The sequence below is a fragment of the Stenella coeruleoalba genome (assembly GCF_951394435.1).
Source record: "Stenella coeruleoalba genome assembly, chromosome: 20".
Classification (NCBI taxonomy): domain Eukaryota; kingdom Metazoa; phylum Chordata; class Mammalia; order Artiodactyla; family Delphinidae; genus Stenella; species Stenella coeruleoalba.
Genome location: NC_137166.1, coordinates 57788516 through 57932694, shown reverse-complemented (window position 1 = coordinate 57932694; position 144179 = coordinate 57788516). Strand labels below are relative to the sequence as shown.

At 43.4% G+C, this 144179-nt stretch overlaps 2 protein-coding genes and 1 long non-coding RNA gene across 16 annotated transcripts; 2 read left to right on the top strand and 1 right to left on the bottom strand.

The window, feature by feature from the left end:
- Positions 1-3580: 3580 nt before the first annotated feature.
- Positions 3581-15976, top strand: LOC307179568. The gene is made up of 3 exons (XR_013825431.1): positions 3581-3938; positions 4575-4613; positions 15256-15976. It is a non-coding gene; the product is annotated as an uncharacterized lncRNA (long non-coding RNA).
- A 5761-nt stretch (positions 15977-21737) lies between these two features.
- On the top strand, positions 21738-52348 carry LOC307179556 (zinc finger protein 418-like). Of its 3 annotated transcripts, none has more exons than XM_079908853.1 (5): positions 21738-21979; positions 38220-38310; positions 43999-44323; positions 46643-46764; positions 48038-52348. In XM_079908853.1, exons 4-5 carry the CDS (start codon positions 46731-46733, stop codon positions 49333-49335), a joined length of 1332 nt encoding a protein of 443 aa, XP_079764979.1. In that variant the 5' UTR covers positions 21738-21979; positions 38220-38310; positions 43999-44323; positions 46643-46730; the 3' UTR covers positions 49336-52348. The 3 variants fall into 3 exon arrangements, with proteins under 3 accessions (XP_079764979.1, XP_079764978.1, XP_079764980.1); XM_079908852.1 differs by having other exon boundaries at positions 46638-46764; XM_079908854.1 differs by lacking the exon at positions 46643-46764.
- Positions 52349-62812: 10464 nt separating this feature from the next.
- LOC307179548 (zinc finger protein 551-like) lies at positions 62813-127599 on the bottom strand. 12 transcript variants are annotated; one of them, XM_079908843.1, is made up of 7 exons: positions 127271-127599; positions 108360-108483; positions 106063-106968; positions 78524-78752; positions 76875-77001; positions 75419-75489; positions 62813-63578 (listed from the first exon to the last, which is right to left on the bottom strand). In XM_079908843.1, the coding sequence occupies exons 1-4, from the start codon at positions 127499-127501 to the stop codon at positions 78748-78750; spliced, it is 1266 nt and encodes a 421-aa protein (XP_079764969.1). In that variant the 5' UTR covers positions 127502-127599; the 3' UTR covers positions 62813-63578; positions 75419-75489; positions 76875-77001; positions 78524-78747. The 12 variants fall into 12 exon arrangements, 9 of the variants coding, with proteins under 9 accessions (XP_079764969.1, XP_079764966.1, XP_079764968.1 ...); XM_079908842.1 differs by lacking the exon at positions 62813-63578 and adding an exon at positions 72431-73784; XM_079908841.1 differs by lacking the exon at positions 62813-63578 and adding exons at positions 72921-72930; positions 73699-73784 and having other exon boundaries at positions 75419-77001.
- Between the last annotated feature and the right edge of the window lie 16580 nt (positions 127600-144179).

Genomic DNA, 144179 nt, shown 5'->3' with positions numbered 1-144179 from the left:
ACTTATTCTAACAAACTTTATTATGATCACTCTCACTCCCTAATGGGTATCTTCCTAATCCTTCTTGTGGAAATCGAAATTTTCTTGAGTCCCCTAGAAAATAAAGCACAAATGTCCTAAGGAATCTGTTGTAGCCAATGAATTAATTTGTTTTATGCATCTTGACTGCAATTTTTTTTATCTCCTAGGGGTAATAAGGACAATATTCACTCAGATTAGACCAAATACACAAAGCAACTAATTTCAGGCCTTGAACGGTGGATAGCATAGGGCTGTAACCTTGAGGGCTGTAATGAGACTTCAGGTGCAGAGAGCCAGTGAATCCTAGCTTTCTCCTCCAGCAGAGGCATCCTCATCACTGGCCTCAGAGGCTGAGTCTCCACTCCTTCCTCCAGCGTTTGATACCCTCTGTGGCACCTGAACAGTGCCAACTCCAATGTCAGGACAACCTCAGAGACCAGTCCAGGACAGAACACAGCCAGGATGATAGGGCTTTTGTTGCTGCCTCCTGGACTTCATGGTGGGCTAGAAGGCCAAATGCAGCCCCGACTTGCATGACCAGATGGATCTGGATCCCAGGTCTTGAGACATCTTCCTTATGCCCTGGACTTAATACCAGCAATACCTTGTACTGGGATTTGGCCTGGGGGACCTGGAATGCTGAAGAACTGGCCTAGGATGGTGCCAGATGCCTCAACAGAGTTTCCCATAGCCTAGAAGAGGGACCTTGCAGGGAGCAAGGGGAGATCAGTTCTGGCCTGATTCCTGCCCTCCTGTAGCAGCCATGGAACATGCGGACAATGAAATGCAAAATAGGCAATTTGAGGTCTACTAAGTGTGGCAACAAGGAGGCATCAAGTGTGAAATGAGGAAGTAGGCTTAGGATGTCTGAGATATATTGCTAAGTGAGAAAAGGAAAGTACAGATCTGTATACAAAATACGTATGACTTTATTTTTCCTGAGCCAACAACTTTTATAGGAAAATATCTGAACACAGACCCACACAGAATGACACACATAAATGCAGACACAATTCTAAAAGGATAATACTATAGCGCAAACCTCAGCTATTCCATTTATTTTTGCAATCATCTTTACTCTGAATGTCCTCTTTAACTCTTCCTCCAACTGGGATTTGGTCAATTTGGTTCTCAAGAATGAAGAAGGATCACAGTTTGGAGACAGACTCTCCAGAGTGACCATTCTTGTCGGGTACTGAGCTTAATTCCATGTCTTCTCAGACATCACTGCTAAAGCACCTCGGAGATCTTAACCTTTTTCACCATTCATGGATGTTTCACCAGAACTATTTCTGCTACCATCTTTGAATCACTACTTAATTGTTATTAATAGCTTTCTATAATTTGCATTTTACAGCTGCTTTTCTGAGATAATTTCAATTCCACGTGGAGGTCAGTCCCAGTAATGACTAGAAAAATCATCATTATTTTCCAGCAAAAAGATGAAATCATCTGTTTAAGATACTCCCAATATTTCAATTGTTAAACAAAAGTCAGCTGAGTAAATTTGAAGATCTAATTGGCTTTATTAGGTGATTCATGTATTGGGTAGCATTCTATCTAGCAACTAGAAGGATGCTCTAAGGGGCTGCACAAAATGGAAGGTTTTTATAGGCAGAAGTGGAGTGGGGCAAGGATGTTGCCAAAAAGAAAAGAATTATTTTAAGGCTGAAACATCTTTGGTGGGGAAAGGAATGGCACAGGTTTTGTCATGCTCATTGCCCCTTCTTCCTCAGGGAGAAGATAGAGAGGGCGCACAGATTACCTCATTGGTGCTGGCCAAGAAATTCCAAACTGGTTGATTATGATTACATTTTTCAGAAAGGTTGAAACTGCAATTAGGTTAGGTATTAAGTCTAGTTTTGGAATTATGGTCTTAAGCACAAGTGATGTCATTTTGGGCCTGTGGTTTTTCTCTTTAACAAGGTGTTGAGAGCATGTTTTGCTATATGTTCCACATTTGTTTCCTTATTCTCTGTTTGAGATTGATTTCAGATTCCTGAAGGAATTGAATATGTGTCAGGATATGGATTAAGAGGTATTCAGTAGATAAGTGTTTCATAATTGGATACAATTATTAATTATAATGGAGAAATGTTTTATGCAGGAATCACTGATGGAGATCCATCTTTCCACTCCTGCTTCAGGCTGGTGAACATCCCTCTTCTATCCTCCAGGTTTTGGCCCTATCTGGAGTTGTTTTTCTCTTGTCCCTGACCAAATATACATGGACTGTCAAAAAATGAATCTAAAGCTTGAGAGTGCATACCTTTGAACTACAAAACAATAATGTTTATTAACTTCAGCTTCCAGTGGAGTCATTTTGTTTCTTAATTACTGTATGGAATGATACATGCCTTTAGATTTGTGACCGCTGAGAGCATCTCAAATGATATTTTTAGACTCTGGGAACATGCTGGGCTGCTTCACTGAGTCTGAAATAATGTCTCCAAATGAAACTGAGTCCCCCTCAAATGGAGTTCCCTTACAAAGTTTATGATTAATCTCTCTATCCAAAACGTTATTCCCTTTCTTATCCCCTATAACCTCAATCCTGGGCTAACTGAACACTAATCAACCAGAATCAGATGACTAAAATTGCTGTTGTCAATAACATCACCGTAGGCACTAAAAATGCTCTTATAGATATCATTAACATACAAACTCAGATTGTTTATCTAGAGCAAGATTAGCTAACAGACCCCGGAGCCATGGATCACGTGGCCAGAGAATTATAAACCAGAGACATCCTGATTCCCATATCCACGATTAAGAAGTGTCACAGCGCTTCCCTTGTGGCGCAGTGGTTGAGAGTCCGCCTGCCGATGCAGGGGGCATGGGTTCATGCCCTGGTCCGGGAGGATCCCACATGCCGCGAGCGGCTGGGCCCGTGAGCCATGGCCGCTGGGCCTGCGCGTCCGGAGCCTGTGCTCCGCAACGGGAGAGGCCACAACAGTGAGAGGCCCGCGTACCACAAAAAAAAAAAAGAAGTGTCACAAGATAATTAATCCTGGCCTCTTCTTCTTCCCCTTTAAAAAATACCCCTAACTCAGGGGCTTCCCTGGTGGTCCAGTGGTAAAGACTGTGCGCTTCCAATGCAGGTGCGCTAACAATGCAGGGGGTGCAAGTTCGATCCCTGGTGGGGGAAGTAAAATCCCACATGCCGGGTGGCATGGCCAAAAAAAAACCCAAACAAACAAAAACACCACCCCTAACTCAAAGACCGCATGGGAGTGGATCTGAGATCTGTCTTCCACCCCATTCCTTGGTGCCCTGCAGTAAATGTTGTTCTTTCCTTAACCACAACCAGGTGGCAGTAGATTGGCTTTGTGAAGCCAGTGGACTAAGTTCCGTTTGGTAACACAAACAGCAGCACTCCCACAGATTTTAGTATGGTCCTTTTGTGAAGAACAAAATCTGTCCTTAGAACTGGAGCCACTGTTTTCCTGTTTTCCAGCACCGCTCATTGTGGAGTTTAGCCTTTTTTCCTGAAAAGCCTGGTAGGTTCGTGCATCTATGTGAACTACATTACCCAGAATGCTCAACGGAAAAGGGCAGTATGAGTAACCAATGAGTTCTCAGGAGATAGGCAGTTTCCGTTTGAGGCGCAACTTGTAGGGGCGGGACCTCCGGCCTCCTCCTCAAGGTGACCATTTTACTGCCCATTTTAACTGCTATGGGTCAGTTCCGGAGCTCCGTGTTAGAAACGGGGTGACGGAACCGGGAAGGTCCGAGTAGAGGCATAGTCCCCATTGCACAGAGGCCGGTCTGAGGCTCGGCGACGCCGCCCGTGGGCCCCGCACCAGGCCCGGGAGAGGGTCCGCCGTGCCCTGGTCCCACTTCTCCCGCGGCTCCCGGCGCCGCTCCGCTCACAGAGTCCGATGGTGGCGGCGGCGGCGCTTAGTCAACAGCCTCAGGTAAACGGTAGTCCTTCGGGCCCTCACCCCATCAGGCACTAAAGCCCCGAATGCTGGGCACCTGCCCATGTGCCCGCAGGCCAGGCCGCGGTGTCCAGGACGGTGAGGCGGTTGTGGGTGGGGCTCTGTTTCCGACAGTGTGATGGCGCGTGGGAGAGGGTGACAGGCGGAGGGACCCGCAGGTGCAAAGGCTTGGAGGTCGGATTGAGCCGGGAGGATTCGGGAAACCTGGGGTCCATCTGATGTCTGCAGGACACAAAGAAGGTGAAGCGGGGTCATACCCGGACTGTCAGGCTGAGGGTTGTATCTTCATTGTGAGGACCTAAGAAGGCATGGAGAATTTTGAACAAAAGGGGAACAGGATTTACATTAGCGTTTTAAATGTTTCCCAAGGCCCTTCAAAGGAAGAACAGATTTGAGGGGAGTGATGAGGACATGGAGGCACTAGGAGGTTGAATCTTTGTTCAAGGCCATACTGCTGGTAAATGGTGATACAGAGCACCGAGTAACAGGGGTCAGACGACCAACCTGAAGTCGTCTGGCTCCAAGGCCAGGCAAGGAAGAATACAGGGTGGCATGAGCTTCAACGTTTCTAACCCACAGTTACATTCTTATAAGGCCTTTCTCTTCCCACAGAGTCCGAAGGCTGCAGAAGTACTTATGGAAACAAAACAGGTATGGTAGTGGTGTCCTAGTACCTTACTGGCTCCAACACTCACTCGGATGCTTTCTGGTTTGTGGTGTCCTGGGACTCTTATGTGCCATTTTCCCAGTCCTTGGGTGTGGGAACCCTAGAGAAACCCCAAGCCCAGGGTTCTAAGTCTATATCATGGGTGATATGGAGGTGTTCCCATTTCTGGCGACTAGTGTAAACTAGTGTGGAAGGTTAACCCAGGAGCTGCTACCAGGTTATGCAAATACTTAGTGTTAAAACTGAGCTGGGAGTGTTAAGGAACCACAGGTCTCTGTTTCTGGTATGAACAAAGGAAAGGAATATAGGATGACTGCCTGAGAAATGGGGCATCTATTTTGGAGGTATTGGGAGGTTTGGATCAGAGGAGGGAGGTGATATTACCAAGGTCTAAAAAGGCTCCATCTGACTGTAAAGTGCAGAACAGACTGTGGGAGTGAGGGAGGAGCAAGGTGGAGGCTACTGAGGGTTAATGGGCCAGGGCTGTGGTTTAGGAGATGTGGTCGGAGTCTGGATGCATGTTCTAAAAAGGGGCAACTAGGTTTTATAGTATGGATGATGAGAGAGTGAAACAGAGAACTCAGGGATAACCCCAGCGTGTTTGGTCTTGGCAGCTGTAGGGATGGAAGCTCCAACTGAGATGAGGAAGTTGGTAGTAGGAGTAATAATCACTGGGGGTATCAGGAGCTTTGTTTTAACCATGTTAAGAGTCTGAGGTATTTCAGAGACCAGTAAGTGGAGGCATCAGATTGTCAGTTGGACTCACAAGTTGGGAAATCAAAAGAGGGGTTCAAGTTGGAGACATTCAAAAAGTGGTAGGTACTATGTGGACCCAAGTAAGTGACCTGTGGTCACAGGAGGTATAATCTTCATGTTATGGTCCTAAAGCTGTTCAGGAAGCAGGAAGTGGAGGATAGAGACTGACTACTTATTCTCTTGCTTGAGTACCTGAGTGATGGTTTTGGTTTCTTAAGTGCAATTGAGGGAGGTATGTGGTCATAAAGGTAGGGTGTATCAGACATGAGAGCCTGGCAAGTGGCCAAGGCTTCCAAGAGAAGAGTAGATATGAGATGGATGTCAAGGCATAGGAGTGCTTGAGGCAAGATGACATGCAGACCAGAGCTATTTCTTATTCACCACACTATGGACTCACCAAGATTCTGTGAGGACTTTGCTGGGGCCTGGAATGTTTCAATTAGCCTGGTGGATATGGTCAGGGCAAGTATGGTCATTTGTGTTAGTTAATAGGACTGGGGTTGTTGGTAAGTGGGACTGGACTTTGAATGAGGGTTAGATGGACAGAGAAGACTGTCATAGCTGAGGGACAGCAAGAGCAGCACAGAAATGCAAGAGGGCCATGGGCATCCAACGTCGACAGGTGGTTCTCTGTGGCTTAGTCTCAGGCAAGGAATAGCCATACAGGGAGGGAGGCCTTCATAGAGGGATTAGATGTTTCCACCCCCAGTGGGAGCCATGGGAGGTCTAAGCTAATATTGAATCTTGTTTGAATTTGCCAGGCAACTCTGGGTGCTTTCTGCAAAGTTGTATTTTTAAGGCCTAAAATAAAGGCCCATTATCACGTGCTGCCTTGACATCTAATAAAACCTAGAGTGGCTCAAATGGCCTGAGTGTAAGTTCCCCTCTCGAATTGGTGATCTTGGATAGGGTCTCCCATTTTATCAAGGGGGCTAGAGCAGTTCCTTCTCTTAAGAAAAACTCAACTCACATTGGCGGAAATTCCCTGACGGTACAGTGGTTAGGACTCAGCACTCTCACTGCCGGGGCATGGTTTCGATCCTTGGCTGGGGACCTAAGATCCTGCAAGCTGTGTGGCAGGCCCCCCAAAAAAGAAAGATCAAATTAGCTTTACTCAACAATTCATGCTTTGGGTAGCATCCCATCTGGCAAATAGAAAGGAGCTCCACTGAGCTGTAGAAAAGGAAAGGTTTTTAAATGTGGAAAGGGTGTGGAAAAGGGAAATTATTAGCAAAGAATGCATTGTCTCCGGCAAGTTTGCCCTCCAGTGGGGAACGAAAGGGGTCTATTGGGCGGATTACCTCACTAGTTCTGACCAGGAAATTCCAGGCTGATTAGTTAAAGGTTACTTTCCTGGAGGTTGAAACCGCAGTTAGGTTAGGTATTGAATATTAAGTCTTGGTTTGCTTATGTGGGGTTTAGCACAGTGACTCTGTTTTCACCTTCCATCTCCTTTTTAACATTGCTAATCTTTTTTGAAGTGGGTTTCAATTCTCTACTGGCCTGCAGAGTTATTCAGACAAGCCATTGCATCATCCTCTAGGAAACAGGTTGTACCCCGACCTCTTGATCCTAAAAAACTTCCACCGCACAACCCCTGGTGGGGTTTTTTCTTTTTTCCAGTGTACAACATTCATGTGGCCCTGTATGGTATGTGATATCCTCCTCTCGCAGGCTATATCTCTAATTAATAAACTGTTGTTGATCTCATCTGTCCAGTGTCAGGTGTCATATCTTCTGCATCTCCATAACCCTAGGACAGGAATTCCAGTGGGGTAAAGAGGAGGTGATTAAAACAAAAATAACATATAGAGAGGCCAGGGAGATGCCTGTGCTCTGGGGCAGTGAGGCATGGTGGCCATGGGCATGTGGCTGTGGTGTTGAGGGATGTGCAAGTCATGTGTACTTGGAGAGGGAGTGTGTCTGATGGCCCCAGGGTTCTGGTGTTGAGACTTCTGTGTCTTTGGTTGTATTGGGAATAGCTTGACAAGAGTGGGTGGATGCATCTTCCCCAGGCCCACAGCTTAGACACCTGTTTCTCCATCTGCCACTTGTTGCTGATTGTTGGACTTCATGACCATTGAGCCCATAAGGAGAAAATAGCACAAGTTGCACCAGGGCCTGGTTTGTCCCCTGAGTTGGGGGGCTTGGGAGAAGGATGGGCATGGGGTAGATGTGTATGGGATGGATTGTGGGTACTCAGAGAAAAGTTGTTTATGGTTTTATCTGTTCACCACCATAAAAAGGCACTGTGACCTTTGAAGATGTGGTTGTGTACTTCTCCTGAGAGGAGTGGAGTCTCCTTTCTGAGGTTCAGAGACACCTGTACTGTGATGTGATACTGGAGAACCTTAAACTTAAAACCTCCCTGGGTAAGGTCCTCACACCCACCTCTGTACTGTGAGGTATTCCCTGCTCTCTCTTTTTTTTACTAGAGCCTGATCTGCCCTTCCTACATCAGAACCACAAAAACTGCTTCCTTCCACAAGTCCTTAAGTAGGTGCTGTGGTTGGTTGGGATAAGGTGTGTGCACTGCCCTCTTCTCTTTTTGAAAAGCCGCAACACCTTCCCTGCAGCCTCACAAAGAATGATTCAGGGTTAGGCATCTACTGGTCACTATAATTGATCCTTTTTTTTTTTTTTTTTTTTTTTTTTGCGGTATGCGGGCCTCTCACTATTTTGGCCTCTCCCGTTGAGAAGCACAGGCTCCGGACGCGCAGGCCCAGCGGCCATGGCTCACAGGCCCAGCTGCTCTGTGGCATGTGGGATCTTCCCGGACCGGGGCACCAACCCGTGTCCCCTGCATCGGCAGGCGGACTCTCAACCACTGCGCCACCAGGGAAGCCCAATAGATCCTATTTTGCTTGCCTTCTCCCTGGCCTGGTAACTGTCCAGATCTAAGACACCCCTGTACCCCAGATCCTATTTCTTTCCTCTAGCTGACATTTCCTCATGCCTGCTTATGCCAGGAATTGCCATCACTGACGTGGTTACTAATTACGTGGACCATTACCTTTTCTTGCAAGACTCTCCAAAGTTTTCTGTAATAGTTTTCTTTCCTGTGACCTGTTGTGTGCTGAGTTGTTCTGGCCTAGTACTGGCTGCACTTTTGTAATGTCTTTAAATACTTGCATCACGTGGTTGCCATGTATATTTGCTCATCTTGGAAGTAGGTTAGAGAGCCTTCAGTGGTTCACAAATGGCTATTAATCCAGCCACAACAAGATGGGTCAAGAGGCTGCTGGTTTTGAGTGGCACCTTGGGGAGGGCATGACGTCAGGCCTGTGTTCAAATTATAGGAGAAACTCAACTGTGTTTGATTAGTATTTTGTGCCAGTTCTAGTGACCACACCTCATTTCTGGTGTTCCTTCCCCATTCTTGACACTTCGCTGACTTGTCAACTCTACTTGTCACTTCTACTTTTACCTCCCATGCAGGAGTAATCCTCATCTTTCTGGACTGTTACCTGCTTTTCTTACTGCTCCATCTGCAGTGTTCTCCAACATTGACTTTTACATATTGTGTCATGGGTGAGGTGTGCATATATCTTTAAATAGTCCTTGAACACAGGCTACTCTATTGCAGTTGGATATTCTTGGTCCTGGACTTACCCTTCTATTTAGTGGTCATGTGTCACCAGCAAATAAGAGCCTACTGGAAGTTATTTGCAGAGAAACCAGTTGTAGGCCCTGCTCTCCTCCAGATATCCCATCCCACAGTTGTATCCTTCACCTTGTGAGACCTTCCCCATTCTGTGCTCTTTATTCCCTAGTACAGCAAAGTAGCCTGATCCTCAACATGCGTCACCTCCCTTGTCCTGCAAACAATCCCATGGACTTGTCCTGAGTTTGTTAAACACACTCTTGTGTTCTGGTGGCCCCCTCCAGCCACATACTGTGTTATCTACCATCATCTACAAGAATACATTATAAAAATATACATGGCTCTGCAGTGTGAAGAGGTAACATGAGGTTTGCAGAAGGCAGCTGGAAGAGCAGAAGACAGAAATACAACTGCCGTATAAATTTTAGGTTTCATAACTATCAAAACACATGTCCCTTCTTCTGGGTTCCACTAAATAATATGAAGTACAAAGAGAGAGAGAAAATGACATCTAAGACCTGTCTTGACTTCAGCTCAGTAACATTTCCTCTTCATTTTGCCAGGAGTAAGTCCATATGGAGAAGATTCCAAGTCTGGGAAGCCACTCTAGATGGCTCATCATTCTCCTGTGTTCCCTTTTCATGGAAGTTTAGTACAAGGTCACTGCATACATTTAGTAAATTATCTGTGGCCAGGTATGTTCTTGGATCAGAAAGATAGAGAACAAACACATGGGGGAAAGCCAAAGAGAGTAATATAGCAAACAAAGGAGAGAGAAGTGGGAGAGAGAGGAAATGAGCTATGAATTATGGTAGAAATCACACATAAATGTCAGGAAGTGGCACAATTCTGAAAATGAGAGACTGTTAGAGTTATATATATGGTTTTTGAACATAGAAAGCATTAATGTATAATATTTTTAGTCAATTACTTCCTCAAGGTGTAGAGAATGAGAAGCAGTTCATTAGCAAGAATAGGGAGGAAGCTATATAGAGCAAAACTACAATCTATATTCATGAAAATCCAGATTCTTAGACAGATGGGACAGTATAACGTTTTCAACAATGAAAATTAAGAACTGACATAACTGCAAGTCAGGAACTGAAGGAAAGTACATTTTCTAACACAATTGAAGTGAGATGGACTTCAAAGAAGGATAATCAAAATAGAATTCTAATAGAGGTTTATTTTGCTAAGCCAACAAACTCTCCCTGGGCCATGATATTAGGAGAATTGATAGGAGCAGTGTTTGGAAGCAGTGTGAATTCACAAAGAGAAGAAAGTTCATTCAAAAACAGCAGTAATAGGAACGACCTGACACTGCTGTGTTCCATGATGGGGTGTTACTCTCTGAATTCCAGTCCATGTGGGCTGTAAACCTGGCACTCCCCCTTCCATCAGGACATCTGAGGTTCTTTTACTGTACAGAAGACATGGCAGGGCTATGCACTGGGGGTCTCAATGTATGTGACTAGAATCCTGTTGCACCTTCTTTCTAGAATCATGAGCTTATATTCTAAAACTCTTCTTAGATTCAGCATACACTTGGATGACAATATTGCACCTTCCTGTCCATGAACATGGAATGTCTCTCCATTTATTTAGTTTTTCTTTGATATCTTTCATCAGAATTTTATAGTTTTTCCCAAATAGCTCTTGTATATGTTTTGTTAGGTTTATACCTGAGTATTTCATTTTGGAGAGGTGCCAATGTAAATGGCAATGTATTTTTAACTTCAAATTCCATTCATTCATTGCTGGTGTATAGGAACAACCTTGCTATAATTGCTTAATGGATTGAGGATTTGTGTTGTTTTTGATTCAGATTTGATACATAGACATTTGTATCATTTGTTTACAGAGACAGTTTTATTTCTTCCTTCCCAATCTGTATACATTTCTATTTTATTTTCTTGTCTTACTGAATTAGCTAGGACTTCCAGGACAATGCTGAAAAGCAGTGGGTAGCAGGACATACTTGCCTTGTTCCTGATCTTAGTGGGGAAGTTTTGAGCTCCTCACAAGTAATTATTATGTTAGCTGTTACATTTTTGTAGATTTTCTTCATCAAATTGAGAAAGTTCCCCTCTATTCCTAGTTTGCTGAGAGTTTTTTTTTTTTTTTTTTTTTTTTGCTGTATGCGGGCCTCTCACTGTTGTGGCCTCTCCCGTTGCAGAGCCCAGGCTCCGGACGTGCAGGCTCAGCGGCCACGGCTCATGGGCCCAGCCGCTCCGCGGCATGTGGGATCTTCCCAGACCGGGGCACGAACCCGTGTCCCCTGCATCGGCAGGTGGACTCCCAACCACTGCGCCACCAGGGAAGCCCTGCTGAGAGTTTTTATCATAAATCATTGTTGGATTTTCTCAAATGTTTTTTCTGCATCTATTGATATGATACTGTGATTTTTCTTCTCTTAGCCTATTGATGTGATGGATTACATTAATTTGTATTTGACTGTTAAACCAGCTTGCATACCTAGGATAATCCCACTTGGTTGTGGTGTATAATTCTTTTTGCACATTGTTGGATTTGCTTCTGTGCTCATGAGAGATATTGGTCTGTAGTTTTCTTGTAATGTTATTTTCTGGTTTTGGTATTAGAGTAATACTAGCCTCATAGAATGAGTTAGGAAGTATTTCCTCGGCACATTTCATCTGGAAGAGATTGTAGATAATTGGTATAATATCTTCCTTAAATATTTGGTAGAATTCACCAGTGAACCCATCTGGGCCTGGTGCTTTCTGCTTTTGAAGTTTATTAATTATTGATTCAAAGTCTTCAGTAGAAAGTAAGAATAGACAATCTGAATAGGCCTTTTTATTTTATTTTTTATTTGTTTTTCTCTTTTGGCTGCATCACACAGCATGTAGGATCTTAGTTCCCCAACCAGGGATTGAACCTGTGCCCCTGCATTGGGAACACAGAGTCTTAACCACTGGACCACCAGGGAAGTCCCCAGCATATATCTTTTAAATAAGTTAATAAATGCCAAAAAAAAGTATTTGAGAAAATCCAACACCCATGCTCTCCTGTTTTCGATTTCATTAGTTTCTACTCTAATTTTTATTATTTCTTTTTCCGCTTTAGATTTAATTTGGATTTCTTTTTAAAGTTTTCTAGGATGGAAGTTTAGACTAATGATTTTGTATTTTCCTTTTATGCTGTAAATTTTCCTCTAGGCACTGCTTTCACTGCAACCTACAAGTTTTAACAAGTTGTGTTTTCATTTAGTTCCAAATAGTTTGAAATTTCTCCTTGATGCATGTGTTATTTAAAAGTATTTTTTTAATCTCCATGTATTTTGGGATTTTCCAGCTATCTTTTTCTTTTTGATTTCTACTTGAATTCCATTGTGGTCTGAGAGCAGACATTGTATGATTTCTATTCCTTCACTCCTGACTGCTGGAGCTGTCCATTTCTGGTAGACGGGTGTTGAAGTTTCCCAAATATAATAGTGGATTCATTTATTTCTTTTCACCTGGAACTCTAGGTCCGCTTTCACACTCACAAAGCAGAATTTATCTCCTTCTCATAGTTTCCATCTGACTTCCTCTATATTCAAGCCGCAACAGGAGATTGTCAGTTGCAGTCTTTCTTCTTACACTTCAGATCTGCCTGACTTCCACTTCTGTCTTAGCCAGAACAAGTTCTCTACTTTTAAGAGTGCATGTGATTACATTAGGCTAACCTGAGTAATCTCTATTTTAAAGTCAAACGATTAGCAACTTTAATTACATCTGTAAAGTTCTTTTACCATGTAACATAACATATTCATGGGAGTAACCCCAGGAGTCAAAGTTCACAGCCATCAAAACTCTGCCAACCACAGTCTCTTTTCCTAATTCACCTTTGGGTTTTATAGCAGATTTCATTCTTTACCTTCTCAATAGTAAGTCTGACATTATTTTATTTATATAAATCTACTCATAATTTATCCACACAACTCAGCCATGAGATAAATATCCACATATAACTGCAACCACCATTGTATGGCACAACTTGACTTTAACTCCAGGTTTTCCATGTTCAACACAATGTGATTAAGCAGCAGTTTGCTTGTAAGTACATCTGATGATCTCTGCTTTTGTTGTTTTGAAATTAAATGTATCATTTTGAGTAAGGTCTTTATTTTGCTTATTTATTTTCATTTTATAGACTAATCTTTTGCTCTTCTCATGATATTAACCTGGGGGCTCACTCTCTGGGTCTGTGAAGAATTGATACTGATGCTGCCTGTGTGTTTAGGTCTTACTCTTGCCCCTCATGACAGGGACCTCATTAGGAAGAGACCTAGCACATAAGCCTAATATCTACCAATGTTCTACACAATGAATACTTAGGCAATGATGATGATGACACAAAAATGTCTCCTACAGTTCTTGCTGTACAGTTATTAGATTTTCACACAGACACACATACATACACAACAGCTAGGTTTATTAACTGTACAGCATGATAGTTATTTACTATTCATTAAGTGGAAGTGGATTATCATAAAGGTCTTCATTCCTGATGTCTTCATGTTGAGTAGGGTGAGGAGGCTGAGGAAGAGGAGGGATCAGTCTTGCTGTCTTGGAGTGGCAGAGGTGATAGAGGGGAAGGAGGTGGAAGGGGAGGCTGGAGAAGCAGGCACACTCAGTGGAACTTCACAGAAATACGTCATTTCTGTCTGACAAATATTGTATGATTTATCATTTCAATTTACATGAGGTCCTGGGAGTCATCAGAAAGTAGAATTGTGGTTGCCAACATCTAGGGATATGAGGAAATAGGAAGTTATTGTTTCATGGGTACAGAGTTTCAGTTTGGAATGATGTAAGAATTCTGGAGATGGATAGTCTTGATGGTCGCGAAGCAATGTTAATGTACTTTCTGCCACCAAATTGTATATTCAAAATCGTTAAAATGGTGCATTTTTCATTATGTATATTTTACCATAATAAAAAATGTAAAAATAATAATTACTCAAAGATGACTTTCTAAAATGTGTGTGTTATTTACTAATGAAGTTCAGGGATTTCCTGATAATACCATTTAGGAAATTTTCAGTGTTTTGGAGTTCTGGGTTTGGAAGTGTTGTGGAAACATAATTATAAATAAAATGTCCTGTTAACCCAGAAAACCTCTGCACATAAATAGAAGAGAAAGAAAACATTTTTTTCTGTTGAATAAGAATTAAAGCAGAATGTGATGTGCATTACAGGCAATCTAGTAAGGAGACTGTGAAGTAAGTAAGAAATCTCACCCTTTTATATAGCCAGGCAATATAATCCGTTACATAGGTGTTTTTGAGATAAATGAGAACTAGTTCTCAAGTTAGAGGATTTTTGACAGTACCAGTTTTCATATAGTTCATGATAAATTTACCATGTAATTGGGGTGGCCATTGGCATCTGCTAAGTGTCTTTATCTAAAAGAAATATAAATTTCTTTTACCTTTATGACAGGAGGTAGTTTTATAAATTAGACCCAGGCACCTGCTGAAGTTAGGCTCCTACTGTTCCACAAAAACAGAAACATAAGGGTACTGTCTTCCGTGATGGTTGAATTTCAAAGAGCTGTCTCTCTCTCAGGTCCTGGAGAAAAAGATTCCCAGATTGTAAAACTGACAAAAGGCATATATAGCCTTTAAAAATATTTTCTTATATAATAATGGGCAAAGGAAGAAAAAACAAGTATTTTCAAGTAAATGCCCTAAAAGAAAGTGGATGCGGTGATGAAACTCTCCTTTTTAGCCTCAGCGGATTTATTTTTCTTTTATAAATTTGTATTTACCGTTACAAAACTCACTGCTAATTTGAACTTTAAGCTGATCCCCAAAAGATTTATTTGCATTTTCTTTTTATTAAAATTTATTTTTTAAAATTTGGGTGTGCATTGGGTCTTTGTTGCTGCATGTGGGCTTTCTCTAGTTGTGGCGAGCAGGGGCTCTAGGGAGCGGCCTTCAGTAGTTGTGGCTCGCGGGCTCTAGAGCGCAGGCTCAGTAGTTGTGACACACAGGCTTGGTGGCTCCGCAGCATGTGGGATCTTCCAGGACCAGGGCTCGAACCTGTGTCCCCTGCATTGGCAGGTGGATTCTTAACCACTGTGACACCGCCACCGGGGAAACACCTATTTGAATTTTCTAAGCATATTAGTTGGATGAAGTTCCTTTCAAATGCAGAGGAAAAAGTCCTAGGGATATGCGGGCTTCTGGAGGCTTTTTTTTTTTTTTTTGCGGTACGCGGGCCTCTCACAGTTGTGGCCTCTCTCGTTGCGGAGCACAGGCTCTGGACGCGCAGGCTCAGCGGCCATAGCTCACAGGCCCAGCCACTCCGCGGCATGTGGGATCTTCCCAGACTGGGGCACGAACCCGTGTCCCTTGTATCGGCAGTAGAGGCTTTTGAAGACTGGAAGAACTGAAGCAAATTCAAGAATTGTGTGTGTCCCCATGTAACCCATTTTCTTTATTTTTGAAACTGCTACCTGGCCAAATGCTCAGTACTGAGAACTACAGTAGTAGTTGTAGTAGGTGAAAGGTGAGAAATTTTTCAGAAGAGACATAATGGGTCACTTGAGTGTTTATTTATGTAGGAGAAATGATAAGATTCGTTAAAAAATTCAATTAAAATAAATTATTTTTTAAAGATTGTATTTTTTAACCATTTAACTTTAGTTTTAAGTACTAAATGAATATTTTTAATGAAATATAAGTAATTTTTAGCAAAATTTGACAGCCATTAGCACCTAAGAGCAACTTTCAAAGACCTACATTTTCATGTAGTCTTTATTGTCCATATTTAATAATCATTTGTTTTTTATTATGACTAACTTATAAACAATACTTGGTAATTGAAAAATAGTCTTACCTGTGGCTAAATGTGTAATTCTGCAGTTCTGTGGTGTCTGCTTTACTTCAAATTGATTGGAAAATTGTTTTAATCTTTTTATGTTTAATCATGTAAAATGCTTTTTAATGTGTGCAGATATGAAGCACATAACTTGTCTAAATATTATTTCAATCTAGAATATTTAGGTAATGTGGTTGTTATTAATGATAAATTTTACTGAAATAAGTTATATTTATTACCACTAATAAAGCATCATAGTAACATTACCTCCCAGAATGAGTTTTTCTTTTCAACATTAGTTTATATTCCTGTAGTAAATTAAGACGCTGCATGGATTTTTTTTCAATATTTTAATTTGACGGTTTCCTATTATTTACAGACTCAAAATTTTTAGTAATTGCTCAGTGACTCATTAGATGATCTCTTGAATGTGGTGCCATTACCTTGAAATGTTGAGTCTTTTTATTCTTTTCACCAATAAATGTTGACTTTGAAATCTGTCCTAATTTAAGATCCTCAAAATTATCTGTTGTTCCCTTACCACATTTTTCAAAAGCATAAATATTATGTGAACTTTTTTTATGCCTATTATACTGCAGTGATCTGTGAGGGGCCTATCCTCTCCTGTTCCCACAACTTTACATGGTATTTACAGTGAGAAACTTGTGGTCACTTAAATATATGCGAATTAAAAAATCAATGTCAAAACTCATTACTGCAGAGACTGAATATCATCTTTGGTAATGATTCATTCTTCAAAATTGTTTTATGATTCTATATCTTAATAGATGTAAAAGACATCTGAAGAAAATAAAGCAATTTCCTTCACTCTTTGATCTGAACACACTCAATACTTCAGTATAGGAATGAACACAGCTCATAGTGCTTCTAACTCTCCATTCTCTGTTCTTTGCAATCCTTGCACGTGTTTCTTCTTACACTATCTCTCAGTGGGTTCTACATTAGCAACAAAATGAAAATTAAAAACGTTTACCTTCAGAGGATATGACTAGCGTCCTGATCAGTGTCACTTGGGAAATCTCTCATAACTGTAAGCTTATTATTACATAATGATAAGGAAATTGGGTTTGGAGATGTATATTTTGTGATGCGTCTGTTAGAATCCAAAACCTAACTCCAATTTGTAAAAGTGTTTAATAAAATCCTACACTGAGTTTTAGTTTTTGAAACCCTCAGAACCACTTTGGGTTTTTTCAAGTGTGTTGTAGGTTCTGGTTGTGATACAGTAACAGACTGACTCACACTCCTACCATAAACGACTATAAAAGTGGCAAAATATGCGGAGTTCCTGCTTTGAGGAGTGGGATGGCACAAAGCACGGGGCTGTGAGCTTGAGGGAAGGACGGCACAGTGGGTGAGGTCGCATCCCCCCATCCTCCTGCCAGGGCACTTTCTAAACATGCACGGGGAAATGGAGCCCAGAAAGCAGAGGTGGAGGGACCAGAGCTCAGAGCCCAGGGCTGCAGAGGCAGCTGGAAATTCCGTGGCTGCATCTTTTCAGGGGGCCCTACCCAGGCAGAGGTGTTCTGAAACCTCAGGCCGGACCTCCCAGGGGCAGAGACCCTTGTTCTTGAATCAGAGGTCAGGTATGGACAGGTGCCACCAGTCACTGCATCCCAGCTTCCCCCTCCAGAGGCAATGTCCTCACCTCTGGCTCAAAAGCTGAGGCCCCACTTCCTCCTACTCCAGAAGCTGATTCCCCACCTGTGGCACCTAAGCAATGCTAGCCCCTCTCTTGCACACGTGTCCATGCCATCGCAGGGGCCTGCCCTCTGGTCAGGGGGTGGCCTCTTGGACTCCACATTTGTAACCTCAGCTGGACCTGACTCCTGGGACATAATTATCAGCCTCTAGACCTTCAGGCCATCACTACTTGGTCTGGTTTTTCTGCCCATAGGGAACATCATTGGGATTGGACTGGCACTTGAGGACTCTGGTCACCTCTGGAGAATTTTCTTTGGCCTTGGAGAAGGGCCCATATAGGGACTGAGAAGCGAGAGTAGCCATGAGCCATGAGCTCACAGCAGCTGGCCAGCCATGGTACATGCAGAAGACAAAATGCAAGGCAGTCTTTAAAAGGAGGTAGCTTTAGGTCTACAAGGTTTTGAGAGAAGGAAGTATCAGGAAGTATTGGGTGTAAAATGAGAAAGTAGCTTTACATTACATTAGTTCCAGATGTACAGCATAGTGATTCAGGGGGACTTCTGTTATTGCAAGAAACATAGTGACCTGGTCCACAGAAACTTCAATGGTGCAATGGAATATTCTTGAAAATGTATCAGAATCACCCGGAAGATTATTAAAACACAGATTCTAGAGACTGACCCACAAAATGTCTGCTTCACTAGGTTGGGTTTTGAAATGAAAATGAGCGTTTCATGGTGAAGGTCCAGGGATCAGACTTGAAAACCAGGGCTCGTTGAAAAATTGCGCTTCCTGGTTCCAGGACTGAATCCACCAGAGAAGAAGTCTGCAGACGCCCAGAGGCGGAGCCAAGTTTTCTCACACATCCCCTGAGTGTCTTTGCAGTGAGAAAGTCCGGCTAATGGCCAACTTGGCTAAAGTCCTAGCCAGGCCCTCCACTGCCAAGGAGCCCTGTGAGGCTCCACCCACCAAAGCTATCTAGCCACGTGCTTATTCTGGCTAGAATTTATTCCCAAAATTCCCATATAGTTCTTCCTCATCTCCTTCACGTTTTTGCTCAGTGATTACTCAGCTCTGTAATCTGCATACCACACTCTACCTCTAAGTACATTTACCTTATATTCTTTCCATTATGCCTCCTACACTGAACATACTATATGACTTAACATTTCTGCTTTCATGATTCCTGTGTCCTCCTGAATATAATATAACCCCTAGAAGGGCAGGAGTCTTTGTCGCTTTTGTATCCCAATGTCTCCCACGCATCTACAATAAGTTCTTGAAGCCAAATATTTACTCATTGATCATTTGCCAGAACAGTGACTAAACAAGACACTTTGGCTTCAGCTTCCCTGTGTATTTTTGCAATTCCATGTACTCTCAATGTCCCCTTTAACTTTTCCTGAATGCTCATATTGCATAATGACTTCAAGCATGAAGAGGAATCACATTTTGGAGACAGTGTTCAGAGAGATTGTTCTAGTCACATGTTCAGCTTAATTGTACCTCTTCTCAGACATCACTGCTAAAACTTCTCTAAGATTTTCACCTTTTTACCATACACTGATACTTCCTCTGAGACGTTTCTGACACAATCTCTGAATCACTACATAGTCATTAATAGCTTTCTATAATTTGAATTTTATAACTTTTTCCCAGATAATATCAATTCCTCATGCAGAACAGTCTCTGTAATCACAGGGGAAATGATAACCACTTCCCAACAATGATATGAGATCATGGTTTAAGTTACCCCGTTCATTTTGGGGTTCAGAACATCTTTTTCATACATGCTCTACCTGTGAACACCGCACCCATTGTCCCATATCAATACAACATATCTTTCATTGTTCTATTTTTGAGATTGATGTCAGATTCCCAAAAAGAAGTTAACTATCAAGCTATCCAAAAATTTACTAAATGGATAAAAATATTGCTTACTAAATTGGGCACAATAATTTACTATGCTGTTAGAAGTATTTTCTGAAGTGACTACGGAGATCCACCTGTGTACTCCTGCTTTGAGTAGCCCAGCATCCCTCTACTGTCTTTCCTGTCATGGACCATCTGGAGTGTTTTTTCTCTTCTCCTTGACCAAACATACAGAGACTGTTAAAACTGAGTCTAACACTTCATAGTGTATAGATTTAATTCCAACATGGTAATGTTTATTTTTCATTATTAATTTATTTTTATTGAAGTATAGTTGTTTTAAAATATTAGTTAGTTCCAGGTGTACAACATAGTGATTCAATATTTTTATAGGGACTTCCCTGGGGCGCAGTGGTTAAGAATCCGCCTGCCAATGCAGGGGACGTGGGTTCAAGACCTGGTCCGGGAAGATCCCACATGCCGTGGAGCAACTAAGCTCAGGTGCAACAACTACTGAGCCTGCACGTTAGAGCCCGCGAGCCACAACTAATGAAGCCCGTGCGCCTAGAACCCGTGCTCTGAAATAAGAGAAGCCACTGCAATGAGAAGCCGGCGCACCGCAGTGAAGAGTAGTCCCCACTCTCCGCAACTAGAGAAAGCCTTCACGCAGCAACAAAGACCCAATGCAGCCAAATATAAATAATTAAAATTAAAAATATATATATATTTATAGATTATACTCCATTTAAAGTTATTAAAAACAGTGGCTATACTTCCCTGTGCTATACAATGTATCCTTGTTGCTTATCTATTTTATACATAGTGAAACTGAGAAGGACCCTGTTGGGCCTTCCCTGGGACAGACACCCCCAATCCCCATGTCTCCTGACTTTCCCCCCACCCCTCCTCCAGTCTTGCTGCACAGCTTGTGGGATCTTAGTTCCCCCGACCAAGGATTGGACCTGGGTCCTCAGCAGTGACAGCGTGGAGTCCTAATCCCTTGACTGCCAAGGAATTCCCGACCTGACTCTTGTTAATAGAAAAGTTTTAGCCTCCTAGGCCTTTCCCGAATTCCAAAAAGCAAAATCAGAGAAGTGAGAAAATGCAGAAACAAAGGAAAGCAGTCAAGCAAGACAAAATAATAATAGTTTAGCCATAAAACAAAGCCAAGGACCTTTAGTTCCTCCTCAAGGACTATAGATAATATCTTGAGCCATATCCTTGAATTGTTTTGCAGAAACTAAAACCACCACCAGGTGGAAGAAGTTAACTGCGTGCTGACAACCAGCACATAGACTCCAGACCAGTTGGAGCCAGAAAACTGATAACTGAGATTCCGAAAATATCACCATTACCTCATCATCAACCAGAGAATTGTGCACAAGCTGATCACACATCCTGCCACCCTCCCTCCTCACACTGTCTTTAAAAACCCTTCTTTGAAAGACATCGGGGAGTTCAGGTCTTTTGAGCATGAGCTGCCTGTTCTCCTTGCTGGTGCCTGCAATAAGCCCTGTACTTTCCTTCACCACAACCGAGTGTCAATGGATTGGCTTTGCTATGCATCAGGTGAACAGCCCAAATTTGGTTTGGTAGCAATAGCAGTTTGTGTCTCTTAATCCCATACCCCTATTTTGCCCATCCCCCATGAAATGTTTATTAGCTTCTGCTACCAGTGGACACATTTTGTGTCTGAATGACTAGGAATGATATGTGCATTTGGATCTCTGTCCTGTGGGAGCTTCTGTAACAATATGTTTAGTCTCAGGGAGCATGATGAAGTTCACAGGGTCTGAACTAATACATCAACCTTGGCTGAACGTCTGCAGGCAACACAACATCCCCCAGAAACCCTGAGATCTACCCCTTAAGAATGGACAAGTCCCTGGGTCTTCCCTGGTGGTACAGTGGTTAAGAATCCACCTGCCAATGCAGGGACCATGGGATCGATCCCTGGTCTGGGAAGATCCCACATGCTGTGGAGCTACTAAGCCCATGCACCACAACTATTGAACCTGCACTCTAGAGCCCGTGCTCGGCAGCAAAAGAAGCCACCGCAATGAGAAGCCCGCGCACCCAAAGGAAGACCCAAAGCAGCCAAAAATAAAAATAAATAAAAAATTTATTTTTTTTTAAAAAAGGACAAGCGCCTTCTAAGTCCTTTGGTCCGCTGACTCCATTTCCCAGAGCCCCTCAGGGGTCTAAGATTGCCAGTAGTCCACGCGCGGGTTACCCCAAGTGTGTGAACTACAGTACCCAGAAAGCTCTGCGTCGACCAGCCGCCTTGTTGAGCCAATGAAGGCTCAGAACAGAGGCGTTTCCGTAAGGGTTGCCTAGCGTGGGCCGGGACTTCCGGCGTCCTCCTCCGGGCGGTCATTTTGGCTGCTCGGGTGTGTTCATACGGACAGAAGTTCTGGAGCGTTTAGTGGAGCTGACGGGACAGGACCGAGAAAGCGACGGGGCAGTCGTTGTTCCCGCTGCACGAAGGCGAGTCTGAGGCTCGGCCGCGGCGCCGCCCGAGATGATCCGCACCAGGGCCGGTTTAAGAACCGCCGGCCCGCTCCTGGCCCCGCTCCGCCCACAGGCCTGGATGGCTGCGGCCGCTCGGAGGGACCCGCCTCAGGTAAACGCTCGTCCTCGGGCCCTCACCCCACCAGACACTAAAGCCCCAAATGCTCTCGTCCCTGCAGCCCAGGCCCCGGTGTCCAGGACGGTGAGACGCTAGTATATGGACTACTGTTTCTGACAGTGGTCAACACCTCAGCTTTCCTGTTTAATTTTACTATCAGGGGTGTGATTAGATATGGGAGAGGGTTACAGGCACAGGAACCGGCATGTACAAAGGCTTGGAGTTGCGATTGAGCCGTGAGGATTCGGAAAACCTGGGCTCCGTTGTGCCTGGTGAGGAACAAAGTTTGAGGCGGAGTCGCGCCTGGAATAGCAGGCTGAGGCCTCTGCCTATATTCTCAGAACTCTGAGCGCTGCGGAAAATTTTAAACCAAGGGGGTTACAGACTACATTAGGATTTTAAAAGTTTCCCAAAGGCTGTTCAACGGAGGAACAGACTGAAGGAGGAGGATGAAGTATTAGGGCACCAGGAGGTTGGATCTTCGTTCAAGCACACAGAGCTAGTAAGGTGAGACACTGAGGCACGGAGGTTAGGTATCCAGCCCTAGTTCATCAGGCTCAAGGGCCAGGCGTGGGCACACAGGGGCCTGAACCCACTGAAACCTGACATGGTTATATTCATTCATCTGTAATCTGTCTCTTAAAACATGGCTGTAGAAGCGCTTATGGGACCTATACCGGTACGTGTAGAGTGTCCCAGTCCCTTACTGATCCCTACCCCCACCCATATATTCTCTGTATTGTGGTGTCGTGGTATTCGTTAAGGACCCAAGCTCAGGATCCCGAGTCTACGAAGGATTATATGGAGGTATTAACATTTCTGGCACCGAATGTAGACGGATGTGGGAAGGTTATCTCAATACCAGGATGTAAAAATATTTAGAGGTAGAGCTGAGTTGAGATCATTAAGATCTCCTTTCCATCAGGTGGGAAGAAGGAGCAGGAAGACAAGATTCAGGACTGGAATGGCTGCCTAAGAAGTTGAGTATCGGGCTTCCCTGGTGGAGCAGTGGTTGGGAATCTGCCTGCCAATGCAGGGGACATGGGTTCGAGCCCTGGTCTGGGAAGATCCCACATGCCGCGGAGCAACTAGGCCTGTGAGCCACAACTACTGAGTCTGCGCGTCTGGAGCCTGTGCTCTGCAACAGAAGAGCCCGCAACAGTGAGAGGCCCGCGCACCGCGATGAAGAGTGGCCCCCGCTCGCCGTAACTGGAGAAAGCCCTCGCACAGAAACGAAGACCCAACACAGCCAAAAACAAATTAATTAATTAATTAATTTAAAAAAAAATAAAGGAAGTTGAGTATCTATTCTGGAGGTGACAGGAAGTTTGGATCAGAGGAGGGGAATGATCTTACCTAGGTTTTTTAAAAATAAATTTATTCATTTATTTATTTTTGGCTGCATTGGGTCTTCGTTGTTACGTGTGGGCTTTCTCTGGTTGTGGCGAGCGGTGGTTACTCTTCATTGTGGTGTGCAGGCGTCTCATTGCGGTGGCTTCTCTTTGTTGCGGAGCATGGGGTCTAGGCACGTGGGCTCAGTAGTTGTGGCTCGTGGGCTCTAGAGCGCAGGCTCAGTAGTTGTGGCTCACGGGGTTTAGTTGCTCCGCAGCATGTGGGATCTTCCCGGACCAGGGCTCGAACCCATGTCCCCTGCATTGGCAGGAGGATTCTTAACCACTGCGCCACCAGGGAATTTCCTTACCTAGGTCTTAACAGGCTGCATATGGCTGCATAGTGGAGAACAGATTGTGAGACTGAGGGAAGAGGAAGGAAAACCAGGGTGGAGGCTATTATATTAGGCCACTTGAGGGTTCATGGAACAGAGTGGTAGCTTAGAAGTGGCTGGATTCTGAATGCGTTTTTATTAAGGATTAACTAGATTTCTTAATGTGGAAGGAAAGTGTCTTGTTCTGCTTGGGTTGCTATAACAAAATACCGTAAGCTAGATGACATATAAACACCAGGAGTTTATTTCACACAGTTTTGGAGGCTAGAAGTCCAAGATCAGGATGCCTGCATGGTCAGGTTCAGATGAGGGCCTGCTTCCTGGTTCATAGACACCATCTTCTCACTGTGTCCTTACATGGTGGAGAACAGAGAGAGGAGCAAGCTCTCTCGTGACATTTATAAGGGTGCTAATTCCATTCACGTGGGGCCTGCCTTCATGACCTCATCTAATCCTAATTTCCTCCCAAAGGCTCCGGCTCCTAATACCATGAGATTGGGAGGTTTTGTGTCAACTATGAATTTTGGGGGGACATAAACATTCAGTTTTATAATAGTGAGAGAGTGAAACAGAGGATTCAGAGATGAATCCAAGTGGGATTTTTTCCCTGAAGTATTATATAATTGATTTCTATTAGTTTCAGTTGTACAGCATAGTAATTAGATATTTTTGTACATTACAAAATGATGACCATGATAATTCTTGTTGCTGTCACCATTCAAAGTTATTACAATATTATTGACTATGTTCCGTACTCTGTACACTACATCCCTGTGACTTACTCATTTTGTACATGGAAGTTTGTTTTGTTGTTACCATGAGGTTTTGATATAGCAGTCTATATATATATATATATTGTTTTAAGTTGCTGGTCTCTTAATGTCAAATGCATTTCCAATATCCTGCATTTGTACTTTCTGCTTCTCATGATTGCTGGTTTTGATATCATATTTGTGTGTGGATGATTTCCTACTATGACTATGTGTTTACCTTTACCGGTGAGCTTTCCCATTTGTAATTTTCTTGTTTCTAGTCCTGGCCTTTTCTCCTAGAGAAGTTCCTTTAGCATTTGTTGTAAAACTGTGTTTGGTGGTGCTGAATTCTCTTAGCTTTTGCTTGTCTGTAAAGCTTTTGACTTCTCCGTTGAATCTGAACGAGAGCCTTGCTGGGTAGAATATTCTTGGTTGTAGGTTTTTCCCTTTTCTGGCCTGCAGAGTTTCTGCTGGAAAATCAGCTGATAACCTTATGTGGATTCCCTTGTATGTTATTTGTTGCTTTTCCCTTGTTGCTTTTTATTTATTTGGCTGCAGCTTGCAGGATCTTAGTTCCCCAACCAGGGATTGAACCTGGGCCACAACCATGAAAGAGCTGAGTCCTAACCATTGGACCACCAGGGAATTCCCAAGTTCTGTATATTTTAGTGATGTATTTATGATTATATATGCTCTCAAAAGATGCTGAATTGTACATTAGAAAGAGTACATTTTGCAGTATGTACTACAGAAAATTAAGACAAAGGTCAGAGAGTTATTATTTTAAATAGGGTTGTCATGAAAGGACTGTAATGAAGACATTAGGCCGGTAACTTGAAAGGATTTTGCAGCAAGCCATATGGCTATTTGAGAACAAAGAAATTCAGGCAAAGAGATCTGAAATTATAAATCTCTCTGGTGTTTGCTTAGGTAACATCAAAGTAGTCCCATTTGGTTTTGTTAAAAAACAGAATTCAGCCAAGTAAATTTTAAAGATCTTATTGGCTTAATTCAGTAATTCATGAATTGGGCAGCATCCCATCTAACGAATAGAAAGGAACTCTGAAGAGCTATGAGAAAGTTATACTATAAAAGAGCTTATTGTTTGTGGTAAGGTTACCTTTCTTTAGGCGACAGCAGGCAGGGGTCTATCAGGCAGATTACCTCACTAGTGCTGACCAGGTTAATTCCAGATTGACTGATTTAAGATTCGGTTTCTAGGGGAGGCTGAAACTGTAAGTTAGGTGTTAAGTCTTGGTTTGGTGAGTGAAGTTCAGTTCAAGTGACTCCATTTTGGACCAGTTTTCTCTTTTTTAAAACAATTTAAAATTTTTTTATTTTTATTTTATTTTTAATATTTATTTGGTTGTGCTGGGTCTTAGTCATGGCAGGCAGCCTCCTTAGTTGTGGCTCACCAGCTCCTTAATTGCGGTATGTGGGCTCCTTAGTTGTGGCAGGCAGGCTCCCTAGTTGCAACTCAGGGGCTCCTTAGTTGCAGCCATGGGCTTCTTAGCTGCAGCATGTGAGCTCCTTAGTTGTGGCATGCAAACTCTTAGTTGCAGCATGCATGTGGGACCTAGTTCCCTGACCAGGGATCGAACCCAGACCCCCTGCATTGGGAGCATGTAGTCTTAACCACTGTGCCACCAGGGAAGTCCCTTTAATTTTTATTTTATATTGGGGTATAGTTGATTAACAATGTTGTGTTAATTTCAGGTGTACAGCGAAGTGGCTGAGTTATACATACATATGTATCCATTCTTTTTCAGATTCTTTTCCCATATAGATTATTATAGAATATTGAGTAGAGTTCCCTGTGCTATATAATAGGTCCTTGTTGGTTATTTATTTTAAATATAGTAGTGTGTATATGTTAATCCCAAACTCCTAATTTATCCCTCTCCCCCCGCCCCCACCTTTCCCCTTTGGTAACCGTAAGTTTGTTTTCAAAGTCTGTTTCTGTTTTGTAAATAAGTTCATTTGTATCATCTTTTTAGATTCCACATTTCAGTGATATCGTATGATATTTGTCTTTCTCTGTCTGACTTCACTTAGTATGATAATCTCTGGGTCCATCCATGTTGCTGTAAATGGCATTATTTTGTTCTTTTTTTATGGCTGAGTAATATTCCATTATATATTTACCACATTTTCTGTATCCATTCCTCTGTTGTGGACATTTAGGTTGCTTCCATGTCTTGGCTATTGTAAACAGTGCTGCAGTGGACACTGGGGTGCATGCATACATGTATCTTTTCTTCCTTCCTCTCTCCCTCCCTCCCTCCCTTCCTTCCTTTCTTCCTGCCTTCCTTGGCTTTCGTGATCTCACTTCCCCCACCAGGAATTGAACCCTTGCCACAGCAGGAATCCTAACAACTAGGCCGCCAGGGAACTCCCCTGCATGTATCTTCTCGAAATATGGTTTTCTCCAGATATATGTCCAGGAGTGGGTTTTTAAACAATTTTAAGGAGAATACGTTTCGTGAAACAGAAGTAGTCTTCTCAAATTTACAATATTTTGATTTGACATCCATAATGCTAGGGCTTTGGGAGATCTTTCTTTTTTCTTTATACACAACCACACTTCAATTTTAGATGGATGCAGTATCATCTCCATGGTATATCATAAGCTGTTTGCAGCAGATGTCATAATTCCTATTTATATTTCTAACTGAAACTCTCCTTATACCACAACCACCAATTAGGGGAGTAGAATTGCATCCTACCCCAGTGACTGTTGGCACAGTTTCACTTACTGCCTGGAGCATATGCTGGCTTAAAGAGAGAAGACTTTCAGAATCACCATCTCAGGTCTCAGACACATTCTCTGCTCTTTAGAGATGTCAGGTCCTGGGTTCGACCATCACTGTTCTAAGATTTCAGTGTTCCCATTGACTAAAAAGACTCCATATGGAGATTTCCTTTTTAGCCTTACCACCTTCACTTAGTTGGAGAACATTTGGAAAATCTAGGACATCTTCCCCTGAACTGTCTTAATAATTATAAATATTTCAGTACTTTCAGGGAAAGAGCTCAGTCATTATAGATCTGTCATTTAAAACTTCCCAAACCCTGCTCACAGATTTCACTTGAACTCCTGTGCACATATGTTGTCCCCTGGACCAGCAGCATTTTTCCATCTCCTGTTATTTTCCTCTCCAGATTGCAGTTCTTGGCTCAACATGTTTATTAAACTTTTGGCAAGACCAGTACATCTTAATTGTTAGTTCATTAAGTTCCCCAGTATTACTCCCCTCTATCTTGATATTCTGTCCCTGCCCCCCTCAGAAAGAAAAAAGAAATCACCATTTGAAAACACTTTCTGCCTCCTAACCTAAAACAAATCATTTAACTCTAATGCCAGCTAGGGACCATGCCCCCATGTCTTAACTTTTCTGTGGACTTGTTCTTTATCAAATCTCATGACTGGTGACCTGTTTATTACTGCTCTCTCTCTCAGTCTCTTTTTAAACTAACATTATAAACACTTATACCTTTTAAAAAATAGTTTTTTCTGGGACTTCACTGGTGGCACAGTGGTTAAGACTCTGCTCCCAGTGCAGGGGCCCAGGTTCAATCCCTGGCCAGGGAGCTAGATCCCATAGATTTGCTCAGCTAATGCAATGCTCAGATTCTAACTTTTAAAAAAAAGTTGAGTAAAAGCAGAAAATTAAACCTCAAAATAAAATTTCAGAATTAACATTGAGCAATTAATTCTTAATAATGGAAGTGAAATAATTCACCCACATGCATGCCGCAACTAAGAGTTCGCATGTCACAACTGGGGAGCCTGGCTGCTGCAACTAAGACCCAGCACAACCAAATGAATGAATGAATGAATAATTTAAAAAAATAAAAACCTTTTTTTCTCTCTTAGTGATCCAGTACATTTCCTGTTCTACTGTCTCTTTCACCTTTTACAACTGAACTTTTAAAGAGCATTTTTTTTCTCTCTTCCGATTACCTCAGCTATGTAACTGTACTCACTCAGGTTTGGTTTATTAGCCTCACAGCTGCATCGTCATTAACAAACTCCTACGTCCAATGGTAACTTCTAAGATTTTGTTTAAATGTCCTCTCAGAAGCTTTTGCCACAATTGACATTTTTATTCTTAATTTGAATTTGTTGGGTCCTCTTTTTCTCCCATCCCTGTAATATGGGACTGCTCAAGAGCTCAGTCATGTCTAAATTCTCAATCTTCACTCACATTCTATTGTGATTTCATACAGTGTCATGACTGTAAATAGCACTATAAGCCCCAAACTTGCAAGTGTACATGTCCATAACATACTTTACTTTGAAACTCCACAGTTATCTGTATAATAGACCTTTTCTTGGAATTCTAGTAGACATCACGAACTCAACATGTTAAAAAAAATTTATCCTGAGCTTTTTTCCAATCCTTCCTGGTCATAGCTTTCCCTATCTCAGTTGGTGCCAATTCCGTTCTTCCATTTGCTGAGGCAGGCCAAAAATCTAGATATTATCCTTGATGCATTCTTTTTCTGACACTCCACATGCAGTCATAAGAAATCCTATTGGCTCTGCTCTCAAAATTTATCCAGAGTTTGACTACTTTCCATAACCACTTCTGCTAGCAGCCTGGTCAGAGCTAACATCTTTTCTTACCTGGATTTCTTCAATAGTAGTCTCTATGCTCCCACCCTTATTCTTCTGCAGTCTTTTCTCAGCTTACCAGACAACATGGCCTTTCAGCGAATGAGATAGAAAATGTCAGTCTTTTGGTCAAAATTCTGTAATGACTACCATTTTCCTAAGAGAAAATTCAAAATCCTTACCAGGACCCTTTGGAGCTTCATGTTCCTTTCTGACCTCTCTCTCTGTTTTGTTTGTTTATTTGTTTTTGTTGTTCTTGTTGTTTTGGCTGCACCGCACTGCTTGTGGGATCTCAGTTCTCTGACCAGGGATTGAACCCAGGCCCCCTGAAGTGGAAGTGTGGAGTCCTACCCACTGAACAACCAGGGATTTCCCACTGACCTCATCTCTTAAACTTTCTGCCTCACTCAACTGGTTTCATGTACATGGGCACCTGAGTTTTCCTGGGACATGACATGACCCTGGCTGTTTCTTTTGCTTGGATCATATGCCCAAAATATTCACATGGATTATTCCTTCACCTCTTCAAGTGTTGTCTGAAATATCCAACTGTCAATGAGATCTTCCCTTACTAACATTTAATATTGCATCTCTTCCACTAATTGGGCTCCTTTTTTCTCCTAAGGTACCTTTATCTTATTACATATTGTATATTTTATTTTTTTAAAGTACTTTTTAAAAAATATATTTTATTTAATTTAGTTTGGCTGTGCTGGGTCTTAGTTGCAGCATACAGGATCTTTGTTGAGGCATGCAGACTTCTTAGTTGTGGCATGCAGACTCTTAGTTGCACGTGCAGGCAGGATCTAGTTCCCCGACCAGGGATCAAACCCAAGCCCCCTGCATTGGGAACATGGAGTCTTACCCACTGCACCACCATGGAAGTCCCTGTTTATTTTAATTATTATCAAATGTCCACCTTTCTTAGCTATCTTGGTTCTCTAATTATGAGTCTAATTTCCTGACATAGCTCACCTACTGAGAATAATGTGACATAATTTAGGTGCTTAACACATATTTATTGAGGCAGCGAATATGGGTTTGACCCCCTTCTTCATATTCATTTCTAAGACTCTGGCAGTTTTTACTTAAGTGGTTTTTTCTTTTCCTCTCCCTTCCAGGCTATAATTTTGCAAGGTTTTCCAAAATGAAAACTGAATAATATTTAGTGGAAAAACTCCTCAGATTGGCCTTAAACAGAGCCAGACCTTTTGCACAGATTCCTTCTCTCACTACTCAGACCTCACCTGTCATTTTCACCTGATCTTTTCAGGCATGTCATATTTGGTGGTACCCAGCATTATGTCTTATTTCAGAACAATTTGCACATGCTTCTAATATTTAACCATGATAATACTTTTTGAAAACCTGTAATTTTGGAAGGAACAAAAGTTGTACATGAGGTGCCATACTGCATATTTATCCATGAATGTTATCAGATATTGAGACAGTTTTGGTATATTGGAAGTCCGTAAGCTTCTCCTAATAATAGATATATATTTGCCTGCAAGGTGTTTTAATTGAAACTCTATTAAAAGTTGTTATTTTTGATGTCTGAATTTTTTTAAAAAATTATTTTATATTAGAATATAGTTGATTAACAATGTTGTGTTAGTTTCAGGTATACAGCAAAGTGATTCAGTTATACATATATATGTATCTATTCTTTTTCAAATTCTTTTCCCATTTAGGTTGTTACAGAATATTGAGCAGAGTTCTCTGTGCTATATAGTAGATCCATGTTGGTTATCTATTTTAAATATAGTAGTGTGTATATGTCAATCCCAAACACCCAGTTTATCACCACCACCACCACCACCCTGGCCATCTTTCCCCTTTAGTAACCATAAGTTAGTTTTCTTAATAGGTGAGTCTGTTTTCTATTTTGTAAGTAAGTTCATTTGTATCTTTTTTTTTATTAGATTCTGCATATGAGTGATATCCTATGATATTTGTCTTTCTCTCTCTGACTAACTTCACTTAGTATGGTAATCTCCAGGTCCATCTGCGTTCTGAAATGGCATTGTTTCATTCTTTTTAATGGCTGAGTAGTATTCTATTGTATATATGTACCACATCTTCTTTATCCATTCTTCTATCAATGGGCATTTAGGTTGCTTCCATGTCTTGGCTGTTGTAAACAGTGCTGCAATGAACATTGGGGTGCATGTATCCTTTCAAACCATGCTTTGCTTCAAATATATGCCCAGGAGTGGAATTGCTGGATCATATGATAACTCTATTTTTAGTTTTTTAAGGAACCTCCATACTGTTCTCCATAGTGGCTGTACCATTCTATTGGGTTGGCCAAAAATTTCATTCCGGTTTTACAGAAAAACCCTAAAGAACTTTTTGGCCAACTCAATACATTCCCACCAACAGTGTAGGAGGGTTCAATAACAGTCTGAGTTTGATGACCTGGTGGTAATAGAAGTGAAAACTTGGTGAGAACTGTGAAATAACCCACAGAGTTGGGTCTTCTCTTCCCTACTTTACACCTCTGCCAGCATGGCTGACTAAGGTCAGCCTCTCCTGAGGTTGAAGGGATTCAGTATTTTTAATTTTGCTAAGGAAAAATGATGAGAAAGAATAATATTATTATAATCCAATGTGATATTATCTGAACATGAGAGGTTTTGAGATATGTTATACTCCAGAATAAACGGATAACAGAGCAAATGGAAAACAGACTCAACATGACTAATTATTAATATAAAAAAATTTTAAATAATAGTACAGAATATTAAAAAATTCTAGAAAAGTGAGGAGGGTAATAGGAAAAAAACCCACAAGAACTAATCAAACAGCTACAAATGGACTGACTCACAGCTGAAATCATTTCGTCTATAATCCTGCTCCATCTCCCTCCAGCAACTGTTTATGCTAAGACAAACTCCAGAAGTCGTATCACTACATCCCTAAATACTTAAGTAAGGGAATTCCCTGGCAGTCCAATGGTTAGGACCCCACACTTTCTCTGCGGAGGGTGTGGGTTCAATCCCTGGTCAGGGAGCTAAGATCCTGCAAAACATGTGGTGTGGCCCCCCAAAAAAGAAAAAAAAAACCCTTAAGTACATGTATCTAATAGACAAGGACTTTTTTTAACTTAATTGTAGTATTTTATCATATGTAACTATAAACAATAATTCTTCCATATTATCCAGTACCAAACAGTATTCAAATATTCCTGAATGTTTATATTTTGACAGGTTCGTTTAAAGAAACATGAAATCATTTCTTATTATATTTTCTATCTCTTGATTTTATAATCTTCTATGGATAACTCCCTTTTTAAAATTATTTATTTATTTATTTTTGGCTGCGTTGGGTCTTCGTTGCTGTGTGCAGGCTTTCTTTTTAGTTGACGCAAGCAGGGGATATTCTTTGCTGCTCTGTGCAGGCCTCTCATTAAGGTGGCTTCTCTTGTTGCAGAGCACAGGCTCTAGGTGCGTGGGCTTCAGTAGTTGTGACACATGGGCTCAGTAGTTGTGGTTCGTGGGCTCTAGATCGCAGGCTCAGTAGTTGTGGCACACGGGCTTAGTTGCTCCACGGCATGTGGGACCTTCCCAGACCAGGGCTCGAACCCACGTCCCCTGAATTGGCAGGCGGATTCTTAACCACTGCACTACCAGGGAAGCCCAATAACTCCCTTTTATACATTAATTATTTTTGTTTGAAAGAGATCATAATCCATGTAGAATTTTCTGATACTCTGATTTGGCTTACTGTATTCTCATGATGTCTTTTAATGTGACCTCCCATGCTTAATATTTCCTGCAAAAAGGTAGTTATTTTAGAGATGAGATCAGATTCAGAATTATTCATTTTTCTCTTTTGTAGGATTATGATCAATGTAGTCAGTGTGTCAACTGCACCTGAGTCACTCTGTAATCTAAGAGCTTTAGCAGCCATTGATAATTATTGTCTGTACCATCAATGTAGGTCATGGTTCTACCCTCCCTTTTCCTGTATTAGGTGGAACATGTTTTTTACAGACAAGAAAGGTATTGGAGGAGAAGTGCAGATAGAAAAAAAATATGCAAAAATATCTGGATTCGGGCTTCCCTGGTGGCGCAGTGGTTGAGAGTCCGCCTGCCAATGCAGGGGACACAGGTTCATGCCCTGGTCCGGGAAGATCCCACATGTCGCGGAGCGGCTAGGCCCATGAGCCATGGTCGCTGGGCCTGCGCGTCCGGAGCCTGTGCTCCGCAATGGGAGAGGCCACAACAGTGAGAGGCCCACGTACCACAAAAAAAAACAAAAAAAAACTGGATTCTTTTTATCTCTCCTTTCTCAGTGTGATGATTTGATCCTTTGCCATTCTCCAAACTGAAGGGTTTTTTTTTTTAGTGGTAGTAAATGTAAAGGATTTTTACAAATTTATTCTTTAATCCATTGTAGATGCAGTTGACCCTCAAACTTTGGGGGTTAGGGGTGTCAACCCCCTACACAGTTAAAAATTTGAGTGTAACTTTTGATTCCCCCAAAACGTAATTACTAATAGCCTACTCTTGACCAACACATATTGTCTATGTTATATGTATTTTATACTTAAGGGTAGAGAAAAGAAAATGCTGTTGAGAAAATCATAAGGAAAAGAAAATACATTTACAGCATTGTACTGTATTTATGGATGGCCAACAGGCATGTGAAAAGATGCTCAACATTGTTAATAATCAGAGAAATGCAAATCAAAACCACAATGAGATATCCCTTCACACCTGTCAGAATGGCTATCACCAAAAAGACCACAGGATTTCCCTGGTGGCGCAGTGGTTAAGAATCTGCCTGCCAGTGCAGGGGACACAGCTTCCAGCCCTGGTCTGGGAAGATCCCACATGCTGCGGAGCAGCTAAGCCGTGCACCACAACTACTGAGCCTGCACTCTAGAGCCTGTGAGCCACAACTATGGAGCCCATGTACCACAACTACTGAAGCCCGAGCGCCTAGAGCCTGTGCTACACAACAAAGAGAAGCCACCAATGAGAAGCCCGCACACCTCAACGAAGAGTAGCCCCAGCTCGCTGCAATTAGAGAAAGCTCATGTGCAGCAAGAAAACCCAATGCAGCCAAAAACAAAACAAACAAAAAAAAAAAACCCCACAAATAACAAGGATGTGGAGAAAAGAGAACCCTCCTATGCTGTTAGCGGGAGTGTAAATTGGTGCAGCCACTGTGGAAAAGAATATGGAGGTTCCTCAAAATAACTAAAACTAGAACTACCATATGATCCAGCAATGCCACCCCTGGCTATTTATCCAAACAAACAAACAAAACCCCACTGGGCTTCCCTGGTGGCGCTAGTGGTTGAGAGCCTGCCTGGTAATGCAGGGGACACGGGTTCTAGCCCTGGTCTGGGAGGATCCCGCATGCCGCGGAGCGACTAGGCCCGTGAGCCACAAGTACTGAGCCTGCGCATCTGGAGCCTGCTCCGCAAAAAGAGAGGCCGCGATAGTGAGAGGCCCGTGCACCGCGATGAAGAGTGGCTCCCGCTTGCCACAACTAGAGAAAGCCCTCGCACAGAAACGAAGACCCAACACAGCAAAAATAAATTAATTAATTAATAAAGTGTCTCAGGTTGATGTGTTTAAAAAAAAACCCACTAATTTGAAAAGATACATGTACCCCAGTGTTCATAGCAGCATTATTTACAGTAGCCAAGATATAGAAGCAACCTAAGCGTCCATCAAAAATGAGTAGATAAAGAAGATGTGGGATATATAAATGTATATATCTTTGATATATGTATTATATATATTATGTGTATATATTTAATAGAATAGAATATTACTCAGCCCTAAAAAGAATGGAGTTTTGCATATGCAACAACATGAATGGACTTGGAGTGTATTATGCTTAGTGAAATAATTCAAACAGAAAGGTAAATACTGTATGATATCACTTATATGTGGAATCTAAAAAAGAAGACAAACTGGTGAAGATAACAAAAAAGAAACAGGGACTTCTCTGGTGGTTCAGTGGTTAAGAACCTGCCTTCCAATGCAGGGGACTCAAGTTTGATCCCTGGTTGGGGAACTAAGATCCCACATGCCACGGGGCAACTAAGCCCGCTCATTGCAACTACTGAGCACTTTAGCCCACGTGCCGCAACTGCTGAGGTCTCAAGCCACAACTAGGACTTGATGCAGCCAAAAATTAAATCACTAAAAATATGTTAAAAAGACTCACAGATATAGAGTACAAACTAGTGGTTACTAGCGAGGAGAGCGAAGGGGAGGGGCAAGATAGAAGTAGGGGATTTAGACGTACAAACTACTACGTATAAAATAGGCTACAAGGATATATTGTACATAAGGAATATAGGCAATATTTTATAACTGTAAATGGAGTATAACCTTTAAAAAGGGTGAATCACTATGTTGTACACCTGAAGCTTATTGTAAATCAGCTCTACCTTAATTAAAAAATAAGATAATGTGAAAAAGAAATTCATATTTATAGGTATAATAATTCATGTGTTAATAATAAAGCAGCAGTATGATTGCTTCATGATAGCCTAGCCTATACACTAATGAATGAATGATCATAACATTTTTATGGCATACAGTATTACAGTTCTATTCATACGAGTTACCTGTGATGACAGGTTGATATGCAGTTTCTCCAATTAAGAGAAAAGGAGAGAGATACTATATAATAATATAATTCTTTGAAAGCAAAGTTATAAAACAGTAAAAAACTAACACATTATTAATTTTATATTAAATATCACTCACCTTATTCCTATGTAAGGATGGGCTATCCACTTCAATACAAGTCTTTTTTTTTTTTTTGGCTGCCCCACGCACCATGTGGGATCTTAGTTCCCTGACCAGGGATCGAACCCATGCCCCCTGCAGTGGAAGCGTGGAGTCCTAACCCTTGGACCGCCAGGGGATATCTCAATACAAGTCTTGAACACAGTGTTCTACATGATGAATACTTAGGCAATGATGATGATGATGCAAAAATTCTCATACAGTTCTTACCATACAGTTATTAGATTTTCACACAAAGACACACACACATACACAACAGATAAGTTTATTAACTGTAAGTCATGATTATTATTTACTGTTCACTAAGTGGAAGTGGATCATCATAAAGGTCTTCATCCTTGGTGTCTTCATGTTGAGTAGGCTGAGGAGGGGGAGGAAGCGTAGGGATCGGTCTTGCCGTCTCAGGGTGGCAGAGGTGATAGAGGTGGAGGAGGTGGAAGGGGAGGCTGGAGAGGCAGGCATGCTTGGTCGAACTTCACAGAAATACATAATTTCTGTCCAACTTCTTTACTTTTTCATTTCTTTAAAAATGTTTCTGTATGGTACCAATCCTTCTTCCACTGTCTGCCTTAGTTTCAGTGCCCGTATCATACAAGGGTCCATGTTGTAAAAGAAGTCAAAAGCAGTCTTGAATAGTCAGAACCCTTCTGCTAGATTGTCTAATGTCAATTTATTTTCAGGCCCTGATGCTTCTACATCATCTTCCTCGTCGTCTGGCACTGGTTCAGAAGCACTCGTCTCCATCAGGTCGTCTTCGTGAATTCCTCTGGTGTGGTGTTCAGTTAGCTCTTGAATTTCTCCAAGATCCACATCTTGAAACCCTTCACCTTCACACCCTTTTTTTGGTCAGATCCACAATCTCTTTCCTGGTTTCCTTGATTGGCTTTGTTTTATTTATTTATTTATTTTAACTTATTTATTTTATTTTTGGCTGTGTTGGGTCTTCATTGCTGCATGCGGGCTTTCTGTAGTTGCAGCGAGTGGGGGTTACTCTTCGTTGCGGTGCACAGGCTTCTCATTGTGGTGGCTTCTCGTTGCAGAGCACGGGCTCTAGACACATGGGCTTCCGTTGCAGCACGTGGGCTCAGTAGTTGTGGCGCACGGACTTAGTTGCTTTGCGGCATGTGGGATCTTCCTGGACCAGGGCTCGAACCTGTGTCCCCTGCATTGGCAGGCAGATTCTTAACCACTGCGCGACCAGGGAAGCCCAATTGGCTTTGTTTTAAATCCTGTGAAGTCATCTGGACACAGTTTTCTCCAGTATGAATTTATTGTTTCAAGCTTTATGGCTTTCACAGCTCTTTCTATAGCAACAATAGCATCTTCAATGGTGTAAACCTTCCCAACTTCCATGATGATTTCTTTATCAGAATTCTCTTCCATAGCATTGATAATCTTTCCATAGAGTACTGTATGTAATGAGGCTTACAGGTTCTAGAGGCTGAATTAGAGGCATGTGTTTGGGGGCAAGTAGACCACTTTAAGGCATTTGGTGTTGAACTCATTGGCTTCTGTGTGACCAGGGGCATTGTCCAATTTAAAAGAACTCTGGGGCTTCCCTGATTATGAGGATGCAGCATGATTTATTCAGTCTCCCATTGATAGATACTACGTTGATTAATCTTTTTTATTATAAAACAATCGATACTAAATAGCTTTGTTATTACAAAAGACTTGTTCTTGTTGTTAAATTAAAACAATTTGCTATGTGAGCAAATCAATTTTCTGGTAGATTCAAATAAAATCAGTCTCTAACATACTTTCTAAATTGATGGAGTAGTTTCTACTAACATTACTTTGCATATTATCTTCATTCAGACTGGGTTGGGATCCTTGGAAATTCCTCACTCTTTATAGCTTTGTAACTCAAATTGGGGCATGGGTTGAGACCTCTGTGGGTCAGTTGGTCTTTGCTAGCAAGTTGGTTCTTTCTCTAAAGGGATCATCTACCAATGGCATGTTTTGGATTGAATGATGCTGGAAGTCAACATGTCTTCTGTTTACACAGAAAGGGGATGGAGCTTTCCCCCAGCATGACTTGCTTCCTGAGTAGTTTCTAGGCCATTAACCTTTGTCCCAGCACCTCTTTGGGGATCAAATTCTTAGCTCCATCCACTGAGTACATTGGCTTCTCCTATTTCCTCGACTGTATCCTGAAACTCCTGGTATATATTAACATTCCTGTGAGAGTAGCGAGGAGCAGAAACAGAAGTATGGGGGCGGGGGGAAACATATGCATATCTTCCTGGGATATTTCAGATAGATTGAGAGGAGATATCGTCTGTATCTGTGATATTGATGTAATGTGTTTGAGCCTTGCGGTCTGGGCTAATGACTCTATTGTCTTTGTTCTTTACAGATACAAGCAGTAAGTCCAATACATTCTCAGCAATAGACCTTCTTCTGGACCTTCCTATGAAGCCAGAACCACATGCACCATCCTGATCCTGGTGAGCATGTTTGGCTTTTTTACTTATTCACATCTATTTTGTCTTTTAGATGGCCCTAGTTGTAAACCCAAACTTGGCTGATGAAAACGTTTCTTCACTTGCGTCTTTGTTTCTCAACATTTTGTCCCTTTGTGCTGGTTAGCAGTGAAAACCCTGTCTCTAAGTTCTGTTTGTGTGGTGGGTAAGGCAAACACCTTTTTTCCAAATACGGCCTCTGAGCTCTAAGTTCCCTCCAGGACATTCAATCGTGTATTTAATAAATTTTTCTTTTTATGTTTATAGTCTTATAAACTATGTCAGTTATTCTGTTGGGAATTTTGCATCCACTATTGAATAATAATTGAAATAACTCATAGTAGTTGTAGGACACAAAAGAAACTGTCGAGGAAAGGGGAACCCTTCCAAGGCCGAAGAGTGGGCTCTTGTCTTACACTAGGAAGTGAATTGTCCGAGGAGACACATGTGCTGACAAAGCAAGAGACTTTATTGGGAAGTGACGCCCGGGCAGAGAGCGGCAGGGTGAGGGAGCCCAGGAAGAACTGCTCTGCCATGTGGCTCACAGTCTCAGGTTTTATGGTGACGGGGTTAGCTTCCAGATTGTCTCTGGCCAGTCATCTCGCTTGGCCCATAGTCTGACTTAGGGTCCTTCCTGGTGGCTCACACATCTCTCAGCCAAGATGGATCCAGTGAGAAGGGCTCTGGGAGGTTGGTCGACTCCTCCCTCTTTTGGCCCCTCCCCGTTAGTTTTCGGGTTAGCTTTCTGCTGCCGCACCTTGTTCCTTATCAAAACCTCCTGTTGTGAGACAGCTCAGGCAAGCAGGCCTGGCCAAGGCAGGTGGTTTTGGTCACCAGTTCCCTAACGAAACTATTGTGTAAATAGTTATTCAAAGATGTTACTCTAAAGTAACGTATGGCTTTTTCAGGTTTTGGGAGTTTGATGGTAGAAATCCCATGCTGACTTGAATTTTTTTTTTTTTTTAATAACCCCAGTTCTTTGATTATTAAGGGAAGGGCTCTGAATCTGCTCCTTTATCTTTTTTTTTTAAATTGGAGTATAATTAGTTTACAATGTTGTGTTTCTGCTGTACAAGTGAGTCAGCTCTATGTATACATATATCCCCTCCCTCCCTCCCTCCTAGGTCCCGCCCATATAGGTCATCACAGAGCACCAAGCTGAGCTCCCTGTGCTATACCCTGTGCTATACCGCTGGTTCCCACAGCTATCTGTTTTACACATGGTAGTGTATTCATGTCAAACCTAATCTCTCCCAGTTCATCCCACCGTCCCCTTCCCCTCCTGTGTTCACACACCCATTGTCTATGTCTGCGTCTCTATTTGTGCCCTAGAATTATGTTCATCTGTACCATTTTTTTAGATTGCACATACATGCATTGATATACAATATTTGTTTTTCTCTTTCTGATTTCACTCTGTATGACAGACTCTAGGTCCACCAACATCTGTACAAATGACCCACTTTCATTCCTTGTTATGGCTGAGTAACATTCCATTATGTGTGTGTGTGTGTGTGTGTGTGTGTGTGTGTGTGTGTGTGTGTGTGTGTGTGCCACATCTTCTTTATCCATTCATGGATAAAGTGTCAGTGGACACTTAGATTGTTTACATGTCCTGGCTATTGTAAATAGTGCTGCAATGAACATTGGGGTACATGACTCTTTTTGAATTATGGTTTTCTCAGGGTATATGCCCAGTAGTGGGATTGCTGGGTCATATGGTAGTTGTAGTTTTAGTTGTTGTTTTTTTGTGTGTGTGGTATGCGGACCTCTCACTGTTGTGGCCTCTTCTGCTGTGGAGCACAGGCTCCAGATGTGCAGGCTCAGCGGCCATGGCTCACGGGCCCAGCCGCTCCGCGGCACGTGGGATCTTCCTGGACTGGGGCATGAACCCCTGTCCCCTGCATTGGCAGGCAGATTCTCAACCACTGTGCCACCAGGGAAGCCTGTAGTTTTAGTATTTTAAGGGACCTCCATACTCTTCTCCATATAGTGTAGGAGGGTTCTCTTTTCTCCACACCCTCTCTAGCATTTATTGTTTGTAGATTTTTTGATGATGGCCATTCTGACCACTATGAGGTGATACCTCATCGTAGTTTTGACTTGCATTTCTCTAATAATTAGTGATGTTGAGCATCTTTTCATGTATTTGTTGGTCATCTGTATGTCTTCTTTGGAGAAATGTCTATTTAGGTCTTCCACCAATTTTTTGATTGGGTTTTTTTTTGATATTGAGCTGCTTGAGTTGTTTGTATATTTGGAAGATTAATCCTTTGTCAGCTGCTTCATTTGAAAATATTTTCTCCCATTCTGAGGGTTGTCTTTTTGTCTTGTTTATGGTTTCCTTTGCTGTGCAAAAGGTTTTAAGTTTTATTAGGTCCCATTTATTTTTGTTTTTATTCTCAATACTGTAGGAGATGGGTCAAAAATTTAGGTCTTTAATCTATTTTGAGTTTATTTTTGTGTATGGTGTTGGGGAGTGTTCTAATTTCATTATTTTACATGTAGCTGTCCAGTTTTCCCAGCAACTCTTATTGAAGAAGCCATCTTTGCTCCATTGTATATTCTGGCCTCCTTTGTCATAGATTAGGTGACCATAGGTGTGTAGGTATATCTCTGAGCTTTCTATCCTGTTCCATTGATCTATATTTCTGTTTTTGTGCCAGTACCATACTGTCTTGATTACCGTAGTAGCCCTGTAGTGTAGCCTGAGGTCAGGGAGTCTGATTAATTTTTTGTTCTAATTCTGTGAAAAATGCCATTGGTAATTTGATAGGCGTTGTGTTGAATCTGTAGATTGTTTTGGCTAGTATAGTCATTTTTACAATATTGATTCTTCCAATCCAAGAACATGGTATATCTCCCCATCTGTTTGTGTCATCTTTGATTTCTTTCATCAGTGCCTTATAGTTTTCTGAGTACAGGTCTTTTACCTCCTTAGGTAGGTTTATTCCTAGGTCTTTTATTCTTTTCGTTGCAATGGTAAATGGGAGTGTTTCCAAAATTTCTATTTCTGTGCATTAATTTTGCATCCTGCTACTTTACCAAATTCATTGATTAGCTCTAGTAGTTTTCTGGTGGCATCTTTAGGATTTTCTATGTACAGCATCATGTCATCTGCAAACAGTGACAGTTTTACTTCTGCTTTTCCAATTTGTATTCCTTTTATTTCTTTTTCTTCTCTGATTTCTGTGGCTAGAACTTCCAAAACTATGTTGAATAATAGTGGCAAGAGTGGACATCCTTGTCTTTTTCCTGATCTTAGAGGAAATGCTTTCAGTTTTTCACCATTGAGAATGATGTTTGCTGTGGGTTTGTCATATATGATTGTTATTATGTTGAGGTAGGTTACCTCTATGCCCACTTTCTGGAGAGTTTTTATCATAAATGAGTTTTGAATTTTGTCAAAAGCTTTTTTTGCATCTATTGAGAAGATCATATGGTTTTTATTCTTTAATTTGTTAATATGGTGTATCACATTGATTTGTGTATATTGAAGAATCCTTGCATCTCTGGGATAAATCCCACTTGATCATGGTGTATGATCCTTTTAATGTGTTGTTGGGTTCTGTTTACTAGTATTTTGTTGACGATTTTTGCATCACTGTTCATCAGTGATATTGGTCTGTAATTTTCTTTTTTTGTGATACCTTTGTCTGGTTTTGGTATCAGGGTGATGGTGGCCTCGTAGAATGAGCTTGGGGAAGAGTTTGAAAAGGATAGGTGTTAACTCTTCTCTAAATGTTTGTTGGAATTCACCTGTGCAGCCACCTGGTCCTGGACTTTTGTTTGTTGGAAGATTTTTAATTACAGTTTCAATTTCATTACTTGTGATTAGTCTGTTTATATTTTCTAATTCTTCGTGGTTCAGTCTTGGAAAGCTGTATGTTTCCAAGAATTTGTCCATTTCTTCCAGGTTGTCCATTTTATTGGCATAGAGTTGCTTGTAGTAGTCTCTTATGATCCTTTGTATTTTTGCGGTGTCAATTGTAATTTCTCCTTTTCATTTCTTTTTAAAAATTATTTATTTATTTTTGGCACACATCCTTCTCTCTAGTTGTGACACGCTGGCTTGAGTGTGTGGCTCAGTAGTTGCAGCGTGCGGGTTTAGTTACCCCACAGCATGTGGGATCCTAGTTCCCCAACCGGGGATCGAACCAGCATCCCCTGCATTGCAAGACAGTTTCTTTATTTTAAAAAAATTACTTAATTTATTTTTTTGGCTACATTGGGTCTTTGTTGTTGTGTTCAGGCTTTTCTCTAGTTGCAGCAAACAGGGGCTACTCTTTGTTGTGGTGCTTGGGCTCTAGGCGCACAGACTTCAGTAGTTGTGGCCTGTGGGCTTAGTTGCTCCGCGGCATGTGGGATCTTCCTGGACCAGGGATCGAATCCCTGTCACCTGCATTGGCAGGCACATTCTCAACAGCTGTGCCACCAGGGAATCCCGTTTGCTCTTTAGTTCTTCTAGGTCCTTGTTAAACATTTCTTCTATTTTCTCAATTCGTGATTTTGGATCATCTTTACTATCATTATTCTGAATTCTTTTTCACGTAAGTTGCCTATTTCATCTTCATTTATTTGGTCTTGTAGGTTTTTACCTTGCTGCTTCGTCTGTGACATATATTTTTTTGTCATTTCTTTCTTTTTTTTTTTTTTGATGAGTGGGGCTGTGTTCCTGTCTTGCTGGTTGTTTGGCCTGAGGTATCCAGCACTAGAGTTTGTAGGCTGTTGAGTAGAGTCAGGTCTTGGGGAGCTCAGGTCTGACTCCTCATTCCTCCAAAGGATGTTCTTGGAAGATGTCTTTCTGCATGTGTTGATTCTTATCTGCCTCCAGCTCAAGATAATCCCTATGCCAATGTGGCAAATTTTGGTTCCCTGCCTTTGTATCTGATAAATTCAGCAGAAACACTCTTTCTCATAGTAAGAGTTGCTTCTTTGCAGGGAGAGTCTTATCATCTCATCAACTGAGGATCTGAATGTTTTCTCTGTGGGGTTTATCTAATGTATTCAGTCTTCAGAGGCTCTGTGTAAGCACTTAGTGACTTACCTAGATGGTCCTTTGAATAGGGCTCTATTACGTGGAATATAAAACCTGTTGTTTCCCCAAGAAAATTATGAGCTTTGTAATGTTTTCTAAATCAAGATCCCAAAAGTTTTCCTTGGTGCAGTTATTGTATTTTTTCAAGAATTCACATATTTTGGAAATGTTTTTAGTGCTTATGAAGTCACACAATTGTTTGTGCATGCACATGCACTTGTAGGGAGTGCTTGTCCCTTGTCAATTTACATGGTATTTTTAGTTAGCACTTCTTAGCATCTTTCATACCAAATGATTTATATACATGTAGATTAGCAAGTCACTGTCACTAAATCATTCTCACAGAAAGTGGGTGTGATCTTTGGCAGCTCAATTCAAGAGTGAATACCTCAAGGGAGTTCCCTGGTGGTCCAATGGTTAGGACACTGTGCTTTCAATGCCAAGGGCGGGGGTTCCAGCCCTGGTTGGGAAACTAAGATCCCACAAGCTGCAAGCCATGGCCAAAAAAGTAAATACCTCAAAATATCCTTAAAGATTTTATATCTTCATCTATTTAAACTCATTAAGTAGATAAAATATACAGAGGAGTTTTATTGAATGCTTTAATTCAGTGTTTTATTTACTCTTTAATTCAGTGTTTTATTCACTGCTGTGAGAACTACATTGACCAGAGGACCCTGAGCCATCAAATTCACGTCAGCGTGGAGCCAATGAAGGTCCAGGACTGGGGCATTTCCATGTGTGCCATCGTGTCAAGGCGGGATTTCCGGCATTCTCCTAGTGGCAGTCTGTTTCCTACTCAGAGGTTCCACAGCTCTGCGTCTGGTCCGAGGTGACCAAATTAAAGAGGAAACACGACGAAGAGGAATTGTCCTTGCTGTACAGAGTCGGATCTGAAGCACTGGGTTGCTCCACCCACAGACTCCGATGGCGGCGGCTGTGCTGAGGGACACGCCTCAGGTAAACGCTCGTCCTCCAGGCCCTCACCACCCTCACTCCACCAGACACTAAAGCCCCGAGTGTGGGGCGCTTGCTCCTGTGCCCGCAGCCCAGGCCCCAGTGTCCAGGATGGTGAGGCAGCCATGGGTGGGGACCTGGGGCCCTGTTTCTGACAGACAGTGTGATGGTGCGTGGGAGAGGGTCACAGGTGGAGGAATCAGCAGGTGTATAGGTTTGGAGGTCGGAGGATTCGGGAAACCTATTTCTTTAGGGAACAGAGCATTGAGATGGAGTGGCCCCTGGATTGGCAGGCTCAGGGGGTTGTTTCTTCATTCTGAAGGCCCTGGGAACCATGGGGAATTTCAACAAAGAAGACGAAGTTTTCCAAGAGGATTTTTAAAGGAAGAACAGACTGGAGAGGTTTGATGACAGTGAAGCACAGGGAGACTGAGTCCTTGTGCAAGTCACATAGCCGCTAAGAGTCAGCACTGAGGACTGAACCCCAGAGTTTAGACAGCCTGAGGTCTCTTTGCTCCAGTGGTGAGCAGAGCTATAATGGAGACCAGAGCCCACTGAGCTCCAGCATGGTTGCCTGCCTCCACTGACCTCTGCCCAGTGGTTCCCATAACAGTTGAAGTGCTTTTAGAATCTACACAAGTAAGAGGTGAGGGTGTCCCAGGGTCTCACTGATCATGACCCTATGCATGTGGTATCTGGGGTTGTGGTATCATGGGACCCTTCACCTGCCATTCTCCCAGCTCTTAGTCTGGGACCCTGGAGAAACGTCAACAGAGGCTGGAGGTTATATGGAGGTGTTCCCAATTCCAGAAATTAGTAAAGTCGTCAAGGGCATAGGCACCAGTATGTGCCAGATGCTTGAAGGTGAGGCCAAGCTGGGAATATTCAGGGAAATGTAAGTCTCCTTCTGATGAGAACAGAGTTAGGGAGGCAGGACTCAGGCCTGGAATGTCTCCCTGAGAAGTGGGTGTTGATTTTGGAGGTGGTAGGAGCAGTGGGGGAGTTTGGGTCATAAATGGAGGTGAACTCACACATGCCTTAACCTGTTCCATCTAGCTGCAGAAAAGAAAGGTCTAGAAATTTGAGACAGAGTTCAGCATTAGACACACATGGGTGGTGACTGCTTGGTGGATTGGGTGGGGCTTTCTGTCACGTTTAGGAAGGGGAATTCTTGTCCTGGTGGTAATATTATTAACAAATCAGGAAGAAGAGAGTAGATGTCAATTCTGGGTGTCTTTCTTGGGCACCAGGTTGGAGGAAGTGGTCTCTCAGACATAGGTAAAAGGTTTTAAGAGAGGTAGCCATTGAGGGAGGAGAGGATAATCTAGCAGCCACAGTTTCCAAGGGAAGAGTGGACATGAGGTGAATGCAGAGGCCTAGGAGTAACTGAGGCAGGATGACCCTGAGGATTGGGCTGCTGCTTATTCACCATTCTTGACTCACCAGAATTTTGTGGTGACCTTTTGTGGATCCTCCAAGGCTGGTTGATGAGCTTAGGGATGAATAGGACACCTGTGAGTTACTCGGCCTCATGTTACGGGCGGAATTATGACCCCCTAAAGTCTTATGTTGAAGTTTTAATCCCCAGTAACCCAGTATGTGACTGTGTTTGGAGATAGGGATTTTTATTAATATGAACCCTCATCCAACATGTCCAGTGTCCTTGTAATAACAGGAAATTTGGGCTCAGACACAGAAGAAAGACCAAGTGAAGTCACAGGGAAATGACAGCCATCAATAAGCCAAGGATTGAGGCTGTAAACGCAACCAACCCTGCCAACACTTGAACTGTCAGAAAATGAATTTTTGTTGTTTAAGCTAGCCACTATGTGGTACTTTGTTGTGGTAGCCTTAGCAGGAGGTGGGGTCCTGCAGCGGTCTGTAGTAGCAGGGCACTCTCAATGCTGTATGATGAGTAACAGGGAGACAAATGGAATCCCTGTGGCTGTGGGGATGCATTTATGGCGTGCACAGATGCAAGAGATGCTAAGAAAGATGTGCACACAGAGAGGGAGCATGAGCTGATGATTCTACATCTTTGGTATTAGGGACTTAAGAGTGCAGGGTGAGTCTACATTTAGTTGTACCTGGGAGGTATGCTCTGGGGTATCCCAGAGATATGGCCTGGCTGGGGGCTGGTGGGGCCCTGCAGGCAGGACCATGAGGAGAGAGTGACATTAGTGGCACCAGGACCTGGTATCGCCTCCGAGTTGGAGAGCTTGGGAGGAGGGTAAGCATGGGGTAGATGTGTTAATGATGGGTTGTGGGTCCTTGGGAGAGAGGCTTTTTGTGATTTCATCTCTCCCCATCATGGCAGGGTAGTGTGACCTTTGAAGACGTGGTAGTGTACTTCTCCTGGGAGGAGTGGGGGCTCCTTGATGAGGCTCAGAGATGCCTGTACCACGATGTCATGCTGGAGAACTTTGCACTTGTGACCTCACTGGGTAAGGCCCTCACACCCATCCCAGTACCTTGAGCTAGACTCTGATCTTCTCACAATTGAACAGTAGGTTCTGTCTCCTTTCCCAGTTCCCTGGCTGGGTGCTGTGGTCGACAGGGCTGGGCTGAGCGACTGCCCTCTTCTTGAACCTGCAGCCACTGGTGTGCTGCCCCAGTGAGCCTGATGGATCACACCTTACTTGCCCTCTCCCTGGCTGGGTAACTGTCCAGATCCATGGCTCCTGCCCAGGTTTTTCTGTCTCCTTTCTGTTGACATTCTTCCTGTCTGTGCCAGCAGTTGCCATTTGATAATATGTTGACTACATTTGGGGACGATGGGCTTTTATTTTTTGGCCATGCCGCATGGCTTGTGGGATCTTAGTTCCCCAACCAGGGATTGAACCTGGACCCTTGGCAGTGAAAGTGCAGAATCCTAACCCCTGGACTGCGAGGGAATTCCCATGGGCTATTCTTATAATATGCAGAATTGCTCTGGGCCAATGCTAGTCCATCACCTGTCCTGTCATTGCCTTAGGACTCAGGTCCCAGGCAGTTGTTCAACTGGGGTTCAGAAAGAAGAGTGCTGGGATGGACATGACTCCAGCCATGGCGAGATGGGCTCAGAGCAGGTCTCTCTTTGGTGAATGGCAGCTGATGGAGGGCATGACATCAAGACTGTATTCAGATCATATGGAACCTGTCCTGTGTCCACCAGTGTGTTGATGGTGATGCCAGTGACCACACCTCATTTCTACCTTTCCTGCCTTACTGTGGACACTTCTATAACTTCTGATTCTTCTCTGGGTCCCTGGCTGTCCCCACCTTTCTACTTTCATGTGTCACCTTTTCTCTACTGTTTCCCCTACAATGTTCCCCAAGATTAGGTCCCACATAATGTATTGCAAGGCATGCACATATCATTAAATAGACTGAATACCACGTAGTCAGTTGCAACCATATCTTCCTGCACCTGGATACTTGAACACAGCACTCAAATATCAGCAGCAGCCAAGGCCCTCCTGAAGGGTGTTGGCAGAGAAGTGAATTGGAGATATTTCTTCCTGTGCTGCATGCCACCCTGACAGCCTCCATCTTGCAAGGGCTCCCTACTTCTTAGGGCTTTCAGAGTCCCAGTACTGCAAAGCAGCTCTTTCATCAACCTCATACTGAAAACAATCCAATGGCCTCATTCTTTGGTGTGTCTGACACATTTGTGTTGGGGCTGCCCCACCACCACCAAAGACAACACGCATTTCACCAGCATTTCTGTGCTTTCAGGTTGTTGGTATGGAATGGAGGATGAGGAAGCATTTTCTGTGCAGAGTGTTTCTGTAGAACAAATGTCACTGGGCAAGACTCCAACTCCAGATCCATCCATTCAGAAGACTCATCCCTGTGAGAAGTGTGTCATGGCCGGGAGAGACATTTTGTATCTGCCTGAGTACCAAGGATTGCATCCTGGGCAGAAATCATACACCTGTGAGGCATGTGGAAAACAATTTTGGTTCAGTCCAAACAGTCACCAGCACCAGAAGCACAATGATGAGAAGCCATTCAAAAGGGACATAGATAGGGCCTCATTTGTGACGAGCTACAGGTTCCATGTTTCAGGGAAGACCTTCACCTGCGAAGAAGTCGGGAGGGACTTCCTGGCTATGTTGAATCTTCTTCAGCATCAGGCCACTCTCAAAGGGGCAAAGCCACACAGCAGCTTCAGGTGTGGGGAGTCCTTTCATAGTGGAAAAAGTCATTACAAGTATAGTGAGTATGAGAAATTGTTCAGCTATGAATACACACTTTTTCAGGATGAGCAACTTCACACTAGAGAAAGTTACTATGACTGTGAGAAACCCTTTAACCAAAGCTCCATCCTTATTAATTGCCAGAGACCTGACACAGGAGCAAGGTCTTATGAGTGCAGTGAATGTGGGAAATCCTTTAGCCAAAGCTACAGACTCATTCAACACCACAGAAGTCACACTGCAGCAAGGCCTTATAAGTGCAATGAATGTGGGAAAGCTTTCAGCTACAAATTAAGACTTGTGCAGCACCTACAAATTCACACTAAAGTGAGGCCTTATGAGTGTGGTGAATGTGGGAAGTCCTTTAGCTACAGCTCCACTCTCATTAAACACCAGAGAGTTCACACTGGAGCAAGGCCTTATAAGTGTGGTGAGTGTGGGAATTCCTTTAGCCAAAGCTCCAACCTCATTCAGCACCAGAAGATTCACAGTGGAGCGAGGCCTTATAAATGCAGTGAATGTGGAAAATCCTTCAGCTACAAATGCAAACTTGTGCAGCACCTGCGAATTCACACTGGAGAAAGGCCTTATGAGTGTGGGGAATGTGGGAAATCCTTTAGCCACAGCTCCACTCTTAATCAACACCAGAGAATTCACACTGGAGCCAGACCATATAAGTGTGACGAGTGTGAGAAATCCTTTAGCCAAAAGTCCAACCTCATTCAGCACCGGAGAGTACACACAGGAGAAAAGCCTTATGAGTGTGGGGAATGTGGGAAGTCCTTTAGTCAAAGCTCCCACATCATTCAACACAGAAAACTTCACACCAGATAACCTCATGAATGCAGTGACTGGGAGAAAATCAGTTACAGCCAATGGTCTGTAATTAAACAAGTTCACAGCCTGGATAAAATTTATTTGTGCAGCAAAGTTGGGAAAACCTTCATCTAAAGGTCTCTGAGACCTACAGGGAACATGGGTTTTCAGTGTACTAGAACTAGAGTGTTTTTGTGAGGGAACCATCTGCTTGACATTGAACCTTATACAGCTGAGCATCCAGAGTGGGAAGGTTCCCCAGGAGTTCTAGGTTTGTGGGAAGCTATTAGGATCCTCTTTGCATATTCTACTGCTGGCTCTGTTGCCTGAATTATGTTCCTTCCAGTTTCTGTGGCAGAAGCCTCACCTCTACCACTTAGTAGTTTCCAGGTTCCAATAGTATGTATGTCCCTTGCAATGATCAGGGAAGGCAGATGTCTCTGTCCCATTCTCTACAGAACAGTAAGGAGGAGTAATTTTCAAGGGAGGAAGCACCTCTAGTGCCTCTGTGAGAAGTATAAATCAGTTCCCTTTTCCCAAGGATATCACATAATGCTGAGCACTACTGTGGGGAAGCTGTTCCCCGGGTACTGCAAAGGAATCACGTGCCTTCATGTCTAGAGTTGGGTTTTCTGGTGTTGGTTGTAAGACAGGGGTGAGGCTGGAACCTAAATTCACACACAGTGGATGTGATTCATATGCACTGGAGGAGGCTGTGGCGATGAGAGAGGTGTGCCTTTTCTAAACATGCCTCCACAAATATTCAGTGACTGTGGCTACATTGTGTTGGATGAGGTGTACATGCCATAGCTGTGTTCTTCCTGTAGCTGCGGTCATTGTCAGAGCATATAAAGCTTTGTATATTTGTTTAGCCTCCAGGCTGCTCACTCTAAGGATACTGCTGCATGGAGAAGAAAATGAAAATAGACAGAAGGGAGATCTTGAAGCCCAGAGATACAGTTTTTGTGACCTAGCAGCTGTTCCTGCCAACTCAGAAATGATCTTTATGAATACTTTCTGCCCTGTTGGAGGGCTGCCTCCCAAGCTTTCTAAACATCTGGTTATGAAAAAAAATGGGGAATTAGATTTCTATTTAAACAAATTCTTACAAAGGTTTATTGACATATAATTGATTTAAATTGTACAGTGTGGTTAGTTTTGACATAGTGTAAAAACCATGAAACCATTAAAAATGCTGATGGTTATCATATCTGTAATTCATAGTTACTTCCCTTGTATTTTTGGCCACACCACACAGCTTGTGGGATCAAGCCTGGGTTGTGGCAGTGAAAGCCCAGAATCCTAACCCCTCGGCTACCAGAGAATACCCTTTTAAAATCTCTTTCTGCCCTCACAACTACTGATTTACTCTTTCACAGTAAATTCGTTTGTTTCATAGAATTTACTTTTTAAAAATTGTGTTTTCCCTCCATGCTGCATAATTATTTTCTGATTCATAAATGTTTGCTTATGTAAATACTTCATTCTTTTTATAGCTGAGTACTATATCCTGTCTAGATGAACCACAATTTGTTTACCCACTTTTCTGTTAATGGCCATTTTGGCTTGTTTCCAATTTTCGGCTGTTACAAATAAAGCCTTATGTATATACACAATGGAAAGGCACAGGCGATGAAGCCTCTTTGTTTTTGTTCATGTTAGGGGTAACTTGTTGCATCTCGCCACACTATATTACTGAATTATGTAACACATAAACCTCTTCAGAGTCCATTTCTAAGATATAAACCTTTCATAACTCCAATATCAGTGCTCAGACATCCCACTTTAAAGCTTTTGTGTTTCATAAATCTCTTAACCTCTAGGTAGGTAGCTATTACATCTCTGAAGTTCCCCAATCATTCCACTATAGTTTGCAACATGTTTGCAACATTCTATACGTGGTTTGTTGGGTCTCTCAAACTATTTAACATGCTGACCACCCCACCAATTTGAAGAGATTAGGGTGGGCAAGTTGAAGTGTCTTGATGGTGCACATCTGTGGCATTTTTTTTTTACTACCAGAGCTCCACACAGCCAGGAAATTTTTCAGGTACTGTATGTGCAAGAGTGTGAGGAACTGTCCTTCCTACACCCTAATGCCCAACCCTTCTGGTGTAAATTTGCGAAGAAAGGGTGAACCCGTGGAACACCCCCATCCTTCCTTGGACCCTAACAAAGGCAGAGCTTCAGATCCATGCTCCCTGCACCCACAACCTCACTGTGGCATGCCCCCAGGGTGCCGCTCCAGGCTCTGTGAATGATGTTCCTCAAGCTTGATAGTTTCGAAGTGCTTCCTACCACCTCTTGCAGTTCTCTTATGATGATCATAGGTAGGAAGCACTTCAAAAAACTACGATTTAAAAAAAAAAAAAACTAAGATAACTGCAAGGGGTGGTCCAGCCACAGTGTTGGTTGGCCCTGGTGTAGGTATAAGTATCTTTTTCAGGTGAGCCTTGGGCATTCCCAGCTGAGTCACTACAGCCACTAGGCTGGGAACGAGAACATACTAGCCTCAAAGTGACTTGAAAGGAGTGAAAAAACCTGTCACTTCACGTGGTACTAAAAAGTACCCCCTCCTCAGAGAGCACTCCACAACTATAAGCAGAAAAAAATCACAACCTGTATGTAATTTTTTGTAAAGCACAGTAAGTAAGTGCACCAAGGGAAATATTTGAACCCTGACTTTTGCAAGACTTTAACTGTAGTGGTAAAGTGGAATAGAATCCGACATAAAAACATAGGAAACTTCTTATGGAATATTTCTATTATTGTCACATTAACAGTATTTTTAATCACCCTAGAATGTTTTCTTTAAAACACTCTTCACCCTGTAATAGGTATAAATCCACTTCACTTGGGAAACTTGGAATTTTAATAAACATTTGTTAAGAGAAATATCCCTAAGCAAATCACAATATCTTTGGCAGGATACATAATAAATTGATGACAAAGTTTAACTTCAACTCCATCCAGTTACCTATCTTTGAATGAGGAGGAAGGGGGATTGGGAAAGTACAAGGCGAAAAAACGTACATTTTTATATGTTTGCTTTAAAAAGTGCTCTGGGGATTTGATAGATGGATTTAGTCAGCCAGGATTAGCTAGGGGAAAACATCTAATCCCTGAAAACTACTTGGTGTCAGGGAAGAGTCGTCAAAAGATGCTGAGACCTGAGAAGTAACCCCACACATGGCTGTGTTGAATTTCCTTCAGCCCTCACAATTTCTTAACTTTCACAGTAGAAACTTGGAAGGGAGAATAAGAAAAAAGCCAGCTTCATGAAACTGGCCCAAAATGGGGGAAATGCACATCAAAACATTTATTTGTCACTTTTGAACACACCTACTTAAAAATCCCTACTGTGTGTGCCACACATTACTGTAAAAAATTATTTTAATTATGAAAATTAATAAAATTTTTAATAGGATAAAAGTTTCTAAGGAGAAAGGCTGACTTAGAATAACAAGTGCAGGGGATTGGGCTCTAAATTAAATTTTGGGTGGGGTGGAAAAAAGCCTCATGAGTAGGGCTTACCTAGTGACATAGTGGTTGAGAATCTGCCTGCCAATGCAGGGGACACAGGTTCAATCCCTGGTCCGGGAAGATCCCACATGCCAGGGAGCAACTAAGCCCGTGTGCCTCAACTACTGAGCCTGTGAGCCAGTGCACCCACATGCCACAACTACTGAAGCCTGTGCGCCTAACAGCCCCTGCTCCACAGTGAGAGAAGCTACGGCAATGAGAAGCCTGTGCACTGCAAGGAAGCGTAGCCCACGCTTGCCATAACTAGAGAAAGCCCACGCAAAGCAACAAAGACCCAACACACAGCCAAAAATAAATAAATTTATTATTTTTTTAAAAGCCTCATGGGTAAAGGATGTTCCAAACCCACATTTGATGAAGGTGAGGGCATGAGATTTGGGGGGGGTGGGAGGAAACACCATAGTGACATGCCTGAGGCCAGAATATACTTTCAGCTGTTCAAGGAAAAGAAGGCCAGTGCAGAGGTCAGAGATGTCACTGGGCCACAGATAAGACATTGTTCCACTGCAAGGATTCAGATTTCGAAGAAAAGATTTATATTTTTGGCTGGGGTCACGTACTTTGAGAGCACATCCTGTCAAAGGGAAGCACACAATAGGGAGCCCAGCTCACGAACCGTTAAACGCAGGAAGGGGCGAATTGCCATGGGGAAGAGAGGGATGCCCCCTTACCCAGAGGTGGTGGAATAGGCCCTGTGGCAGCACTGCCAGCCGCGCACCCGGGAGTTACGCCCCAGAGCAACGGATCGTCAAGCAACGCTCAGAGAGGCATAGCCCCAGGAGGAAGCCAGGTCCACAAGTGAGTTCAAGCTGTAAGTGACCACCAGATCCCGCAATTCACGTGAATTTTCGCAGTTGGGGCGTTGTTCATAACTTCACCAGCAGAGGGACCCCACCGCCAAGAGTCAGACAAACTTCGTTGGCGGGGAACACCCACCCCCGCCCAACCCCAGAGGCTGCGGGTCAGGAGGTGCGAGGATACCTCTGAGGAGTCATAGGGTTTGAAGCCAGGCTGTGCAGCATGACCTTAGGAACCAGCCGAACAGCCCACAGTCGCCCACGAGTTCCCGCCTCCCCCGCGACGCAGAGCGCACACTGCCCGCCGGCCACAGTGTCCTGGCTGCGGGAGGGAGAGGTGGGGCGGTGTCCACCTACCGGAACCTCACGCGAGCCCACTGCCTAGACCGTGGGGCCCTCCGTGGGCCTGCCCGCACAGCCTAGTCTGGCCCGGTTCCCACCTCCAGACCCGGGAGACCGGCTCCAGCTCCCCTCAGCAGCCGGAGCAGCCCCGGCGGGGCTGGTCGTTCTGGCCGGGCGGCCGCGGCCTCTTCCCCGTTAGTCTGCAGGTACAATCTCCGGAGGAAGCACGAGGCGCGCCCGCCCGGCACGACCGGGACGATCCCGCCAGTCCCGCCGGCCTCCCGGAACTCGGCTGCAGGCACCGCGGCCGAATCCCATCCCCTGAAGATGTTGCCCGAGCTCCGGAAGGGAAGGGACTATATAAACGTGGCTGCCAAATGGCGCCCGACAACCGACGCCAAAGTCAGCGGGACGGATTCGGATCCCGGACCGACGAGGGCGCACCGGCGGCCCCCCGGGGTGCTGGACCTAGTCCGGGCCTACCTCGGAGCGCATCTCTCAGCCCGGGACCGTCACTCGGGCCGCCCAGAATGGCACCAGTGAGTTCCCAGGAGGACTTAGAAAAATTCTGCAGCAGGCAGTGTACACCGAAAACCATACAAAGATTCATGGAGAACAACGGGTGAAATTTTTTTTTTTTCTTTTTTTGGCTGAGCCGTGTGGCTTTGCGATCTTAGTTCCCAGATCAGGGGGATGAACCCGCGTCCTTGGCAGTAAAAGTGCCGAGTCCTAATCACAGGACTGCCAGGGACTGCCCGAATATTTTAATTCTATCATTTTGAGTAGAGGTCTTTCTAAAGCAAAAAAAAAAAAAAAAAAAAAAAGCTCAGAAGACATGAAGGAAATAATTATAACTTGACCACATAGAAATTTAAACAAAATCTGTCGCTGCATTGACCATAACAAAGTTCAAAGACAAAAAATGGATGTGGGGAACACTGGTGCTAATGTACATGGAGTGATAAGAATACTGATTTCATCATTACTTACCATAAAAAACAGGGGAGGATTAATAGCCTTTTACTAAATAAACTTCCAGCATATCTGTACAATGCAACAGTATGAAAGAGAGAGACTGTGTGTGTTTGAAGTGAGGTTAATGTTGATGGTGAACTGTTCCATGAAATTTTGTTTTAAGGTGTAGAATTTCCTTTGGTTTGGTTTTTTGTGTGTGTGTGTGTTTTAAGTACATGTATTTCTATTTTAAAAGATAGATGGACAGGCAAAGGAACTAGAACCGCTACAGCAATTTCAAAATCCAAGAATAAAGTTGCCCATAATTTAAAGCTTATTTATAGAGCTGATAGAGACCATGTGATGTTTGCAGTTAGACACGTTGATCAATGGAACATAACAGAGATTCAAACAAATATGCCTAAGCCCAAGTGATTTTTGGCAAATGTGCAAAAGCAATTCACTGGAGAAAAAATGGCTTCTCTATGATATGGGCAATCGGACATCCACAACAAAACACAAAAGCAAACATGCAAGCAAACAAAAAAACCTTAACCTAAACACCTTAACTTCACACCTCCTACAAACAAATTCAAAATGGATCACTCACGTTAATGTAAAATTTAACACTAGAACACACTTCAGAGGAAAATATTCCAAGAAAACAAAATGGGTATCTAGGGTCGGGCAAAGAGATTTTAAAATCTGACACCAGAAGTGTGATCCATAAAAAGAAATAGAGACATTGGAAGTTTTCAAAATTAAAAACCTAGGCTGTGAAACACCTGAAGAGGATGAAAGGACCAAGGACTGAAGCAGGGAGAAAACGTAAGCAAACCACATATCAGATATGAATATGAAAGAACTCTCAAAACTATTATCTTTTTAAAAAATATCCCAATACAAAATAGACAAAACACAGAACAGGCATTTCACCCAAGAGGAAGAGATACGATTGGACGGCAAATAAGCATGTAAAAAGATATGAGGCATTTCCTGGGAATGCAAGTGAAAATCATAGGGAGATACCTGGACACATCCATCAGAACGCCTTAAACAACATACAGAACGGTAATAAAATGCTGATGAGGTCGAGGAGAAACCCAGTCATTCACCCATCACTGGTGGTAATGTAAAATGGTACAGTCATTGTGGAAAACACTGTGGTGGCTTCCAAACACACAAATAACAAAAAACAAAAAGCTTTGCAAGTACTGTACAATCCAGAAACTCAACCCCCAGTCAAATAAAAATAGATTGTCGAGTAAAGGATTGACTCAGCAGGTCTAGAATGTTCAGAACCAGCACATTCCAAAGAAACGTCGGGCCTTGCCTGGCTCCTGGGAAGCCCTTGGAATGCCTGATGAATGTCCTTATTTAGTTGGGGACTTGGATAGTTGAGGCTAACAGTGTGATTTATGGCAGGGGCCTTGGGCCACGCGTTATCAGTTTGAACTCCAGGAAGTCAGCTTTTTGGGGTCCTGTGAGTCCTTCTAGGGAGCAAAGCATCAAATCGGAGGGTGGTCTGGAGGACCCCACCTATTCCCCCGCCGGACAACACTTATGTTCACGAAAAATCCTAGACTTGAATGGTCTCAGCCCCTCTGTTCATCAGAGCCCCAAACTGGAAACAACACGGATTCCTTCAAGGAGTAACTGGTTACAGAAATGGTTGGTGGCAGGGGTAGTCGTGGAAATAGAAGTGTTTGGATGTACATAGCGAAGGAAGAATGGACAGGACTGGACAATGTGTTGTCTATGACATGGGGACATACAGGATGAGGGAACGCTTCTGGAGTTTGGAAAAGACTCACTACGGGAACAGTGGTACAATCCATTCAGACAGGGGGAAGTCTGGGGCGTGGCCAGGGTAAAGAAGAAGCAGAACAAGATTTTAGGGTTGGACCACTTTCAATATGTCATTTCTGTGAGGTATCCAAGTCAGAAAACCAACTAGGTGGTTGTATATCTAATTCTGGAAAGAGTTGAAATATGGGGTTTATAAGCATAGAGTTCTTAATGCCTTAGAAATGGACTAGACCACTCAGAGGTTATTTATTCTTTTAATCATATCGGTAATAGACTGTAGGGCCCAGCGTGGAGCAACAGATGTGCTTCAAGCTAACACCCATGCAGAGGAGCCTATGCTGGTAAACAGTGCTGTGGAGGAGCATCAAGGAAGGTAGTAGTGAAATGAGAAACCTCTGGTTGTCAGGAGCCAGAGATAACAGCATTCCAAGAAACCAAGATAAGTGAGCCACTTACCTGAACTGCTTTGAAGGAAACCAGGACATGTCACCCCAAAATATCACCCACTGTTTGACACATCAATTATTTTGAATTCCAGGCACTTATGACACAGCAGATGCAGGAAGGATGCTCTGACACTACTTTTTCTTCCTGAGAGCAGGAGATCAAACTCCCATGTGAAAGGTACCCTCCCTGTACCAGGAGGAAGACATTCTTAATCACCAGAGACAGGAAATGTGAGTGGGAGAATTGGGGACTGAGCAGTTTGTACCAACAAAACCTGACTAATCTCATGCCTACCTTCCTAGTTCACTTCTTCACTGTAAACTACCCACAGCCCAGACCCCTTTGTCTTGTCAATTCTTCACAAATTGATCCTTTGTCTAAAAGATATAAAAGCTTCCTGTTCTTGTCACATCTTTGGGTCTTCGATCTCTCATGAAATCTCCCATGTACACGTAAACATTTAATAAAATGTGTGTGCTCTTCTTCTATTAATCTGTCTTTTGTCAGTTTCAACCTTAGGCCCAGTCAGAGACCCTAAAAAGAGGTAAGAGGAGAATTTTCCCTTCCCTACAGCTGTTAGAATGTCCAGTAAGGTGGTAAATGGAAAGTGAGCATTAGATATTCACCAAAGAAGTCACTGATGTCCATGGCAAAAGAGAGCAGTATTTGGAGCCATCTGGTGGGAAACTGTATACAGTGAAATAAAGAGCAGATGTCAGGTGAAGATATTGAAAGGTTATATGTTAAACAGGCAAGTATTCACAAAAGTTCAACTCTTTATTGTTTTTTGTTTGTTTTTTTAAAGAGCAGTTTGGGTTCAGAGCAAAACTGGAGTACAGTTTATTCCAATATGCCCCCTCCTCTGCCATCGCTGATTCCCACCACCCCCACAAATAAGAGAGAGAGAGAGTGACCTCAGAGCCTTCCCCTTCTCTACTATCCTATCAACATTCCACATCAGTGTGTTGACTCTACATGCATTAGGGTTCACTCTTGATGTACATTTTGTGGGTTTTGACCAATCTGTCTCACCATTATAGTATCATAGAGAATAGCTTCCATCTTAAAAATCCTGTGCTCCCCCTATTCACCCCCACCCCCAACCGCCGATCCCCTACAACACCTCGCAACACACTGATCTCTCTACCCTCTCCAAACTTTTGCCTTTTCTGTAATGTCATACATAGTTGGAACCATAAGGTATGTAACCTCTTCAGATTGCCTTCTTTCAGTGAGTAATATGCATTTAAGGTTCCCCTTCTCTCGCCTCACAGTTCCATAGCTCGCTCACTTATTTTTAGCACCAAATAATTCCTTTGCATGAATGTACCCATCTGTGTCCGTTCAACTCCTGAGTGACATCTCGGTTGCCTCCCAGTCCTGGTAGCTATGAAAAAAGCCACCGTTAATGTCCACGTGCAGGTTTCTGCTGTTTTTGGCGGCGGCGGGGGTGTGCATATATATATATTTTTTTAAGTGTCTGTAGCTCAAAACAAGACTAGTTCCTCCTACATTTATGTCTTTTACCTCATGTTTGGCTTTTGACAGAAAGAGGGACATTTTTCTGAAACGATGGGGCTGGGGAGGCTGAAGTATAAGATGGGTGCAGGCCCATGCATATTCCTTTCTTATGTGGTGGGAAGATGACTCTTGCTGTTTGAGATCTAATTTCTCCGTGAACGATCAGGGAAGATACCAGGCGTAAAAAGGGAAAGTGAAGCTTAGAAAAACATGGAGAAGATTAGTTATAGATGCCGGGGTCTCCAGCACATGAACCTAAGATTTCTGGATGTGTACGTCAGATTTGGTGTGTAGGACTTTGAATTTACAGTGCTATCATCTAGCCACTTTTGGCTGTCACACACCACCTTGTCACCACTAGAAAGAAGAAGGAAGATGGATAAACATGATTGAACCCCACAAATGGCACCCCTGAATCAAGACGGGTGCTCTCTTTGGGCAAATTGTGACTCTAAGTTGTGATCCCAGGGTTTTTTTATTTTACTTTCTGTTTTGTTTTTGGGCCGCGCAGCTTGTGGGATCTTAGTTCCCCAACCACTGATTGAACCTAGGCCCTCTGCAGTGAAAGCACCAAGTCATAACCACTGGACCGCCAGGGAATTCCCCCCTCCCCCACCCAGGGTTGTTTTAAAGACTAAACTAATATGAGTTTACACAAGGAGGATGTGAATGTACTTAATGCCACTTATAAATAACAAAATGATAAATTTTATGTGATACATATTTTTAACCACAATTCAAAACAGAACACCCTCTCCCTGACTCAGACTAAGGGAGTTCCTGGGTCTATCAGAGTCATTGGCAGTGTGGAAAACCAGGGGTCAGCAAATAGAAATATTTTCTTCCTCTTGAGGTGAATAAAAATTGTAAAAGACAGTAGTTGTACGTGCTGTAATTCAAAAAGAAAAGGTAGGGGTTAATTTTAGCATCTAAAAGCATACACTGTCCACCTTTCAAAGTATTTACACTACAAATTATGTGTAATTTCTTGGGTCAATCAGTGCTTGGAAACTTGCAGAGTAACTGAGCCTGTTGCCAAATCTTTTGTTGGTGTCCATGTCTGCAGACTGTGTGTGACCCAAATGAGGTTAAGATTGGGGTGGATGGGAGAAGAATTTTGGAGTTTATGTCCATATTTAGTATGTGTAAGAGAGGAAAATGATGTTCCCTCTAGAACCTTCTGAGTTTTTGGCTGTAACAAAAAGACGGATCAAGAAGAGAAAAACAGGGGCTTCCCTGGTGGCGCAGTGGTTAAGAATCCACCTGGCAATGCAGGGGACACGGGTTCGAACCCTGGCCCGGGAAGATTCCCACATGCCGTGGAGCAACTAAGCCCGTACGCCACACCTACGGAAGCTGAGCTGTAGAGCCCGCAAGCCACAACTACTGAGCCCACGTGCCACAACTACTGAAGCCTGCATGCCCAGAGCTTGTGCTACATAACAAGAGAAGCCACAACAATGAGAAGCCTGCACACTGCAATGAAGAGTAGTCCCCGCTCACCGCAACTAGAGAAAGCCCTCGCACAGCAACGAAGACCCAACACAGCCATAACTAGCTAACTAATTAAATAAATAAATTTATAAAAAATAAGAGAAAAACAAGCAATTTATGAATGAGTGCAGTGGACACCCTGTGGGAGAAACCTAAACTAGAAGTAACTCGAAATGGAGGCTCAGAACTCCAGCTTTTATAGCAACTTCAACAAAGAACAATAAAGTCATAGAGAAATGACAGGAGAGAGGAAAGCAGTTTTAGGCTTCCGCAGGGGGCAAACCGTGGGAAGGGAAATATATGGAGGGAAACTAATAGAGTAAAGTATTGTTTGTGGATTCCTCTGGTGCCAACTCTGGGTTGATAAGAATGTCTTCTTTCCTTCTTCTCTAGGGAAGATAACATCCACGTGGGAGTTCTATGTCCTGCTTTAAGGAAGAAAAAGAGTCAGAGTGTCCTTGCGCCTGCTGTTTCTTAAGTGCCTTGAACTCAAAATAATCAATGTAAGGACTTCCCTGGCGGTCCAGTGGTTAAGACTCCTCACTTCCACTGCAGGGGGTGCGGGTTCGATCTCTGATCAGGGAATTAAGATTCCACATGCCGCGCTGCATGGCCAAAAATATATTAAAAAAGAAAAAAATCAATGTGCCAAATTGGTTCACCCCCTTCTCAGGGATAACTGTTCTCTCGTCACGATATAAAAATATAACGTGTTCACTGATGTGTGTCTGGGCCTTACGGCCTGGTCTAATGGCTCCACAGTGAGCATCTTCTACAGGCACAAGAGGCAAGTATGATATATTCACATCACCCAGCACTGCCCCAGATTCTCCCGAGACCAGAGCCACCCAAACCATCCTGATCCTGATGTGCACCTTTGTCACTTTCTACTTGCTTTCCTGCATCTTGGTTCTTTGCATGGTGCTATTTGATAATCCAATGTTATGTCTGATAAATACTGTTACATTTGTGGAGACATGTTTCCCCAATGTTTTCCCTTTGTGCTCATCAATAACAACAACTCTGTCTCCAGGCTCTATTTCCTCTGCTGGGGCAAAGGTAATTTTCTCTAAATTTGTCACAAGATCAGACGGTTTCTGTTCTTTACAAAATATTCATATGTCCATTCATCCATTAGGTAAGGCTAAGCCTCTACTATGGGCCAAGTACTATTAGGTAATTCAATTACCTAAATTAGACCAGTAGCTCCAGCCCTCACAGGGATTGCGATATATTTCAATGACCTTAGGACACACATTTTTCTTCCTTCTAACAGCTCTAAAATTGGGAGGTATCATATACTGAATAGCATCTTATACTTGTGGCTGAGCAGTTGTGACATCGAGTTCATAGGCTTCATCCTAGTCTTAGTGCTTCAACTGAGTGTGGCAAATCACAGCAGAAGTTGCCAAATCCTTCAGAATGTAAGCAATTTGAAAGTAACAAAGGACTCCATGACTGACTTCTGTATCATATAAAACTATCATTAAGGCACCTTATCACAGCACTTTTCTTTCTGAAATGTCTATAAAATAATGGTCTGTTTTACACTTGGTGGTATCTTAGCTTTGGTTTAAAAAAAAAAGATAGTTCAGCCAGGACACAGTCTTTAAGCATACATCTATACAAATTATTACACAACTTAAATTACTGTAAATGCTGGGAGATCAAGTTTAGGTGATTATGACAAAATACAACTACTGGACTTGACCTAGTCTGAAGGCTCAAGAAAAGATACCTTAAGAATGTATTTCTGTGTATGAAAAAAATATTCTGCAATAATTTACTATATGTTGAGTTTTGGGAAGAATATTCCAGTGAGAGAGAAAAGTGCCTGTGAAGGGTTGGTGCTGGGAAGCTGTGTGAACACTCAGGAAAGACAGAAGGGGCTGAGACACAATAAAGGATACTTCATGTCCAGACTCTGAACTAAGGAGACAGAATAATTTGTAGAGGGACTTCCCTGGTGGTACAGTGGTTAGGACTCTGCACTTCTAGTGCAGGGGGCACGGGTTCAATCCTTGGTTGGAGAACTAAGGTCCCGTATGCTGTGCAGCACGACCAAAAAACAAACAAGCAAAAAGAAATAATAATTTGTGGAAATAATAACTTAGCTGACCCATAAATCCAATGTACGCAACTTATAAATTCGAAATCATTAGAAATTAAATCCTAGGTCTTATTAAACTACAGTACTGTGATGACATTTTTTTACATGGTGATAAAATCAGCAAGAAGATGTAATTCCATTTCACAAATAAAATTATTCAATCAATTTAATTTGTTCAAAAAGCCAAATTGATAAGGACATTATACAAATTTTAAAAACATATAATTTGTAAACATCTACATACACAAATCAAATGTCTAAAGCCTCTTGAAAGCAAATCTCTGAGGCTCTCCTTCTTCTTCTTATCTAGTAATCTAAAAGTCAAGGCCATTATTCAAAATCACAGTTCAACAATTTTTCCTTCAAAAACACCTTTCACCAAGATTTTATGTAGCAATATAAAGAGCAGAACCACACAACACTGTAAACTAACTGTACTTCAATAAAGGATAAATAAATAAATAAAAAGAAAGAGCCAAACCTCTGTAAAGCATTAGAAGATTAATGGTTATCTTTCTTTCATCCTATGTTAGGACAATTTTTTTCAAGATATTATCAATAAGTACTTTTCACAAGTTTTTTTTTTTTACATTTATTTATTTATCATTTTTTTGGCTGCATTGGGTCTTCGTTGTGCACAGGGTTCCTCTAGTTGCAGTGAGCAGGGGCTACTCTTCCTTGTGGTGCGCGGGCTTCTCATTGTGGTGGCTTCTCTTGTTGCAGAGCACAGGCTTTAGGCGCACAGACTTCAGTAGTTGTGGTGGGCTCAGTAGTTGTGGTTCGCGGGCTCTAGAGCACAGGCTCAGTACTTGTATCACATGGGCTTAGTTGCTCCATGGCATGTGATATCTTCCCGGACCAGGGCTCGAACCCATGTCTCCTGCATTGGCAGGAAGATTCTTAACCACTGTGCCACGAGGGAAGTCCCATTGTTTCCTTTTTAAATGAGTTTTGTTAATCTCCAAATCTATTTCATTCAGGTCTAGCAGACTTTTTTCAAACCATGTTTTGCAACTCTTGGCTCAATCAAAAGATGGAGTGACTAATCCGTGGAACTGTGTATGCACAGGAGAAAAATGAATGATTTAACAGACTTTTCTTTTCCCATCTGGAATCTGAGAAGTCTGACAATGTCAGAAATTTGAACACAACCAGGCTGAACATCCATTATCCAGGAATGTGTCTCCTTCACAAGGAAGTTGCAAACTCAAGGGACACTGAGGTATTTCAGCCAACTAAGAATACTGTAGAGGGAAGCAAAAGAATGGAAGAGAGGGCTACAAACAGGACAAAGAGGGACAGGGTTTAGGCGGATTCCCTAGTGAGGAAGTTTTAAGCTTATAAAGCCATAGTTCCCTAAGTGGGCACTGTAATACTTTTAATTTTCAAGACAAAAAAGAGATAAAAATCTGATTAACCAATGGCCCTCTCTCTATACTTCGTATGAAGAGGATTCCAAATGCCATTTGGACTCTGACTGCCTCCCTGAATTTTTAGCGAAGGGTATTTTGTTAGGCAGATCCATGTCTATTACACTGTGTTTCAATCCACAACTATTACACTGTAATGTCAATTACACTGTTTCCCCATGTGTGAAATACAAATTAAATATGAGGCTTAATTCTTCCTGTTGAAAATGGGGAGATTCTCCCTTGTCTTCTGTCAGAGCATTTAGCTTAGAGAACTTCTAAGCACTTCCTTATCTCTTTAAAATGCATCCACTTGAATACTAGATAAGACTTTTGTCAGTTGGGCTTTTTTGTTTTTCAGATTCATGACCCAGAATAGTCTCTTAAGAACCTAGGAGCCATTCTTTAAAATGGAAACATCTTTAGACCCAGCTTCTTGAAATGCAAACAGCAAGGGAGCTAGCTCACCTATCTCCCGGTACCCGAGGGAGGGTAGGAGCCTAACCTCGGTGGGTTTCTTGTTCCAATTTGAAAAAACTTCCCAAAGTAGTTTGTCTTTCCTCTAGATAAAGCCAATTTGCTAACACAGATGGTCACCCCAATTACCAGGTATAGTTAGGATAAACTATCTGTGACAAATGATGCCGTCAACCAGAAAATATTGAGGCAAAATCAAGCAGAAGCGTTTATTTGGGTCAAAGAATTGCAACTCAAGATACACAGATTCGGGTAGCAACCCAAATAGTGTCCTACTAGGGAGTGAAAGTCGGGTTTTTAAAGACAAAAAGCGGAATGTCTACATAATTCAAAGTATTTTGATTGCTGCTGGCGGCAGAAAGCTAGTCTTGGCTAAGCATGTTTGGTTGCTAAAGGTGTCACTAAGCAAAAATGTTACTGGAGCAAGGTACTTTTGCAGAGTTCTTGAAACACTTGTGGTTTGGCCCATTCCAGTTCACCTGGTGAGGACGTGCGTAAGACCCACTTCTTTAATGGCCTCTCAGCTCCATTTAAAAACCCCTTGACATAAGCGACTCCATTTTATTTCATCTTTCACAATGCTGTCAAGTCCTGTTACTTGAAGACTAGTTATATTTATCTTGAAAACATGTAAATAATGGGTTCTATGTGCTTGTCTATATAAGGGAGTGAGGCTTTTTTGGTTATTTTTCTGTCTTTGCAATTTCTTAGCAGATGGCTTTGGATGCACATCATATCCTGCTTTAATACTAACCCAATAATGTGGTATAATGAGAAATTTAATTGGCCTTTGTCCCCAGATCCTGGCAGAGCTTCTAAAACCCTTGGAATTTCCTGAGTGACAGGAATATCATTTGTCACTCATAACAGGCCCCTTCTGTTGTTGTAGTTGCAGCACGTGGGCTCTCTAGGTGTGGCTTGCATGCTCAAGTAGTTGTGGCATGTGGGCTTAGTTGCCCCACAGCATGTGGGAATCTTAGTTCCCTGACCAGGAATTGAACCCGTGTCCCCTGCATTGGAAGGCAGATTCTTTTTTTTTTAATTTATTTATTTTTGGCTGCATTTGGTCTTTTTTGCTGCATGCAGGCTTTCTCTAGATGCGGCAAGTGGGGGCTACTCTTCATTGCTGTGCATGGGCTTCTCATTGCAGTGGCTTCTCTTGCTGCAGAGCAAGGGATCTAGGCACGCAGGTTCAGTAGTTGTGGTGCACAGGCTTAGTTGCTCCGCGGCATGTGGGATCTTCCTGGACCAGTGCTCGAACCTGTGTCCCCTGCATTGGCAGGCGGATTCATAACCACTGCACCACCAGAGAAACCCAGAAGGCGGATTCTTAACTACTGGACCACCAGGGAAGTCCCAAGTGGTCCCTTTTGAGCACAACTGAATTTATGCTTCAAGAGGTGATTTAGGTTGGGGGTCCTAAATAGCCCCACCCACTGACCTCCAGGAAGGGGGTGTGAGGAGAGAGCTGGAGTTTAAAGCTCTATACAAACTCTTGAACAAGATTTAAGGAGCTTCCAAGTCTCTAAACGTACTGGGAGGGTAACAGACTTCAGTTCCATGAGGACAGACACTCTTGTGCTCCAGACCCTTCCAGAACTCGTCCTATATAATTCTTCATCTGCCTATTAAATTTAAGTACATGTTTCCCTGAGTTCTGTGAGCTGCTCTAGCAAAATAATCAAACTCCAGGAGGGGGTCATGGGAACTTCTGATTTATAGCCAGTCGCTCAGAAGCAGAGGTAACAACCTGGACTTTTGAAAGATATCTGAAGTGGAGGAAGACTTGTGGGACTGAGTCCTTCACCTGTGGGATCTCATGCTACCTCCAGGGAGATAATGTCAGAATTGATTGCTTGGTGAGGTTAGAAAACACACACTGCAAACAATGAACGTGTTTTCTGTCTCTACCACCTTTTTGGACAGGATCTGTGGGTTGGGAGATTTTGTTTTTATTTCCCCAACAGTCACCATCACAATCTAACTGCTGAGATGAAATCTCAATCACTCATCTCATCAATATCTTGTGTACAGGAAATACGAGGAAAGGGTGATCATTAAACAGTATCAGAGATTCAACAAACCACACCTAGAAAATGACAAATAACTCAGCAACATCAACAAATAATAAGAATAAAAAAGGTAGATGGAACTTATAGGTGAAGAGACTTATGAGACAGCTTCTGAAAGCCATAATACATTTTGGATCCTAACTGTGATTAATCTGACTTAGGAAACACAAAACTTTTGAGATAATTGAGCAGTGATAACATATTTATCATATTTTAAAATATTTTTTGTGTGGTAGCTATTGGGGTTATGAAATAGCCCTCACATTAAAAAAATGCATTCTCAAGAAGTTATGCATTAAATGATGTAATGTCTGAGATCATAAATTAAATAATCCACTAGTGTATGTGAAGATGGACAAAACAAGAATGGCCATTAAATGATAAATAATGGTGGAAGATTGAGGAAGCCTTCATTTGCTGTCATGATATAGTTTTTCCCATTTCTGTATATATTTAAAAATAGCTGTAACAAAAGATAGAATGTGTCTTAGTTTGTTCTGGCTGTTATAACAAAATATCACTGCCTGGATGTTTTATAAACAATAGATAATTATTTCTCACAGTACTGGAGACTGGAAGTCAGAGATCAAGGTGCTTAGCATGGTCAGGTGAGGGTCCTCTTCAATGTTGCTGATTTTTTGCTCTGTCCTCACAAGGTGTAAGGGGTTAGGGATCTCTCTGGGGCCTCTATTATGAGCCACTAATCCATTCATGAGGGGTCCACTCTCATGATTTAAGCACCTCCAAAAAGCCCAGCCTCCCAATACCATCACCTATGTGGCTTAGGATTTCAACATATGAATTTGAAGGGAACACAAACATTCAGATCATAGCAGTGCCAGTGTATCAGAAATTTAATCCGTTCAGAAGGATGAAATAAAAAGGGCAGGAAGGTACCTCTGGTTTCCGGTCAAGGATATAAAAATCTGGCATTTGCCACTCCATCCTAACAAGCAAAAGCCTAAACAGACTGAAAAAATAAACAACTCTTCTTAGATTCCTAAATGAAGTGTGGTCACAGGGCAAACCACTGTCCCCAAATTGGAGAGATTGAAAGGGTAACACAGAGAATCACAAGTTACTGAAGCAGAAACCCACAAGCTGAAATCACTGTGGTAACCAATGCCAGGACAGGGAAACCTGAACTGTAATTGACAAATTCCTCTCAGTGGGGACAAATCTGAGAGAGAAGAACTCCAGGGGAGCCCAGTCATGGGAAAGAAAACCCACACTTCTGTTGTGTTTTATCTCCTAGAGTTCTACCTGTTTCTCGCAGTGAATATCTGAGAAAAATCCTGTCATGCTCCCAGCAGGGAGAAAGGAAAAGGAACCATTTTCAAATATGCCAAAGCATTCTGTTCTTTATGCAAAGTCTGCTCCAGGAGAAAATTTTAAAGCAGAGCCTTAGGTTTTATCAGAGCCTAAATGCCTGGGGGGAAGGAAAATACCCAACTCGAGCCCACTCTAGCCATCCTGTTTCCACCTAAGTTAGAGGAGAGACTGAAAAGGCACATGTGAAGTTCACAGTCCAGTAGGAGAACCTCACTAAAACACTGGGACCTACATTATGTGTCAAGTTAAAATATTTTTTTTACAGAAAACTTAAAACCACAAACAAAACGTCCAAAGTTTGGAAATTTTTAAGAAAACATTTCTAAAGACCTAATAGGTTAAAGAGGAAGTTATAATGCAAAAAGAAAAAGAAATATTGAGTCCTAATCATAGGACTATAGAACACTTCCCCTCTCCCCACACCTTAAAATCACTTAAAAGACCTATTTACAGCAGTTCCTTTTACTGAGCACATCATACTTAGCTATCAAGAAAAAATTTTAAGGCATAATAAAAATGTTTTTAAAAGTTTGAAGAGAAAAAAGAAAAAGAAAGTTTGAAGAGACAGAGCAAGTATCAGAACCAAATTCAGACAAGTCAGAGATGTGGACTTATGAGACCAGGAATTCAAAACAACTATGATTAATATGCTTAGTGCTCTATTGGATAAAGTAGACAGCATGCAAGAACAGACATGCAATGTAAACTGAGATGGAAATTCTAAAACAGAACCAAAGAGAAATGCTAGTGAGCAAAAATTCTGTAGCAAAAATGAGGAATGCTTTTGATGAGCTTAATTCGTAGACTGGACACAGCTAAGAAAAGAATCTGACCTGAGGATATCTCAATAGAAACCCCCAAAACGGGGAGGGGTGAGGATTGAAAAACAAAACAGAATACTCAAGAACTGTTAGACAACTACAAAAGCTATAAATTATGAGTAACAGGAATAACAGGAAAAGAAAAAGATAAAGCAACAGAAGAAATTGAATCAGTAATTAACAACCTCTCCAAACAGAGTACACCATACTGAAATGGGTTCACTGGTGTAGTCTAGTGAACATTTAAGGAAGAAATTATACCAATTCTCTACTACCTGTTTCAGAGGCTAGAAGCAGAGGGAATAATTCCTAACTCATTTTCAGAGACTAGCATTACCCTAATACCAAAACAAAAGACATTACAAGAAAATTTCAGACCAATATTGCTCATGAACATTGATGCAAAAATCCTCAACAATGAACTACCACTACACATCTATTAGAATCCAAAATCTAGAACACTGAAAACACCAAATGCTGGTGAGGATGTGTAACAACAGAAACTCTCATTCATTGCTGGTGAGAATACTGCAGACACTTTGGAAGAGACATTGGCAGTTTCCTAGAAAACAAACATACTCTTATCAGCAATTGTGCTCCTTGGTATGTACCCAAAGGAGTCAAAAACTTATGTTCACACAAAAACCTGTACATAATTGTTTATAGTAGCTTTATTCATATTGCCAAAACTTGGAAACAACCAAGATGTCTCCTTCAGTAGGTGAATGTATAAATGGTGGCATATCCAGACAATGGAATATCATTCAGTTTTAAAAAAGAAATGTACTATCAGGCCATAAGAAGACATGGAGGAACCTTAAGTGCATGTTACTAAGTGAAAACAGCCAATCTGAAAAAGCTATATACCATATGATTCCAACTACATGGCATTCTGGAAAAGGCAAAACTATGGAGATAGTAAAAAAAGATCAGTGGTTCCCAGGTAATGTGGGGACAAAGCAGGGATCAATACACAGAATAGAGGAATTTTAGGGCAGTGAATCTACTCTGTGTGACACTATAGTGATGCAACATATCATTATAAATTTGTTCAAACTCAGAACATACACCACCAGCAGTAAATCCTAATATGAACTATATAGACTCTGGGTGACAAAAATGTATCAATGTAGGTTCATCGATTATAAGATTATAACAAAAGTACCACTCTGGTAGGGGATGGTGATAATGAAGGAGGTGATGAATGTGTAGGGGCAGGGCACCTTCCTCTTAATTTTGTTATGAACTTAAAACTGCTCTTAAAAAATAAAGTTTTTAAGTAAAAAAATTAAAAATGTAAATATGAAACAAAACAAAACATTGGACCAAAGTGTTACTAAACCTGGGTTTACTTCCAATCCTGCTACTAACTAGCTGTGCAAGTCACTCACTTCCACTTCCTGGGCCCTAATTTACTTATCTGCAAAAGAAGAAAAATGGGTCTCATGACATCTAAGGTTTTTTCCTGTTCTAAATTTCTATGGATAATGCTAATTGTTTCTTTCTATTTTAAAGTTACAAATACCCTAAAAACCTATGTAGGGGCTTCCCTGGTGGTGCAGTGGTTGAGAGTCTGCCTGCTGATGCAGGGGACACGGGGTCGTGCCCCAGTCCAGAAAGATCCCACATGCCGCGGAGCGGCTGGGCCCGTGGGCCATGGCCACTGAGCCTGCTCGTCTGGAGCCTGTGCTCCGCAACGGGAGAGGCCACAACAGTTAGAGGCCCACGTACCGCAAAAAAACAAAACAAAACAAAAACCTATGTAGGATTTTCTATATCAGATCAAATAAAATGGAATATGGCCACACAGACACACATACAAAAGTATCTATGAAAATGAAAACAAAAAGATTAGGGAGTGACAAGTTTTGAAGATTTGTTTTTTAAACAGTTTAGTTCAGACATGATTGACTTAAACTGCTCATATTTAAAATATCCACTTAGAGTATCAAAACTAAAAGTTTCCTCCTGGCCTTTTAAATTTATCCTTCTCACCATATGAAATTACCCTACCTGCACATACTCTACCCTTTGTAATGGCTATTTTCAAATATATCCCAAAATGGAAAAGACTAGTAAGAAGTAATGATTCTGTCATTATTATTTCATGGCTGTTCTTATTCTCTATATCCCAATGCACTTAGTGGTTTATTTATAATCACAGACATCATGTCAATTCACATATAACCCCTTCAGGATGTGTTTCTAAAATGTAAAGGCCCTTATATAACTCCAATAACTTTGTTGCAAAAAATCAAAATACTTAAAATTATGATAAACTGTTGTAAGTGCTGAATTTTGTCAACTGTATTATTTGATGCAGATTGATTGCAATCTGGATACAAAATTTATCTTAGGCAATAATTAGGTGTGTCTTGCATGTTTTTTAACCCCTATGTACCACTTACCATTTTTTAATTCATATTATTCACTTGATGAAGCTGCTAAGCCATTTGTTCATTAGAATTTGCCACAATCTAAATTTGGTTTATTGAGTCTTTCAAAATGTTTAACATGCTCACTATTCTTCCATATTTCCTGTACACAAGCTATGCTCAACATCATGAAATATCAGGGAAATGCAACTAAAACCACAGTGACATAATGCTATATATTTACTAAAAAAGTCAAAATTTTAAAAGCTAACCATATCCACTTTAGCAAGAATATGGGAGAACTGGAACTCTCATACACTGCTAATAGGCATACAAAAGGAAACAATCATTTTAGAGGACAATTTGGTGTTTCTTAAAAAGTTTTATAGGGCCTTCCCTGGTGGTACAGTTGTTAAGAATCCACCTGCCAATGCAGGGGACACAGGTTTGAGCTCTGGTCCAGGAAGATCCCACATGCCGCAGAGCAACTAAGCCCATGTGCCACAACTACTGGGCCTGCGCTCTAAAGCCAGTGAGCCACAACTACTAAGCCCATGTGCTGCAGCTACTGAAGCCCACGTGCCCTAGAGCCTGTGCTCTGCAACAAAGGGAAGCCACCGCAATGAGAAGTCCGCTCACCGCAAGGAAGAGTAGCCCCTACTCGCTGCAACTAGAGAAAGCCCACACAGCAATGAAGGCCAAATGAAGCCAAAGAAAATAAATAAAATAAATTTTAAAAGTTATATATTACCTACACTATGATTCAGGTATTGCATTTTGATGTGTTAACACAAGAGAAAGGAAATATGTCAATATGAAGAACTGTATCCAATTTCTGTACCACTTTTATTTGCAATAGCCAAAACTGGAAACAATTAGAACATCCATAAACAGATGAATAAATAAATAAATAGTGCTATAGCAATACAACACACTTTTCAATAACATAAAAAGGATGAACTACTCATGTAAGCACCATGAACTGCAAAATAAATATGCCACATGAGGGCACCCAAGGAAAAAAAAGAAAAGACTTTATGATTTCAATCATATAAAATTCTAGAAAATGCAAACTAATTTGTTATAATGAAAAGCAAATCAATGGCTGCTTGGAGGACAAAGAGGTTATTAAAGGATTATTAAAGGTAAGTATGGAGGTGACAGAAACGTTTATTATAATGATTGATGGTTTCATGGATTTATATAGATATCAAAATTTATCAAATTTTATAGTTTAAATATAGATATTTACTGCATATAATTTATACTTATTAAAACTTTAAAAATATGATTCAACTTAAAATTCTGGATTTCCTACTCTAGAAAATCAGTTTTGGCAACCATACTGTCTCAATGGGCAGGTTCAGCACTTGCCTCAGGGGCAGCAAAAATAAGTGAGAAATTTTTGAAGTGGAAACAAAGACTATTTCCACTTCATTCAACAGGGATACTGGATGGGTCAAAAATACTATATCACTAGACTAAGAATCTCTCTTCTCTCTATCCTTGTTTTCCTGTTTGCACAGCAATGGCCTTAGATGAACAGCCCAGAGAAGCCTCAGGGATCCACAAAACTTTTTTTTTTTTTTTTGGTACGCGGGCCTCTCACTGCTGTGGCCTCTCCTGTTGCGGAGCACAGGCTCTGGACGCACAGGCCCAGCGGCCATGGCTCACAGGCCCAGCCACTCCACAGCATGTGGGATCCTCCTGGACCGGGACACGAACCTGCGTCCCCTGCATCAGCAGGCAGACTCCCAACCACTGCGCCACCAGGGAAGCCCCACAAAACGTTTTGATAAGGCCTTCAGCTACACAGGATATACAGTTCTGGACGTCCTGAGAATTTCTGTACCTGCTCATCCTTCACAACCATAGCGACTAAACGTCGTGAGTGACCTTTTAAAAGAGGCACATTCTAACCATTATGTTGTAGTCTCCTCCACTCTCTATTAATCCAGTGTTTCTGTAACAATTATCACTTCCCTGGCCCCTTTAATCTTAAAATCATTGATGTTACCCTACAGAATTCAGGACATCAGGGCACATAGCTCTGCTGCAGGACCTGGGGAACAGATTTCCCTCAACAGTGCTGAGCATGATGAAATATCGCCTGTGAACAAGAGAATAAGTTTATGTTGCTCTCAAAAGCACTAAAGGTTGTCACAGCAACCAGAAACAGCCCCCTCCTCAGTTTGAACTCTGAACTTACAAAACACCATGGCATGCCATCTAAAAATTAACACCACAAAGCCCTGCAGTCTTTCCTTGAAGGTTTTGAGCAGCAATGCAACCTAGGCCAAAACTGGAGAGGCATATTCTGTCATCATACTGTCCCTGCCGAGGCACACAGTTTGGGATCCTGACCAGAGCAGTTCATCTCAAGCCAACAAACCCAGTTTACAACAAACCACCCCATACAGTGAACAGAACCCCTAAGATTAATGGTGTCTTAAACAATAAGACCTTTATTATTATACAAACAAGAGCAATGGGAGGCAGACTGTTCCCCAGGCTGGTGACTTGGAGGCTGGAAAATCCCATCACTAGAGTCTCATGAGATCAATAATATTACTGAAAAATGTAGTCCATCTTTTCAAATCACCAACGGAGTCCTCTAGGCCAAAACTGGGTAAGGTCCATGATTTAACTCATAAGGGAGGAAAAAAAACTGGGAAAGACTAAGTGTTCAAGCTACTCATGAATCATCCCACAAGTGGGAGAGCACTGGGGTTTCCTTCCTAGGTTGGGTGAATGTTGCACACTATGGGCATCTGCCAGGTGGTTAGAGGTGAAATGACTTCTGCTACAGAACTGGCGGTGACATAAATCTGGCAAGGGCCCTGGACAGGTTAAAAAGTGCAATGCAGCTCCCACATACCTGGAATTTAAGTGGATGTTTGGATGTATCTGGTTCAATACAGGCAAATGGCATCTTCATAAGGGATCTCCTCCTGTGTTGTTGCACTGAACAAAGAAATCATATATACCTGCACATTGAAGGTAGTTCTCCCATTTGAAATCTGTGGTATCCCATGAGGTATGTTCTTCAGCGGAAGGCTTTCTCACACTCACTGAATTTATAAGTTATAAGGCCTTTCTCCACTGTGAATTCTCTGGAGTGTACTGAGGCTAGACTTTGGCCAAAGGATTTTCCCCATCTGCCATACTCATAAGGCTTTGCTCCAATGTGACACTATGGTGTTTTAGGAGTCTGGAGATGAATTTCCCACATTCAAGTGCACATAAAGCCTTTCTCCAATATGAACACTCTAGTGGTCACTGAAGTTGGACCTATGGGTAAAGGATTTCCCACATTCACTGCACTCATCAGGCCTTTAACCAGTGTGAACTCTTCGGTGTTTAATGAGGCTGGAGCTATGGCTAAAAGATTTCCCACATTCGCTGCACTCATAAGGCTTTTCTCCAGTGTGAATTCTCCTGTGTTTAATGAGGCTGGAGTTTTGAGTAAAGGATTTCCCACATTCACTACACTCATAAGGCCTTGATCCAGTGTGAACTCTCTGGTGTTTCAAGAGACTGGAGCTGTAAGTAAAGAATTTCCCACATTCGCTGCACTCATAAGGCCTTTCTCCAGTGTGAACTCTCCGATGTTGCAGAAGTGCAGAGCTTTGGCTAAAAGATTTCCCACATTCGCTGCACTTATAAGGCCTTTCTCCACTATGAACTCTATGGTGTTCAATGAGGCTAGAGTTTTGAGTAAAGGATTTTCCGCATTCACTGCACTCATAGGGTCTTGATCCAGAGTGAACTCTCTGGTGTTTTATAAGACTGGAGTGGTAGGTAAAGAATTTCCCACACTCACTGCACTCATAAGGCCTTTCTCCAGTGTGAACACTCCGGTGTTGAAGGAGTGCAGAGCTTTCACTAAAGGATTTCCCACATTCACTACACTCATATGGCCTTTCCCCAGTATGAATTCTCCGATGTTTAATGAGGTTGGATTTGTTGCTAAATAATTTTCCACATTCGTCACACTCATGAGGCCTCACTCCAGTGTGAACTCTCCGGTGTTGAATGAGGCTAGAGCTTTGCCTAAAGGTTTTCCCACATTCCCCACACTCATAAGGCTTTTCCCCAGTATGAACTCTCCAATGGTCATTGAGGCTGTAGCTTTTGCTAAAAGATTTCCCACATTCGCTGCACATGTAGCATTTTTCTCTAGTGGGGACTCTTTGGTGCTGAAAAAGCATGTGTTTGCAACTAAAGTCTTCAGTACATTCTCCAGAGTTATAATGAGTTTTCCCCCTGTGAAAGGCAGCTCCACACTCAGTTCCCCTGTTTGACTTCTCCCTGGTGTATGTGGACTCCCCATGGGAAAGGGACTTCCCTGACACAAAAAATTTGCAGTCTTTCATAAATGAGGCTCTGTCCATGTTGCTTCTGAAGCATTTCTCGCCAATGTTCTGCTTTTGGTGCTGAAGTTTTGCACTGAAATACAACTGCTGCTCCCATGCCCCAATATCATACAGTTTCTGCCTCTGGTGCTCAGTCAAGTGCAAAATGTCTCCCAAGTCCGGGCCGCATATCTCACAAAAATGGGCCTTTTGGGTGGACACACCTGCCTTGGGAGTACTGACCTGTGACATTCTATTTACAGAAATGCTCTGTTCAGGAGGTGCCTCTTCATCCTCTGCTCCATGCCAACAACCTGAAAGCAAGTAATGCTGGTGAAGTGCACATTGACTTTGGTCAGAGGGGACAGCTACTACAAAAGTGTGTGTAACAAACCTAGGAACCTGTCCATGGGATTGTTTGCAGGAGCAAGGAGTTGGTTCCAGTTGAGGATGGGGCTGCTTAGCACTACTGAGCTATAAAGATCACAGAATGGGAGAGGTCTCATGAGGTGAAGGACACAACCTTGTGGTGGACACAAAAAGAAGAGACAGGGTATGCAATTCCTTCTTCTACAAAGAACTTTGAAAAGGAACTTGTCTGCTGGTGACACATGAACACTGTATAAAAGGGTTGTGCCAAGACCCAAGAAAATACGACTATAGTAGGGCAGCTAGTCTTTAAGGACTGTTTAAGAATGTGTGCACACCTCATGAAACAATACATAGGGGGACTTCCCTGGTGGTCCAGTGGTAAAGAATTGCCTTTCAATGCAGGGGACCCAGGTTCTATTCCTGGTCGGGGAACTAAGATACCACATGCCACGGAGCAAAGAAGCTCACACACCACAACTACTGAGCTTGCGCGTCTCAATGAGAGAGAGAAAACCCATACGTCACAACTAGAGAGAAACCCATGTGCCGCCGCAACTAGAGAGAAGCCCGTGCGCCACAACGAAGACCTGACACAGCCAAAAATAAATAAATAAATAAATAAATTTTTTAAAGTTAAAAAAAAAAAAGAATACATAGGGGCCAATGCAGAAAGCACTGCAGTTGGAGTAGTGAGAAAAACGGGTGAGAGAGGAGTCGAGAGATGTGAGGTTAACCTCAGGTTGGAAATTAAGAGTAGCAGTGACAATAGAGATGACGAATTGGCCAAGTGTCAAGAAAGGGGAAGGAAGACAGAAATGAAGTGTGGTCACTGGCATCAAAATTCTGGTCAAACACAGTAAGTTTCTGGCATGATTTGAATACGGCATTGTCATCATGCCCTCTATGTGCTACTATGCAGGACCAGGCTCCCTCTGAGTCATCTTGCTTGATTCATATACATACTGTGAACCTCTGTGGGCTCTCCAACCCAATCCCACTCCCTCACTGATCAAATACATGGCACCTTGATGATACAAGAAGCAAGGGATTCGATATCCTATGATAACCATAATGGAAAATAAAGAATTTTTTAAAAAGAATAATAATAAAAAAAGAACTGTTAAGTCAACAGGGAAAATAATGTTGGGCATGCTAAAGGAAGGAGAGGGAAGTGCACAAACCTCAGCCCAACGAACCACAGCACCAACCCAGGGAACTAAGGAAGGAAACAGTGCCCGTGGTCCTGATGTGAGGACAGACTGCTCCTGGGGAAAAAAGGAAGGGCAGAGACTAGTTCAAGGCACAGAGGCAGGTTTGACAGCCTTACCCAAGGAAGTTATAAGTGCCAAGTTCTCCAGCATCACGTTGTGGTACAGGCATCTCTGAGCATCATCAAGGAGATCCCATTCCTCCCAGGAGAAGTACACGGCCACATCCTCAAAGGTCACACTGCCCTGGCAAGATGGAGACAGATGAAACCACAAACAGCCCCTTTCTCAGGGACAACAATCCATGCCCCATGCCCACCCTCCTCCCAAGCTCTCCAACTCAGAGGAGAAACCAGGCCCTGGCACCATTGGTGCCACTGTCTTCAAACGGTCCCATTGATCACTGGAACCAGCCATCAACAAGAGGTATGTTGGCAAGTAGGTATCTAAGCTGTGGACCTGGCATAGAGGGATCCACACACTCATGCCAGACTATTCCACTGGTGTGGCCAAGGTCACAAAAGTCTCAATACCAGGGCCCTGGGGTCATCAAGCATACTCCCTCTTCAAGTACGCATAATCCTTGAGACTGGATCCCACAGCCCATGCCTATGGTGGTCACCACCTCACTGTCCCACACCCCAGACTTCCAGACCTGTGTATTTAGCTGCTCACTTAATGCTTCCACTTAATGCTCTAGGAAACATCTCAGAAGCTCCTGATATCTCTGGGGAATATTACTCCTACTACCAACTTCCTCATCTCTGTTGATAGAGCTTCTATTCCCACACCTGCTAAAAAGACAAAACAAACAAACAAAAAAAACAACCCTAGGAATATCCCTGAGTCCTGTTTTACTCCCTCATGGTTCACATCAGAAAATATAGTTGTCACTTTTAAAAACACACATCCAGAATCCAATCATACCTCCTAAACCATGACTCTGGTCCACTGACTCTCACCTGGATTATGGCAGTAGCCTCCAAACCCATCTTCCTTACTCCTTCCTCTAACCCACAGTCTATACTTCATGCAACAGCCAGATGTAGCCAGTTAAGACGTTGGTAATACTACCTCCCTCCTCTGATCGAAACCTCCCATCAATCACCAACTTCTCAGCAGTCATTCCAGTCCTAATTACTGTCCCCTGATCTTTATTCCCACCTGAAAGAAAGGGGACTTTTCCTTTCCTGGAAATTCCCAGTTAAGTTTTACCTCAAGCATGTGCTACCAGTTTCTAGAATAACTTTTCACACCTGTTTACAATGGTTGCCAGAAACGGAAACACCTTCACATAACCCTGGCCTTAGGGTTTCTCCAGGGCTTCCAGACCCCAAACTGGGGGCACGGCACTTACGAGTCGCAAGAAACCACAATCCAGAGAACATGTGGGTGGAGGTCAGAGACAGTGAGGGAATGGGGCACCCTCCACTTGGCTGTGTTGTTTCCAAAAAGCGCCTCTGCAGCCGTGGGAAACATGGAAAAAGCCAAGTCTTGAGGAATGAGTCTATGACGGGGTTCGATGGGCTCAGACCTCCCTATACCCCTGCCTGACCCTGAAGACTGGGACTCAGGGTAGCTATTCAACCTGTTCGTCAGTGATCGGTTCTCCTTTTAACAGGTGTCCCTCCGCCTGTCACCCTTGCCCACGCCCCACCACCATCCCGGACACCGCGGCCTGGGCTGCGGGCACGTGAGCAAGCGCCCCGCACTCGGGGCTTTAGTCTGGCGCGGTGAGGGCGGTGAGGGCCGGAGGACGAGCGTTTACCTGAGGCAGGTTCCTCAGCGCCGCCGCCGCCATCGGACTCTGTGGGCGGAGCGGGGCCGGGAGAGGCGGGACGCAGGGACGGCGGACCCTCTCCTGGGCCTGGCACGGGGCCCCCGGGCGGCCTCGCCGAATTTCAGACCCGCCTCTATGCCGCGGAGACAGCCCCTCCTCTCGGACCTTCTCAATTCCGTCACCTCGAGATGGACCCACAATTCCCAAATCTCTCACACTGGTCAAACAAAACCAAGAGTAGCTAACATGGCCGCTGTGAAAAGGAAGCCAGAAGTTCCGCCCTGACATCATGCGGCCTCCTGTCTCTAAGCGTTCATTGGGTAGCGTTCCTGCCGCTCGATACTGAGCATTCTGGGTAATGTAGTCCCAACAGATCCACACACTGAGGAGACTGGACTTCCTGCTAGAAAGGACTAGCTTTGCCAGGAGGGGAGTTGGGAAAAGATATATCCAGGTGAGCTTCACCCCACCTTTAAAGGTATCATGATCCTATTTTTGCCAAATGCTCTCTGCAACTGATCACCCAAGTGTTTGGAGACATATAATTTCGTACTCGGTGAAGATTGGCATGCTCCCAGAAGCTAAAAATACTATTTCAGGGAATTCCCGGGAGGTCCAGTTGTTAGGACTCTGGCTTTCACTGCTGAGGGCACGGGTTCAATCCCTGGTGGGGAAACTAAAATCCCGCAAGCCGCGGGGCACGGCACGGGGGTGGGGGTGGGGTGGGGGTGCGGTGAGGGAGGGTGGGGAAGAGAGATTCAAACAAACAATTTCAGATGCCCCCAAAGGCTACAAAACCAAACGAACATATTTTTATAGAATCAGACACAAAATGTGTTTGTTAGCGGAAGCTAATAAACATTATCTTATTTCAATTCAAATTCATGCACTCCAAAGCATAAAGTTAGTTTTCCAGTCTATGTACATTTGGTCAGGGGCAAGAGAGAAAATACTCCAGATCGTGTTCTGTCAAGGAAGACAGAGGAAGTATATTGGGCCACCCTCAATCAGGAGTACAAAAATAGATCTAACAGAGCCTCTCCTTGACTAAACTTTAGTCAGGACCCTCTAAGCTTTTTTTCTTTATTTATTTTATTTTATTTTTTATTTTATTAGACCCAGTCTTTGGGCCTTGTCCTGAAGAGCAAGAATTCTGCTAAGTGGGTTTGGCAAGAATTTCCCATCCTAAATGTCTGATAGCCACTGATATCTGATGAAATTTCCTCATCCCTCACCATCACACAGGTAATAACTGATCACACTGACCTACACCTTCTGGAAGAATTGTTTAGGTCAGTTTAGGAAGAATTTCCCTGCTCTCTTAGTAATTTTTTATCCACTGACACCACCGCCCTTCCTCCTTGGCTACAAATCCCAACTTTTTTACAAGCGTCTGAGTAATTTTTCTTTAACAGATCAGTCTGTGGTTTCCAAAGAAAACATCTCTCCTGCCTTTAGAGTCAATTATTCTGTCTAATACATTGAACAACACTTTTAACCATTTAATATCTCTTACTTGATACACTGACATATATTCAGTTCCTTTTAGGAATCTACCATCAATCTCAAAAAGAGGACAATGAGAAACATGCTACTTTTACTGTACAATGGCTGCAGTGTTCACAGTTGGAGGATGTATACAAAGGGTACTCTTGCCCTGGAGATACTGGGAGTATCTTAAATTTACGATTTCATTGCTGGGAAATGCTTATCATTTCTTTTTTGATGCAGGGACTGTTTGCATGAAGAACTGATGTTATCTCAGAAAAATAGTTGTAAAATGCAAATTACAAACAGCTATTCATAATGTCTATGTAGTGATTCAAAGTAGTAGCAGAAATAGTTTTGGTGAAACATCAGTGGATGATGGAAAAAGGTCAGGCCTCAGAGTTTTAGATGTGATGTCTGAGAAGACATAGAATTAAGCTGAGCCTATGACTACATGACTAGAATGGTCACTCTGAAGGTTTTATCTCCAAAATATGACTCTTCTTCATTCTTTTTTTAAATACTACCATTATTCTTTTTTTTTAATTAATTAATTAATTTTTTGTCTGTGTTAGGTCTTCGTTGCTGTGTGTGGGCTTTCTCTAGTTGCGGTGAGCGGGGGCTAATCTTCGTTGCAGTGTGTGAGCTTCTCATTGCAGTGGCTTCTTTTTGTTTCGGAGCACGGGCTCTAGGAGCATGGGCTTCAGTAGTTGCAGCATGCAGGCTCAGTAGTTGTGGCGCATGGGCTTAGTTGCTCCATGGCATGTGGGGTCTTCCCGGACCAGGGATCAAACCTGTGTCCCCTGCACTAGCAGGTAGATTCTTAACCACTGTGCCACCAGGGAAGTCCTGATTCTTTTATTCTTGAAATTTTTGAGCAATACCAGCATGGAAGGAGAGAGTTAAAGGAGACATTCAGAGTAACCAGAGTTGTAAAAATATACAGGGAAGCTGAGATGTCATATTTAGTCCCTGGTCTCACTAATGATCAATGAGCAAACAGTTGGTTTTAGGTATTTACTGTAGGTACATGGGAGACATTGGGTCATAACAGAGACAAAGAACCCTGAATTCATAGGAATTACATTGTACTCAAGGAAGAAAGACCAGAAACAGAAAAGACTAATTGTATAATATGTTATAATGTGGCAGACAAATTGGGAGAAGAAGGCAAGGTGAGTATCCTGAGAAGTACAGTATGGAGTATAATATTACACAGCACAGAAAGGGAAATATTTTTAATAAGAGGGCCTTTGAGAAAACACTCGAAGGACGTAAGAGATGAGCCCGCTGGGTACTTCTGCAATAAATTTTGGGGAGAAGAAGCAGGTGACCAGGCTGTTCAGTGGGTGGAGGCTTCACAGGTCTCCTCAGCAGTGCAGAGTGAAGGACACCAGCCCAGCTGGCCATTCCTCTCCTTTGCTCACTGCAGAGACACTCAGGGCATGTGGGTAGAAAGTCTTGGCTCTGCCTCTCAGAGCTTGAAAATTTCCACTATGTTGAACTGGGGCCTGAAACCAGGCATGTTCACCTTTCCTAGAACCCTGATTTTCAGACTTTGATCCCAGGACCTTCACCATCAGTGTCACCAGGGGACTCATTAAAAATGCACATGGGGCTTCCCTGGTGGCGCAGTGGTTGAGAGTCCACCTGCTGATGCAGGGGACACGGGTTCGTGCCCTGGTCCGGGAGGATGCCAAATATCGCGGAGCGGCTGGACCCGTGAGCCGTGGCCGCTGGGCCTGCGTGTCCGGAGCCTGTGCTCCACAACGGGAGAGGCCACAACGGGAGAGGCCACAACAGTGAGAGTACCACAAAAAAAAAGAGGAAAAAAATGCACATGCTCAATTCTGAACCCAGACCTGAATGAGGCACTCTGTGGGCCAGACCAAAGAATTTGTGTTTTAACAAGCTTCCAAGTGATAATGATACATGCTCAAGAAATATGTATCATTCTGCTGTGTATTCTGCAGAGACATATACCTGCATTTCTTGCAATTTACAGGTGTTCTGTCTAAATATGTAGGATTTTTTAGCTGAAGTTGGAAAAAAAACTGGATCAGTACATATTTGATTCCTAATATAAGAAAAGTATAAAATGTTTTGTAGTGTTTATGAAGATGTCCTACACTATATACAATTATAAAATAGAATGTCATAAGTGTCAGATAATTAAACCTCTTGGAGGAAAAACAAAGCTTGTAGTATAGGATCAGTTTAGGATTGCTTCTGCACATGGATTGCTATCTGTGTGTTATCTATATGTTAAAATATAGTCCTATACAAGCTGCTTTTCTTAGTAAAAATAAAGTCATATTTCATATAAAGATATGCACTTTGCTTTTCTCACTTAACTGTGTATCTTGGAGGACTTACCTGGTGGCGCAGTGGTTAAGAATCCACCTGCCAGTGCAGGGGACACGGGTTCGAGCCCTGGTCCGGGATGATCCCACATGCCGCGGAGCAGCTAAGCCCGTGTGTCACAACTACTGAGCCTGCTGTGTTCTAGAGCCCACGAGCCACAACTAATGAACCCGCATGCCACAACTGCTGAAGCCCGTGCGCCTAGAGCCCATACTCCACAACGAGAAGCCACCACAATGAGAAGCCCGCTCACTGCAAGGAAGAGTAGCCCCCGCTCGCTGCAACTATAGAAAGCATGAGCGCAGCAACAAAGACCCAACGCAGCCAAAAGTAAATAAATAAAAAAATTTATTTAAAAAAAAAAAGCAGGGAAAAGAGATGAGACTCCATATGTAAGAGCATTTATACTATTAAAACAAAACAAAATTATGTATCTTGGAGCAATCCTTTTGTGAGAACTTGCTGTGAGGCATGATGCCCTTAATGTTCCTGCCCACCTCAGATTACTGATTTACTCAAAAACATGTAAGGGGTCTGGGACAATCTACTGTGTGGGATTTACTATATTTTGTAGCTTTGATAACAGAGTGAAGTGGAATTTGTCCTGTAATTGGAGAAGCTTTTCATGCTGTTTTTTTCTCTTATGACCAGTGGTTCAAAACTGAGTGTGAGATCATCACATTGAGTGGCCTGGAGTTATGTTTCCCAAACTCCGGGCGGATAAGAATAACCTGATGATATTTTGAAGAGAACATTTCAAGCCTCTCATATTGGAGCATGATAAAGAGGAGACCCCTTCAAAGGCTCCTAGAAAGCTCTGGTTGGTGACTGGTTGCTAGAGGAACCAATTTTGTGATTAGAGTTTGGAACTGTCAGCCCTCTCTCCCCCCACTTCCTGGAAGAGAACCTGGAGTTTCAGTTAAACTCCAATGGTCAGTGATTTAATCACTCATGACTAGATAACAAAGCCTCCATAAAACCCCTAAAGGATGGGGTTAAGAGAACTTCCTAGTTGGTAAGCAAGAATGCATCAATGGGCTAGGAGGGTGCGCATACCAAGCTTCTCAGGGCAGAAGCTTCTGCTTTGGGACCTTCCTAGACATTGTCTTCTGTACTTCATTGTCTGGTCTGTTCATTTGTATGCTTTGAAATAGCCTTTGTAATAAACAGATTAGTAAGTAAAAGTGTTTCCTTGGCGCTCCGTGAGCTATTCTAGCAGATTATCAAAACCGAGCTAGGGTGGTCATGGGAACCCCCTGATTTGTAGTCAATTTGGACAGAAGTGTGGGTAACCTAGGGATCCACCTTGGATTGGGCAGTCTTGTAGGATGGAGCCCTTAAGCTGTGGGGTCTGTGCTAAGTCTGAGCACCTAGTTTCAGAACTGAATTAAATTGTAGGACACCCAGTTGGCGTGTGCAGAGAATTGGTTGGTGTTAAAAACCCCACATATTTGAAACTCCAATTTCAGTGACCATCAGAGAGTTCACACAGGAGAAAGACCTTATAAGTGTGACCAATGTGGGAACGCCTTTAGCCACAGCTCCAACCTCACTCAACACCAGAGTTCATAAAGGATTGGGCCTTATGGGTGTGTTAAATGTGAGGAAGCCATAAGCCAAAGGCCTTACCTTCTTGATTACCACAAAATTCACACAGGAAAAGCAACTTAGACATGAAGAAACGTCATATGTCCTCCTTCAGTATAACAACACTCAAGGAGGTGCCTTTTGAGGGTGCCGTCTGCCTGAAGTGAACCTCATACATCCAAACATCAACATAAATTTCAGATATGTGGAAGGCGCACTTCATGTTTTAACCTTCCAGGTTACTGGAGCTCTTATCAGATTACTGTCCTGTCAGATCTAAGGCAGAAGCCATTCACCTCCACCACCTGGCAGGTGCCCAGATTGTACATCATGTACCCACCCCAGTGTGTTTGGGGCAGGAAACCTCAGTGTCTTCTCATTCTCTCAGGGACTTCATGAGAAGCTGGAGTACTCTCCTTTCTCTCTGATTAGTTAGAGCAGGGGCTTGACCCAGTTGTGACCAAGAGGACTCCATCTGAGCTCTGCTGGTGACTTGTAAAGATGGACTACCTTTTCTGGGGATTTTGTTGGTCTCACATGACTCTTGTGATGGAATTTCCAGCCTCCAAGTCACTGACCCAGGAACAGCTGCCTACATTGTTCTGGTTTTCTGCTATAACAAAGACATTAAGGTTTCCGTCACCTTTAATCTCAAGGGTTCTGTTCACTTTAAGGGATAGTTTGAAAACAACTGGGTTCTGCCAGAATAAAAGAAACAGATTTTGTGGGATCCTGACCCTCGTGTGCCTCATGGGTGGATGGAATAGTGGCAGTGCTCCTGCAGGTCTGGACCTGCTTTCTTGGTCCTAATTTGGAGGCTGAATGCTAGTATTTTTTGTGGTGACAGAGCTTATCCTGAGGAGGGAGCAGTTGTGACAACCTCCAGTAATTCTGGGAACATGAAATTGTTCTCTTATTCACAGGAGATATTACATCCTGCTCAGCACTAGTGAGGGAAGTCTGTTCCCCAGATCCTGCAGCGGAGCCATGTGCCCTAACATCCAGAATTCTGCATGTGTGGTAGTATCCCTGGTTGAAAGATTATAGGGGGAATGATAATAGTTACAGGAACAGCTGATTAGTAGAGATCACAGGAGACTGCAGCAAACTGGCTGGAATATCCCTCTTTTAAAAGGGTATCCACAGTGTTCCAGGCACCATGGTTTTGAAGGATGAGAAACTGCAGAAATTCTCAGGACCTTCAGAACTGTGTATCTTGTATAGCTGAGGGCCTTCTCAGAAAATAATCTAATGGTTTTATGGATTCCTATAAACAGCCCAGCTTCTCTGGGCTGTTCACCTTAAGGCCATTGCTGCACAGACAGGGAAACAGGGAGGGAATGACGGAAGATCTCTTATTCCGATGATGTGGCCTTTGTGACCCAGCCTGCATTCCTACTGAGTCAGTTGTAAATGGTCTTCATTGCTCACCAATATTTGCTACTACTGAGGCTAGGCACCAATCCCAGGGCATTACAATGGATATGGTGGTGTTAACATAGGTTTGCTTATCTTTATTTTTCTAAAACAGTAAGAATTTTTTTGTTTCTTAACGCTTTTTAGGTACAGTTAATAAACAATAAATTGGGACTTACCTGGTGGTGCAGTGGTTAAAAATCCGCCTGCCAACGCAGGGGAAACAGGTTCGAGCCTGGTCTGGGAACATCCCACATGCCACGGAGCAGCTAAGCGCGTGCGCCACGACTACTGAGCCTGCACTCTAGAGCCCGTGAGCCACAACTACTGAGCCCACGTGCCACAACTACTGAAGCCCACACACCTACAGCCCGTGCTCTGCAACAAGAGAAGCCACTGCAATGAGAAGCCTGTGCACTGCAACAAAGAGTAGCCCCCACTCACGGCAACTAAAGAAAGCCCATGTGCAGCAACAAAGACTTAAAATAGCCACAAAAAAAATAATAAATTGTCCATATTTATACTGTACGATTTGATAAGTTTTGACATTCATATAAACCCATGAGACCATCAAACAATCATGATAATTAAGCTATGCATTACCCAGTATTTACCTCATGCCCTTTAATAATCTCTTTCTCTCTACCCTCCCTGGCCTCCCAGGCAAGCATTGATTTACTCTATAATAAAATATTTTGTATTTTCTATAACTTTATATGAATGGAATTATAAAATGTTTAGTCTTTTTTCCCCCGGGTGTCCTCCTCAGGCAGTGTATTTATTTTGAGATTCAGCAGTGGTTCTTATGTGGGTAGTTCATTCCTTTTATGTTGTTGAGGAGTATATCACTATATACTTGGATATATCACAATTTGTTTATTCCTTCATCTGTTTTTTGGATATCTGAATTGTTTCCAGTTTTTGGCTATATCAAACAAAATTGCTATAGACATTTCAGTACAATTCTTCAATACTGATATATTTCATTTCTCTTGTGCTAATACCTCAGAGCGCGTTAGTTACAGGTTAGATAAATGTATAACTTTTCAAGAAGAATCAAACTGTGACCTAGCACAATTGTTCCCTTTTGTATTCCTGCCAACAGTGAGAGACTTCTAGTTATTCCGTATCTTTGCCAATGGTGTGTATGGCGGGACTTTTTAAATTTTGACCTTCTTCTTTTTTTTTTTTTTGTATGCGTTGGGTCTTCATTGCTGTGCACAAGCTTTCTATAGTTGCGGGACTACTCTTCATCGTGCGGGCTTCTCATTGCCGTGGCTTCTCTTGCAGAGCACCAGCTCTAGGCACGCGGGCTTCAGTAGTTGTGGCACACAGGCTCAGTAGTTGTCACTTGCGGGCTCTAGAGCGAAGGCTTAGTGTTGTGGCGCACGGCCTTAGTTGTTCCACGGCATGTGGGATCTTCCCGGACCAGGGATCGAACCTGTGTCCCCTGTATTGGTAGGTGGATTCTTAACCACTGTGCCACCAGGGAAGCCCCTTGACCCTTTTTTTTTAAAGCTTTTTTTAAAAAAGTTAATTAACTAATTTATTTTTGGCTGCATTGGGTCTTCGTAGCTGCACACGGGTTTTCTTTAGTTGCAGTGAGCTAGAGCTACTCTTTGTTGCAGTGCACGGGCTTCTCATTGCAGTGGCTTCTCGTTGCAGAGCACGAGCTCTAGGCGTGTGGGCTTCAGTAGTTGTGGCACACGGGCTCAGTAGTTGTGGCTTGCAGGCTTTAGAGTGCAGGTTCAGTAGTTGTGGCACACGGGCTTAGTTGCTCCGCGACATGTGGGATCTTCCTGGACCAGGACTCGAAACTGTTTCCCCTGCATTGGCAGGTGGATTCTTAACCACTGTGCCAAAGTTCAATTTTGACCCTTTTAATAAATGTGTGTAACAGTATTTCACTGTAGTTTTAGTTCCACTTCCCTGATGTTTCATGATGTTGAGCATTTTTCATTTGTTAATTTGCCACCTGTATGTCTGGTAAGAATGTTCATATCCTTTGCCTGTTTTTTAAAAATGAATTTTGGCTATTTTTCTTTTCATTAACCAATTAGAAGATAGTGAAACAATAAAGACTTATGTTGCAACTTCATTCTTCAGTGATGTGACTTCTTAACTAAGGAATAATTGTATTTACTATTCTGGAATATTGGAAGATATCTACCCTACCTTATTTATTTATTTATTTATTTTCTTTGGTACATTGCAATGACCACGTATAACTTACAGCTAATTTTAATCTGCATTTTTAATATATTTTCCATTACTTTAAGTCTAAATATTCAACAATACAATAAATAAAGGGGAGTTCCCTGGCAGTCCAGTTGTTAGAACTCCACACTTTCACCATCATGGCCCAGGTTCAATCCCTGGTAGGGGAATTGAGATCCTGCAAACTTCACAGCAAAAAAAAACAAAAAGCAAAAAACAAAAAACCCCAATAAATCAAGCCATACTTTGTAGTGTTGCCAGTTTCTCTGGTGTATATATTCCCATCAATGGCCAATTTAAAACTGTCAATATGAACTCATTGACCATGGAGTTGGAAAAAGTTGCCAGTAGCACACCAATGTAGTCTATTTCCACCATACTAATTCAGTAGCCACAAATAACCTCAAGAATATAGAAAATAATGAAATGTGAAATGATTAGGAAGTGAAAAATTTTCATATATATATTTTTGAACTATAGTTGATTTACAATATTAGTTTCAGGTGAGGGCCAGTGATGTGTTTGGGGTGACATTGATGACCCTGTTAGGGATACCAGAGTGATGGTGCTGCTGTCCATGAGAATACTATTCACAGGAGAGAAGTGAGTTTGCAGGGAAGGCACTGCATGCCCATGGGGAAGGGGCCGGGTTCCTCAGGTTGAAATGTCAAGGTGTGATGGTTCAGCGCTCAGCAGATGATCTCACAGGAGAGGTATCTGGGGGTGTGGCTGGAGTCCCCAGATGTTTCTGTCAGGGAGCGGATACAAGGTAAGTAGGTGAGGGCTTCCCTGGTGGCACAGTGGTTAAGAATCCGCCTGCCAATGCAAGGGACACGGGTTTGAGCCCTGGTCCAGGAAGATCCCACATGCCGCGGAGCAACTAAGCCCGTGCACCACAACTACTGAGACTGTGCTCTGGAGCCCGCGAGCCACAGCTACTGAACCCGCATGCCACAACTACTGAAGCCCACGTGCCTAGGGCCCGTGCTCTGCAACAAGAGAAGCCACCGCAACGAGAAGCCCGTGCACTGCAATGAAGAGTAGCCCCCGCTTGCCGCAACTAGAGGAAGCCCGCATGTAGCAACGAAGACCCAACGCAACCAAAAATAAAAAAATAAAAAATTTAAAAATCTTAAAAAAAACAAAAAACAAAGGAAGTAGGTGAGTTGAATCAGACCAGTGTTCACTAAATCTTCCCTAACTCAGCCACTTGGCAGATGTGTGCCCTTGTCAAAGTCATCCTCTCTCAGCTGCAGCTCCCTCCTTTGAGAAGTGGAAGTAATAAATTTTTCCTCTGCTGGATAATTTGGGGGCTGGTAAATGAGGAACTCCTCAGGAGAGCTCCTCAATGTTAGCTCCCTATGAAAAAAAGGGTGCAGGCAGTTATGGGCTGAATTGTATGTCCCCAAATCCATATGTTGAAGTCTTAACATCCAGTACCCCAGAATGTCATTGTATTTGGAAATAGGGTCTTTAAAAAGGTAAAATAAAGTCGCTAGGGTGGACCCTAATCCAACGTGACTGTTGTCCTTAAAGGAAGAGGAAGTTAGGGACTTCCCTGGTTGTCCAGTGGTTAAGAATCTGCCTTCCAACGCCAGGGACTCGGTTTCAATCCCTGGTTGGGGAACTAAGATTCCATATGCCTCAGGGCAACTACTGAGCCCACATGCCTCAACTAGAGAGAAGTCCACGCACTGCAACTAGAGAAGCCTGCACGCCACAACCAAGAGCCCGCGTGCCGCAGCGAAAGGTCCCGTATGCCACAACTAAGACCCAATGCAGCCAAAGAAAGAAAAGAGGAAGTTAGGATACACACACAGAGAGGGAAGACAATGTAAAGACACAGGGGGAAGATGGCCATATACAAGCCAAGGAGAGCAGCATCAGGAGAAAATGATGCTGTCAACCCCTTGATCTCAGATTTCTAGCCTCCATGTTTGTGAGAAAATGTCTGTTGTTTAAGCTTCCCAGTCTGCGGTACTTTGCTATGGCAACCTTAGCAAACTATTACAGGGGCATCAGCATCCAGGGAGGAGAAGGTCTGAGGGCACCCCAGGGAGGGGGGAGGCTGAGAAGGACACTCAGAGGAGCCTGAGGGAACCAGAAGGAGGGGCTTTCTTGGGGTGGAAACAGGCCAGGAGGGAAGGGGGACACAGTGGGTCAGACTCCCTGAGACACTGGGTTGTGGGCTTGGGATTGATTCCTGGATCCCCACCCCTTGCTGGGGGTTGCAACAAGAGACTCTCCCTCTAACCCCCACCCCAGGTTCAGTTTCCCCCAGTACGAAATGGGGAGAGGGAGCAGACCTGCCTCAGGGGCTGTTGGAGGATGTTTAATAGCTCGTAGGCCTAGGGAAGGGGCTTGGAATGAGGAGCTAGTCTTAGAGTCTTGATCGCCCTGAGGGGAGGGGGGCATAGGGACAGCCGTGCCTTTGGAGAGAGGGGCCGAGTGCCACTGGAGCTGGGGGTTGGGGTGAGGGGGTGGATGGGGTTTACAGCTGGCTCTTACCGAAGCTCTGATCCCCAGTGGACAGTCCCCAGGCGGTGATGGGGGGATGCATGCATGACCTACCTGCCCAGGCACCACCAAGAAGAATTTGAACACCTTCAGATGGATTGTATCCAGCTTCTACCCTCCATGCAATTTGACTATGTTTTAGTTATTGTCTGTTTTCAGGCTGGATTAAACCATTTCTCTGCTGAAAAGCTACAGTCCTTGAAAAAAAAGCTGACTGATTTTGTTTCCAACTTGGGTTATCCCAATGTTTATATCAAGTGACTGTGTCACATGGGAATCATTGTAAAAGAACCCTGTAAGGTGTTTCCCCTGACTCAAAAACTACACTGTCCATGTTATCGACAATCTTCTGGAAAAGTCAAAAGGATCAATGGCATTCTTAAATTAAAATCAACAATACTTTCAGAAACTCTTGAGCTCCCTGACCAAAGGTACTCCCACTAGCCCTTACACTCACGTAGTCCACTGACAAATCAGTTATCCCCTATGAATTACTAACTGGAAGGCCCATGTGTCTAGGGATTTCACCTCCAATACTAGACTCTGCCCTGCTATATGCAGACATGGCAAAATATTCCAATGAACTCATGTATTACACCCAGTCCCAATCACCAACTCGTTAAGGCCACCTCCTGAAAATATCTTTTAAACAGCTACTTCGTGATATTCAGCTAGTAGATTTCATCTATTGGAAGAGACATCAGAGAATAACTACTCTTGAACCTCTTTGGAAGGGACACTTCGGGTTCTGTTGACAAGTGGAGCAGTGAAACTCCAGGGAGTCACTCATTGGGTTCACATTTCACAACTAAAGAAAAGATTCCGAATTCCACACAATTGGCAGGCTACTCCCATATGGGACTTCAAAAGGAGGATTCTCAGAGAACCTCCAGAAGTAGGTTTCCTACGGAGGCACAATCATGATTTCTCAAGTATATCCTGCTCTCTCAGGGAAACATTAACCACATTCCAGATGGTGTCATGAGATATGGAGTCTCTGCATGAATCAGGAATTTCTCACATACCGTGTTATCTACCATCATCTACAAGAGTGCACTATAGAAATGCCCATAGCTCTGCAATGTGAAGAGGCAACATGAGGTCTCCAGAAGGCAGCTGGAAGAGCAGACGAAAGACAGAAATACGGTCCGTAATTGTACTATAAAGATTAGTATCATAACTGTATCAAAACTTGAACTTTATCCTTGAGGTGTCCACTGAATAATAAAAGAAACAAAGAGATATGATATGACTGGCATTCAGGATTTTGTCCTGAACTCAGTGAGGAACACTTTCTCATCATTTGCCAGGAATAAATCCACATAAAGATTTCAAGTCTTGGAACACAATCTAGATGGCATATCATTCTCCCATGTTCTCTTTTTTTTTTGGCAGTACGCGGGCCTCTCACTGTTGTGGCCTCTTCCGTTGCGGAGCACAGGCTCCGGACGCGCAGGCTCAGCGGCCATGGCTCACGGGCCCAGCTGCTCCGCGGCATGTGGGATCTTCCCGGACCGGGGCACGAACCCGTGTCCCCTGCATCGGCAGGCGGACTCTAAACCACTGCGCCACCAGGGAAGCCCCTCCCATGCTCTCTTTTGTGGAAGTTTAATATAGGGCCAATACACACATTGAAAAAATTATCTGTGACCATGGATCAGGGAGACAGCGAGCAAATATACAGTGCAAAGCAAAAGAGAGTCACTAAACGGACAGAGTGGAGAGGAGGGAGAGAGAGAAAGAATCATTTCAGAAATTGCACATAAGAAAAAAGAAAAGGAAGTGGCACAATTCTGGAAAATAAGAGACTGCTAGAGTTACAGATGTGACTTTTGAATATGGAAAGCTTACAAAAAGCTTACAAAATATTATAGTTTCTTCAAGGTATAAGAGAAGCAATTCATCAGAAAGAATGGAGGGGAGGGAGGAGCTATAAAGAGAGAAACTGGGACTTCCCTGGCAAGTCCGGTGGTAAGGAACTCACCTTCCAATTCAGGGGACGTGTGTTCAATCCCTGCTCAGGAAACTAAGATCCCACATGGTGCAGGGCAACTAAGCCTGCGCTCCACAACTACTGAGCTCGCACACCTCAACCAGAGAAACTGTGTGCCACAAACTACAAATCCCACGCGCTCTGGAACCCACGCACCACAACTATAGAGTCCATGCACCCTGGAGCCTGTGCGCCACAACTAGAGAAGTGAAAAACCCACATGCCACAACTAAAGAGAACCCCTTGTGCAGCAACGAAAGATCCCGCACGCCTCAACGAAGATCCCACATGCCGCAACTAAGAACCAACACAGCCAAAAAAAAAAAAAAAGGACTTCGCTTTCCAACTCAGGCGGTGTGGTTTCGATCCCTGGTCAGGGAGCTGAGATCCCACATACTTCGTGGCTAAAAAAGTGAAACATAAAACAGAAGCAGTATTGTAACAAATTCAATAAAGAATTTAAAAATGGTCCACATCAAAAAAATCTTAAAAAAAATGAGAAACTAAAATCTAGATTCAAGAAAATCCAGATTCTGAGACAGATGGGACAGTAGGATACGTCTTCAACAATGACAATTAAGGACAGACATAAATGCAGGTCAGGAATTGAATGTAAGTTCATTTTCTAACAAAATTGTAATGAGATGGACTTCCAAAGAGAATCATCAAAATAGAATTCCTATAAAGGTTTAGTTTTCTAAGCCGGCAAGCTTGGTCTATGAGCCCTGACATAAAGAGAGTTGACAGGAGCAGTGCATGAATGCAGTGGATTCACAAAGAAAATATTTTCAGAAAGAGTAGTTACAGGAACGGCCAGGCAGCCAGGCACTGCTGTGCTCCGTGCTGGGGTGTTACTCTCTGAATCTCAGTCCATGTTGGGCTATAAGCCTGGCATTCCCCCCCCCATCAGGACATCTGAGGTTCTATTACTGTGCGGAAGAGATGGCAGGGCTATGCACTGGGGATCTGAATGCATGTGACTAGAACCCTCCTGCACCTTCCTTCTAGAATCATGACCTTATATCCTAAATCTCTTCTTAGATTCAGAGGACATCAGGGATGATAATTAGTTAACAAACAGCTTACTCCATTTGGATTTCAATCTAGAACTATTTTAATGGTTCTGCCTACTGTGAAGAGTTAAGAAAAAGTAACGAACTCTTCCCCCTGATACCCCACAATCTAAAGGAGGAGAATATGGATTGTGCCTAAAACCTTTTCTCAAGTTACTAACTGAAGGAAATTTTCATTACAAACCTATCTTCCACATTGATTCTCAGCCAGAGTCCAAAATGAAAGAAGAGCCACTCACACTCATTATGTGCTTTCCATGTTTCTAAGCATACATATTTTTCCCATTTGACTATGTAAAATCTGCTCCTAAGAAGTATGATAATTCATATTTTTGATAGGTTTCATCTCATTTAATTAGTTAAAAGATTTTGAGAAGTAGGTATGTAAATATTCATTTTTGTGCACATGAGAAAAGAATAAGGAAGGAAGGAGGGAAGAAAAAAGAAGAGAATAAAAACTTAAAGATGGGTGGTATCAGGTTGACATTTCCGGTGGGACCAAAGTGAGGCGGTGGGGCAGGGGCTGGTACCTCTCGCAGCTATCATGGCATATGCCGGCCTCACCGTGCCTTTCATCATGATGAGCATGTTCTGGGGCTTGGTCGGCTTCCTGGTGCCCTGGTTCATCCCTAAGTGTCCCAACCAGGGAGTTAACATCACCATGTTGGTAATCTGTTCAGTTTGCTGCTATCTCTTATCACAAAGAGACCTCCTCTAGACACAAAATCACCTCCATACCCAGACCACTCTCCTTGACTTGCCCACTTTGGCCATCAGCTGCCTTAAATGTTCACACCACATTTGAATATATTATTCTACAATGCAGCATTTTTTCTTGTCACACTTCGATGAATGATGTGCTTATTTAATCTAAACTGTGTTGCCTCTATAAAATGGTTTTTTTTAATTTTATTTTACCATTACTTTTTTTTTTTTTTTTTTTTTTTTTTTGCTGTACACGGGCCTCTCACTGTTGTGGCCTCTCCCGTTGCGGAGCACAGGCTCCGGACGTGAAGGCTCAGCGGCCATGGCTTCAGGGGCCCAGCCACTCCGTGGCACATGGGATCTTCCCAGACCGGGGCACAAACCCGTGTTCCCTGCATCGGTAGGCGGACTCTCGACCACTGCACCACCAGGGAAGCCCCTACTTTCTTTTTTATTTATTCATTTTTTTGGCTGCATTGGGTCTTCATTGCTGCACACAGGCTTTTTCTAGTGCAGCAAGCAGGGGCTCTGCTTTGTTATGATGCACAGGCTTCTCACTGCAGTGGCTTCTCTTGTGGAGCATGGGTTCTAGGTGCGCAGGCTTCAGTAGTTGTGGCACATGGGCTTCAGCAGTTGTGGCACACGGGCTTAGTTGCTCCATGACATGTAGCATCTTCCCAGGCCAGGGATCGAACCCGTGTCCCCTGCACTGGCAGGCGGATTCTTAACCACTGTGCCATCAGGGAAGTCCCTATAAAATGTTAATATACTCTTACGGGATAGAAAGTGCTGTTCTTCTGAGAAATAACATTACTCTCTCCTTAGAACCTGTGGATGTGAAGATGGCTCCTGTCTGCTCAAAACATGAGAATCAGTGAAGTGTTTAAAAACTGTTACATGACAACAAGACTCCAGTGGGGCAGTCAGTAGGGGAACATGTTCAGAGGGAAAATGTGTCCCACCAGAATTATACCAAAGTATATTTTCAGGATGAATTTCTTATTTCTGCCCTCTTTTGGAATAAATTATTTTTCTATTTTCTATGGGAAAAAAAATGGATGGTATCAAGGAGAATCTCTAGCAGCCTGTAGAAGGAGCTGGGTTTGTACAGGGTGGGATGGGGTGGATACAGCACACTCTGCATCTAACAGGAAACAGCCCCTCACTTTATGTATAAAGTTTTTTAGGGTCTCACTTCCAATACCAGTAACAGAGTAATCTTCCCCTATCTTATCTATTCCATAAGTTTCTGTTTAACTCACATCTTGGTATAAAAGGAAAAGATACCCATCTCTGTCTGACACCACAAGGGAAAGCCCATGGTGACAAGTCGAGTCTGTCTTGTGATTTGGATGAGGAACTCAAGCCTTGAGCTATAGTTTTATTATTCCCTAATCCCCTTTCCCACCAGGCCACTCATTTTCAAGTCTGCAAATGTATGACAGTGGCTGGATCGGGTACTGAGAATAAATTTTAAACAATTTTTGCCCCAATTAACTATCATTAAAAAGAAGTACAACTCATGTGACAATATCCAAAGAAGCAATTGGGAGAATGTGGGAGAGCGACTTTTCCAAGAGTCCTTGAAGTGCCCAGGGTTATCACAGGGAGGGGAGCAGAAGGCATGGAAGCCTGACAATTAGGATAGTGGAAGCCATTTACTTGGCTCTGTTCAGATTTGGGATAACTCACAGGGGTTTCTCCAACACCTAATTCCCTGGGAGATGTCATAACTCAGAGGAACATCATGAGTAAGTGGCCTGAAAGAGGGGGATCCTTAGCTATTATGTGTCTACCTTCATTCAAGCAATATTTTCTAAAAGCTTCATAGTTAAAAGAATCATACACACGTAGAGAGTGCAGATTTACACAAACCTAAACTAGAATATAATAAGAAACTATATTAGAGGGCTTCCCTGGTGGCAGAGTGGTTAAGAATCTGTCTGCCAATGCAGGGGACACGGGTTCGAGCCCTGGTCTGGGAAGATCCCACATGCTGCAGAGCAACTAAGCCTGTGCACCACAACTACTGAGCCTGCGCTCTAGAGCCCATGAGCCACAACTATTGAAACCCGCATGCCTAGAGCCTGTGCTCCGCAACAAGAGAAGCCACCGCAATGTGAAGCCCACTCACCACTACGAAGAGTAGCCCCCGGTTGCCGCAACTAGAGAAAGCCCACGCACAGCAACGAAGACCCAACACAGCCAAAAATAAATAAATAAAATGAATACATTAGAAAACAAGGCAAAAAAACTTATGATAAACATTGAATAAAATATAAGCTTTAAAAAAAAAAGAACAATATTAGAGAAAACTAGTTATGATGAATGAGGTGCAAGTATGAATCCCCAGTAGAGAAAACTAAATGTACGAACAATTCAGACATTTTAATGAGATCTGGAGGATGACTGGCATAGAATATCACCTGCCTTGTGAAGAGTACATTTTCCTGAGTCACCACATCAATGGCGCTACTCACAGAAGCCTGAATCAAGCAGTGATGGGGATGAAGAAGACTCCAAGACAGAGGAATAGACAGACACAAACAAGTATCAATGATCAGGTGACTGATGCATCCCTGAGGTGGGTTCAGGGCTGAAGAACACCTGAAGAAATATGCACTAAAATCCTGCCATTTCCTTCCATCCCCACTCAACACTTGAAATCAGGCTAAGCACAGCCCTGCCTGGGGACTTTTCTTCCAAGATACTTTGTATCACATGGGAGAGCAGAGTACTGGGAGACAGTACTGAGAGTACAAGAGATGACAAACTGGGCAATGACTGTAACCAAAACCAAACTTTAGAAATCTGGTCTCAGTTTAGAGGGACGACCAGGACCCAGGACCAGCTTTTCTTCTTCAAAAATTCTCTCAAAAGAAGACGAAGAGGAAAGGAAGGAAGGAGGGAAGAAAGGAGGGAAGGAAGAGGAAGGAGGGAAGAGGGAGGAGGAAGGAGAAGAGAAAAAAGTTCCAAAACAGTAATTTGAAAAGATATACACACTCTAATATTCATTGCAACATTATTTACAAGAGCCAAGACATGGCAGCAACCTAATGTCATCAACAGATGAATGCATAAAGATGTGATACATATATACAATGGAATATTACTTAGCTATAAAAAGAGTGAAATTCTGCCATTTGCAGCAATGTGAATGGACCTAGAGAGTACTATGCTTAGTGAAAAAAGACTCTCTATGTATCACTAATATGTGGAACCTAAAAATTAAAACAAAGGAGTGTATATAACAAAACAGAAACAGACTCATGGATATAGAAAACAGACTAGTGGATACCGGTGGGGAAAGGGAAGGGGGAGGAGCAAGATAGGGGTAGGGGATTAAGAGGAACAAACTACTATGCTCAAAATAAATAAGCTACAAGGATATATAGGATAACACAGAGAATATAGTCAATATTTTCTAACAACTTTAAATGGAATAACCTATAAAAATACTGAATTACTATGATGTACACCTGAAACTAATATTGTAAATCAAGTATACTTCAATTAAAAATAAATAAAAATAAACTATAGTAATAATTGGGTCTCATAAACCATATTAATACAATAAAATCCATGAGATATAACTGTAGATGAAGAGGGAAGGGAATTTAGGTAGAAATAAGACAGGGCAAAATTGAAGGGGCATTTCTGGAAAGACCAGTAGGGACATGGCATTACTCTTCAGCTGTGAGAATAAACTCCTCCCTCTTTGGGAGGCTTTTCTATGAAGCAGTGAGGGAGGGTTTTGCCAAGGTTTAGTAAAATACTATAGATTTTGGCACAATTTAAACTGAGTCAGCAGCTTAGAAAACAGAGGTTCGGGACTATGAAATTTTACTGTCCACAATCTGCAGGTCACTGATATCTTACAGTCCCATAAAACTGCCTCATGGCAGGCAGAGAGGAACTGGAGAACTGGTGTTTCTCCTAGTGAGGAAAATGGAACTAAAATGGGGCTAGGATCTGAGACAGGAGTTTACTGGACGTATTGACCAAGAGAACCATGCAGAGAAGAACAGGAGAACCCGATTCAGATGGATAAATGGGGTGGAGTGGGGGAGTTCATGGATTTGAGAATCAGGTGATATCTAAGAGGTCACATCTTAGGTGTTGAAGAAAACTGGCACATCAGAGACTGGGACAGGAGGGTACTTCCCTGGTGATACAGTGGATAAGACTCCGAGTTCCCAATGCTGGAGGCCCAAGGTTTGATCCCTGATCAGAGAACTAGATCCCACATACATGCCACAACTAAAGAGCCCTCCTGCTACAACTAAGACCCAGCACAACCAAATAAATAAATAAATAATTTTTAAAAATAGAGGCTGAGACAGAACAGAGTCACTGAACATATTACATAATTAGAAGAACATTTAAGAGTGACAGTGAACTCCAGGGTGTGCCCTCTGTGGATTTGTAGATGATGTTTCTCCCTCTAAAGCCATGTTTGTCCCCTTCTATGCAGTTGTTTAACTCATACAACTCTTTTACCATCTCACACATCCCCTCTGGCCCCTTCTTCCAGCAGTTTCATTCGCCTGCATTGTGGAATCCATCCCCAGGTGTCATGTGCTCCCCAGACTCTCCTTTAAAACAGGAGACTCCTTCTCAGACCTCAAGTTCCTCCCCACAAAGGCCTTCTGGCAACTCGCTTCCCACCCATGAGTGTTTAGTATGGATGGTACCACCACCAGCGGGACACCCCTGACACTGCCACTGATGTTATCTCAAATGCATCCCTGGCCCTCACTGCCACACTCATGATTCATTTCCAAGGTCCTGTCAGTTTTCCTTCTAAACACCACCTTAGGGTCCCCCCGCCACTCAGTACACGCAGACAGAGCTGTCACCTGGTAACCTCCATCACTATTTTGGATGTTGGAATAGACAATGAAGGACTGAGAATCTCCACTGTGGCCCTCATATGCTGGGGTCCCTGTGGCTTTTCTTCCTCACTCCCCCAACAGGTGATCTTGGTAATGACCGCACCTCCCACCCCTCTAGGTGAAATGCAAATCAATGACTGACTGTGACGCTAATCCCCAAGAACATGCCCTTGTCGTCCTCCTAGGGAACACGCTTGATCAACCATTCCTGAAAACGACTGAATGTTCTCTCCTGTAAAACTCATGAAAATCTGCTCTCCTGCTCAGATCAAACCACTGCTCACATTTTGATCTCTGAGTTGTGCAGGGATGTACATCAGGATCCTGATCTGTATTCCCATCAGCCCATAATGAAACTTGCAGTGATGGGGTGTACATAGGCGACAGGTGTGTTCTCCTCAGGCCAGACTGTGCTGACCTCATCTCACTTGGTCTATGGGAACTGTGCAATTGTGCGTGGCCCACATATGACCACTGGGCGTCCCTATCATATGTCTGTCCAATTTCCATGGAGACTGAGGTGATAATAGTGCCTCCATGCATCTCACAGGTGCCTGGTGTGCTTTACATATGCCAGTGTGTGTGGTCCATGTTTGCCATACATCTTTTCTATTGTGGATGTGGTATGTGCAAGTCTGCCTCCAGGCTGAGGGGCATCAGCATTCCATACCTGTTACACTTGTGTCCCTAGAGTGTTTGTGGGGCACTCTCAAGTTGTGCCACACACACCTAACTCACTGTGTTCCACAGATGTGTGTTGCAGATCTCTGGGCTGTGATGCAGTGTCACCATCTGCTGCATACCAGGCACATATGGGCTGCACAAAGTGTGGAAGCAAAAGACACACTGTATTTCCAGGTCTGTCACCATCACAAAATTGTCCATCTGGAAAAGACCTCAGGCACCCACCTCATCAATATCTAGTATACTAAAGGGGAAATATGGGGGAACGGTGAACATACTAAACAGAACCAGAAACTTGAGATATAATTGACATACATTATATTACTTTCAGGTGTACAACAGGATGATTAGATATTTGTATGACATGGATTTTGTGAATTTAGTGAAATCCCACATTTTGTTGACTGGGATTCCAGTAGCATTTGGGATTACTCTGGTGAATGTATTCATTGGTGAAGTTGAGTTAGCAGAAATTCCAAAAGGCTATATCCCTGAACGCTTGGAATATTTTAAGCAGCCTGTATCAAGATGGATTGCCCATACTTCCTTTGATGATTCTGAAAAGAATTATGAAAAAACAACTGTTATCCTTCAAACTGAAGCCAAAAAAGGCTGAATTACAGTTAAAAGAGCTGAAAGTATCAAGACTGTGCCAAATGATCAGTTATGAGTTCTTACGTTTTAGAAATGCATTCTGAAGAGGTTATACATTGACATATCTGGGATTATTAAGTAATATAACACACTAATGTACATGGAGATAAAGAATACCATGAAATGATATATACCATGATGAAGATAGGGAGAGGGTTCATGGGATTTCATAACAGTCTTTTCCATTTATGGATACATTTGAAAATAGCCATTACAAATGGTAGACTATGTGCTTATAATTTGATATATTGAGAAACATAAATTGAAGTGGCCACGAGAAAACTTGGTTTCAGGGATGCAAACATGTATGGAAATATCAAAATGTACATTTTAAATATGTATGGTTTAATTGTATATATCACGTGCGTGCGTGTGTGTGTATGTGTATGTGTGTGTGTGTGTGTACATTTTGGCCACACCACGCAGCTTGTGGGATCTTAGTTCCCTGACTAGGGATTGAACCTGGGCCTACGGCAGTGAAAGCACCAAGTCCTAACGATTGGACCACCAGGGAATTCCCAAAGTTAACTGTATTTAAATCAAACTGCTTTTAAAAAGCAAATATTGGGCTTCCCTGGTGGCACAGTGGTTGAGAGTCCACCTGCCGATGCAGGGGACACAGGTTCATGTCCCAGTCTGGGAGGATCCTACATGCCGCGGAGCAGCTGGGCCTGTGAGCCATGGCCACAGAGCCTGTGTGTCTGGAGACTGTGCTCCACAACGAAGAGGCCACAACAGTGAGAGGCCTGCATACCACAAAAACAAAAACAAAAAAAACAAATATTTAAAACTTGCCACTTCCTAATCATTTGACTGTTTTTTTATTGTCTGTTTTTGAGGTTATTTGTGGTTACTGTATCAGTATGTTGGAAATAGAATTAGTAGTGTGCTACTGGGGCTTCCCTGGTGGCACAGTGGTTAAGAATCCACCTGCCAACATAGGGGACACGGGTTCGAGCCCTGGTCCGGGAAGATCCCACATGCCACAGAACAACTAAGCCCATGCAACACAACTACTGAGCCTGCACTCTAGAGCCCACGAGCCACAACTATTGAGCTCCCATGCCACAACTACTGAAGCCCATGTGCCTAGAGCCCATGCTCCGCAACAAGAAGTCACCTCAATGAGAAGCCCGCACACCACAACAAAGAATAGTCCCCACTCACTGCAACTACAGAAAGCCTGTGCACAGCAATGAAGACCCAAAATGGCCAAAAATAATAAAATTTAAAATTTTTTTAAAATTAAAAAGAATAGTGTGCTACTGCAATATCTTACCAACGTCATGTTCAGTGACACCATTTTGGCAGTTTGAAATTGACTGTGACAAGGAAAAAAAAAAAAGAAAAGAAATTGACCATAACAGGGGTATTTACACCAGGGAAATCAGCACAAAGACTACAAACCTAGGTGTGATTTAATGTATTATTGAATACTGAGTCTTAAGAATGTAGTGGAGAATATGTTAATAGTGCAGATTAAAGAAAAAAATATATGGTGCCTGTGGGCTTTCAGTTGTGCAAAGGGCAAAAAACTGAGGAAATATAATTTCCTTCCAGTATTCAAAAATGATTGTCCCATAAGGCAAAGAGGTCACATCACTGAAGAATGAGTGAAATTCCAACATAAGTCTTACTTGTTAAAATAATAAATAAATTACATAAAAAGAAAGTACTCAAAAGTTATAAATAGTCTTTTTACCAAAGAAGATAAACAGAGGGCAAACAAATGCATGAAAAAATGCTCAGCATCATGAATTCTTAGGAAAATGGAATTAAAACCAAAGAGAGTTAAAACTACACACTTATTTCAAGGGCTAAAATTTTAAAACATTGACCGTATCAAGTGTTGGCTACCCTGTAGAGGAACTGCAATTCTCATACACTGTTGATGGGAAGATAAAAGGGAACAACGACTTTAGATCACTGTTTGGCATATCTTAAAATGTTAAACATCTACCTACACTGCAACAGTCTGCGTTATTAACACATGGGAAATAAAACATATATCCATATAAATAACTGAATGCAAATATTTTAAGCAGCTTTATTTATAATACCGCAAACCTGGAAATAATCCAATGTCCATAAACAGATAAATGGATAAACAAAGATGTTATCCATAGAACAGAAGACTACTCAGCAATAAAAAGAATTAACTAATATAAGCATCATTGTTGAATTTAAAAATAATTGTGCAGCATGAAGTAAATCAGTTTTAAAAAAGAGTATACATCTTATGATACCTATTTAAAATTATAGAAAATACAAACTAACCTATTGTAAAGGAAAGTGAATCAATGAATCAATGATTGTCTGTAGGGCTGAGGAGAGTAGGGAATGAGATTCCAAAAGGGCATGAGGTAAATATGTGATAGATAAATTTACTTTCATGATTGTGGTGGTTTCACAGCTTTACATGTATGTCAAAGCTTATCAAATTGCACCGATTAGGTAAGTGCACTTTGTTGCACATCAACTATACAAACCCATGTTGTTCAAGGGTTACCTTAACCTTTGCTAAACCTTAGGAAAGCCTTAAAATGTGGTTCCAAATAAAAGCGTAGATATCCCACTTCTCTTGGAAAATTAGGTTGGCAACACTATATGGTCTCTACCATCTCTCTCCTTATGGCCTGGGAAGTGCAGCCTTGCCTCAGTGGCAGCCAACACTGGCAAGCAATGAAGGCTGCTGCCACTTGAATCAACAGAACTGCTCACTGGGTCACAAAAGACACATCCTTGGGCTACAGGACTGCCCTTTTCTCTATCCTTGTTTTCCCACCAGTAGAGCAATGCCTTTGAGGGAACAGCCCAGAAAGGCTATAGGAATCCACAAACCTCAGCTACAGGAAATACAGTTATGGAGATCCTGAGAATTTCTGTACACATTGATCACACAGGAATAGTCACTGGAGCATTTGTGGATGAATTTTTAGAAGAGGTACATTCCATCTAATTTACTGCAGTCTCCTCAACTCCCTATTAATCCAGTGTTTCTGCACCAACAAAACCAACCCCCCCCCAAAAAACCAAGTCCCCCTGGTAAATTTATGATTAACATCTCTACACAAAACTGTATTCCTTTTCTTGTCCTGACCCTGTTCCCCTCAGGATTGAGGGGTATCAAATAAAAGCAGGACCATGCGGGCCTTCCTGCGTACAAAAGCCCCTCCACGTATCCCTTGTTTGTTAGTAGAAAGAGGTTTTAGTCTCCAAGGTCTTCCCTGAGTTCCAAAGAGCAGACTCAAGCAGTTCCTAATTAGGGAAGTGAGGGAATACAGAAACAAAGGAAAAGCAGTCCAGGAAGAAAAGTAATGACAGCTTAAACAATAGTTCAGCAATAAATCAGAGTACTTGCTCCCCTCAAGTGATACATATAACAACAATCTGACACATATCTTTGTGCTGCTCAGCAGAAACCAAGACCCCACCCAGGTGGAAGATGGCGACTACATGCTGTCCACAAGCACATAGACCCCAGATAAGATAAGATAACTAAAACATCACCCTGTTACCTCAATACTAAGAAATCAGAAGAAAGTCCACGAGCTGCAACACTCAAACCAAATGTTGCCTTTAAAAACCCTTCCTTGTGGGCTTCCCTGGTGGCGCAGTGGTTGAGAGTCCGCCTGCCGATGCAGGGGACACGGGTTCGTGCCCCGGTCTGGGAAGATCCCACGTGCCGTGGAGCGGCTGGGCCCCTGAGCCATGGCCACTGAGCCTTCACATCCGGAGCCTGTGCTCTGCAACGGGAGAGGCCACAACAGTGAGAGGCTCGCATACCGCAAAAAAAAAAAAACAAACAAAAAAAACCCTTCCTTGAAAACCACTGGGGAGTTCAGGTCTTTTGAACATTAGCTGCCCATTCTTCTTGCTTGATGCCCTACAGTAAATGCTGTACTTCACTTCATCATAACCTTGCGTCAGTAGATTGGCTGTGCTGCACATGGGCAAGTGGACCTGAGTTTGGTTCAGTAACACAAATTATGGTTCTACCTGACCCTTGTAGTCTAACAATAAATGACACTGAAAATGTCATTGAAAATTTGTATATCATGGCACATGGCTCCTTTATAGGACCTGGGGACGAGGTCCCCTCAATGGTGCTGGGAATTATGTGAACAAGGGAATAAAATTCATGTTGGTCACAGAAGCACTGGGGGTTCTCACAACAAAGGCCTCCTCTTCAGGGTGGCTTCTGACCTCTCCAAAAATCGTGGCACCAGTCCACCAATTAGGACCACAGAGACCTGCAGTCTTCCTTTCAATGCCTTGGGAAGCAATGAAAATTAATCTGTTCACCTCTACATGCTAACAGATCACAATTCTGCTTCCAAACCCCCATGGAAGAGAGAAAAGAACCGCCAAAATTAAAGATGCAAGAGGAGGCCTTTACAAAAGATCACAAACCAGAGCAACATGCAGCAAGCAGTTTCCACATTGGTAAATTAGAACCTGGAAAAATTCATCACAAGTATGATGTGAGAACAATGATGTCCCTGAAAAAAGTAGTCCTTCTTAGCAAGCTGAGGATAGGTCCTTTGGACCCAACCTGAGTAAGGTCCATTCCCTAACATCAGAGAGAAAGGAATGAGGATCCTGCTAAGGGTTTGGGCTATTCATAATTTCCTCACACAGATGGGAGAACACAGAGTTCTGCTTTCCTGAGCCTGTTGGAGTGGTGCCTCATGTACAGGGGTGAAATGGCTTCAGCCACAGAAAGTGGCAGTGACATAAATCTAACAGCAGCTCTGGGCAGGTTACAAGGTATAATGCATCTCCTTAAAGCCTTAGATGTAACTGAAACTTATGGGCAATCTTGCATGGTGGGTGTTTGAATAAATGAGGTTTAAATTCAGATAAATGGCTCTCACACAGTCTCCTCCAGTATTGCTATACTGAGTGAGGAAATAAAACATTCCCTGCACATTTAAGGCTTTTCTCCAGCATGAACTCTCCAGTGTCTGAGGAGGTTAGGTTTGCGGCTAAAGGATTTCGCACATTCACTACATTCATAAGGTCTTTCTCCCGTGTGAACTCTCTGGTGTTGAATGAGGTCAGATTTGTGGGTAAAGAGTTTCCCACATTCACTGCACTCATAAGGCCTCTCACCAGTGTGCCTTCTCTGGTGTTGAATGAGGCTAGAACTTTGGCTAAATGATTTCCCACACTCATTACACTCATATGGTTTTTCCCCAGTGTGAACTCTCTGATGTTGAATGAGGCTAGCACTTTGGCTAAAGGATTTCCCACATTCCCCACATTCATAAGGCTTTTCTCCAGAATGAATTCTCCGGTGTTGAATAAGCCCAGAGCGTTGTCTAAAGGATTTCCCACATTCACTGCACTCATAAGGTCTTGTGCCAGTATGAATTCTCTGGTGTTGAATGAGGTCAGATTTGCGGGTAAAAGATTTTCCACATTCAGTGCACTCGTAAGGTCTTTCTCCAGTGTGAACTCTCTGATGTTGAATGAGGATAAATTTGCGACTAAAGGATTTTCCACAAACACTGCACTCATATGGTCTTTCTCCAGTATGAACACTCCGGTGTCGAATGAGGTTAGAGAACTGTCTAAAGGACTTCCCACATTCACTGCACACATAAGGCCTTTCTCCACTGTGAATTCTCTGGTGTTGAACGAGTTCAGATTTGCAGCTAAAAGATTTCCCACATTCGCTACACTCATAAGGCATTTCTCCAGTGTGAACTCTACCATGTCGAATGAGATTAAAAATTTGTCTAAAGGCTTTCCCACATTCACTGCACTCATAAGGCCTTTCTCCAGTGTGAACTCTCTGGTGTCGGAAAAGGCTAGAACTTTGTCTAAAGGACTTCCCACATTCACTGCACTCATAAGGTCTTTCTTTAGTGTGAACTCTCTGGTGTTCAATGAGGTTGGATTTGTAGCTAAAGAATTTCCCACACTCACCACACTCAAAATGCATTCCTCCAGTGTGTTGTCTCTGGTGGTGAATGAGTTTGGATTTGTGACTGAAGACTTTTCCACATTCACTGCATTCATAAGTCCTTTCTCCAGTGTGAATTTTCTGATGTTTTCTAAGACTAAAGTTGTGGGTAAATAATTTTTCACGTTCTCTGCATCCATAAGGCTTTGTACCACTGTGAATTCTCTGGTGTTTAACAAGGCCAGAGATATGGCTAAAGAATTTCCCACATTCACCACACTCATATGGTCTTTGTCCAGTGTGAATTTGCTGGTGCTGAACAAGTCTGTAGTTGCAGTTGAAGGCTTTCCTACATTTGTTACACTCATAAAGCCCTTCTTTAGAGTGGACACTTTTATCTTGAACAAGTGTGTGGCTGTGGCTGACAACTTTTTCACATTCACCCCACTTGTAATGACTTTTTTCACTGTGAAAGGCCTGTCCACTCTTGCTGCCACTCTGTAGTTCCTCACTGTTGGGTGTGGCCTGGTGCTGGAGAAGGCCCAAGGTGGCTGGGAAGTCCTCCCCAACCTCCCCACAGGTGAAAGGCTTCCCTGGCACAAAGAAGTTGCAGCTCCTCACAAGCGAGGCCCTGTCCACATCTCTCTTCCAGGGCTTCTCTCCACTGTCATGCTTCTGTTGCTGGCGAAGGTTTGCAATGAAACAGAAGCATCTCACATATGTGCCACCCAAGTCTGGTTTCTGCAAAGGGTATACTCTTTGGTGCTCAGCTTGCTGCAAAATATCTTTTAAGATGGGGACACACATCTCACAGGGGTGGGTCTTCTGGGTGGATGGACCTGCCTTAGAAGCCCTAACCTGTGACTCTCCTTCTACAGATATACTCTGCTCAGAAGGGGCCTCCTCATCTTCTGTTCCATGGCAACAACCTGAAAGCAGAGAAACGCTGAGGAAATGCATGTTTACTTTGGTGGGAAAGTGAAGTCCCATTACAAAGGTGTGTCAGACACAACAAAGAATGAGCCATGGGTTTGTTCTAAAAACAAGGAAGCTGGGGGCAAGCTGAGGAAGTGGCTGCTTGGCAGCAGTGGGCAGGCCTCTGAAGATCACAAATAGGGGAGACCTCACCAGACAAAGGACACAAGGATGGGTTGCACCCACAGAGCCGAGGCAAGGCTTCCAACTCATTCCTCTCCCAACAACCTTCAGATGTGGGGCAGGCTGGTTGTGTCCTGCCCCAGTAAAATCCAAATGGAATCAAGTAGCTGGCATTCAAGGAATATTTAAGGATATGTGCACACCTCATGATACATGTGCGGGTCAGTGGGGGAGAACACTACAGAGAGAGAAGTACAGAGGAACAGGTGACCCATGGAAGCCACAAAGGTGAAGGCAGTCAGGAACTGGAAGTCACAGAAGAACTAACAAGTCAGCAAAGTGTCAAGTATGGGGAAAAGGTAGAAATGAGGTGCAGTCAGTGGCACTACTGGTCACTGGGCAGGCTCCTGGTTTGATATGAAAACAGCCATGATGTCATATCTTCCCCCAGCTGTCACTCACCAGGCCCAGGCAGGCTCTCCTCTGAGACCATCTTACCATGTCTACTCTGTGAAACAACCAGGGCTCTCTCTGCACCCTCCATTGTACAACTACTCAGAACCTGAATAACGCAAGTCTTATGAAAGACAGCATAGGGGAGTGGCCAGCACTGGCCTAGAGCAACTTGCCATATGACAGTATTCAGTAAAGAAAACATTACATATAATTGAATCACTTTGCTGTACACCAGAAACTAACACAACATTGTAAATCAACTATAGTTCATTTTTTTTTTAAAGTCTCTAATAAAATGAGATATTCCTGGAGAAGAAAAAGAAAACATTACAAAAAACAACTAAAGGAGAGTCTTACAAAAACAGCCCATGGATCATGTAAGTAATGACCATGATCTGGCACAGGCAGCCACAAAGAACTTTAGCTAGAAGAAGGGGGAAGAACTGGAGGCCATGGATCTGGACATAGTCACTCCACCAGGGAGAGGACAAGCAAGTTGGGATTCATTAAGCCAACTACAAGATTCCTGACTCCCAGACCCATCTCTGCACTTTTGGAGGCAACAGGTGTTAGGGATGCTTGGGGAGTCCATTACTCAGGGCATGACACACAGCTCAGTGCCGGCATCCACAGCACATCTGACAAGAAAGTAGAGGAAATTAGCAGAGCCCATGATCCAGCTGTGGAAAAGACAATGCTAACTCCAGGGAAAAAAGGAAAAACAGGACATCATCTCAGAACACTGGAAAGAGTGTGAAGGTCTTACCCAGGGATGCTACAAGTGCAAAGTTTTCCAGCATCACATTGTAGTACAGGAGTCTCTGAGCCTCATCAAGGAGCCCCCACTCCTCCTGGGAGAAGTCAATGGCCACATCCTCAAATTTCATACCCTGTCATAATGGAGACAGTTCATTCCACCATCAGCTTCTCTCCTATGATTCCAAGATCATCATGCCATGTTCCCCACTCCCCCCACCCCCAGCCCCAATCTATCCTCTGCTCACTCTACTCCCCACCTCAGAGGAGATACCAGACCTTGGTGCCATTAGAATCACTCTCTCATATTCCCACTGATTCTGTGTCTTCCCACATCAATAGGCAGATGAGCAGATAGGTGACATCTGACCTCTGGGTCTTGCATGTAGGCCACATTTCCTCTTGTCAATAAGGTGGGTGTCACAAACATAGGTTAGGGAGAGACACTGGCCACAGGGAAGGTGTGAGTGATCTGACACTGGTCTTTCCTTCACCCTTATGACCCCAACAACAGGGTTCTAGGGCCATTAGTTCACACTACCTCTTCACATGCACATCTTTCTTTGAACCACACTTCGCTCTCACAGCTGCATTCCCGCAGGGACAACTTCAAAGGTCACACAGCCTTGACATGATGGGGATAGTTCATTTCATGACCAGCTTTCCCCTTAGGATCCTAATTTCACCACCTCCCCAATCTATCAGTTGCTTACCCCTCTCCCTTCCCCACCTCATGAACATTTCCAAGCTCAGGTGGCACTGATACCCATTGTCTCATCATGGTCCTTTTGATCACTGTATCAGCCCTCAATAACAAGCAGGTGGGTAGACAGATGTCATCTAAGCTCTGGACCTAGCACATAAAGCCACAACACCCCACTCTTCTCAGGCAATTCCCCTGGGGTTCCCCAGATCATTTCTCCCAGACACCACCAATCTTGGGTTCACCCTTGACACTTATGCCAACACCAGGGTCCTGGAACCATGAGTTCATGCTCCCTCTCCATGTGTACATCACTCTTTCCACAACAACTGTCTCACAACTTCACTCCCACAGCCACAGCCTCCCTCCTGCTCTACACCAAAATCATCTCCTCAGCCTCTCTATTCATTACTCAGTATATGTGATCCACAGAATGCTTGGCAAATTCAAACACGATCAAGTACGACCCTAGACTGTGACAGTTCCCACTGACAAAGGCAGCCTTGGATCCTGCTATGAAGGCCTCCTTCCTTGACTGTCCCTTGCTTCAACCTCATCCACTAAGAACCACATCAGATCTCAGATACCCATGGCCCTACTCCACTTGTGCTGCACTTGATGAACCCTCACCAGTCATAGCTTTCCTTTCTCCACCTAACCCTCATTCAAGGCCCAGCACCTGGCCCTCTACATCATCTGTGAGTTTCCCAGATGACCGCTTGTGTCCCCAAGCTAATCTGCCAGCCTGACTAGAACACCCCAGGTCCCACCAAGGGTTACAACAAAACCCTAGTGAGTTGGTAGAGCAGTGAATAAACACCAGCTTGTCTGAATTACTCCTGATGATGCCTCTGCATCCATCTCATGTCCACTGATCCTTAAGAAGCCTTGGTTGCATGCCAAACCATTTACCCTTATAACCCTCTCTGTGACTAACTCCTTCACCCATGTTGTGACACCTACCTCCCACAACCAGGGGTCCAAGCAGGAAGCCCAGTCCACAGACCCATTCTCTTCTTCCTAGGCTATTATTACCATTATCCTCCTGACCAGGACTCCCCATACTAAAATGATCTACAGCTCCTCCCTGGTCCACACTGTCTACTACCTTTTGGATAAGTCTCCATCCCAAACTCCTCCTCAGAGGAGGATGCCCGCAAACTGCACTCTGAAACACCTCATACCCTTAAGAGGTCAAGAATAAAACTTCTGATATCCCCAGTGAAAATTACTCTTACTATGGACTTTCCCATATCAGTTGGTAGAGCTTCCATCCTTCCACATGCAAAATCCATACTTTCACTTCATCCCTGACTCCTTCTTTCAACCTCAAAATTAGAAAATCCAGCTTGCCATACCTAAAACACCAATCCAGAATCCAGCCACATCTCCCACCTCCATGGCCACCACCCTGGTCCAGCTACCAGCACACTCACACAGACTATAGGAGTATCCTTCTCCCTGGTCTTCCTATCACCTCCCTTATGCCAATACTGTTCTCCATGCTGCAGCCACAGGGAGCCTGTTGAGACCTGGGTCAGATCACCTGTCTCCACTGCTCCAAATTTTTCAGTGCTCCTATCACCTCCAGAAGAGACACCCAATTTCTCAAAAAGCTGTTCCAGGGAATTCCCTGGTGGTGCAGTGGTTAAGAATCCGCCTGTTAATGCAGGGGACACGGGTTCAATCCCTGGTCTGGGAAGATCCCACATGCCATGGAGCAACTAAGCCTGTGTGCCACAGCTACTGAGCCCACAGAGCACAGCTCACCTAGAGCCCATGCTCCATAACAAGAGAAGCAACTGCAATGAGAAGCTCACGCACCACAAGTAAGAGTAGCCCCCGCTCACTGCAACTAGAGAAAGTCCACGCGCAGCAATGAAGACCCAACGCAGCCAAAAAAAAAAAAAAGCTGTTCCAGACCTGCCTCCTGCTCCACTGCTCTCAGCTACCATGAGAAAGAAAAGATACCTGCACGTCCCTGAACCCTCCCTCACCTCCCCTCCAGGCCTTTGCACATTCTGGTACCTATGCCAGATCTGGTACTTTCCTCATCTGATTCCACTCGTTGTCAAAAATAGGAACCATCTTACATAACTCTAGGCCTGGTGTTTGTTCAAGGCCCCCAGGCCCAAGGCCTGGAAGAGTGGCAGAACAGTACCAGGACGCTATTACCCCAGAGACCACAAGGGTGGGGTGAGGACTAACGAGACCCTGAAATAAACTCCACAAACCAGTATCACTAAGCGATTCCATAGTTACAGGAATCTGTGGAAAAAGAGAGGTTGTTTGAGAGTTTGACCACCACGGCCAGCATCCTTGGGCTCAGACCGCTAAGTACCCTTGGCCAGCCCAGGAGCCAAGTGAGCTCGAGATGTCTGAATTACCTCCGGGCCTCAGTCCTGAGAGCAGACTCTTGCCAGCTGTGTAATCTTTTACAGGATTCGACATTTCCCGTATCTATTATCTCTCTTCTCGTCTCTTCTTCCTCTGAGCAGCCTTAGGAAAACTTTTAGAATCCTATCTCAGTGTCCCTCTTTTGCTCACACCCTTCAGAATGAAAGTAAATCTCCTCAGGCACAACTTCACCTCACAGTCTGTGTCCTGCAGACATAAGACGGACTCCAGGTTTCCTGAATCCTCCCGCCTCAGTCCGACCTCCCAGCCTTTGCACTTGCGGTTCCCTCCGCCTGCCACCCTCTCCCACGCGCCATCACACTGTCAGAAAAAGACCTACCCACAACCGGCTCACCGTCCCGGACACCGCGCCCCGAGCTGCAGGCACGTGAGCAGGCGCCCCGCACTTGGGTCTTTAGTGTCTGTGGGAGGTGAGGGCGGTGAGAGCCCGGAAGACAAACGTTTACCTGAGGCGGGTCCCTCAGCGCCGCCGCCGCCGCCATCGGAGTCTGTGGACGAAGCGGAGTCTGTGAGGCGTGGAGGTCCCGATCTCAGCCTGTTACGGGTCACCCCGAGGTGCGCCACCGCCAAGCCATGGATCTGCCTCTGTGGAGGCCTCTGACGCCTTCTCTTTTAAGACCCCTGGCTCCGAGCCTCTGAGTGGGCGACCCGACCTGAGAAAGGCCAAAATGACCGCCACAAGGAAGACGCCAGAAATCCCGCCCCGAAGCGAAGCCCACGCACGGAAGTACCTCTGCCCTGGGCTTTCATTGGCTCAACTCCGCCACCATTGGGCGCATTGCCCTCTGGGTAGTGTAGTTCCCACAGCTGCGCAGGAGGACATTCCCGGAGTCCACCTTGGCCAAGAAACGTTCTGCGCAGCACGGAGAAATATAACCATTATTTTGTAATAACTTTAAATGAAGTACACGCTATAAAAATATTGAATCAGAGACCCCTGGCGGTCTAGTAGTTAAGACTCCGCGCTTCCACTGCAGGGTAAGATCCCACATACCGCTTGACGGGGCCAAAAAAAAAAAAAAAATTAAATCAGTATGTTGTATACGTGAAACCAATATAACATTGTAAATCAGCCATACTTAAATTAAAAAAAGAAAGGTTCTGGGGCACTGAGAGTAACGCTGGGAAATGACTAACCTTGGGGGGAAAGGAATGTGATTATCCCTTTTTAAAGGGGCGGTTCGCGGGTCTCCGGGGAGCGTTGTCTGCCACGGATCATTTGTTTAGAAACATTATTCCGGTCTCTGTAAGCTCAAAATGGCCCCCTGTGGCTAAAAAGATCATTCCAATTATTTCCAAAGGCTACAAATGCGAGCGGACATATTCTCATTCAGACTCAAAATGCATCCGCTCTTAGCTGGAATGTAATAAACGTTTTATTGCTATTCAAATACATACAGTTAGAAGTGTTGGTTGTTTTTTTAACTCTGTATGTTTAGTTAGGGCCATGACTTGGAAGATGAGTAACGATGTTTAGGCCTCCCTGAAATAGGAGGACAAGAAGTTTTCTCTGCCTCTGTTTCCCAGAGAACATCTGTCATGCCTGTATCCTCACTGATTGTGTCTAAACCATAAAGCAGAACTGTCTAGCCACTTAATATTTCTTACTCAATGACCAAAGATATATTCAGTTCCCTTAGGAATCTGACATCTATCTCAAATGGAGAGCAACTTATGAAATTGTTTTGGTATAGTGTAGTGCCTGCTCAATGAGTGATAGTGTTCTCAGGCAGGGGACATGTGCAAAAGGGGCATCTGAACCCCATCATCTCATCTCCTTGCTCGGAGGGGGTTATCATTTCTCCAGTGATTGTTGGGGCTGTTGTGCATGAGGAATAGATGATATCGGAAAAAAAAAAGTTGTGAAATGCGAATTATAAGGAACTATTTATAATGATTATGTAGTTAGTCAAAGATAGTGGCAGAGATAACTCTGGGGAAGCATCTGAGAAGGGTGAAAAAAGTTAAGACTTCAATAATTTTTATTAGGAGATACTAAAGTCTGAGAAGAGATGAGTTAAGCTGAGCTCAATATTTTTCCCTGATTTAAACATTTATTTTTATTTTTATTGGCATATAGTTGATTTATAATATTATGTTAGTTTCAGGTGTACAACATAGTGATTCAAAATTTTTATAGATTATACTTCATTTAAAGTTATTACAAAATAATGGCTGTAATTCCCTGTGATGTACAATATATCCTTGTTGTTTATTTATTTTCTACATAGCAGTTTGTACCTCTAAGTCCCCTACCCCTATCTTGCCCTTCCCCTCTTCCCTCTCCCCACTGGAAACCACTACTTTGTTCTCTGTATCTGTGAGTCTGTTTCTGTTTTGTTATATTCACTAGTTTTCTGTATTTTTTGGATTCCACATGTGATATTTGTCTCTCTTTTTCACTGAGCATAATACCCTCCAGGTCCATCCATGTTGCTGTAAATGGCAGAATATCATTTTTTATGGCAGAGTGGTATTCCACTGCATGTGGGTATGCGTGCATGTGGGTGTGTGTGTACCACATCTTTTTTATCCATTCATCTGTTGATGGGCACTTAGGTGGCTTCCATATCTTGGCTATTGTAAATAATGCTGCTATGAACATTGGGTGCATGTACCTTTTCAAATTATTATTCTTGTTTTCTTTGGATATATACCCAGGAATGGAATTGCTGGATCACATGGCAGTTCTATTTTCAGTTTTTTGAGAAACCTCCATTCTGTTTTCCACAGTAGACATTAACTGCTCTGGGACATCCAAGGAATGGGGAAACGATCACGGAAATAAATCCAACAATAACAGCAGCAGCAGCTGAGTCTCCATGAACCTCAATGTGCACCTGCCCCGGGCTGAAGGCTTCAAGTGCCATGATAAAGGGACTGTCCCCAGTTCGGCAGCTAGACTCCCAGGTTTGAATCCAGCCTCTTGAATCTGATACTTTCTGTGGTGTGACCTTGGGGGACCCACTTCATCTTTGTTATCCTGGATTTCCCCAGCAATACAGTAATAGCTCCCAATACCCAGAGTGCTGTGAAAATTAAAAAGAAATTCTCAAAATGCAAATCCTGGAATTCTGGTACCAGTACAGGCTGTATTTTGTTGCTTTGACTGACCGTCAGAGGCTACGGTGAACATCTTCATCATCTCCCTGTCACAGTCAGTGAAGTAAATCTTGGGGACCTCTAGAGTGGCCCACAGATTCCCTGGGATTCCACAATGAGACCTCAGTAACCTGAAGACACGTCTTCCAGTGGACCAGAGGGTTCTAGGAAGCCCCATTTGTTTCTCACAAGCACCTGGAGACAGAAGGGCCCAGAGGTATATGGCTTGGGGATATCACCTGCAGGTGTGGCTGGTGGTGTAGCCACTGCACACTGAACGGGCACCTCAGCTCCTCCAAAGGCCTGGGCACAGGGCTGCTCTTTATCCCCATTTTACACAGGAGACAACCCAGATAGTGGATTGTTTTGCCTGTTGTCCCAGTGATGGCTGGTGACGAGATTTAAACCCACATTGTATGGGCCACGTTTGGGGAGTCTGATCACTGACCTATTCTTTGGCTTCCAGAAGGGCTTCAGAATGTCTGTCCTAATACCACCTGGTCCACCTTTTTTTTTTTTTTTTTGTCTGCATTGAGTCTTTGTTGCTGCGCACAGGCTTTCTCTAGTTGCAGCAGGCAGGGGTTACTCTTCGTTGTGGGCGCAGGCTTCTCATTGCAGTGGCTTCTCTTGTTGCAGAGCACGGGCTCTAGAGTGCAGGCTCAGTAGTTGTGGCATGCGGGCTTAGTTGCTCTGGGGCATATGAGATCTTCCCGGACCAGGGCTTGAACCTATGTCCCCTGCATTGGCAGGCGGATTCTTAACCACTGTGCCACCAGGGAAGTCCCACACCTGATCCACCTTAAAGTCCTGCTCCAACCCACCAATCCCCAAGATAGACCAGGAAAATGGGTGAAAACTACAAAGCAGGGCTTTATTATATTATTAAATGTCTAACTTAGGAAAGTGATGAAGTGTGTTAATAATGCAGATAAATCTATAATGCAAATTAATTGTGTATGATAAATATGAACATTACATTGTGTATAGCATACAAATTTGCAAAAATTAATTTATTTTATTTATTTGGCTGCATCGGGTCTTAGTTGTGGCATGTGGGATTTTAGTTACGGCATGCAGGATCTTTCATTGCAGTGCGTGGGCTTCTCTCTAGTTGTGGTCCGCAAGCTCTAGAGCACGCAGGCTTAATTGCCCCAGTGCATGTGGGACCTTAGTTCCCCAACCAGGGATCGAACCCATGTCCCCTGCATTGGAAGGCAGATTCTTAACCACTGGACCACCAGGAAAGTCCCCAAATTTGCAAAAATTAAGAAATATTTTTCCGGAATTGAAAACAATTATTCCATAAAGCAAAAGAATCACTTATGTTATTCAAGGAGTAAAACGGGTAAAATTCCAATATATCTTTGTTATTTCACTGTCCTATTTGTGAAAAGGAAATAGCCCTAACTCATAAAGGAAAACAGCCTAAATGATATGAGCACACACTTTACCAAAGACATACAGATAGCATATACACATCCGAAAAAATGCTCATCATGAATCCTTAAGGAAATCCAATTAAACCAACACTGAGATAGCATGACAAACTTATTAAAAGGGCTAAAATTGGGGACTTCCCTGGTGGCAGAGTGGATAAGACTCTGCATTCCCAATGCAGGGGGCCCGGGTTCGATCCCTAGTCAGGGAACTAGATCCCACATGCATGCCACAACTAAGAGTTCACATGCCACAACTAAGGCGCCTACCTGGCACAACTAAGACCTGGCACAACCAAATAAATAAATAAATATTTTTTAAAAAGGAGGGCTGGGCTTCCCTGGTGGTGCAGTGGTTGAGAGTCTGCCTGCCGATACAGGGGACGTGGGTTCATGCCCTGGTCCGGGACGATCCCACATGCCGCGGATCGGCTGGGCCCATGAATCATGGCGGCTGAGCCTGCGCATCCGGAGCCTGTGCTCCACAACGGGAGAGACCAGAACAGTGAGAGGCCCGCATACCGCAAAAATAATAATAATAATAATAAATAAATAAATAAAAATAAATTTTAAAAGGGGGGCTAAAATTAAAATAATTAAACAAATCAGGATTCACTAGGATGTGAGGAAATGGAACCCTCATACACTGCTGGTAGGAATGCAAAAAGATAGTCATTTTAGATCAAAATTTGTTTAGTTCCTTCAAAAGTTAAATATTCACCTACCCTATGACTCAGACACTGCACTCAAAGTTATTGAAAAAAGATAAAATATATTCATTTTAAGAAATGTACACAAATGTTTGTATCACGTTTATTTTGAAATTGTCAAAAATCTGGAAATAACCCAAATGTCCATAAATAGATGAATGAATAAACAAATAGCGATTTATCCAAATATAAGATTACTCAGCAAAAGAAAAAGGTTAAGTATTCACATAATGTCATTGATGAATCTCAAAGTAGTTATACAACATAAAGTAAACCTGGAAAAGGGGTAAATATTTAATGATTCCCACCATATAAATTCTACAAAATGCAAAGGTATCAATTTTAAGTGAAAGTAAATTGATGATTATTTGGAGGGAGGGAAGGGCAGGGCGAGATTATAAAAGGACATGAGGTAAATATACAGCAATGGATATGGCCATTATAACTATGATTGTAGTTTCACAGGTTCATACCTACAGCAAAACTTATCAAATATTATACTTTAAATTATGTATATAAGGAAATGTATAAAGTTTAATTCAATGTAAATTATACCTTTAAATAAAGCTATAAAAAATGGCTTTACATTTCACAAATCTGTGCATCCCTTTTAAGAAAATAAATTTGGGAATGCTATAATGACCACCATGTCTCTCCTCATGCCCTCTGAGAATCAGTCTTGCCTCAGTGGAAGCCAACATTGGTGAGCAATGAAGGATGTTTCCAACCATGTCAACAGGAATACAGACTGGGCCACAAAGCTACATCCCAGGACTACAGATCTCCATTTTCACTACCTTTGTGTTCCCGCCTCTGCAGTAACGGCCTTAAGGAGAATATCAGTGAGAGACTACAGGAATCCACAAACCTTTACATGGGAGACCAGTGGTCAGCTTCCCTGAGCACACTGGGATGGTGACTGATGCAAACTGTGGGGACCTGCCAGGTTGTAAAGGTAAAACGTCTTTGGCCATAGAAATTGGCAGTGACTTAAATTTGGCAAGAGCCCTGAGCAGATCAGAGAGTATAACAAGCCACACATGCTTTCATATAACTCAAACTTACAGGGGATCTCCTAACTGTGAACATTTGTACAACACTGAGTTCAGATATATGGCTCCTTTAGTGCCATTATAATCAACAGGACAATCGCACATTTCCTAAAAAGCTAAGGCCTTTACACAGTGTGAACTCTTTGATGTTGAAAGAAAGTAGATTTTTTGCTAAAGGATTTCCCACATTCATTACTATTACAAGGTGTTTCACAAGTGTGAACTTTCTGATGACGGTGAAGTCTGGAGCTGAAGGTGATAGATTTCCCACATTCACTGCACTCATAAGGCCAGTCTCCAGTGTGAACTGTCTGATGATCATGGAGGCCAGACCTAGCAGTACAAGATTTCCAATGTGCACTGCACTCATAAGGCCTATCTCCTTCGTGAACTCTGATGATAACGGAGGTTTTTGCTATAGGTAAAAGACTTCCTGCATTCATTATACTCATAAGGCGTTTCTCCAGTGTGAATTCTCTGATGATAACAGAGGACAGACCTATCAGTAAAAGACTTCCCACATTCAGTGCACGCATAAGGCCATTTTCCAGGGTGAATACTCTGTTGCTGAGTAAGGATAGAGCTATAGCTAAAAGACTGTGCACATTCACTGCACATGTATCATTTTTCTCCAATGTGACCTTTTTTGGGATAAACGAGCAAAGATTTGCAGCTAAAGGATTTTCCACATTTGCTGTACTCGTACTGCCTTGCCCCAGTATGAACTCTTTCATGTTGACTGAGGGTTGAACTCCACTTAAAAGATTTGCCACATTCACCACACATGTAAAGCCCTTCTATAGTGTGGACTTTCTGATGCACAACATACAAGCATTTGAACCTGAATGCTTTCCCACAGTCCTGGCACACAAAACACTGTCTACCAGTGTGGACACCCTGGTCCTGATCAAGTGTGTTTTGGGGGTTGAAGGCTTTCTTGCATTCTCCCCGAGTATAATGAATTTTTCTTCTTCGACAAGTCACCCCACACTGAGAGATTTTTTTTGGCTTCTCCCGGGAGTGAGTGGCCTGTTGCTGGAGGTGTCCTGACAAGACTAGGAAGTCCTTCCCAAGCTCCCTGCAGGTAAAAACCTTCCATGACTCCTGGAAATTGCAACTCTTCACAAGTGAAACCTTGTCTACACTGCCTAAGAAGGGTTTTTCTCCCATGTGCTGCTTCTGGTGTTGTTTGCTTGCCCTGAAATAAAAACATTTTTCACATGCCCCACACCTCGAGTTTCTAGCTGTGTTGTGTTCCCTGCTGCTCAGCCAACTGGAAAATGACTCTCAAGACTGGACCACAGGGCTTCCCTGGTGGCACAGTTGTTAAGAATCCACCTGTTAATGCAGGGGACATGGGCTCATGCCCTGGTCCGGGAGGATCCCACATGTCACAGAGCAACTGGGCCTGTGTGCCACAACTACTGAGCCTGCACTCTAGAGCCCACGAGCCACAACTACTGAAGCCCATACGCCTAGAACCTGTGCTCCACAATGGGAGAGGCCACCACGGTGAGAAGCCCATGCACCTCAGCTAGAGAAAGACCGTGCACAGCACCTCAGCTAGAGAAAGACCGTGCACAGACCGTGCACAACAACGCAGCCAAAAATAAATAAATAAGTAAATAAATAAATATTTTTTAAAATAAAAAAAAAAGACTGGACCACACATCTGACAGGGGTGGGTCTTCTGGGAAAATGGAGCTGGACTGGGAGTTCTGGCCTGTGAGATTCCTACAGAAATGCTTTGTTAAAAGGGTACCTCTGCATCCTGTGCTCCACAGCAGCAACCTGAACCCAAAGAAATACTGGTGAAGTATATGTTGACATTATAGGAATGGGGCAAGCCCATCACAAATGTGCATCCGTCACATCTAGGCATGGGTCCAGGGATACTTTTGAAGACAAGCGGGTTGAACTCTGAAGAAATGACTGCTGTGCATTGCTGGGCTCCTAAAGTCACTGAATGGTGGAAACCCCACCAAGGGAAGGACACAAAGACAGTGTATAACACAAGGAACAGAGGTAGGGTTTACAACTTACTCCTCTGTCATTGGCTTCCTACAGAACCATTCCTGTTGGTTGACATGAGGCTGTGTAGAAGAATGTGAATGTATCCATCCCATGAAAATCAACTGTAACAGAGTAGATACTGTTGAAAGTCAATATAAGGATATATGCACACCTCCAAGCACAGCATGTATGGCCTCATGTTGGAGAACACTACAGGGAGACCTGTCAAAGAAATGGTTGAGATGTGGGGTTTAGAGAGATGGAGATTACTGCTGGAAAGAAGCCAGAGCGGAAATGATAACTACTAGAACTGACAAGTTGGCAAAGTATCAACAATGTGGAAGAACAAATGGCAATGGGATGTGGACACAGGCAATGGAAACAAAACACTGGTTGAATGGGACAGATCTCTGGTATGGTCTTACACACAGCCCTGGTGTCACACCCTCACCAACTGCCATTCACCAAGGCCAGGCTCCCTCTGAGCCCACTCTTCCATGACTGGAGTCATGTCTATCCTGTGATGCACAAAGGATTCTCCCCCCAACTACTAGCTGAGCAAGTACCTGGGACACATGATGCAAGTCCTAAGAGAAAAACAGCACAAAAGAATGGCCAGGGGGCTTCCCTGGTGGTGCAGTGGTTGAGAGTCCGCCTGCCAATGCAGGGGACACGGGTTTGTGCCCCGGTCCGGGAAGATCCCACATGCCGCAGAGCGGCTAGGCCCGTGAGCCATGGCCGCTGAGCCTGTGCGTCCGGAGCCTGTTCTCCGCAACGGGAGAGGCCACAACAGTGAGAGGCCCGCGTACAGCAAAAAAAAAAAAAAAAAAAAAAAAGAATGGCCAGCACTGTCCCAGAGCAACTCAGCACAAAAAACGACCAGAGAAAAGAGATCTATGTGAGTGATGCCAGTGAGATGACAGAATAAGAGATACTAGCATTCATTCCCCTTCCAAAAACAATTAGACAGCTATCAATGAATAAAAATAGCCCTGGGGTGGATGTGGGGTACAGCATAAGTGTCCAATTAAGACAAACAGCAACACAGTGGAGCAAAAGAAGGAGAATAACTGCACAGAAAGGATCGCTGGGAAAACTGGCTTAGCAGAGATGGCTGGATGGTTAGGATCAAAGTACGTAAGTGAGAGCTACTTGTGTCAGCCACTGGGCTTGTGCCATCATGGTCCCTAGTGGCCTGCTCTGTGGAGGACCCTTGCAGGCTTTGTCACTGACAACAAAGAACCCCTCCGATAGCAGCAGACTCCCCAGTTTTCACATTAGAGGATCCTGTAGAGTTCATCAGCATGGATTCCAAAGGAAATCTCCTTAGCCATAACATCCTCAATGGGAGAAAAGGAGATCAGTGGATTCCCAGCAGTCTTTGTCACTAAAGACTCCAAAAGCCATTGCCACCACTGCATACTACTGCTGCCATGGTCACTGAGGACCCCTACAGTCTTCACCACTCTGATCTCAGCTGACAGATCTGCACAGAGACTATATTCCCAGGGTCTTCACTGGAGTCAACACCACAATACCCCACCCAGCCAGCACCCTTGCATTCACATGAAGGTGAAGCTATTTCTCTAACCAAAATTTACCCCAAAATGTTGAAAGAAATGACTGATTCACCACACATACACACATCAACACAAGGATAAAAGAAACATGAAAAACAAGGAAACATGATACCATCAAAGGGACATAATAATTTTCCAGTAGCCAACCTCAAAGAAATGGAGATCTACGAACCACCAAAGGATTCAAAATAAATGTTTTAAGGAAGCTCAGTGAGGCGGCTTCCCTGGTGGTGCAGTGGTTTAGAATCCACCTGCCAATGCATGGGACATGGGTTCAAGCCCCGGCCCAAGAAGATGCTACACTCCATGGAGCAACAAAGCCCGTGCACCACAACTACTGTGCCTGTGCTCTAGAGCCCATGAGCCACAACTACTGCAGCCTACACGCCTAGAGCTCGTGCTCCGCAACAAAAGCCACTGCAATGAGAAGCCCGCGCACTGCAATGAAGAGTAGCCCCCACTTGCTGCAACTACAGAAAGCCCGTGTGCAGAAACGAAGACCCAATGCAGCCAAAAATAAATAAAATAACTTTTAAAAAAAGGAAGCTCAGTGAGCTACAAGAGAACACAGATAGATAACTCAACATGATAAGGAAAATGATACAGGAAAAAAACAAGAAGTTCAGAGAGACAGGAATCATAAAAAAGAATCAAACAGAAATTCTGAAGTTGAAGAATACAACAAATGAAAAGAAAAATGCAACAGAGTATCAACAACACACTTGGTCAAGCAGTGGAAAGAATATGTGAACTCAAACACAGGTCATTTATCATCCAGCCAGAGGGGGGAAGAAAGTGAAGTCAGCATAGGTAAACTATGGAATACCATCAAGCAAAACAATATTTGCATTACTGGAGTCCCAGGAGAAGGAGAGATAGAAAGAAAAAGTGTCAGAAAGTTTGAAGAAATAATGTCTGACTTCCCAAGTCTGGGAAGAGATGTGAACACCCAATTCATGATGCTCATAGGTCCATGTACAGATTCATTCCAAAGAGGATATTACCAAGACACATTATAAACAAAACTGTCAGTAAACAAGCAAAAAAACCCAAACAGAATTTTGAAAGCACGAAGAGAAAAGAAACTTCTTCACACAGGGAACCCTCATAAGGCTATCAGTAGATTTTTCAGCAGAAATCTTGCAGCCTAGGAGAGAGTGGGATGATATACAGTTGGTTCTCTGAATCTGTGAATTCTAAACCTGCAGATAGAGAGGGTTCACTCTGTTCACTGTACTATGTCATTTTATATAAGGGACTTGAGCATCTACAGATTTTGGTATCCACACGGGCTCCTGGAACAAATATCCTGTAGATACTGTATTCAAAACACTGAAGAAAAAAACTGTCAAACAAGAATATTTTACCTAGCAAAGCTGTCCTGCACAATTAAAGAAAGACTTTAGACAAACAAAAGCTGAGGGAGTTCATTGACACTCAGCCTGACTTCTAAGAAATGCCAAAGGGAGAAGAGACTACTTAGTCCTGGGCCTTGCACATTTTTCTTTCTCTCCATCTGAACTCAAGGCCTCTGTTGCAACCATGCTCCACCAGATCACTGGTCAGGCCAAGAAGCATCCTAGCTTGATCCCCCTCTTTGTATTTATTACAGTGGGAGGTACTGGAGCAGCATTGTATGTCTTGCACCTGGAATTGTTCAATCCAAATGTTAGCTGGGACAGAAAGAATAACCCAGGGAGTTCCCTGGCAGTCCAGTGGTTAGGACTTGGTATTTTCACTTCTGTGGCTGGGGTTCAATCCCTGGTCTAGGAACTAAGATCCCACAAGCCGCCCAGCGTGGCCAATGAGGAAAAAAAGAAAGAATAACCCAGAACCCTGGAACAAACTGGGTCCCAATGATCAATACAAGTTCCACTCAGTGAATGTCGATTACAGCAAACTGAAGAAAGAAGTTCCAGATTTCTAAATGAAATGTTTCACTATAATGCTTCTTAGAATGAAGGTCTTCCAGAAGCCATCTGCACAATTTTCCACTTAACCAGGAAATATTTCCCCTCTAAATGCATGAAATCACATTGTTGTTTTGTGTTGGGGTTTACAGTGATTAATAAATATCTGAAACTTGAAAAAAAAAAAGCCAAAGGGAGTTCTTCAGGCAGAAATGAAAGGATAATAAATAGAAACATGAAAACATAGGAAAATATAAAACTCACTGGTAAAACTGAGTATGTAGTAAAATTCAGATTACTATAATACTGTGTTGGTGGTGTTTAAATCACTCAAGTATAAAAGTTAAAAACAAAAGGATTAAAAAAAGGGATTAGAATAATTACAGCCACAATAATTTGTTAATGGATACACAATATAAGAACATGTGAACTGTGACATCAAAAACATAAAATGTGGTGGTGGCAGGGAGAGTAAATTCTGAATGGTGTCAGGAAAACTGGATATCCACAGGTAAAAAAAAAATGAAACTGGACCCCTGTCTTATACCACTTATAAAAACTAACTTGAAATAGATTAAAGACTTAAATGTAAGACCTAAAAACGTAAAATTCCTTAAAGACAACCTAAGGAAAAAGTTCTGTGAAATTAGTCCTAGTGATGATTTTTCTGGATATCACCAAAGCACAGGCAATGAAAGCAAAAATAAACAACTAGGACTACACCAAATGAAGATACTTCTGCATAGCAACGCAACAATCAACAACAAAAAGAGGCAATCTACAGAATGGGAGGAAATATTTGCAAGCCATTATCTGATAAGATGTTACCATTCAAAATATACAAGGTATTCAAAAGACTTAATAACAAAAAAATAGAGTTAAAAAATGGGCAACGGACGTGAAGAGAATACATACAAACAGGCCACAGTTATATGAAAAATGCTCTTCACTAATAAGGTAGACTTCATTAGGCTCACTACAACATTATATGCCTCAAATCATTACGTATTAGAGATCAGTACAGCAGATATTAAGCTACAAAAGAAAGGAGAAAGCAGTGTAAACAACCCAGCCCTGGCTATGACAGCAACTACTCAGAAAGCTAGGCAAGGAAGCAGTTCCCATGGTCCATATGTGAGAAGAAGACAACATCCTCTGAAGAAAATGAAGGGAGGAAAGAAAGAGCCTAGTCCAGGTCACTGGGAAGAGTAAGGAGGAAAAAAAAAGAGTAAGGGACTTACTCTTCAGCGAGGATACAAGTGCAGAGTTCTCCAGCATCACTTCGAGGTACAGGCATCTCTGAGCCTCATCAAGGAGGCCCCATTCCTCCCAGGAGAAGTACATGGCAATGTCCTGAAAGGTCACACCACCCTGTCATGATTAGTACAAATGAAACTACGAATATTCTCTGAGAACCCACAATCCAACTTCTCACACATCTCCACAATCATCCTCTTTCAAAGCTCCCCACCTCAAAGGAGATACCAGGCCCTGGTGACACTGATGCCCATGCTCTCCTCAGGGTTCCATTGATTACTGTGCTCAGCAACAAAAGATGGAGGGGCGGGGGGCCGCAGCAGCACATAAATGCCATCTCAGCTCTGGGCCTGCCAAGCAATTCCCTTGGGGCCTTCCAGATTGTGCCTCCAAGACACAAATTTGGGCTCATGTTTCACCCTTAAGGCCCCAACTCCAGGGCCTGTGGACCATCAGCTCACAATTCTCCCCTTGTGCACATCATTGTGTAGACACATCTCTCACATCTTCAGACCCCACAGTTGCACTTCCCCAGCTTTGCCACCTTCCTGCCCCACACCACAGACATCTCCCTGGACTCACCCATGTACTTGGCAAACAGCATCCAGAAGAGTGCTTGAAAATTACTAACATGATTTAGTACAACCCCAATCCTCTGATGCATCCCACAACCAGGTAAATTCTCAATGTTGCTTTGATGATTGATGTTGCCTGTGATCTTTGTTTCAATATTAACCACCCAGAGCCACATGTGAATCTCAGATATCCATGACCCTCTTCCACTTCCATGCTGCACTTGCTGTCCATTCAGCCACCACAACCTTCTGCTGTCCACCCAAACTTCATTAAAAGCCCAGTCCCACATGCCCGGCACAGTGACTCTCCCAAGCCCATATTCGCCCCAGACCTTATTCACTAGCAAGAATGAAACATCCTACAACCCATCAAAGCTCACCACCAAATCCTGGTGAATTCATACAGTACTGAATTAGCAGGAGCCCTGCCTCAGTGTCATCTTGTCTCAATTACTCCTATGCCTCCTGGACATAGGAGCAGCTATCTCCAGTCCATTCATCCCATGGAAGCCTTGGCTACTTGCTAGATCAACCCACACCATTTCCACTATCACCCCTCTCCCTAATCTCTTTTTGTGAGGTCCAGCAACCCCAATAGTGTCAAGGAAGAAAACTACTCCTTAGTATGCAACCTAGTCCTTCTGACTCTCCAATAGCGTTGTCACTAAAACCTGCATTCCCTTCCTAAACAACATCCACAGCCCCACCCTGGTCTACATAATAGCCACCACTTTTGGAAGTCTCCCTCCTGAAAGCCTTCTCCAGATTTCCAGACCTGTGTGTCCAACTGCCCACTCCACTAACTGTTCTCTGAAACTTTTCAGAGTCTTAACAAGACCAAAACAAAACTTCTGATGTTCCTAAGGAAAATTAACCTACCACCAACTTTTCCATCCCAGTTTGTTGGAGCTTCCATCCTTTCAGCTGATAGGATGAAAAACTCTAGGGTCAACTCTGGCTCCTCGTTTTTCTCCCTCACCTACACCATCCAAAGTCTACTCAGCTCTTTCATTAAAAATGGACCTGGAATCTAACCTTTTCTCCCACCTCCATGGTCATAACTCCGGTCCATCAACACTCATCTGGATTATAGCAGTAACCTCCTCCTGAATTCCCTGCCACCTGCTTTAACCCCATAATCTCTTCTCCACCGTGTAGCCAGGTGGAGCCTTTTAAACCTAAATAAGACCAACTCCTTTCTCTTATACAAATCTCCCATTATCTCCGTAATAGACGCCAAGATTCTCAGGCAGCCACATTACAGGCCTGATTCTTGATTCCCTGCTCTTTGTTCTTAACAGAAAGAATGGAGACCTACTGTACCCTGTTCCCAACTCAGTCACACTGAGCATTTGCTCATGCTGCTATATGTTCCTGAGATAACTCCCACACCATATGTTTACACTGGTTGCCAGAAATAGGAACACCACTATGTTACTGATTGACCTGCATTGGGGTACTGCCAGGGTCCCCACAGGCAAGAGACAGGAAATCAGCACGGGAAGTGCCTCAAGACACCAAATTTCAGACACTATACCGCTGATGTCAGGACTAGTGAGGGCCTGGGACATGCTCTCTTTCCTTGTGTAAATTCCCTAAGTTCTTTTTTAACCTCCAGAATATGTGGGAAGAGGAAGGAACCATGGCTGGGTTCCATGTGCACAGGACTCCCCCGTATCCCCACCCAGCCCTGGAACCAGGTGACTTCGGATTAATTTACTAACCTCTGTGTTTCAGTCTTCAGAGCTGCCTATTACCAGATCTCTGACCCTGGACAAGGACTCTACTTATCTGTGCCTCACTATTCTCATCACGCACATTCCCGACTGTTCCCTCTCTGAGCAGCTTTTTGGTAAACTTTTAAAACCCTAATATAAGGGCTTCCCTGGCAGTCCCGTGGTTAAGATTCTGTGCTTCCACTGCAGGGGACTTGGTTTCTATCCCTGGTTGGGGAACTAAGATCCCACATGCCGAGTGGTGCGGCCAAAAAATAAATAAATAAATAAAACCCTAATACAGACTGTGTCCCTCTTCCATTCACAACTCTCCATGGCTCCCAAGTCCCTCTGTTTGCCAATCCAGGCGTGACTCCCCCTCACACTCATTGTCCCCTAAAAACAAAGGCTGGACCCCAAGTTTTCAGAAGCCTCCCGGCTCAGTCTTACCTCAAAGCCTTTACACATGACGGTACCTCCGCCTGTAACCCTCTCCCACGCGCCATCACACTGTCTGTGAGAAATAGGGACCCCCATCTTCCTGGACACCGCGGCCTGGGCTGCGGACACGTGAGCAGGCGCCCCGCACTCGGGTCTTCCTTGTCTGGTGGGGTGAGGGCGGTGAGGACCCGCAGGACGAGCGTTTACCTGAGGTGGGTCCCTCAGCGCCGCTGCCGCCATCGGACTCTGTGGGCAGAGCGGGGCCGGGAGCAGCAGTCCCTACCTCTACTCAGAGATCTACAGCCTCTGACACGGTAAACAAGTCCGAGGGAAACAAAAGTGGCCTCAACCAGGAAGTAGCCGGTAGTCCAGCCCTGACACGCTTCCTAAGACCGGAAATGCCCCTGTCCTGGTCTTTCATTGGAGCAACACTGCTCTACTTCTGGTGCAGTGTGTTCTGGGCAATGTAGTTCCCATAACTCCACAGGCCGGCGGGAAGGGGCACTCCTCATCCGCCCCCGCGGAGCAAAAGCCCTAGGCACCTCGAGGGACGCTGGGAAAAGGCGTCCAGGCTTCAAGAGTGAAGGGAGGGGCTTCCTTTCCTCTTAAAGGGGCCGAAGGCGGACTGCAGCGGAGTGTTGTCTGCAGTTCTTCAGCACTGTAAAGTATTTAGAGATGTAGGTGGGGAAACTTTCCTCTACCCAGTTTTTACCTTTTCAGCTCAAGCTCTGTAACAAAAGGCAATAACAAGAGAAAAACAAACAGGAGTTTATTGACATGTTTATACATACATGAGAGAGACAGGGTTGAGTAACTCAAATAATTGAGTTAGACACAGGAAGATGTGAGGGCTGACATCTGCAGGCAGAAAGAACCGCGGCCTTAGAAAGGGCCGCAAGTTTGGAGAAGGTGCTCCACTGTTACCGCTAATATAAGTAATGTTTGTAAAATTCTTACCTAATAAATAATTTAGGACATTAAAAAAAGAAAAAGAAGTGGCTTAGAATTCAATCTTATATAACACCTTCGACAAAGAACAATACATTTGAGGTGTAACAAAAGAAAGGAAAAAGTACTTGAGTCTCTAGGGATGCCAAATAATGTGGGAAAGTAACGTTGGTTAAGAGCTAATCTTAAAAAAAAGAGACAACAGGCCCCAAATGGAGTCACTTGTGCTAAACGCATGTCAGCATAGCAAGACTTAATATCGAACCTAACTGCAGTTTTAGCTTCTCCTAAGAATGTAATCTTAACCAGTCAGTCTGAATTTCCTGGCCAGCACTAGTGAGGTAATCTGCCGGCTAGACGCTTTTTATCTCCCAAAGGAGAGTGCCCTTCGTGAAATAATCTGTTGACCTTAAAAATAAAACAGTTAGGGGCTTCCCTCGTGGTGCAATGGTTAAGAATCTGCCTACCAGTGCAGGGGACACGGGTTCAAGCCTTGCTCTGGGAAGACCCCACATGCCACGGAGCAACTAAGCCTGTGCACCACAACTACTGAGCCTGCTCTCTAGAGCCCGTGAGCCACAACTACTGAGCCAACGTGCCACAGCTACTGAAGCCCAGGCGCCTAGAGCCCGTGCTCTGCAACAAGAGAAACCACCACAATGAGAAGTCCGTGCACCACAGTGAAGAGTAACCCCTGCTCACCGCAACTAGAGAAAGCCAGCACACAGCAACAAAGATCCAACGCAGCCAAAAATAAATTAATTAATTTAAAAAAAATAATAAAATAAAACAGTTATTTTACCAGCAGAAATGGGTTTATTCAGAAATAACAGAGAATTATAAATCGGAACAAGCAAGCAATGACAAAAACCATAGGCAAGTCCAACAAAGGAGAGGGATGTTATTTTACAGAAAAAGGGAGGAAGTCAGGACATTATTTTGAAAGAAAGTCTATTGGAGAAAAGAGAGTTTAGGGTAATGAGTGTTTCTCATTGGTGGAGTTGCTGGGGTACTAGGTTTCTTGTAGTAGATGCGATGTACATCTTTTCCTGTTGGGGCCTGTAACTGATGATTCTTTCCTGTTGATGATTCTTCTGTTGGATTTTATAATTGACAATTCTTCCTGTAGTTGATGTTCAGTGGTACTTCTTGAGAGCTCCCCTTCTGGCCGCTTGACCACATATTAGTGAGGTTTCCCTTTATCAATATTCACAAATTCGTTCTTTATGACCTCCTTGTCTCACCCCCCTCTCTGCCCTTAAAAATCTTTCCTTTTCTGTAGCCCTTTGGAACTCCTTTCTAATCGCTAGATGGGATGGTCCCTGATACACGAATCATTCAATAGAGCCAATTAGATCTTCAAATTTAATCAGATGAATTTTGTTTTTTGCCACTAGTTAGCAAAGTTTGTTATGTAAATTCCTCTTGTGTTGTCTCCAGGCTAATAAGGGTCTAAAGTTGTCTCTTGTGATTAATTTTTGTCCTTTGTAAATTTACATCCTGCTCTTAGGCAAATAGGAGGAGAACACAGTGCCTTTCTTGCATTAACTGCTTCTTAATTTCCTTTAGTTCAAAATAAATATGCCAAAAAGGCATATTTTTGGGTAAAATGAAAAGGAGGTCATGTTTCAGGGATGGAGTCATATTTTCACAAAGAAACTAAATAAATGATCAATAGGAATGGGCAAAAGACCTAAATAGACATTTCTCCAAAGGGGGAAAAAAAATTGGGCTGGCCAAAAAATTCGTTCGGTATTTTCTGTAAGATGGCTCTGATTGTGCTTAGTTGTCTTTAACTTCATTCGAAACAATTTTGTTAGATTGTATAATGAGAGCTGTCGTATCAGAGTGCATTTAAAGAAAAAAACATCAAAATTGGCGCATTGTTTTGCAGCCATTTTAATATTGAAGATGGAAGAAAAAAGCAACATTTTCGGCATATTATGCTTTATTATTTCAAGAAAGGTAAAAACGCAAAGGAAAGATGTGTGCAGTGTATGGAGAAAGTGCTGTGACTGATCAAATGTGTCAAAAGTGGTTTGCAAAGTTTCGTGCTGGAGATTTCTCGCTGGATGATGTTCCATGATCAGGTAGAACACTTAAACGTGATAGCGATCAAACTGAGATATCAAGAACAATCAACATTATACCATGCAGGAGATAGCTGACATACTCGAAATATCCAAATCAAGTGCTGAAAGTCATTTGCACCAGCTTGGTTATGTTAATCGCTTTGATGTTTGGGTTCCACATAAGTTAAGTGAAAAAAACCTTCATGAGCATATTTCCTCACATGATTCTGTACTGAAATGTAATGAAAACATTCTGTTTTTAAAACAAATTGTGACGGTCAATGAAAAGTGGATACTGTATAATAATGTGGAATGGAAGAGATCATGGGGCGAGCAAAATGAACCACCACCAACCACACCAAAGCCCGGTCTTCGACCAAAGAAGGTGACGTGTATATGGTGGGATTGGAAGGCAGTCCTCTATTATGAGCACTTTTCAGAAAACCAAATGATTATTTCCAACAAGTACTGCTCCCAATTAGACCAACTGAAAGCAGAACTCGACGAAAGCGTACGGAATTAGTCAACAGAAAACACATAATCTTCCATCAGGATAACACAAGACCACATGTTTCTTTGATGACCAGGCAGAAACTGTTATAGCCTGGCTGGGAAGTTCTGCTTCATCCGCCATATTCAACAGACATTGAATCTTTGGATTTCCATTTATTTTAGTCTTTACAAAATTCTATTAATGGAAAAAAATTCAGTTCCCTGAAGACTGTAAAAGGCACCTGGAACAGTTCTTTGCTCAGAAAGATAAAAAGTTTTGAGAAGGTGGAATTATGAAGTGGCCTGAAAAATGGCAGAAGGTAGTGGAACAAAAGGGTGAATACACTGTTCAATAAAGTTCTTGGTGAACATGAAAAATGTCCTTTATTTTTACTTAAAAACCAAAGGAATTCTTGGCCAACCCAATACACATGGCCAATAGACAAATGAAAAGATGCACAACATCCTTAGCTATGAGAGAAATACAAATCAAAACTACAATGAGGTACCACCTCACACCAGTCAGAATGACCATCATTAAAATGTCTACAAATAATAAATGCTGGAAAGGGTGTAGAGAAATGGGAACCCTCCTACACTGTTGGTGGGAATGTAAGTTGGTGCAGCCACAATGGAAAACAGTATGGTGGTTCCTCAAAAAACTAAATATAGAACTACTATATGATCCTGCAATCCCACTCCTGGGGCATATATCTGGACAAAACTATAGTTCAAAAAGATACATGCACCCCTGGGCTTCCCTGGTGGCACAGTGGTTGAGAGTCTGCCTGCCAATGCAGGGGACACAGTTTCATGCCCCGGTCCAGGAAGATCCCACATGCTGAGGAGCAGCTAGGCCTGTGAGCCATGGCCGCTGAGCTTGCGCTTCCGGAGCCTGTGCTCTGCAACAGGAGAGGCCACAACAGTGAGAGGCCCGCATACCACACACACACACAAAAAAAGATACATGCACCCCTATGTTCACAGAAGCATTATTCACAATAGTCAAGACATGGAAACAATCTAAATGTCCATCAACAGATGAATGGATAAAGAAGATGTGGCATGTATATACAATGGAATACTACTCAGCCATAAAAAAGAATGAAATAATGCCATTTGCAGCAACATGGATGGACCTAGAGATTATCATACTAAGTAAATCAGAAAGAGAAAGGCAAATACCATATGTTATCACTTATATGTGGAATCTAAAATATGACACAACTGGGCTTCCCTGGTGGTGCAGTGGTTGAGAGTCCACCTGCTGATGCAGGGGACACGGGTTCATGCCCCGGTCCGGGAGGATCCCACATGCCGCAGAGCGGCATGGTCAGAGTGAGCCATGGCCACTGAGCCTGCGCGTCCGGATCCTGTGCTCCGCAACGGGAGAGACCACAACAGTGAGAGGCCCGCATACAGCAAAAAAATAAAAAATAAAAAATAAAAATAAAATAAAATGTGAACTATCTACGAAACTATCTGAAACAACTGAAACTATCTGAAACAACTGAAACTATCTACGAAAGAGAAAAAGACTACCAGACATAGAGAACAGACTTGTAACTGACAAGGGAGAGGGGGGGTGGGGGAAGGAAGGAGTGTGAGTGCGGGATTATCAGATGCAAAAAATTATATATCGAGTGGATAAATCACAAGGTCCTACTGTATAGCACAGGGAACTATCCAATATCCTGTAATAAACCATAATGGAAAAGAATATGAAAAAGAATGTATATATATGTATAACTGAATCACTGTCCTGAACAGCAGAAATTAACACAACACTGTAAATCAACTATACTTCAATTTAAAATAAATAAATAAATGGACTTTCCTGGTGGTGCAGTAGTTAAGACTCTGTGCTCTCAATGCAGAAGGAAAGGGGTTCGATCCCTGGTCAAGGAACTAAGATCCCACATCAATCAATCAATCAATCAATCAAGAAAATGTAAAATGGTCCTAAGGATTCTGAAGTAAAGCAAAAATAAAACAGAGGAGACTAGAGAGTTTGGGGCAATTCCCCCTCTCCTGCCCCCACACCTCACGGCTTGCGGGATCTTAGTTCCCCGACTAGGGGTTGAACCTGGGCCCTTGGCAGTAAGAGTACGGAGCCTTAACCACTGGACCACCAGGGAATTCCCTGGGGCAACTTTAGAAGAGGCAGCCTGGGAAGGCCTCTCAGAGGAGGGAATACAGAATGAGTCTGTAGAGTGAAGTGAGGAAGGAAGCCATGTGGATGACAAATGAATAAAATATTCAAGTCCTGACAGTGATATGGCTACAATGAGAGAAACACAGGGCTTCCTGGGCATTTACATCCAAAGGGACATTTCTACATACTATCATCACTGAACAATTTAATTGATTCACTTTCCAAATATAAGTAATTGTCTTAAACAGGAAAATAGATTATTACAATCCAGTTCCTCTTGCTGTTAAACACATGGCAACTACAAAGGTAAATCTAGTGATGTTCTCAGTTCCCGGCCTGTCCTGCAACCTTCTCTGATCTAGCAGAGCAGTGGTCATTCTCAAAATTCTTATCTTGCCCATCTTTGCCCACAAGCTCAACCCTTCCTCTGCCCAGGCCCTTAGCTGTGTAGAGGTTAGGTGTCCCACCCACCAGCAGACGGCAGCCTCCAAACAAGTCAGGGCCTGACAACCAACTAGTCTATGGGCCAGTCATGCCCATAAGACTGCCCACAATATTCTATTTCTTTTTTTTTTTTAATATTTCTTTATTTATTTGGCTGCATAGGGTCTTAGTTGTGGCACACAGGATCTTCGTTGCAGCGTGCGGGATATTTAGTTGAGTCGTGCGAACACTTAGTTGCGTCATGCATGCGGGATCTAGTTCCCTGACCAGGGATCCTGGGCTCCCTGCACTGGGAGCTCGGAGTCTTAACCACTGAACCACCAGGGAAATCCCTCTATTTCTTTCTTAAACTGACTACCAGTATTTCATCGACATTATCTAATTGCTTTTTACATGCCAGTAGAATGTCTGTTACATGCCTGTAGCAAAAAATATAATGCAAGGGACTTCCCTGGTGGAACTATGGTTAAGAATCTGCCTGCCAATGCAGGGGACACGGGTTTGAGCCGTGGTCCAGGAAGATCCCACACGCAGCGGAGCAACTAAGCCCTTGTGCCACAACTACTGAGCCTGCGCTACTGAAGCCCATGCGTTACAACTGCTGAAGGCCCCATGCCCAGAACCTGTGCATCACAACGAGAAGCCATCACGATGAGAAGCCTGCGCACTGCAACGACGAATAGTCCCTGCTCACCGCAGCTAGAGAAAGCCCACGTGCAGCAACAAAGACCCAATGCAGCCAAAAATAAATTAATTAATAAATTTAAAAAATATATATATATACATACAATGCAAGAGGCTTCAAATTTTAAAAAGAGTTTATTTGGAGTCTTAAGACTTGCAATTCAGGAGACACAGATACAAGTAACCCCTATAGAGTGTTCAGGGAAGAAAAAGAGTCAGGGGCTTATAAAGCAAAAAGCCCTGAGGTTTTTAAAGTTGCCTGGTTGAGAATTGTAATTGACTCTCACTCAGAAAATATTTGTCCTTAAGGAATCCCGAGTTATTTTAGGGTTAGAGTCAGATAAATAGCTTGAGTTTCTGACAGGTGTTCTCTATGACTTCATCAGGTCAAAAGGTCAGAGTCCATCCAGGTGAGACATGCATAACTCACACTCCCTAAACATACTACCCCCAAATGCAGCACTTTGACATATTAAATATCTTAATAAGAAACAGACATATATGTATAATCGAGACAGGAAGACAAGAGCATGGCCATCTTGGAAAATGACTGGGGGATGGCCTTGAGCAAACAGGCCCAACACCTGAAGACTTCGGGTTTTTTTGTTTTTTTGCGGGGTGGGGAGGTGCTTCACCACGCCGCCTTCGGAACCTGGGACCCCTGAAGTGGAAGTGTGGAGTCTTAACCACTGGATTGCCAGGGAATTCCCCAAGGCTCTGGTCTTTGAGTCAATAACCAGAGACCCATAGGACTAAAAGAGTAGCTCTATCTCTGTTCCACTGATGTATGTACATAGTTTCCAAAGGACAAAAGCGGGGCTGTAAATCTGCCACGTAAGATATAAAGGCCTGACACACATTCCTAAGTTGTTTTTGCAGGAAGCAGACCCGCCCCCGCCCCCCACTCAGGCACTCAGGATACTGGCCCTGGGTAGTTAAGGTGCAGATTAAGGGAATGATTTCAATGGGCCCAGACTCCTGCTTATTCCCATATATAGAAAAGCACTAAATTCCTTAACTTGAGATATCTGCTTTTCTTTATTTTTTAAATTTATTTTTGGCTGTGTTGGGTCTTCACTGCTGCATGAGGACTTTCTCTAGTTGTGCCAAGCGGGGGCTGCTCTATCTTTGCAGATGCACGGGTTCCTCGTGGTGGCTTCTCTTGTGGTGAAGTATGGATTCTAGGTGCACAGGCTTCAGTAGTTGCGGCACGCGGGCTCTAGAGCGCAGGCTCAGTAGTTGGGGCGCACGGGCTTAGTGGCTCCGCGGCAAGTGAGATCTTCCCGGACCAGGGCTCGAACCCAAGTCCCCTGCATTGGCAGGAGGATTCTTAATCACTGCGCCACCAGGGAAGTCCTGCTTTTCTTTAATTAACAATAATCTTCTGATGTTCCGACTACACGGTCTTTGTTGCAAAAACTCCTCTAGATCCTGGCTCCTCCCTGACCTTTTCAACTATCTGAGAGGCTGCCTTCCGGGCTTGAAGTCCTCAGAAAACCCGCCAAATAAAACAGAATTCTCAACTTTTAGGTTGTGCATTTTTTTTCAGTCAACATGCGTGTGAAGAGCTCTCTGCTTTTCATTTAGTTCTCTTTCAGACCAGTTTCTTGGTCAGCCGACTGTGTGCTGGGCTCAAGGTGGAGGCTGACGCAGCCTTTGGACATAATGAAATTGTGGCTGAGAGAAACGCCTCCCATGGGAGAGGCCCGAGGAGCTGACAGACGATGGCGTCCCCTTGAGGACTGTGCAGGCAGACAGTGGGTGCTCTGGGATTCAGAAGAATGAGGGAAAACGGTCATAATTAGAATTCAAACAACGCAAAAAGCAGCAGCAGCAGCAGCAGCAGCTGGGCGTCCCTGGGTCCTTGCTGTCTGCCACCAGCCCTGGTGGGGCGTGAAGCGCTTCACGTGCCCTGATAAAATGTTTAAACCCAGCTCTGGGGTCAGTCTTGGGAGTTTGTATTCAGCCTCTAGACCCCAAAACTTTCCTGCTGTGTGACCTTGGGGAAGTGTTGGGCTGCATCCAGCAGTCCTGCAAGCCCTGTACTTGCCCAGCCTCAAGACTGAGGAATGCCTGAGGTCAGCAGCAGAGACATGTCTAATATGTGGGGGGATCTCACCCACCTGAAGCATAAAGTTCTTTGTGCCACACCCCACTGTGTGCAGCAGTTGGCGGGCAGGACAGGGCAGCTGTCTTCTCTACCAGGTGTCGACTAAAAAAATACATACAACCTAAAAGTTGAGAGTTATGTTTTATGCAGTGGAAAATTTTCAAACTTGAAGCCCGTGTGGCAGCGTCTCAAGTAACCTTGAGAGAATTGCTCCAAGGAGGCGAGGGGGGAGCTAGGATATACAGGAGTTTTGCAACAAGGGACAGGTGGTAGGAACAAAAGATTACTGTTAAGAAAACTAGGGACTTCCCTGGTGGCACAGTGGTTAAGAATTCGCCTGCCAATGCAGGGGACACAGGTTCGAGCCCTGGTCCGGGAAGATCCCACATGCCACGGAGCAACAAAGACCGTGCGCCATAACTACTGAGCCCACATGCCGCAACTACTGAAGCCCTCGCACCTAGAGCCCGTGCTCTGCAACAAGAGAAGCCACCGCAATGAGAAGCCCACGCATCTCAAGGAAGAGTAGCCCCCGCTCGCCGCAACTAGAGAAAGTCCGCGCCAGCGACGAAGACCCGATGCAGCCATAAATAAATATATTTTAAAATAAAAATTAAAAAAAGAAAAGAAAATTAGAAGTCTCAAGCTAAGGAATTTAGCGCTTTTCTGTGTATGGGAAGATGCAAGAGTCTGGGCTCATTGCAATCATTCCTTTGATATGCACCTTAGCTATCCAAGGCCAGTGTCCTGTGTTTTCTCACCCTGAGTTCCCTCGGCTCACCGTGGGGAATGGCTGCAGTTTGATGGCTGCTAGATGGCAGGTATTCTGTTTCCTTCCTGAGTTCCCTCGGGGCTCACCAGCTCACAATAGGCTGTGGCTGCAATCACTGGTGACTGTGACATCCTTTATTGACATGGCAGGAAATATTCCATTTCTCACGGGGAAGAGGGAGGTTGCCTGTTCCAGGAAGAACTGACATCAGGTTGGTTCACAGGTTGCCAGGAAAACTGGCAGAGGAGCACTCCCCTCAGAGTCCCTTTGATAAACTGTCACAGTGGAGATAGTCCTAATCTAAAGATTAGAACAGGGACTTCCCTGTGGTCCAGTGGTTAAGACTCCACGCTTTCACTATCGTGGCCCTGGTCGGGGAACTAAGATCCTGCGAGCTGAGGTGATGGGGTGTGGGGTGGGGGGAGTATGTAGGCATTTACTGATTAGGCTTTATGATTAAGAGAGAGGTCAGTCAGGTGAGTGGGGTGTAGGTGAGGCAGGGACTGATCGGGCAGGGGATGTACAGAGAGCAAGAGAGCAGCCATCCGGCTGGGCCTGATCATACAGGAAAACACTTCACTTCTCTGACCCTGCATTTCCCCCAGAAATCTGATTCTCCAGGTAGGTTGCTGTGAGAAATGCTAATAATGAAACCGAGCAGGACCCTGCAGGGCCCTCTGAGGTACAAAACTCCTCCTTATGTTTGTTGGATTCTCTGGTGTTCCAGTGGTTAAGACTCCATGCTTCCACTGGAGGAGGCACGGCTTCTATCCCTGGTCGGGGCAACTAGAATCCTACATGCCTAGTGGCTAAAAAAAAAAAAAGCTTCAGCCTCCTAGACCTTTTCTGAGTTGCAAATGGCATATCCATAGTTACTAATTAGGGAAGGGAGGGAATGCAGAAACAAAGGGGGAGGGGTCAAGAAAACAATAGTGCAGGGATAAAGCAGGGTCCTGGTTCCACCTCAAGGGATATACATAACAATATATTTTTGAGTTCTTCTGCAGGATCTGAGGCCTCCACCCATGTGGAGGATTGTAGCTTCTGGCTGAACACAAGCACATGGGCCCCAGACTGGCTGGAACCAGAAGGCTGATGACTGAGATTCCTGAAAGACCACCCTGTTATCTCATCACCAACAAATCAGAGGAGGGTTACACACCCTGCAGCCCACTCCCAGATTTTGCCTATAAAAATTCTTCCCAGAAAACCATTGAGGAATTTGGGCTTTTTAAGTAAGTGTTTGTTTCTGCAAACTTTATTGATCCTTCTGATCTCTGGTGGCCACGGCCTGCAGCGGCTTGAAGCAGGATTTCCCTTCCCTGGCCAGAGAATGAATTCAGTTAGGCTTCAGCAGCAAGACCACTGAATCTTAGCCACTAGCCCAGTTGCCAGTGACAAGGCCCTCAGCAGGAAGACCCTTTTCTTGTCATTTTAGCAAAGTTATATTGTAACAAACTTTTAAACCAGGCACACCCATGCTCTACTAATCTCCGGCCCATGCACACCTTTCAAGTCTTTTAATCACAGAATACCTTGCCTAACTTGTCATTTCTTTCTGTAGATCAAAGAAGCAGAAATGAAAAATAAGTAATTAATAGATGACCAGATCTCTTCCCTAGATTCCCCTTCAATGGTCTCACAAACAAACTGTGTGAACAAGATAACATCTAGGGGAAGATCACAAGAAGTCCACAATCCTGCATGCAATGGAGGATGGCAAAGACTCTGATCCGCCATCTTGAAACCATGCACCTCAGATTGGGACTTGAACCCCCGTGCTGGGACTCAAACCTGGCAAGGACCCTGATTGGGATTTGAACCCATGCGGCTGGGACTCAAACCTGGCCAAAACGCAGATTGGGACTTGAACCCAAGTGCTGGGACTTGAACCTGGCCAAAACCCACCGCCTTCCAACTGAGATCGCACACCTGGCTTCAAGACTTAATGAAGCTCAGGTTCTTGATGTCTAATCGCAGAAAGAATTCAGTTATAGACAAAGTGATAGGTAAGAAGTGGATTTATTTAGAGAGAAACACACTCCACCAGACAGAGTGTGGGCCATCTCAAAAGGTGAGAAAGGCACGACAGTGTGGAGTTGTCAGTTTTTATAGTGGTGGGTAATTTCTTATAGGATAATAAGTGGGAGGAATATTCCAGCTATTTTGGGAATAGGCAGGAATTTCTAAGAATTGGGCCACGGCCCAATTTTTGATCCTTATTGTCACCTTAGAACTGACATGGCACCTGTGGGTGTGTCATTTAGCTCACTGATGTGTTACAATGAGCATATAATGAAGCTCATGGTCTAGGGGAAGTCAACTTGTCCACCATCTTGGACCCATTTGGTTCTAATCCGTTTATGTCATGTCCTCGGGCTATGTCATCCTTTCAAACGTTGTGCCCTGCCCCCTTCCCTCCTGTTGCAATCTCAATGATTAACTGAGATGACGTCCCTCCTTTCCTTTAAAACTTTCATGGCCGAGCAGAATCTCTAGAGGTGGTTTCTGGGGGATGCTGAGTCCACCATCTGCCCAGATTGTCAGCATTCTGATTAAAGGCACCTTTCTTTTCTATGGACATTTGTGAGTATTTAATTGATTTTGTAAGCTGTGAGCAGCAAGACCTCCATTGGATAACAGCAGGTGGAGGCTCCAGGTCCCCAAGCCCAGCCAGGCCTCTGTATAGGTGCAGCCCAGAGAAGGCACAGAGACTCTGGGACGAGGCACGGTGCCCCTCATCCCTCATGCCCCCCAAGTTGAGGAGGTCTGGCAGCGATTAGAACAGAGCGATGGAAAGCGCTCTTGGAGTGGTGGGCCTGAGGAGCATTTCCCGGGACAGACCTGAGCTGTAGATGCCCAGGGTGCTCCCCCTAGTCATTCCCTGTCCCTCACGGACACCACCGGCAAGCTAGCACTAGGGCGGCCATGCCCCACAGTAACTGCATCGTCGGGGCATGTTGGGGGTGTGGGTGTGGCCAGTGCATCCTCTCCTTACCTGCTCTGGAAGCCCTGTGATCAGGCCCCCCCATCCTCTCCATTTTGCACAGGAAGAAACCGAGACCCAGAGAGGGGGTTTCTCTTGCCTGTGCTAAGTAAATGCCCAAGACAAAGTCAGATGACCAGTGTCCTCAGGACAACAAAGTAGACTGAGAAGATCTTAGAGTCTGGGGTGACTTCCCAGGGGGCATCAGAGGGCTGTCAGGAAAGGACACAAGTCAGTCTGGGATGAAGTGAGGGAGCCACGTGGATTACAAATTAATAAAAAGAAAATTCTGGGAGTTCCCTGGCAGTCCAGTGGTTAGGACTTGGAGCTTTTACTGCCTTGGGCCTGGGTTCAATCCCTGGTCTGAAAATTAATATCCTGCACCCCATGCGGTACGGCCAAAAACAACCGAAAACAAACAAACAAATCTTACAGTGATCAGGGCTGTGGTGAGGGTAAACAGGATCACAGCTAGAGAGTAGTCTTAAGCCTTATTTGGGTTTCCATAAGAAGGGATACAATGCTCCTACACATGATCACTATTAGATATTTTAATGAATTCATTTTTCAATTATCAATAAATATCTTAAAGAAGAAACTGGATTCACAGCTGTAAGAGGTAAGCCAGCTCCACTTGGAATAAACAGAGGGAAACCCACCTGCAGAGAAAAATCCAGTGAACTTCTTGGTTCCATTCTGCACAGGAGGCCTCTGTTTATGAAACTGTGGGCTTCAGATTGGGACTTGAACCCACGTTCTTTTAACTGAGATCACACACCTAGTCTCAGGACTTAACAAAGCTCAGGTTCTTGATGTCTTGTCACAGAAACAATTCAGTGAGAGACAAAGTGATGGGTAATAAGTTGATTTATTGGGGGGGGGGCTTCCTTGGTGGTACAGTGGTTAAGAATCCACCTGCCAATGCAAGCCCTGGTCCGGGAGGATCCCGCATGCCGTGGAGCAACAAAGCCCGTGAGCCACAACTACTAAGCCCACGTGCCACAACTACTGAAGCCTGTGCACTGAGAGCCCATGCTCCACAACAAGAGAAGCCACTGCAGTGAGAGAACCGTGCACCGCAATGAAGAGTGGCTCTTACTCGCCGCAACTAGAGGAAGCCCACGCGTAGCAACGAAGACCCAACACAGCCAAAAATAAATAAATTAATTTAAAATATATATATATTTTATATATATATTTTAAAAAGAGAAGTGGATTTATTTAGAGAGAAACACATTCCACAGACAGAGTGTGGACCATATCAGAAGGCAAGAGCGGCACCAGGGTATGGGGTTGTCAGTTTTTATAGGGGTGGGTAATTTCATAGGCTAATGAGTGGGAGGAGTATTCCAGCTATTTTGGGGAAGGGGTAGGGATTTCTAGGAATTAGGCCACCACCCACTTTTTGGCCGTTTATGGTTGGTCTTGGATCTGTCGTGGTGACTGTGGGTGTGTCACTTAGTGTGCTGATGTGTTACAATGAGTATATACTGAGGCTCAAGGTCTGGTGGAAGTCAACTCATCCGCCATCTTGGACTTATTTTGTTCTAATCAGTTTGGGTCGTGTCCTCAAGCTATGTCATTCTTTTAAAGATTGTGCCCTGCCACCTTCTCTCCCGTTTCATTTAGAAGCAGAAATTCCCCAAACGTGTTAGTCTGGACTCGTAGCTGACTCTCCACCTCAGTCGAATGCACAGGAGGTTACCAGTGGGTATTTGTATTGTTGAACTCTGCATATAATCACCGGGCTTGGAGCTAGGTGGAGGCCAGGCACTCATTCTATTTATGATTTCGGTACCTGTGTGATGTGTGTGATGCCAAGTAGAGTCAGACAAGCAGCTGGTGTGTCAGGGAGACGTGTCAACTGTGCATTTAACCTGCAAAATCCAAGCATATTGGTTAAGCAGAGGGTGTGAAAGAGCTGCTTTTTTTTTAAAACTTATTTATCTTACTTGCTGATTCCAATAAACTGTACCCGAGGGGTCCAGGTATTAAAGTCAGACTAGTCACAAAACCAAGCGTTTCAGAAGACACGGACATTCAAGATCTTTTGTATTTCTAATGGTGCTACAATGGGTAAAAACCACTTTGAAAAAGTTTGCCGCTGGGTATTGGAAAAATACTTGTTTCTCCTTTACTCTCACTCTACTGCCATACTCAACACTATTTTTTTTCATTGAAGTGTAGTTGATTTACCATATTGTATTAGTTTCAGGTATGATTCAATACAATAGTAATTCAATATTTTTATAGATTATACTCCATTTAAAGTTATTACAAAATAATGGCTATATTTCCCTGTGCTGTACAATAGATCCTTGTTGCTTATTTCTTTTATACATAGTAGTTTGTATCTATTAATCTCCTTCACATATTGTGTCCCTCTCCCCTTCCTTCTCCCCACGGGTAACCACTAGTTTGTTCTCTGTATCTGTGAGTCTGTTTCTATTTTATCATATACATTCACTTATTTCTTTCTTTTAGATTCCACATATAAGTGATAACATAGAGTATGTATCTTTGATTTATTTCACTAAGCATAATACTCTCTAGTTCCATCCATATTGTTGTGAATGTCAGAATTTCCATCTTTTTATGGCTGAGTAATATTCCATTGTATGTATGTACCACATCACCTTTATCCATTCATCTGTTGATGACACTTAGGTTGCTTCCCTAACTTGGCTATTGTAAGTAGTGCTGCTATTAACATCTGGGTGCGTGTGTCTTTTTGAAGTAACCACACTCAACACTTCTGACACCAGAAGTGTGGCTGTTTTATCACACCAACCAATTGTGGCACCAACTGGGTGTCCTACAGTTCAGTGAATTCTGACACTAATTAGGGTTAGTGAAAATCCCTCAGGTTAAGGGCTCAGTCCCATATGATTTGTCCCCACTTCAGAGGCCAATTGCAAATAGTGGGTACCCATGTTACCCAAAACTTCTGTCTGATTTGGCTGCAAATCAGAGGTTCCCCTAACTGCCCTCCTCAAATTGGATTATTCACTAGAACCGTTCACAGAATTCAGGGAAATACTCACTTACTTAAATAGTTTATTATATTTTAAAGGGTATGATAAAGGATACAGATGAACAGCCAGACAGAGTTACAGAGGGAGAGATCAGGAAGGGTCCTGAGCATAGGAGCTTCTGTCCCTGTAAAGTAGGGGCATGCCACCCTCCTGGCACATGGATGTGTTCGGCAACCTAGAAGATCTCCAAGTCCTGAACTTAAGAATGCATGATCCATTATTAACTCAATCTCCAGTTCCTATCCACTTCCAGGGATGCAGGGATGAGGTGGGGCTGAAAGTTCCAAGCTTCTAATCATAGTTTGGTCTTTCTGGTGATCAGTCCCCATCCTGAAGCCATCCAGGAGCCTACCAAGCACCACCTCATTTAAAGCCAAAGACACTCCTTTCATCCAGGAAATTTAAAAGGATTTAGGTGCTCTGTGTCAGAAGCCAGGGTCCAAGATCAAATTTTAGAACAAAAGATACTCCCAGGGGAATTCCCTGGAGATCCAGTGGTTAAGGCTCCACTTTTTCACTGTTGTGGGCGCGGGTTTGAGCCTTGGTCAGGAAACTACGATCCGACAAGCTCTGCGTCACAGCCAAAAACAAACAAACAAAAAACTCCTAGTGCTCTTATCTCTTAGGAAAATACAAGGGTTTCGGGGGTGCTGGGCAACCTGGCAGAGCCATATATATATATATCTTTGCTGTTATTTCACAACCCATCTCCCAGAGGTCTTTCCAAAGAAAAGCCTTCTTTCATACCAAGATTTGCAAGAATATTCACCATAGTAAAATATCTGGAGACAGCCCAGGAAAGAGGATGGATGAATGGGTTTCTCCACATAGTGGAGCATTATCCCAGCCCGATAGCAAGGGAATCAGAGAAGTGTCACAATTTACCCCGCAGAATGCCCCTGTTCCAGTATTCAGGCCATTTCTACAGGGCACCTTCTAGCTTCTCAATGAGACTGAACCCTAATTTCCTATTGGAAGCCAGATCACAAATGTGTTCACAATAACTAGCATGTGAGCTTTTGCCTCGACTGTACACAGAATCTGTTTTCTCCAAACTGCTCTTTCAAATTGGTTTTGCAAATAAGCCTTCCCTACCCCCACACGTTCCATCTACTGGAAGAAATGCATGGAAAACATTGGACTTTTCTGGTATTTGTTAATAAAATTGCATTCTGCAACTTTCAGTCACCATTCTTCTTTAGGTCCAGTTTAGCTATTAA

Bases quoted from the DNA above. Each gene is read 5' to 3' on its own strand.
- LOC307179556 (XM_079908852.1), top strand. From the start codon at position 44,291: ATGGCGGCGGCTGTGCTGAGGGACACGCCTCAG. The intron at 44,324-46,637 runs GTAAACGCTCGT...CCATCATGGCAG, and splicing joins TGCTGAGGGACACGCCTCAG to GGTAGTGTGACCTTTGAAGA. The intron at 46,765-48,037 runs GTAAGGCCCTCA...CTGTGCTTTCAG, and splicing joins TGCACTTGTGACCTCACTGG to GTTGTTGGTATGGAATGGAG.
- LOC307179548 (XM_079908835.1), bottom strand. From the start codon at position 111,952: ATGGCGGCGGCGGCGGCGCTGAGGGACCCGCCTCAG. The intron at 108,484-111,916 runs GTAAACGTTTGT...CCATTATGACAG, and splicing joins CGCTGAGGGACCCGCCTCAG to GGTATGAAATTTGAGGATGT. The intron at 106,969-108,359 runs GTAAGACCTTCA...CTCTGCTTTCAG, and splicing joins TGCACTTGTAGCATCCCTGG to GTTGTTGCCATGGAACAGAA.